We start from the raw sequence: 109,373 nt of genomic DNA on the forward strand, positions 1-109,373 counted from the left end.
AATAAAGATGTTAACCTGAGTTGTCATGAAAAAGCACAATGTAATGATCTAAAATTATGGTCTTTCTTGCTGACTTCTACTATCCAATAGGAAAATGTATGGAGCAAAACTGATACACAGATCAAATAGTACATGGCAAAATACGGTGTATTCAGTGTTTTCTACTTTAGAACGCCCCACCTACAGTTACCCACATTAAGCTCACACACAATCAAATCTGTGGATTCACACCTCATTAAAATCTCAAGGAAAAGGGGGGAATTAGTTATCAATCATTACCTTAGGGAAGAATCTCAATATAGCTTTCATGCTTTAAATTTTGGCTTTCCCAGTGGCTTATGGGGAGTGGGGAGGGAAACTACTAATCCGAATGAGAATAGGCTTGGTGGCACATGCCAGTAATCCCAGTGCTCAAAAAGAAATTGGTTCTTGTTGCTCCAAAGCAAACCCAAAGTCAAACAAGTCTCAATTAAAAAAAAATACAATCAGAATAAAAGGAGATGTTTCTTTAAAAGAATTAAGAAGTCCTCAAAGGTCACTCTACATATAAAAAGGAAGATAGTTGGTGCTAGAGGAGGGAAGAAGAAAATCAGAAACAATAATTTTAAACAACAGTAGTCTCCCAAATGCCAGCTACACCAAAGGCTTATGGAAGTTGTAGCACCTCTTGGGTCAGCAATAGGTAAACATCCAGGACCCACCCCATCTACACAAGGACCCCAGCCTTCCAGACTTGCTCCTGTCTCTGCTTCACGGTGGCTTCACAGTCTGACTGGCCTAACGTGGAATAAAGGATCTTGCTAAGTGGCAGCCCTACTTACTCAAAGAAGTAATTCCTAACAAACTATGCCTCCGTCCCAGAGACCAACCAAACGACAAATATCTTTTCTCTGTATTCTTCAGGAATGGTATACGCCCTTCAATAAATTTAGCACACAGTTCCAATCAAATAAGTTAGGCTTTCAAGCTTTCCAAACCTAGTCACACTAATATACATGTTTTATTTCCCCTGCCCTCAGCATGTAAGAGATAAGAGAAATGTCACTAAATCTCCCATGACTTATGCATTAAGCTTTTTAACATTTGAGTATGTTTTTTTTTTTACCTTTCAGGGGAAAAAAAGTTAGCTTAAGTAATATTCCCAGAACACAAATTTCTAAGTCAGATGAGCAAGTGGATCACAAATGTTTGGAGGTTGAAGGTTGCTTTCCCAGAACAGAGCAACAATGCTCAGAATCTGGGCATCTTACAAAAGTCCTTTGTTAGAAATAAAATTTCCAAAGATGGTTTTATGACAGACATAAAGTTGTGCTGGTGTTTCTGCAGAAATAAAGAGTGGTGTTCTAGCCGTCTTGCTGAGATTTTTCATCAGCAGTTAGGGGGTTCCTGCAGTTTTACCACTGGTACCAAAGTTTCATTAATTAGCATCAAGAGAAAAATAAAGACTAGATTGAAAAAATCAAAACTTACAAAACATAAAAGGGAAAGGGCCAAATAGCGTTATTAATAGGCAAAAATTGGGTCATGTGATGTTTTTCCGTTCTCATATGGACCACTCAGTAATATCACACTTAGAAAAGAAATAACACTGGGTGGTGGTGGCACACGCCTTTAATCCCAGCATTCAGAAGGCAGAGACAGTCAGATTTCTGTGTGTTTAAGGCCAGTCTGGTCTACAGAGCAAGTCCCCAGACAGGCTCCAAAACTACACGGAAACCCTATCTCAAAAAAAAAAAAGAAGGAAAGAAAGAAAGGAAGAAAGAGATAACAATATTAGTTCATACAAGAATTAAATAGAATTATGATACTTTGCGTGGATATCTTAAATTTTATAAGGCTCAATCCCAAAATTTCAGTTAACAATAATTTGAGAGGAATTTTAAATTTTAAAAATATCTAATGCCCTCATTTGAAATATAAACGAGTTTTTAAATCTTTAAAAGAATTATTCATTATGTAGATTTAGAACTTTAGCAATCTGAGCATTCAGCCTTATCTAGGAAGGTAGAAATCTTCTTGTAGATAAGGACAATCAAATCCATTCTAGAAGAACTAATCCATCTTAAATTTTCGACAATGAAATATTAGCAGAACAACTGATGCTCCATGAATGCATTAATATACTTGTCCAAACCTAGTCACACTAATAATCATTATCAGTTCTAGCTCTTCCAAACCCACCTAAAAGTAGTTCTAATTCTGTTTAAAGTGATGCTCGGGTATAGTATTTCTCTGACCTCACCGTAAATAGCCAATGAAGAGATTCATTCAGAAAGAGTAAGTGAGGAATATTATAATTGCTAAAAAAAACTGCATAATTTCTGAAACAAGATAGACCAAGTTCCCAATCCCCCGCTTAATTTTCTAGTTAAGCTTCTCTATTTCACAGAAACAAGACCACAAAAAAGTAACCACACCCCCCCCACAACCCAACATTCCTACCCACACAATACCATCGCAGTAATTCATATACTCCCTCGAATATACTGGCAATCAATACTCATTAGTGGCTTTAGAGATAAAGCAAAAAAAAAAAGAGAGAGAGAGAGAGCCAATTCACAACCCCAGAGAACCTAGACAGCAAAGAGGACCATAAAGAGAGAGCATACATGAAAGGAAATAGACACATTACGACAGAGTAGAAAAGAACAGACTTCCGGACTCATGGAGGGAGGGACGGAGAAGAACAGAGGAGAGAAAGATATATAGCTCAATAAAAACAATTTAAAAAAAGAAAAAGGAAAAAGAATACCTTGGGCACAAGATAGAGACAGATAGTTGTATATTGAGACAAACCAACAAACCATTATGCCAGACAATGATTCAGACCTCTGGTAGCCAGCATAGTCCTAAATATTGGAATCACCAACTTACTAACTCTTCAACTTTGGGCCAGTTTATCTTTAACTCTTTTATTTATTTATTGTATACATTGTCCTGCCTGCATGTACGCTTGCCCAGCAGAAGAGGGCACCAGATCTCATCACAGATGGTTATGAGCCACCATGTAGTTGCTGGGAATTGAACTCAGGACCTCTGGAAGAGCAGCCAGTGCTCTTACCCTCTGAACCATCTCTCCAGCCCCCCTTTAACTCTTTTGAGCCTAAAGTTTCCTTATCTGTAAATGGGAATGACCTGTTATATACAAATGCTATGAGAATTACATTAATGCAGTGATAACACAGAATTTGGTACCTGATAACTAGGAACTAACCAGATATTTAACTTCTTTCATTCTGATAAAAGTCTGGGTAATCTGCTGAGGATTCCTAAATTCACTGACTCCAAATAGCAGAGGGTTTGGAACTGGTATGTAGTTCCCACTGACTGGCATTGGCTGTCTGCAATCCTTTATTAAAACTAACACATGGTGTAGGGAGATACAGCTCAAAAGTAAAGTGCTTACCCAGTACTCAAGAATTTGTGAATTTGGTCTCCAACACCACAAAACAAAATTTAATAATCAATGCGGAATCCTCTAAAACCAAGGAAACACGATTTTCTTAACAAAGGCGTGCATGTGTTGATATATTAGAACAATTTATTGCATAGAGAACCATTCATATCTAAGCCTGGACTAAAGGGGAAACAGAGGAATTAGGGCTCTCCAGCTTTCATACCTAATAGGTATCTCAGGATTTAAGAAGTACCTTCTAAAAATCTACCTTGTTTTGTTTTGTTTAGCTTTACATTTAGTTTAACTTTTGTGTGAATAAGAAAATCCTCCCACAGTTATGAAAGGGCAAGAGTGAGCAAATCTACAGAAAATTACTAAATTAGCTTTGGTCCAGAATACTCCAATTTAGCCTGCCAGCACCATACTGCCAAGAACATCCCACCAACTGAGAGATCATCGCATAAAAAGTATGTATTTTAAAGTACATTATGCATCAATACTAGGCCAAATGCTAAAAATAATAAATTCTTTTTTGAAATACATAGGGATACCAGAGGGTGCTTTCATAATGAGTTTTGAACAAAAGTAATCATTTTTAATGAAATAAACATTCAAAAGATACTAGTCACAAATCCACATCTTACTGTGCAGCTGACAATTTCTTCATTTAAAAATAGATTAGATTTAGAAACACAAGCAATGCCAAAGAAAATATAATCCTTAACACAATTTTGAAAGGAGTGTTCTTTTGCTAAATTTGTATTATATACATCCATTAGGCCTATCAAAGATGTTTTTCAACAGTTCAAATTAAATCTATTCAACATTTATCTTCTGCAAAAGAAACTGTATCAAATATAGACTTTGTTGCCATACAATTGTACATTTATAGAATCTAGAAAGATACAAAAGACTAAGCTATGTTCCCAAGATATCAACATAGCCAATGTATTATCAGATTACAGTTATTTCTAATTTCATTCCACACATCATTTATAACAAGCAATTTTATTGCAAAGCAATACTACCACTATGGTAGCTAATAAGATGCATTTAATTTTTAATTATTTTAGGTTATTAAACTTCATTTTTAGCAAATGAGCAGAATATCCCACTTTTATCTACAAATTTATACTTTCTTCATGAATTGTCACATGAAACACTAACTGTAAAGACGGTGGTCTAATGAATGAAATTTGTATAAAATGCTTCTTATTAGATTGCTACAAAGAAAAGAAAATCCTGTGTATTAGTATTGGCATAAGAGTGTCTATGAATCATAGATGCTAACAGTCGCCTACCACTTAAAACATGGGTTACTAAGTTTAATCACTGGAGAATCTTTTAAACTGGACCCAATATAACCCATGATTTTAATGTTTTCCTGTATTTAATTACCTGCATTTCACAAAGTTATGGGTCACTCATTTTCTCATTCCTAATATAGAAATAATCAAGGCAACTATGGCGGCATGATTGAAAATGATCCCCATAGGCTCGTATATGCGTATGCTTAGTTCTCAGTTGATGAACTGTCTGAGGATTAGAAGGATTAGGAGGTGTGTCCTTGTTAGAAGAGGTATGTCACTGGGGATGGCTTTGAAATTTCAAAAGCCCATACTGGTCTCAGTGCCCCTCTCTCTGCCTGCTGCCTGTGGATCAGGATGTAAAGCTCTCAACTACTGCTGCAGCAGCATGCCTGCCTGCATACTGCCAAGAACCCTGCCATGATGAAAATAGACTCATCCTCTGAAACTGTAAGCGAATTCCCAATTAAATACTTTTATATAAGAGGTGTCTTGGTCATGGTGTCACTTCACAGCAATGGAAGCCCTAACTAAGACAGCAACTCTCAGAAGAAAGAGTTTATTGAAGGCTTGCATTTCAGAGGGTTAGTCCTTTATCATCATGGCAGATAGCATTCAAGCAGCCATGGTGCTGCAGTAGTCTCTGAGAGCTTCAGCATGAGGCAGAGAGAGCTAACTGGGGATGACTTGGGCTTTTGAGATCTCAAAACTCACCCCCAGTGATAAATCTCCTCCAACAAGACCACACCTCCTAATCCTTCCCAAACAGTTCTACCAACTGTTCAAATATATGAGCCTATAGGGACGGTTCTCATCCAAACCACAAAAGAAGGGGACAATACCAAACTAGATACCACTTTCTACCAAATAAAAACCCCATTACCAATAATGGGTTACCTCTTTTTGAATTGTTGGACAGTAAGGTCCCATTGATACATAAACATTACAGCCTATTGCCATTGTTCTTGCTTACCCACCAGAAGTTGGCAGTTAGATTTTATTGCTGAAGACGACACATACTTAAATCATAGAACATAGATAAATCAAGCTGATCCTAACCTGGAAACTTCATCCCTACTGGCTAGATTTCATAGGGCTGGAAGGAGCTAGGCATGCTACCAGAGAAAAGTAACTATCAATCTCGCCCAGTTGTGAATCTTGCAAGATACAAAATGACGGCACAACTGTTATGGGAGTAGCCAACCACTTTATGCTCTAAGGCCCACTCCATGAGATGGATCCCTACCTGGCACTGTTAATGAGGCCAAGAACCCATGGCTAGATAGTTCATAGGCCCTAGAGGGAAGCCTACTACTTTTATCCCACTAATTTAACATAATATTAAAAACTATTCCTATTGCTTTACTCATAGATCAGTCCATCTCTCAACCCTCATCAGGGAAGCTTCTTTCAGTACGTGGCAATTAGCACAAAAACCCACAACATGTAAACATGCAGAGAATAAAAGACTTCAAGGTGCTTAACCCTAAATGAGATGTCTGTATCACACCCTTTCCCTCAAAGCTCAGGATCTTCAAGAAATCACAGGGGGGAAGAGTTTAAGAGCCAGACGTGATGATATCTTCAAAACAGTGATGTTTTCTGAACACAAAGGGGCAATTATTCATATAAACTCGTGGACACAGTGACAGCGTATGTAAGACCTGAATAAACTCTAGCCAGACCAACCAGAATGACAGTGGAGGGGAAAGCATGAAGGCTGGGACCTCTGTGGGGAGCTATTGGCAAATGATAGCTACTAGGAGAGAGGGAACGGGTTTCCATTAATGGTGTGACCTCTGGTTTATAGTCCAGGGCAAGCTTCACAGTCAAGATCAATTGACCAAAATAAACTGGATTCAGTTGATTTTGGGAGACTTATTCTTTAATTCTGTAGTACAGCACAAAATCTTGAATTTAATTATTGAAATTTTTAAATACTAATGCCTCTGTGGGAAAAAATACGAGTTTTCTTTATATCAGGATCATTTATAGTAGATTATTTTTTATTGTATCTTTGGGTATTTCACATAATACACCCCCAATCCCATTCATTTCCCAGTCCTTCTGTATCTACCCTCCACCCCTGTAGCCTCCCCACCCCAAAGTAAATAAAAATAAATAAAAATTAGAAAAGAAAGGGAAAAAAACATTTTGTCAACCCCTCTGGGCAACAATTTGCTCCAATAGCAACTGCAGCGTTCTGAGTGTGTACCAGTCTGCCCCTGTCTTTCGTTCATGTCCAGCACACATCTGTTTGTCAAAGTGCCATTTGAAGTTGGGGAGTGTCACACAGTATCCAATTTTGCCCAAACAGCTCTACTTGACAATGTTCATTGCAATGAATCGGGAGTCTAGTTTAAGGTCTCTGGCTTCTGCTACAACGTCAATACTGGACCCTCATAGAGACTCTCAGGCATCCGGCTGTTGCCTGAGTTGTGGGGATCCTGCAGCTATGGACCTGCAGGACTGGCCCCTTCATGTCATCCTGCAGGTCCAAGATGAAAAAGATGCTGGGGTGGGCCAACTCCAAGCCCCGGATCTGGGGCTCACTGGTAGCTGAGTTGGTCAGCCTGCCAGCTTTCCTGCACTTACGCCACCAGAGATGGTTCTCACATGCCTCCCACCCTGAACGAGGGGCAGGGCCACTCCAAACCATACCACAGCTAGTACTACAATTTGGTGACTGGCGGTGGGCAGAGCCAGCTCGGGGTGGTCCTCCAGCATCAACATGGCTTCAGGCTACAGTACATCCTCATAGCCGCTGACAACAGAGACCCTGGCTATACCATGGACCCAGACATGACTTTTGGCCACAGCAGGGACCTGAACTTCACCATGGACGCAGGTAGCTGCCCAGGGCTCTCACACCAGGCTGTTCCTTAGCACCATCTTGTCTCCAGTTCTGCTTCTCCTCATAGCACATGAACCCCTCCACCTCTTTCTCTCCCATCTCTCTACCACATGCTTGCTCTCTTCTGCCATGCCCATCCCAGCACATTAATTCTTAAATAAATGTTTGTTGAGTGATGTGGAGCCATTGGGATGTGTGTAAAGGAGAAATTAAGTTGTAAGTAAGCCTTTGCATACTTCAAAAGTTTGGCTAGATGGGAAACTAATGATGATTGTATAGTAGTTTTGGAAACCCTTGCTTGTCCACTAAATAAAACTGAGTGCTAGAAATAAGTAAAACTCTCCAGCCAGCTGTTTTTGTTGCTCTAGAGTAACATGAGGAAGAGCCAGTTAGATGCCACCGAGATCACAACTTCCAGCCCTATCCAGCATTTATTTCACTGTTTTAGGTCATTATTTTTTTTTTAGATACAAGATCTTACACCCCAGGCTGGCCTGGGAGTTGCTAGGTAGTTCAGGCTGCCTCTGCCTCTGTTTCTTAAGAGCTGAGATTATGCATGTAATCTACCACCTGGTTAGCTATGATATTAGAGGAACACCATATTTCATGATGACGCAAAGAAGAAATTATTAACAATTAATTTTTGTGTGTATGTGTGTGTGTGTGTATGAGAGAGAGGGGGAGAGAGAGAGAGAAAGAGAGAGAGAGAGAGAGAGAGAGAGAGAGAGAGAGAGAGAGAGAGAGAGAGAGAGAGAATGAGAGAGAATGAGAGAGAGGCTGTCTCATTCTGTATTCCAGGCTGGTCTGGAACTCACTAGACAGCTATGTAGTACTAGACTCAAGCTCCTTCTGTTCTCCTAACTCAGTATCCCAAGTGGGAATGCAAGCATGAGCTGCTGCAAGGTAGTTAAAATAATATTTTTGAAGAAGGGAATATTCATCTATAAATAGATACAACAACAAATGTGTGGGAATAAGGAGAAAACAGTGGTAATTGTGTATGATCTTAAATTCATTCTCTCATCTCCAGGCTGTGGGCACAGTCTTTGGGAAAACAGAAGGATTTTTTTTTAATGAAATTTGCTGAATGTTCTGCTGTAAATGCATATGAAAATGGGAATGTTAAGAAATAGGTAAAGCTGGGATTTACACGATCAAGTGGTAACCACATTTTCAGAGAGAGAGAGAATGTTTCGCACCGTTAGATTTTCAGTATAACTGAACCACTTTTCTCCTCATTAGTGCGTTCCAATGAATATTCTGCTACCGCAAAAGCTTACCGTACTGGCTGCTTTTCTCAATGCTTTGGAAAATCCCTGAAAAAAAAAAACCTAACTGCCACGCAAGTTGATGCTTATCAACAAGTACATAGCAAAGTTCTGTTCATTTCCCTTACTGAGACAATTCCTCTTCCTTGCATCCCCCCAGAACTGATCTTGTAGCCACTGTTGATTGTACCATGATGTCCTCAAAGATGGTTACTAATGACAAGCGGTGGTGGCGCACGCCTTTAATCCCAGCACTCGGGAGGCAGAGGCAGGGGGATCTCTGTGAATTCAAGGCCAGACTGGTCTACAGACCAAGTTCCAGGACAGGCTCCAAAGCTACAGAGAAACCTGTCTCGAGAAACAAAAACAAAAAGATGATTACTAACAACAAGAAAAAGCATTAAATATCCTACATTTCCTAGGATCCACAAGATCCTAGAAAAGTAGTTGACAAGTATTTGCATGAGAACCTGAACATTCCATGATATTGGACCATCCCTAAGGAAGTGTACCCATTTCAGAGAACTCTTGAACCATAGTATCCTGTCCTGATGCTCAGTCCCAACTTCCTTCAACAAGGCCACACCTCCTCCAACAAAGCCACACCTACTAATAGTTTCACTCCCTATGAGCTTTTGGAGGCCAGTTACATTCAAATTACTTAGTACACAGCCTAAATATCTATAAAGGTAAATTAATTTTGAACTTAGAACATGGTTGTATGGTGCAAGTGTTTTTCTTCTGAATGAACGAATTTAAAACAGTGAAATCATGTGATAGTGATTTTATACACTGATTGTTCACTCTTACATCTACAACATTACTGGATTTTTCTTGCAGTAAGAAATTAAGTGACTACATGGGCTTATCTAGTGGAAACTGGTCCCAGCGACCCTAGCAACAGCCATCATCCAAGCAGCATCACCTCTGGATGTGTAGCATTGGGAAGAAGTCTGAGCCTCCTGCTCGTAGGTTTGTTATGTCGGCATGCACTAGTATCTATGATCCTGCTCAGAATTCATTTCAGATTGAGCCATCTTATTACCATTCTTGCAACACCTCCCCTGCCACTGATTCTTCCCTAGAATCTACAGCCTTGCCTCAGTGAAAACACGGTGACTCATAAGCTGTAGCTTTATATTTAGTGCACAGCACAATCCTGAGAGAGTCACAGATGTTTAGAGACAAAAAAAGAAAAAGAAGAACCAGTAAGACCAAAATAACCATCCTCTGGACTTTAAAGAGAATGCTGCTTTCTGCCTGAATCCTAATGCATGGCATCAAGGCACAAGGCACATCCTGGAGAAACCATGAACTCTCAGCACTTTTCCTGATGCCTTTTGAAGTGTGACAAAAGCCACGCGTGCAAAAGAAAATAGTGCGTCCATCACACCGGTGAGGCAGGTCACCAATCTACCACACACCTCCTATTACCCGAAGGCTGTGAGGGAGACTGATTCACAAGAGAAAGGGAAACTGCAAGTGGCAGTTTGCTGGCTCAAACAAACCATGTATTTATTTGTTTATTTATCTATTAAATCAGAGATGACGACACTGTGCTCCAATTATGCTAAACCATAAACATCTCAAAAAAATGGATTCTAAATGCCACTTGTTCAAATGTAGCTGCCCACTTGGGTTAAAAACAACAACAAAAGTGTGCCAGTAATTAATTCTATTTTTAAACCTCTTTCAGTCTCTCCCTGTCTCTCACTCTGTTTCTGTCTGTCTCTATGTGTGTGTGTCTAAGTCACACACACACACACACACACACACACACACACACACACACTACATTTAAGTACTTGCATTGGCTACATATAATCAAAGGGCATTTGAGTATTTTGAATTGTATCATAGTATTTTGCTACCAGAGTGTAGTTTCTAAGTCAGTGACATTGGCCTCTCTTGGACAGGGGATATAGCTCAGTGGCAGTGTGCTTATCTAGTATGTACAATCCCCAGTGCCAAAACAGATGAGGTAAATAAATTAATTAAAATTCAGAATCTTATTTGTTTGTTTGTTTGCTTTTTGAAACAGGGTTTCTCTGCCGTCCAAGCTGTTCAGGAACTCACTCTGTAGACCAGGCTGGCCTTGAACTCACAGAAATCCACCTGCCTCTGCCTCCTGAGTGCTGGGATTAAAGGTGTGCACCACCACCATCTGCATTCTTAACAGAACCCCAGGTGGCTCATATTCACACTAAAGCTCAAGAAATATGATCACTGTAGACTGGAAGTGTCTTCTAGCTCCAACCTTCCACAGGCAGAATCCCCTAGTCCTGTTCAAATACCTAAGCGCATTAATAATAGATACAGTATTTAGGTTTGTGCTCTGTTTAAATTAACTGCAATTTTTAAAAAAATGGGAGAGTTGTCAAATAATGAACAAATAACTGGCTGTGGTGGCAGGAATGGAGTTACATAAAAGGAATTGATCAGAGGAAACAAGTGTCGGGGATATGAGAACACATTTTCTCTCTTCTAAAACTGAGAAAGGTGCTAGCTACTAAACAAGACAGAATGAAATGACCATGCAGAAATAAAGGAAGAGAAAAAGACAAGAAGAAGATCATTACATCAAAACAAAGTCTCATTTGAACTTAGAAGCAGACTAGTTCAGAACATGGGGGCTGGCGGTGTCATGGGAGGACAGGGGCATTCTGTCCTTCTGCTTCACCCTGCCTGCATGCCTTGTCTATGGGCAAAACTGCTCCTAAGCAATTTCACACAATTAACCCCATCTACATTTTGTACAAAAGTCTTCAATCTCTCCAAGATGTCACCATAGAGGGTTTTTAACAGCTGTCCTGCAGAATAGTTAATACAGTATTTCTAATAACGAAAGAAAGGAAAGGGTCCCGAAAGCTGATTTAGCAACACTTTTAGTGCAAGCTTGATGACCTGAGTTCAATTCCTGAAACTCAAGGTGGAAAGACAGAACTGACCCACGAAAGTGGTCCCCTGGCCTCAACGTGCATGCCATGGTGTGCACCAGCACAAACAACCACCACTGTTGCCATGGTGTGTACCAGCACAAACAACCACCACTGTTGCCATGGCAAGTGTGCACCAGCGCAAACAACCACCACTGTTGCCATGGCAAGTGTGCACCAGCACAAACAACCACCACTGTTGCCATGGCAAGTGTGCACCAGCACAAACAACCACCACTGTTGCCATGGCAAGTGTGCACCAGTGCAAACAACCACCACTGTTGCCATGGCAAGTGTGCACCAGCGCATACAACCACCACTGTTGCCATGGCAAGTGTGCACCAGCACAAACAACCACCACTGTTGCCATGGCAAGTGTGCACCAGCACAAACAACCACCACTGTTGCCATGGCAAGTGTGCACCAGCACAAACAACCACCACTGTTGCCATGTGTACACCAGCGCAAACAACCACCACTGTTGCCGTGTGTGCACCAGCGCAAACAACCACCACTGTTGCCATGTGTGCACCAGCACAAACAACCACCACTGTTGCCATGTGTGCACCAGCACAAACAACCACCACTGTTGCCATGGCAAGTGTGCACCAGCGCAAACAACCACCACTGTTGCCATGGCAAGTGTGCACCAGCACAAACAACCACCACTGTTGCCATGTGTACACCAGCGCAAACAACCACCACTGTTGCCGTGTGTGCACCAGCGCAAACAACCACCACTGTTGCCATGTGTGCACCAGCACAAACAACCACCACTGTTGCCATGGCAAGTGTGCACCAGCACAAACAACCACCACTGTTGCCATGGCAAGTGTGCACCAGCACAAACAACCACCACTGTTGCCATGGCAAGTGTGCACCAGCGCATACAACCACCACTGTTGCCATGGCAAGTGTGCACCAGCACAAACAACCACCACTGTTGCCATGTGTACACCAGCGCAAACAACCACCACTGTTGCCGTGTGTGCACCAGCGCAAACAACCACCACTGTTGCCATGTGTGCACCAGCACAAACAACCACCACTGTTGCCATGTGTGCACCAGCACAAACAACCACCACTGTTGCCATGGCAAGTGTGCACCAGCGCAAACAACCACCACTGTTGCCATGGCAAGTGTGCACCAGCGCATACAACCACCACTGTTGCCATGGCAAGTGTGCACCAGCACAAACAACCACCACTGTTGCCATGTGTGCACCAGCACAAACAACCACCACTGTTGCCATGGCAAGTGTGCACCAGCGCAAACAACCACCACTGTTGCCATGTGGCTTTGTTTTAAGCAAAGTAAGTTGATTCACCGTAATTCAGTCATGGTAGGCACCACCATGCTGTGGCTAGGTAAACAGGCTCTGGGACAAACTGTGAGTTTTAACCTGTGTATTTGGTCAATAAATTATTTAATCTCTCCAGACATCAAGTTTTGGTTTTTGTTTGTTGTTTGTTTGTTTTTTGTTTTTTAAGACAGGGTTTCTCTGTTTAGTCCTTGCTGTCTTGAAACTCACTTTAGAAAACAGGCTGACCTCAAGCTCAAAGATCCGCCTGCCTCTGCCTCCTGAGTGCTGGAACTAAAGGTATTTGCTACCACTGCCCAGCGACATCAGTTTTATAATCTCTAAAATGACAGTAAATAAACATTTAATCTTATCTACAAGAAGAGTGAGTAAAACAGTGTGAATCGTGTTACCAGATGAATGAATGAATGTTCTCAAAATGAAACTTTTAAATATCACAACGTATTTTCAGTTTCAATTGACTTGATTCTAAATTTGGCTAAATTTGCAGATTGGTGCCTTTGTCATTTTTTTAAACAAATGCAGCTGTTGCATGCAAAAATGTAACTTTTAACCAGCAACAATTCTTTAGCGCAGACTCCACAGAGAAATTGGAAGACTACACTTGCCATCTAGTGGAAACCTGTTAAATTTCAGTACCTCCATTGAGTTCTGTGGAGGTCCAAAAATGTGAGCCTATTTCCACCTTGTCTGATGGTCAGACAGTTGGAGGTTGCTAAAAATTGTTGACAACAACCAGGAATACAGATCCTGACCCAGGATGTGGTTACTTGGTTCTTTTGACATTAAGATGGCCATACAGGTAGATCCACTCCACCCTGACAGATGGTCAGGTATACAAGAATACTTCGGCTCCTTTTTTTGTAATAGGAGGTTACCTGGGGAGTGGCTGCTTTCAGGATACTTGGTCTAGAGTGGGTTCATTGTCTAAACAACAGAATGCTAATGACTTGATATCTCAAAGTATTGAGAGTTGCCCTTTGTATCATGCTAAAGAAGTCTTTTGTTGCCTTCTTCCCCCTTTTGTACTAGGGTATCAAAGTGTATGAAAATTAAATGTGGGCAATTTCAGTATTCACTGGAACTCCCTCCTGGTTGTATCCCTGTTTCTGTTTTATTAGTTTTACTCGTGTCTTTATACTTTTTACTAACTTTTCTGAGCCCCACGGTCCAACTCTGGTAAATGGTATTTCTGTCAAGGTTGGCAAAATTACCTGGCGCTAGTGAGAAGAAGACAGGGAACACCAACAAACCCGCCTAGGAGTTTATTAGAGGGGAGTGCATACAGGCCTGGTGATCGATGTGCAGAGAGAGAGAGAGAGAGAGAGAGAGAGAGAGAGAGAGAGAGAGAGAGAAGATGGCACGTCCAGCTTTTAAAAGCTGCCTAGCACATGTGCACAGGGAGTTGGCGAGATGTCACACTGATGACGTAGATGCGGGTTTAGCTGAGTCATACGTGGATGTGACCACACATGTACACACATGTGTCATGCGGGGCCCTTTGTGCCCGAGGGCCTGTCCTCACGTGCCTGCCTTTAGAACCTGGAAGAGCAGCCTTATCTATGGCTCAATAATTAGAGCTGGTCCCTGACAGAATTCTTGAATTAATACAAATACAAACTCTTGGATTGAAATGAACTGTTCACATTGTAATATCCTTTGACTATTCTTCCTTCGTGTATTTTTTTTGTGTATTTATCAGAGAAAAATGTAGAGAAAAATGACAATAATAATAAACTTGAATTTTCCTCTGATTAAAGGGTATCTGCTTTATGAGAGGATATATCTATCATTCCATCCACAAGCCAAGCTTAAAAATCAATTCCTGACAATTATAAACAATTATAAAGACATCTATTTGTTTAAGAGTTGTTGGACGTCCAAGAATATAAATAGAATTCTGCATCAGGTTGCTTTCTGATTCAAAAACTCATTTCTTTGTTTCTACAAATTACCTCCTTTTTCTTTGCATTTGTATTTCTGTAGATAAAAGTCTTTTCATAAGTTCTGTCCTAATTTATCTCTCAAAAAAAATCTTTCATTTTATTGTCCAAACCATCCTGGGGCTGGGGAGATGGCTCAGTGTGATAAAGTGATTGTTGTTCAAGCACCAAAAGTTGAATTCCTGACACACAGCACCCAAGTAGCACATGTGTGCATCCCCAGTGCAGGAAGGTGAAAGCAAATCTATGTGGGAGGTCCTTCTGTCTATGTTGCTTTTATTGGTTAATGAATAAATAAATAAATAAAATAAATAGCAAGGCAGAATGTTGGTAGGCAGGGAAAGCTAAGCTGAATGCTGGGAGGAAGAAGGGCGGAGTCAGGGAAAAGCAATGGAGCCCCTAACAGATATGCCGAAACTTTGCTGGTAGGCCACAACCCAGTGGTGATGCACAGATTAATAGAGATGGGTTAAATTAAGATGTAAGAGTTAGCCAATAAGAAGTTAAAGCTAATACACCAAGCAGGGCTTTATTAATAATAAAATAATTAATAATTTCAATGTGGTTATTTTGGTTCTGGGCAGCTGGGACAAACAAACGGCTCTCTCCTTGCAACAAGTCTAGACAAAGTCACTGGGTGGTGGTGGCGCACACCTTTAATCCCAGCACTTGGGAGGCAGAGCCAGGTGGATCTTTGTGAGTTCGAGGCCAGCCTGGTCTACAAAAGCTAGTTTCAGGACAGGCTCCAAAGCTACAGAGAAACCCTGTCTCTGAAAACAAAAACAAAAAAGCTAAACAAAGTGGAAAAAAAATCTCTTAAGCTATAAAGTGAAAGCTGGGCTGAAGAGATGGCTCAGAGGTTAAGAGTACTTGCTGCTCTTACAGAGGACCTGGGTTCAATAGCCAACACCACCAACATGGCAACTCACAACCATCTGTAATTCCAGTTCCAGGGGCTCTAACAGCCTCTTATGGACTCTGCGGCCATCAAGCTCACACACAGTACACTTACATACTTTCGGGTGAAATGCTTTATACACATAAAATAAAATAAATCTTTTTTTTGAGGATTTTTTTTTATTTTTTTTAAATTAATTTATTTATTAAGGATTTCTGCCTCCTCCCAGAAGGAGACGGAGCACGAGCAAGGAACTCAGGACCGCGAGGGGTGCACCCACACACTGAGACAATGGGGATGTTCTATCGGGAACTCACCAAGGCCAGCTGGCCTGGGTCTGAAAAAGCATGGGATAAATCCGGACTAGCTGAACATAGAGGACAATGAGGAATACTGAGAACTCAATAAATCTTTTTTTAAAAAAAAATAGCCTGACAGTTGTGGTGCACACCTCTAATCACAGCACTTGGAAGGCAGAGGCAGAAGAATCTCTGAATCCCTGAGTCAGAGAACAGCCTGGTCTACAGAGTGAGTTCTAGGCCAGCCTGGTCTACAGAGTACGTTCTAGAACAGCCAGGGCTAGGCAGAGAAACCCTGCCTGCAAAAAAAAAAAAAAAAGAAAGAAAAAGAAAAAAGAAAAAAAGAAAGAAAAAAGAAAAAAAGGTGGAGTGTCTCCTCAGTAGCAACTGAGGAAGAGATTCTGTGAGATCAACTTCTGGCTTCCCATATAGGCACACATACATATACATTCTCTCTCTCTCTCTCTCTCCCTCTCCCTCTCCCTCTCCCTCTCCCTCTCCCTCTCCCTCTCCCTCTCCCTCTCCCTCTCCCTCTCCCTCCCTCTCCCTCTCCCTCTCCCTCTCCCTCTCCCTCTCCCTCTCCCTCTCCCTCTCCCTCTCCCTCTCTCTCTCTCTCTCTCTCTCTCTCTCTCTCTCTCTCTCACACACACACACACACAAACAATGATGCCAGTTTTGGTTTGCAGCTTGACTAAAGCTTGAATTAACAAAACCCCAAGAGTCTGGAACACCTGTGAGGGATTTTTTTCTTAATTAAATCCTTTGAAGTGGGAAGACCCACTTTTAATCTGGATCTTTTGAGGTATACTAAAAGAATATTCCCTCAAGGGATATTGCCACCTAAATTTATGTGTTTGCAAAGGATTATACAAGGGATATAATTATACCACTATATAAGGGATAGTTATAACATGTTAGGTGTAATTATGACCTTGTTATTGTTTTCATTTGGAAATTATGCATGACATAAGAAGATATGATTGTGTGTCAAACTGATAAGGGGTAAACTTCTGATACCTGCTCTACATCTGAAATTAACTAAAACCAAGTAGCTGGATGCACTCGTGAGGGATTTTTTCTTAATTTGAAGTGGGAAAAATCTACTTTTACTCTGGATCTTTTGCAGTGGGATATACACATTTATTTATTTGTTTGTTTGTTTAATTTTTCCAAAATAGATTCTCACTATGTATCATCTCTGGCTGTCCTATAACTCACTCTGTAGACCAAGCTGTCCTTAAATTTACAGAGACCCGGACGGGTAGTGGTGGAGCACGCCTTTAATCCCAGCACTTGGGAGGCAGAGGCAGGTGGATTTTTGTGAGTTCGAGGCCAGCCTGGTCTACAAGAGCTAGTTCCAGGACAGCTATGACTGTTACACAGAGAAACCCTGTCTCAAAAAAAAATATTACAAAGACACACCTGTCTCTGCCTCCCAAAAGCTGGGACTAAAGCTGAAAGCCACAACATCCAGTAGAAAATGTACCTTTAAGCCAGACCTTTTGAGAAATGAAGATCCACCTTTAATCTAGGCCATACCTCCTGCCATCAGCCTACATGGAGGACATAGATGACTGAATCTCACTCTCTTTGTTTGCTTGCTCTCACTTTTCATTTTTTTAAGATTTATTTATTTGTTTTGTATATAACATTCCTTCTATGTATGATTGCATACCAGAAGAGGGCACCAGGTCTCATTACAGATGGTTGTGAGCCACCACGTGGTTGCTGGGAATGGAACTCAGGGCCTCTGGATGAACAATCAGTGCTCTTAACCTCTGAGCCATCATTTTCTCACTGGCAGTAGAACCTACTTCTTCGCCAGGTGGTGGCAGTGCACGCCTTTAATCTCAGCAGCACTCAGGAGGCAAAGGCAGAGGCAAATGGATCTCTGTGAGTTCAAGGTCAGCCTGGTCTACAATGTGAGTTCCAGGACTAGGGCTTTTATACAGAGATGCCCTGTCTCAAGAAATAAAAAAAAAAATCCTTGGAATTCTGGTACATACTGAAGACTAACTGAGACATCCAGCTATTTCAGACTAGGTGGATTGCAGCCTGTAATATATTTTACACTATAATAAATACACTATACATATGATATTAATATATAATATATATTCAGAAACACAATTAATAAAAACTCAGAGAGATAAATTGGGGTTCAACCTGAAGGTCCAAAAATCAAAACAGCCAGCCACTTACTGGCTCTTACCTCTACCTCAGTCCGAAATAGCGATCCTGCCTCCAGGAAGCCTCAGAGTGAGTCTGTGTGAGAGCTGTCTCCTCCCATTTTATAATCCTCCAGGGCTCAGATTAAAGGCGTGCATCCATGGGATTAAAGGCATGCACCGCCGGGTTTCTATGGCAACTGGTATGGCTACTGAGATTGAAAATGTGTGTTATCGTGGCCTGGTCTGTAAGGCTGGCCAGTGTGGCTATTTCATTTATTATTTATTATTCAGGCAGGTTTTATTTATTAAAATAAAAATGGAATACCACTACAATATTCATTCTATAAGTCCTGTTCCTCTAGACAACCTTGACTAACACACACACACACGCACACACACACAATACTAGCCAGGTGTTGGTACATAGCTACAATTCCAGCACTCTGGAAGATGAAGCAAAAGCATTACAAGTTCAGGCCAGCCTGAGCAATGTAGTAAGTTTGAGGCCAACTTGAGCCAACGGGAGTCAGATTCTGTCTCCTTTAAAACAGTTTTTTAAAATTTCTAAACAATTTTCCCTCCTAGCAGAGTATTCCCTTTAATAAGCCTTGCTTAGTTTGAACTCTTAATCACCATAGAGGTAAAAGCCTGAAGTAGCTAAGTCTTGTGAGACATCCTATATCTCAAGAAACAAATTATAAAGGCAGCATTGAGAACTCTGGCGATGATGTACAGTTTTTGGGTCAGAATGGTCACTAATCTAACAGTGAATGAGATTCCTGCTTGCAAAAGAAGAGAACTTGACAAAGTTATGGGCAATAACTCTCAAAAGAGGCAAGGAAGTAGATTCCATAAAAATTATTTGAAAGGTTCATGGCTTTAAAATATAATGAGCCAGAAGCTGAGGTTGGTTGGGAAAAACATGCCAGCGAAGCAAGGTGTGAACGCATTTGTGCAGAGAGAAAAGGCGGCTTGAATGAAGCTGCTTTTGACATCAGTCTGTACAGTGGGCAGCTCTATAACTAAGCTTAATGGCTTGTCTTTCCAGTGGGACATTCCACGGACCCACAGACGTTAGAGGGAAAGGCACCAATGAAGTCTCAAGTGCCACCATGTCATGAAGCTGGGCTGTGCTGTCTGATCATGCTTGTATTGACTCCCAAACGTACCAGTGCACCTCGCAGTGCACAAGATGTACTGAGCTGCCTAACGTTTCCAGGCAAGGATCCTTACAGGATTATTTCAGAATGAGATTGTAGTAATAAGAGCAGCCGGGCTGCGTCCCCAGCACCCCGGCCGCCTGCTAGCTTATGCCCGAAATAACAACACACAAACTGTATTCATTTAAACGCTGCTTGGCCCATTTCTATCTAGCCTCTTCTAGGCTAATTCTCACATATTAATTTAGCCCATTTCTAATCATCTGTGTAGCACCGCTAGGTGCGCTTACCGGGAAGATTCTAGCCTACATCCATCCTGGGTCGGAGCTTCATCGCGTGCGTCTGGCCTGGCGAGGGGAGCATGGCGTCTCTGAGCTCACTTCCTCTTCCTCCCAGCATTCTGTTCTGTTTACTCCTCCCACCTATGTTTTAACCTATCAGGGCCAAGCAGTTTCTTTATTGCTTAACCAATGAAATCAACAGATTGATATATGACACTCCCACATCATGAGATTTCTTATACACAGTCACTTGAGGCTTCATGGCAAGGCCTCCTGTCTTCCCTGGGGCTTGGAAACAAAAAGAGAAAAAAGAAAAAAACGACAACGAAACATGCAACTCTCTACTGAAAATGGCACTGCCTTCCTATAGAACGGAGGGAGCTAACATTCTAAGCATCTTACCAGCACTTGCCACAAAGACTACACAGCGTCTTGTCTCACAAAAATAAAAGCTCTAGTATCATATATGATACTCTACACATTGCAAAAGTCAAGTAGTAAGGTCACCTGCACCTTATCTCACACCTATATCTGAGTTCTCTCTTACTTTGGATCCCATTTAAAGTTTTCAGTCTTTATATGACCCAGTATATGAGTTGTAGAAGTATCATAATGTTTGCTGCTTACAGGATGAAAAGCTGATAAAAGTCTTTTTAATACAGAATAGAGCAACTAGTATCTGAGTCCAACTTACTCTCTTTATTTTATACAGTCCAAGTCCACCCAGAATCACGATAGGTCTTCTTATATTAATTAACATATTCAAGAGGATCCTTACTGCATTCCCATAGGCCAACCCAATCTAGGCAATTCCTCATTGAGACTCCCTTTCCAGGTGACTCTGAACTTTGTCAAGTTGACACTAATGTTAACAATCACAGAGACATTCAGACACACTACTGTCAATGGACCCGTAAAATGCTATGCTTTCTTGACCATGATGAACTTCCCTTGAACTGTAAGCTAAAATGAGCCCTTTCTCCCTTAAGTGACTTTTGCCATGGTATTTATCATAGGAGCAGGAAAAAGAACAAACACACAAATGCAAATCAGAACTACCGCCCTGAGATTCTGTAACACTCTGATCAAAATGACAGTCATTAAGAAAACAGCCAGAGATGGGGACCCCAGCATCCAAGAGGTAGTGGCAGGGGGATCATGAAGTCAGGGTCAGGCAGGAGAAATGGCTCCGTGAGTACAAGTGAGGGCTGCACAGGCCCGGCAACCTGAGTTCAACCGGTGGAACCCAGCTTCAAAGCTTAATGTGGTTAGCATCTGCAGTCTCGGCACTCTAATGGCAAGATGAGAGGACAAGAGAACCTCCTGGAACCTTACTGTCCAGCTGTTAGGTCTCAGGCAGTCTGAGAACTGAGTTATGTCCATCTCCCATTTACAGCTCATATGTAGAAGCCCTGTATTACTGGGACTATTGTAACAAAATACTACAGGCAGATGCCTTGATTTAGAATCATCTTTTTCTACAGTACCCACGTGTGACTGTATTGATAAACAGAACCTTTAATATGGCAATTAAGGATAAATGGAACCATAAGGGTAGAGCCCTAATTTGACTACACTGGTGTCCCTTTTAAGAGAAGGAAGAGAGCCGGGCGGTGGTGGCGCACGCCTTTAATCCCAGCACTCGGGAGGCAGAGGCAGGCGGATCTCTGTGAGTTCGAGACCAGCCTGGTCTACAAGAGCTAGTTCCAGGATAGGCTCCAAAACCACAGAGAAACCCTGTCTCAAAAAACCAAAAAAAAAAAAAGAGAGAAGGAAGAGACACTAAATATATGTGTTTTTTCTTGTACTACAGAAGATCCCTGAAACAAGATAATGGAAGCTTCTTGTCAAGCTTTTTGTTTCTTTAGCTTCCCTTCCTTAAGCTATTAGACAGAGCAGAGCCCCTGGTACAGGCTGAGATTGGGCAGAGCAGAACAATATAAGAGCTCTGTCTGATAAGGACTCAGAATCTCAGGGGATGCACCAAGCACCCCATTGCAGGATGGCATGACAAGGAATGTCAGAGCCAAAGGAGAGTGAGAAGAGTGTCTGTACTTTGAGGTCACCAAGCACATACAAAAATGCAGCCCTGTGACTATAATGAGATTCTGAGAGATTATTGTGTTTAAGGGTATTCTGAAACTCCTAAATTCTGTATGTGGAGCTTGAACTGGGAATGGGATCTTCCAGCTCATCTTTTTCTTTCATCACTTTGACCAGCCACAGCAGCATCGTGAAACTGACATTGTTCTATTCCCCAGTTTTCACAAAAGTTCAGAATGGTCATAATGTCACTGAGTTCCTTACCAGCAGCTGCTTAAAAACTTCCAGTACAGATAATTCATGTATCTCCATAAACAGCCCAAGCCATACACCATCAATACTATATGGACCTTTCAAAGCAGAGCTGTTAGCATTTTTTAAGTCAAAGGTTGTTGTGAAACCCATTCTGGGAACCACAAAACAGTAAAGAAATGTCATCATTAAGATTCCATTTCTCTAGAGTCACTCCTAGCACCAACATCCATATTAGTGAATGTCTCTAGGAAAATTAACCAACTGAATAGATAGATGGTAGGTAGGTAGAATAATGATGGGAGAAGGATTATTAGGGGAATTTTAACTGGTCCATTCAACCATTAAGGTTGTGAAGCTCCTATAATAGGGTTCTAGAAAGCCAAAGACCTCACAACCAGGAAACCCAGTGTGTAACTTTTCTCTGAAGCTGCAAACCCGAGGACTGGGAAGTACTTCTATCAGTACTTGTGTGCAGAAGTCAGAGAATTTGGAGTTCTGTTGTTCCAAGACAGGCAAGGGTGTCTGTCTTAGCTACAGGAATGGAGGAGGAAATGAATGTCCATCTTTCCTCCACTCTGTTCTTTCGTTCCCTTTGGCCCTTCAACCAATTGCTTAGTCCCCACCTCCACTAAATAAGTATGAGTCTCCTTTACTGGGTCCCTCAATCAAACAACTCCTCTTGGTGTGGGGCGCGAAGGCTTGCAAGTTGAAGGTCAGTCTGTGGAATTTAGAGAGATAATGTTCCAAAATAAAGTTTTGTTTGTTTGTTTGTGTTAAGAGGGTAGGAGTGGACTCAGGGACAGAGCACTCGCTAGCCTATACAATGCCTAAGTTCAATTCCCAGTTCTGAAGGAAAAAGGTAAACTGAGTTTTAAAGGGCCTTCTCAGGCGTACCCAGAGATCATATTTTACCAATTATCCAGGTATCCCTTACTCTACTTACTCTAGCCATGCTCCTAAAAGTACCATCACAAAGCACAAGGAGACAAAGCTAGATGAGACCACAGCCAGAGATGGTATTTGTCAGGCTGTGGCAAATGGCCTGTTTCTGAACCCATCTTTTATAGTTAGGGCACCAAGCATTAGGTATGATCAAAGGAATGTTTACGATCTTACCCTGACCCTAAGGAGGGGAGTGAGTTTTAATGTCAATGGGTAACTAGGCAGCTATCATAAAATATGTTTCAGAGTAGATTACAGCGAAAGTCACTAACTGCAAGAAAGCAGATGTCTTTAGCAATAGTCAGAAAAGGGACTTCTAGTAATACTAGGAGACTAATAAGTTAGAATTAATTTGTTCTTAGGCTGAGAATTTAGGAGACAGCAGAAAGCTTTTCACACTATCTCAAGGGTTAAGTAAAACTCAGATATTGACTGCCATACTTTACAACCTCCATTATTGGAGCTCATTAGTTAGATGGTGTTTGTGCCTTTGTCCACTGTCTGTCCTGGTACCTCCAGGCAGTGTATACTGATGTCCCATGCCTCCCCTTTGGTGGTGCCAGTTTTCCATAACAGAGACAGTGCCTAACCCAGAGGTCAGTATCTCTGTCTCCTAAAGCTTAACTCAGTTCACACCTGTCGTTTATCAGAGATGGCCAGGACACCACTCACAATTTGCAGGGAGAAGCTCTGGCCTTGTAAATAAAACAACCAGTTGTAAAATGAAAAGACCTAAGCTGATGGAGGCTTCCCAAGCATCCGAGAAAACGGCTCACTGTGAATGACTGATCCTTCCTTGATCTGCTGAGAAAGCTGCTGACAGTCTGTTCTCATTCTCCTAGGCTTAGAACTTTACATTTCTTTGTTTCTACATTTTTACTTCTGGAATCTACACTTTTATTTTCTTATTCTTGGACTCTTCAACACACACATACAAACATGTATACTTGTAATAACAATTAATGGGAAAGGAGGCCATTTGTAAGGGAGCAAGGAAGGGGCGGTATAAGGGAAGGTTTGAAGGAGAGGAAGGGAAGTGGGAAATAATATAATGTTTCAAGGACAATTTTTATTAGGCTTTAAAAGAAAGACACCTCAGGGTAAGCAAATTGTAAATCTCAGCAGTCGCCCAGAGAAAGAGGGAGGAAAGAAGGAAAAAGGCCATGCCATTTGAGTTCGGAAAGCTTGGAGAGCAAAGGAGCCCCTCATCCTGGAGTCTGAGGAAAGCCTCTGGCAGCTGAGAAGCAGTGGTTGCTCGTTGCTGTGGAGTCTGCAGACAGAGTCACTATTCCTTTCACATGCGGGTGGCTTTGTTTGTTTGGTTTTTTAAGATTTATTTGTTACTTACACAGTGTTCTGCCTGCATGTATCCCTGCAGGCCAGAAGAGGGCGCCTGTGCCATTTCCAGCCTCTCATGCAGATAGTAATATTAAAATAACAAGGACGCAGGCTTAAGGACTGGCTGTCTAGAACCTTATTTAAGGCCCTATCCTTTCCCCTAACTTCCAGGGCAGCGGTTCTCAACCTGTGGGCCGTGAACTCTAGGGCCAAATGACCCTTTCACAGGGGTGACCTAAGACCATCAGGCAACACAGATAGCAAAATTACAGTTAAGACGTCGCAAGGAAAATAATTTTATGGTTGGAAGTCACCATTATATGAGAAACTATGTTAAAGGGTCTTAGCATCAGGCAGGTTGAGAACCACTGCCCTAGGGCACTGTTCAGGGGCAGAGTCTGACCCTCAGCCATGAGTTCCAAAATCAGACAGAAGGTAAGAAAAAACCCTCTGGCTGGAAAAATGGTTGACTGGTTAAGAGCACCGACTGCTCCTGCAGGACTTGAGTTCAATTTCTAGCACTGACCTGGTGGTTCACAGCCATCTGTAACTCCAGTTGCAGGGCAGTCAACACTTTTTTCTGACTTCCATGGGCACTTGGTACGCATACCTATATGCAGGAATTCATACAGAAAAAATCTTCAAAAAAATCGAATAAGCCACTGGGAACAGAGCTACCTTATCGTCCCGGCTTACCCCTGTGTTCCCGCTCCCCCTTCTCCTCCCCACATTAGGACAGTGAAACGCTGTGTATTGTAGGCTGCCCTCCAATTCTTCATCCTCCTGCCTCAGCCTTCCAGCGTTGGGGGAACAGGCTTCCAACGCACTGCCACCGAAGTCCACTGAGAAAAGTGTTTTATTCCACCACGGTGCTTAGATTCTTTGAAAGAGAATTACATGTCCGGCCGGGATAATTCAAATTAAACGCTAAAATGCGAATATAGCTTTATGTTCAGGGCTGGAGAGATGGCTCAGAGGTTAAGAGCATTGCCTGCTCTTCCAAATGTCCTGAGTTAGCCGGGCGATGGTGGCTCACGCCTTTAATCCCAGCACTTGGGAGGCAGAGGCAGGTGGATCTCTTGTGAGTTCGAGACCAGCCTGGTCTATAGAACTAGTTCCAGGACAGGTTCCAAAGCCACAGAGAAACCCTGTCTCGAAAAACCAAAAAAAACCCAAAGGTCCTGAGTTCAATTCCCAGTAACCACATGGTGGCTCACAACCATCTGAAATGAGGTTTGGTGTCCTCTTCTGGCTGACAGGCATACACACAGACAGAATATTGTATACATAATAAATAAATAAATAAATAATTAAAAAAGAACTTTGTTCAGTCTACTTCCGGGAAACAATTTTTTTTCTGGGAAAAAAAACAAAACCTGGATGGTGAATTGAAAGAGAAACTCCATCAAAATCACTAAGCATCTTTTCTCCTCAGAAGCGCACTTGAGGGAGAAGGGAAGCTCCTCTCGGAGAGCCCAGCCCGAGCCTCACGAGTGTAGCCGGGAAGGGTCAAACTTAGTCAACCCCGCCGCTCTGAGAAAACGCAGGCTTCAACTGTTGCCGGCCTTTCCCACGCAGAGCATCACGGGAGGAGTGGCGAGGCGCTCCTGGGCGGCCTGCCTGTGTGGAGAGAAACAAACTGCATCGGTTAAATCACGTTTGTTGTTCCAGTATATGGAAAGTCTAACATGTTCGGTTGAGCCTTCGATGACATCATTTAGGATTCCTGGACATACCAGATATCGGCAGCAAGCCATTCACTATGGAGATGTTTGTTTGGTACTTAAATATGCCAAACTTTGGGATCTTCTTTCAAAGGAAGAGTAACAGTTTCTTGTTAGACATAAATGATGATTCTTTTGATGACCCAAAAAGTCAATAAGAAACTCAGTTTGAAACCCTGGCCACTCGCCGTCCAGTCCCGGCGACTCCGGCGTGCGCCTCGGGATCCTGGAGGCACGGAAGACGCTCGCTGACGTCACTCCCGAGCGCGCCAATCCCGGGCGCCGGGGGGCGGGCTCTCGGATTTGAATTCCAGCGCTGCTGCTATCGGTGCCGCGGAAGCGAGCCCCGCAGGGCAGCGTAGCCCGCACGCGTCCGTGTCCCTGCGGTCACGCGTGTCGCCCCTGCCGGGGCTTCCTCCCTGGGCTCGGGGCCGAGCGGTCGCCACGGCCTGGTGCTGCTGCCTTCGCCCAGGTAAGTCGGCTGGGTCCCCGCCGCCCCCTCCCCGCCCTCGCTGCTGTGGACGTGGGCTCGAAACGCAGGAGGAGCCGGGAGGCCTTCTCGTCGTCTGCGGGCCGCTGGTGCTGCTGACTTAGCATTAAATTCCGTGCTTTGCTGCAGGCGTAGATGTGAGAAAAACTGAGGAAGGGAAGCCCCTCGTCCTGCCCTTAAAGGATAGGACTGCATACGTCAGGTGCACCGGTTGTCGTTGTTTTGTTTCGGGTTTGCTGTTTCGGGACGGGGTTTATCTGTAGCCCTGGCCGTCCTGGAACTCTACCCCGCGGACCAGCCTGACCTTGAACTCAGAGACCCGGCCGCCTCTGCCTTCGCGAGTCCTGGGATTAAAAGCTTGCGCCGCCACCGCCCCGCTTGTTTGTATTTTTGAGGTTTTAATTTAATTGCATTTCTCGTTTCCTCTTTCTCCCCCCAAAACTCTCCTTTACGCACCTCCCTACTCTCCTTGAAGTTAAGTGGTTCCTTTTTCTCCAGTCGCAGTTGCAACATATATGTATATACTTTTATATCCCTAAATGTAACCTGCTGAGTCCCTGTAATGTTACGTGTGTGTGTGTGTGTGTGTGTGTGTGTGTGTGTGTGTGTGTGTGTTTTCAGGGCCGACCTATTTTCTTTTTTCTTTTTTTTTTGGTTTTTCGAGACAGGGTTTCTCTGTGGCTTTGGAGCCTGTCCTGGAACTAGCTCTGTAGACCAGGCTGGCCTCGAACTCACAGAGATCCGCCTGCCTCTGCCTCCCGAGTGCTGGGATTAAAGGCGTGCGCCACCATCGCCCGGCTAGGGCCGACCTATTTTGTTTTTGTTGTTGTTTTACGGCTTTCTTAAGTGTTTATTCTCCTAAGCGCATGCCTTCGTTTTGTTTTTTTTTTTTCTTTAAAACGTGGCTATAAGTCCTTTTAATGCTGGAAAAATTTAAAGTCGTTTTTGTTGCTGGGTACATTGAATTGAGTTTTATAAATGAGCTGTCACGGGGAAAGCACAGCCCTGCCTATTAGGATGTCCCCGCAAGATTTGTCTTTTGAATACGCTCGTTTTATCCACACAAACATTTCTTTTGATATCGTGCTAATATAAAAATTAAACAGACATCTCAAGCGGGCAACAGTTTGGGCAGAAATGCTAGTGCAGGGGTCTACTGGGGAATCTCTTCTGGTGGGGAAGCTTCGGAAGTGTGCGCGCTGGAGCTAGCTCTCTTAGGGCTCGAGCTTGGGGTTGATTCACTAGCAGGTCAGTAGCATCTTGGGGACCATTAGCATATCTGCCCTGTCCTGGACCTGCTTCTGAACTTCCGGGTGGCGTTGTTTTCTTTTTGCCACCACTATTTCAAGGTGCACAAATCAGCCTACCGTCACCTTGACTTGTGGTTTGTTCATTGTTACGGCAAGTTAAGTGTTTGGACCTAGCGCCCTCCAGGCCAGGCAGGCTGCTAGCGTGTCACTGCCCTGCAGTCTCCTGTTTTACTTTTTCTTTGAAAAGTTTAGGATTTCTTGTTGACCTGACTTTGTAACCCCCTTTGAGGCCTGGGACTTAAGATCCTTCTGCTGTTAAATATTTAGCTAGGACTTTGGGCCTGTGTTTCTGGCCAACTTTTATCCGTCCTGGAAATGTCTTTCTGTTGGTATAGATTGGGCTTGTTTGCAGCTTACTTGCAATTTTTATTTGAGGCCGTTCATCAGGCAGGTGCTGAGGTTAGGTCACCTTGACCAGACTCTGCCAGTTTCCCCTGCGGCTGTACAGTCTATTCGTTTTTTTCTTTCTGAGAGTGTCTTTTCGCTGGTATTGTTAGTGGATATTACTAACCCCTCTAGGGCTGTAGCTCCGTGGTTATCTGCCTAGCGTGCCTGAGGCCCTAGGTTCAATCTCTAGCAATGCTAAAATAGATACATTAATGAATAAAGCATATTAATACATAGTTGTTGAGCAAACATTTGTAAGAAAATTACAACGGCTTTTCTGTCACAGGGCCAGACTTACAAGATAGATTTGTCAGCTGTTGAAAATACTTTGACTAGCAGGGTGTGGTGGTGCAGACCTTTAGTCCCAAGCCTTAGAAGGCAGAATCTGAGTTTGAGGCTGACTTGTTCTACAGAACAAGTCCCAGACACGCAGAGAAACACTCCCTCAAAAACAACAAAAACAGGAAGAAAATAAAGAAAAAAAATACTTCTCTATTCTCTCCTTATAATAAATTGTTAGATAAAGTGGGATTTTTTTGTATATGAATTTTCAAGTTGCTTATTCATTTTTTGAGAAAAAGAATGATATCCTTTGATCTAATTGCTTTAGTAATTACTTTTTAAGACAAGGTTTCATAGCCCAGGCTGGCCTTGAAGTTTCTGTTTTGTTTGAGCCTCCTGAGTGCTAGGATATGGTGTATGCACCACCATGCCTCATATGTATTGGTATTTCCCATGATAGCTCTTTGCCATTTAGACGATGTAAAAAATTATAGAATAAATTCAGTAGTAAGAGATGCTATAAATCTTGACTAGTAAGTTCCAGGTACCTAGGATTGAAATATTAATTTTCCAAGTATTACCACAATGCATAGTTCTACACTTGGAATTTTTATTTCTATTTATGGAACCTACAATTTCATGTAAGAAGAAAGCCAGATGTGGTAATAAGTGCTTGTAATTCCTGCACCAAGATGGCGAGGGCAGGGAGAACTCAAGGTTGGTGCCAGCCTGGACTATAAAGCAAGAATGTGTTGCAAAAAAGAAAGAAAAAACAAGTTTAAGACCATAAATATTTAAATAAATAATTTTTCTAAAAATTCTAAATAGTAGTACATTTAAAGAATTGTGATAAATTAAAATTCTTCCTTTATTAAAAGTTTTTAACTAAAATCTTACAATTTAAATATTCTAAAATATGATAGAGCCAGATTATTTATATGACATGGGTCTATCAGTATTCATTAGGAGCATTGTAGCTGCTGTCTGAAAATTGTAAAGTTCATAAAGGGAAGTATCAGTTAACTTTTTTTTTTTTTTTGGTTTTTTTGAGACAAGGTTTCTTTGTAGCTTTGGAGCCTCTCCAGGAACTAGCTCTTATGGACCAGGTTGGCCTTGAACTCACAAAGATCTGCCTGCCCCCCCCCCCCCCCCCCCCCCCCCGCCCCCACTGGGATTAAAGGCTTGCACCACCACCACCGCTACCTGGCTAGTTAATTTATCTTTATGTAGTCCCTAATTTAGATGTCATTCCCTTTTTATGCAAATACTGGATGGGAATCTTAAAGACTTCGTGTTTGAATGCATTTCACTGCTGCAGTAGAATGCTTGCAGAGCATGCTCGAGGTCCTGAGTTTAAATCAAAAATGGACAGGGAACCTCTTCCTGCGTGGCTCTAAAATCCCTTAAAGGAACACAGTCCCATAGCTGTCAGGTAAATTTCAAAAACAGGTATTTGATATTTATAAGTCAGAACTTAACAACTAAGTTATTTGTTGAATGGTGCCTTTTTTTTCCTTTCTTTTTTTTTGTAAGTAGGCAGTTTTAAATGCTAAACTGCTTTTCTCTTGAAAAAATGATGAAAATTGTAATTTAATAAAAACATTAACAATTAGTCTGATTTGTGAGTTATAAATTATCCAGTGTTGATAAGAACCAATTAAACTTTTTTGATGGTATAATTTTGTTATAGAAAATCTGTGTATTTAAGAATTACCAGACAATATAAAAAGTTGATTTTATTACAGGTTTCTCTGGACTCCTGTTGAAGTTCTGCCTGGAAATTTGTATTCATTGACTTTTCTATAAGAAGAATTTTGTTGCCACTGCCTTATCAAGATAAATGTAACATGTTTGAACCATTCAGGAATTCATTTGTCTTCTGGGAAATCTCAAAGAAGAAATATGCCTGAAGACGCCGTCTTTATTGACAACATTCCTTCAAACACACTTACTCCTGTAAAAGAATTGGCGAAATATCGGAAGTCCTCTCTAAAACTGAATGGTCATAACAAGAATCAGTTATTAGAAATTGCAGCTTCTAACAATAAAAAAAAATGTCACTCCACCATGCTAACAGAGGCTACCCTTTCAAACAGCTATCCTGATATCAGTGTTATAAAGTGCAACGTGGATGGGTTAAGAAATGAAATGAACTATGAAACACCAAGAAAAATCTTTCAAAGAATGAAAGAAAAAATACAGCGTGACAAAGAACAAGCATCAAGCAGCAGTAGCATGTTGGGACCACCACAGTGTGAACATAAGAAAGTCTTCACTTCTAACAGAGATGAGAAAATTCAGTTGCAACAAACCTACCTCTGTGAGGAAAAAGAAAAATCATCCCAATTCAATAATACTTCATCAGGAGGTTAGTTTAATCACGTGTGGATTTAAAACAATGTCTTTTTCACTGTTTAATGTATTAAACACTTTTAAGTTCTTGGGATAGCATAATAAGAGAGTACCAAAATGTCTGCTCACATTCTGGAGAACTTTTTTTTTTGTGTTTTGAGACACAGTTTCTCTGTATAACAGTCCTGGCTGTCCTGGAACTAGCTCTTGTAGACCAGGCTGGCCTCGAACTCACAGATCTGCTTCTCTCATTCTGACTTTATTTATTTATTTGTTTATTTATTTATTTGGATTTTTGAGACAGGGTTTCTCCATAGCTTTTGGTTTCTGTCCTGGAACTAGCTCTTGTAGACCAGGCTGGCCTCGAACTCACAGAGATCCGCCTGCCTCTGCCTCCCAAGTGCTGGGATTAAAGGTGTGTGCCTCCACCGCCTGGCCTCATTCTGACTTTAAAAGTAATTTTTTTTTTTTTTGGTACAATAGAAGAGAAAAAACATGGGGGGAAAAAGGAGCCAGGCACAGTGGCAAATTCCAGCACTGAAGAGATTGTCAGGAGCACTGCTTTGTGTTGTTTAGTACTAGCCTGGATTATCGGGCTATATAGTGGACTATCCTGGACCACTGAGCTATATAATGAAACTTTGTCTCAGAAAACATTGAAAGGTGTAGTAAAGACAATGGGTATAAGTGAAAGCTGTGCTATAGTTAGAATAAGCTTCAATGAGAAGATGAGATTTTAGGTGCGCAGGTTTGTTAGGTAATAGATGCATATCAGAACAACTACCTAAGTTTAGGGACTAATGAGTTTAGTGCATCCTGAGTGAAGAGGCGGCTCAGGGGACATGATAGATAAGAAAGTCACTGAGGAAAATGAGCCCAAGAGAAACCTATCTAGAGAGAGAGAGAGAGAGGTGGTGATGGGGTGGAGGAAGGGAAAGAAAGAGTATGTGTTATGATAAGAATAATTGTTGATTTGATACCGTGGTCTAGAAAAACAGAGAAGTGAAAAATGGAAATCTCCCTTCCCCTGGGGATTAAATCTGAAGCCTCACCTACTTTATGTAAACACTGTCACTAGCCTTGTGGAGGTTTTGTTTTTGATAAAGTCTTGCTGTGTAACCTAGGCCAACCTGAACTTGAGAGATTCTTACCTTAGTCTTTTAAGTGCTAAATTGCAGGTATTGCCACCAGGCCTAAGAGAGGTAAGTCTGTGGCCTCAAACTCACAGAGATCCACCTGCCTCTACCTCCTGAGTGCTGAGATTAAAGGTTTGGGCCTCCTCCGCTCAGCTTCTTTTTTTTTTTTTCCAGTTACTTCGAACTATTGTTAAATGTCCTAGATAGTTACCAGTGGGCAGTAAGAACTCTGAACCTTCACTTGTAATAAGTGGATGTGGTGATGCATGCTTTTAATCTCAGCCCTCAGAGGTAGGTTTGGTGCTAGCCTGGCCTACATAGTAAGTATAATCAGACCTACATAGAAAGACCCTGTCTTTCTTTAAAAAAAAAAAAAACAAAAAAAAACCCAGGCTGGGTGGTGGTGGAGCATACCTTTGATCTCAGCACTTAGGAGGTAGAGGCAGGCTGATCTCTGAGGCAAGCCTAGACTACAGAGCAAGTTCCAGGACAGCCAGGAATGTTAGATAGAGAAACCTTGTTTTGGGAAGCAAAACAAAACAAAAACTAGAGACACTTAAATTGAGCATAGGGGATAGGGGCATTCCTAATCTCAATTTTTAATATAAATAGTTTGAAACAACTTTTTTCCATAGGATGTTTCTATAAATTTTGTTTTTTGTATTTTTGACAGAGCTTCCAATTCTGAATCGAGAACAAGAAAGTGTTAAAGCTTCAAACATCTCAAGAAAGGTATTAACTAGAGCTCAGTTTGCTAGACAAGTTCTTCATTCAAAAGAGAAAACTGTTAAAGCCACTGTGTCCAAAAAGGACACTGTTAATTCTACTTATGAAAAGCTTGGAAATACAGGCATTAAGACTGTGAGTTCTGACTGTGTTCCTATTCGGAATCATAGCCCTTTGATGACTTCTGGGAGTGATGTGTCAACAGAAGGGACTGCAAAAGAGGATATTTTAGAACAAAATAAAAAATCGGGTTCTAGAGGAACGACTCGTCATTCCATGGAAAATACATATGACATCATTCTTGCAAGTCCAAGACTTAATGTAATAATACCTGGCCAGTCTCAAAGAAAGGTTACAAAGCTTGAAGCTGCTGCAAGTGAAGTTAAAAAATACCAGGTGGGAAGACATTTAAGGCGCTGCTTATTTCTATTTTAATTCTCCCTTATCTAAACCCTCGTTATAGTTTCTCATTTTATTCAACTATGAGCCTAGTGAAAAGATGAATGGGCTGAAAGTAAGGTAACTCATTAATTCTTGTCTTCTCTATTACTAGTTGTAAATTTCAACTATTTACTTACTGTAAGATATGAATGCTGACATTGCTACTACTTCTATTCTTATGACTTTTGAGGTATTATTAACAACATTTGAAGAAGAAAGGAATTTTAACAGCTAAAGAGTTGAGAATTTTCAGACTGGACAAAGGGCTCAGAAGTTAGAAGCACTTGTTGTTCTTCCAGAGGTCCTGAGTTCAATTCCCAGCACGGTGGCTCACAACCACCTATAATGAGACCTGGTGCCCTCTTATGGCATGCAGGTGTACATGCATAGAACACTGTATACATAATAAATAAATACATCTTTTTTTAAAAAATAAAAAAAATAGAATTGAGAATTTTCCTGATAAAAAGTTATATGGGATGAGTAATTAAAAAATTTAAAGCATCAAATTATGTTACATTAAGATGCATTTTTTAAGGAAATGTAATACCAGTTCAAGAAAAAATAAAAGCATATATAAACCCCAGGCTTAATCTTCCAGCACTGAAAAAAGGAAAAGGACAATGTAAAATTCCCAACTGTTAAAAGTAAGTCTATTAACTTTTAAGGACATGATAGTGAGTATCAAATTGAGATGGTATTTAATTCTATCTTAAATTTTAAAAATGAAGTAGTTGCTGTTTTATATCTTAGGGTGTTTGCTAGATATTGTTTCATTTACAAATATTTAAATTTAATGAATATTGACTTATATGAAGAAAGTTTGAAAGGGTATTCTAGATTTCCTAGTACTTCATCTCTACCATGCTGTTTATACCAGTTACCATAAGAACTTCAAGCCTTCCCGGACTCATATTCATAGGTACTTTTGTATACTCCCTAACTCCAACATAGTCTCTCACCCATTCTTAGGTCTTCATTATATTGTGTCCTTTTCAACTTCAGAGATAAAGAGCATCAGTATTCTGTTATCTATGTTCTAGGAACATTTTTTTAACTTGTGCTAACTGAAATGGGCCTTATACAAACAACCTCCCTGGTTTCTTTCTTTCTTTTTTCTTTTTTTCTTTTTTTTCTTGTTTTTTTGAGACAGGATTTCTGTTTCTAACAGTCTTGGCTGTTCTGGAACTCCCTTTGTAGATCACCAGGCTGGTCTTGAACTCACAGAGATCCCCCGTTTCTGCCTACCTAGTGCTGGGATTAGAGGCATGTGATATCACCACCCAGCGATTTCTGTTTTTTTAATGGTCTCTCTTTTACATTTATTGTCTACTCAAGCCTTATTCATATCTCATTATTGCTAGTGCATGTACCAGATTCTCAATGCAGATGCATCACATATTACTATCATTCCCCTTCACTAATCGTTATACCTGCCTCATGCTCGATATTCTGACACCACTAAGTCAGCCATTAGTTCATTACATTCCCTTGTGCTCATTGCTCTTTTCTTCCCCTGCAGGTTCCTGTGCGTGTGTGTGTCCACCATTATAACCATTATATATTAACTCTCAGATCCATGCCTTTATTCTAGTTTACCCTCTCCACATCATTAATCATGGAGGGGTCTTACTTACTTACATTTCTTCTTGCTTACCCCTTTCAAGGAATCATGCTTTTCTGCTACCTGTTTAGAGCTTTTTAGCCTGTTCTTTGATTAGAAAAATCTTATAAGGCACCACTATACACCTTTATTATTTATAGTAACTATGTATATATTTGTTTGGGTACCATCTCCTTTCTTCTTGCATCTATTTCCTCCCAGTATGCTGTCACATACAGGCAGTGTTTATAATTGAATCCAATTTATTTCTTGTCGAATCTCAAATGTCTAGAACAGTGCCTATAGCTCAACTGTTTGGTGACAGCATATTTTAAATAAGTAGAATAGCGCAAGATTCTAGAATTTGACTTGTATCATCAATTTCTCTAGTCATATATTACAGGAAAGTTATTTAGATTTATTTTGTAATTTCTTCTTCTGTAAAACGGAGATGGTGCTTGCTTCCTCGAGTTGTAAAGATAACATGAACTAGTGAGCCTAAGGTGCACTACAGAATGCTTTCTCATGTTCCCTGTTGCCGGCTGGTATATCCACACGTGATGAAAATAGCATTGATCCTAGTCTTCCAGCCTCTTTTTCAGTTCTGCAGATCAAACCCAGGGACTTGTGCTATACCTCTGAGCTACATGCCCAAAATACTTATATTTTAAAAGAATAATTAAGAATGCCATACCAAACACCATCCGTCCAGTTTAGCATCTTTTCCTGGTTCAGTTTAAACTCACCAAGGAACTTGTCTTTAAATATAAATGTGTACTTTCATTTAAAGTGAATGACACTTGTTAGTTGTTGTATTAAGGCTTTAGTTCTCTTCAGAAACACTTTAATTATGTATGTTACTAAATTGTTATGAACTTAAAGGGTTTTTTTTTTCTTGTTTTTTTTTTTTCTTTTTGAGACAGGATTTCTCAGTAGCTATGAAGCCAGTTCTGGAACTCGTTCTGTAGACCAGGCTGGCCTCCAACTGATAGAGATCAGCTTGCCTCTACCTCCCAAGTGCTGGGATTAAAGGCATGTGCCACCACTGCACGGCCAAACTATAAATGTTTTTATTGTCAGTGTTCATAGAAAATTTTATATTTTAATGATATTTTGCTTACACTAAAATCATTTTCTGAGCTACTCAGCTGTTTGCTTTGGAATAGAATGGTATTGCATGCTTATTACCAGCTGTGACCTTCATGGTGTATAGAAACTGAAAATATAGCTCTAAGTCAGTTTAACAAATATATAGTTAATTTGGGGGGGCAAGTTATATATTTGGCATTTTTTTTTTTGTTCCTTCAAAATTGCTGTGTTTTCTAAAAGATTTGACAGTTTGGTGTATATGTTAAGATTCTCCCCCTTAGGCTAAGTCATTTTGTATGAGTATTTGAAATGCAGATCTTTCTGCATTATAGCCAAACAATATAGCACAACTTCATGTACATGTCTATTTCTTATTTCATTCAGTACAGTAGTTTTAAGAATTACTGTTTAAAATGGGCTGGTTCTTAGATAATGATAGGTACTAAGAAAAAACTAGGATTACTTCGGGTTTTTCTTGTAGTTCAGATTTTTCTAATGTTTAATGCTAATTTTATCATTCTGCATGCAAGTAGCATAAGAAATGTGTTCTTTGTTTTATGCTTGATTAGGTAGTCCAGCTACAGGAATGGATGATTAAAGTCATCAATAATAACATGGCTATATGCATAGAAGGAAAGCTGGTGTAAGTATAACATTTCAGTGTTCTTTTCTAATATTTAAATTGGTTTTATGTATGTGGTCAGCAACAAATAGCATATTCCTACAAAACACATTCTCATGAGGTTATAAACTGAAGGCAAAAGCACAACATGATGCCAATTCCTTGCTAGTTATCCGATGTAAATTATTGATCCATGAAAGGATCAAAATTATTTAAAGCTAAGTAGTTGCATATTAAGTAACTGATTGATACTTTTTGGTTTTCCCAGAAGTGAAAGCATTGTCAGACAAGTAGGCTAACTCAGCTACTGTTCTCCCTTTGAGAATCAGTTGTTCCATAGTAAAATGTCTGTGGTAAAATAATATAGAGTATCCTGGTTTCTAAGGTTGAATATGTAGAGTCTTGTTGCCTATCTTATTCACTTTTCCATAATGTTCAAGATGCAACATAGATTGCCTTTGTGAATCCAGTTAATGTTGCTTACTGCCAATGTAACTTGAAGAAGTTACTTATACTCTGTGAGGCTTAATTTCTTCATTAGTGCAATAATCATAATATGGCCTAATCTTGTGAGAAGACTTTTCCTGGTTTGAGAGTATTTCATATAGCTGAGGTTGGCCTTACACTACTATGTGCTTGAGCAAGACATTCAACTTATGCTCAGTGCTCAGCATTGTTGTAGATAGTGTCAAGAATTAAATGAGTTAATATTTACAGTATTAAAGAGCAGTGCCTTTTAGAGTTTGATTTAAATGCTAAATAAAACTGTGGGCCATGGTGTCACACACCTTTAATCCCTACTCCACAGGCAGAGGCAGGTGACTCCATATGAGTTTTAGACCAGCCTGGTCTACATAGTTCTAGGACAGCTGGAGCTAGGTAGAGAGACCATGTCTCAACAACAGCAAGCCAAAAAAATAAAATAAAAATAAAAAATATGCACGCACACGCTTATGCGCATGCACAAACACAAAACCAAATATATATTAAATAAAACAAAAAAGAGTCAAAGGTAAGTATTAAGGTGTGAGTTTAATCCCATTTGATTTAATTGAGAGAACTTCCTTGTAACTCATGTATATGTATGTTTATTATCTATTGAATGAAGACTGCTCAGCACTTATCTAATAGATCTTCATATTTGGTTCTGATTTTATATTTATCATTAGTTTCCTTAAAGAAGTATGAAGAATAGGTTTCTGGGTCAGCAATTTGCAACTTTATTTTTTCCCAGCTAGAAGCTCTTTACAAAATAAAAGGTAAAAACATTTGCCTTTGTATTCATGATTAAGAAAAGACAAAGACCCCTCAAAATTACCTGATCTATTTGACATTTCTGAACATGGGGTAGGAGACAGGGACTAGAAGTGCACGTGTCAACTGTAACCGCAGGTTCTCGGGGGATGTAAAAGTCTGAGGCGATCATGGGTAACATAGTAAGACTCAGGAGCCAGCAAGATGGCTCAGAGGGCAAAGGGTGCCTGCTGCCAGGTTGGACAACCTTAGTTTGATCCTTGGGACCCATATGTTGTAAGTAAAAAACTGGTTCCCAGAAGCTGGCTCTTGATTCCATATGAATTCTATGTCATACACACACTAAATAAAAATGTGAAAAACAAAACAAGATCCCATCTGAATAAATCAAAATAATATTTATGGGGAAAAAAAGTCAATACAGTCAGGAAAAGGGCTTCCAAATTTCTTTGAAAGTTTAGTAGCTGTTAAGCTGAAATTTCAAATATTGCCAGCAACAAACATTTAATGACAGTTGGTTTCTGCTTCCATGGTAATGCTACATTTTATATTAGATGCATAGATTGATTGGCCTATATATATGTATGTGTATATATATACACACACACATACACTCGGAGGGTCAATTAGCCCTGCAGCTGAGTTCTGTACTGGCTAGCCCTCAAGTGTTTTGTAATTAGATTAGGAATGCTGTAATTGTTGTGGTAGCTAAAAACAAAATTAGTACTTCCTTTTTGATGGGTGATATTATGACTTCATCTCACTATGAAACCCTAGTTGTCATGGCCTCAAACTTGGAACAACCTTCCTGAGTTTACCTACCAAGTGCTGCGATTATATATAACTGGCTCAAAATCATTACTTTATTATAATATTTTTGTGTGCTGCTATATGTATATACAGCTCCTGGTTAAGTGTGAATATGCTGACCTTAATAAACTTGTTCTTTTTTCCCTAGAGATATGACTGATGTTTATTGGCATAGCAATGTAATTGTAGAGCGAATTAAACACAATGAACTTAGGACATTATCGGGGAACATTTATATATTAAAAGGATTAATAGACCGGATTTCCATGAAAGAAGCAGGTAAATGGGTTCCTTAGTTAATCTTTCCATAGCTTCTCCTTTTTCTTAAATAAATACCTGTTGGTGGAGGCTGCTTGTTCATTCCGAGATGCTCAAACCTGAAATAATCATTCAGAAACTATATCATTTACAATACTGCTTCTTGATAGTGGCAGGGATCTTGAAACTCCATAGAGTTGTGGCAGTAAATATGGCTCCCACCAGTACCTCCACCATAAAGCTAGACTCAGAAATCTAAGGAATGAGGTGGATAATACTGTCAAAGCCACAGCTTTAATCCTAGCCATATCGCTTAGCAAATAAGAGTCATGTGGTCAGAAAAAGAGAGATATACAGTAAAAATAGATTCAGATGAAAAAACTTCTAAATGGTTTATAGTGTCTTTAAAAATAATTATATGTAGGCTTGGGAGAGAAAAGAAAAAGAATAAAGTTCTTAAAAAAAGAAAAAGAGTGGTTGGGTGTAGTAACACACACCTTTAATCCCAGCACTTAGGAGACAGAGGCAGGTGGATTTCTGGGAGTTCAAGGACAGCCTAGTCTACAGAGAGTTCCAGGACAGCCAAAGATACACAGAGAAACCTAACTCAAAAAAACAAAAATTAAAAATAAAAATAAAAGACACAGTTTAAAATAAAGCCAAATAAAGATGGAAAATACATAGTCTGGATACTGTATTAACTTTGTTAACTGTGTTAACTTTGAATTGTTTGATGGCTGAGGAAGGAGCAAAACCTGCTAAAAGACATTTGATTATAAATGCTGCTGGATTAATCTAACATATATATTTTGAAAATGCCTTGACTTCAAATTTTGAGTCAAAAGATATGCTACTTTGGAGAAGAGGTTTTGCTTTTGTTTCCACAGGAAATGAGAACCTGTTGATTCATTCTTGTTTAAGAAAAATCAGGTTTGATCAAAGAAGACCCCCTAAAAAAATCTTTGATAGGAGCTAACGGCCCAGATGATTCAACATTTCAGAGGACCTCTGTTGGAGTGTCTTCTGAGTTCTACATTCAGAACAGCCTCAAGACTGCTGGCTGAGATGATCAAGCCTCACAAAATATTTCAGTCAGGAATTGACCATAATCCTAAATTTTCTTTAGGTCCTCATAAGATTATCAGCACCCTCAATCAGCAGGAAGTAACCTGGAACACTATGCCCACATTCCCAAAAAATGGATTATGGATATTTTTCTTTGTTTAGAGTGTTGGTTACAAGTTGTTATGGAAAATAGTCAGGAAGACAACTAAACAAATGAGATTAAAGTTTTTGTCTTGGGAAAAAAAAAACCAAAAGAGGGAAGTGCTGTGGGACAGTGATCTTGTACCCTTAAAGATTTGTCACTTCTATTGGTTTAATAAAATGCTGATTGGCCAGTAGCCAGACAGAAAGTATAGGCGGGGCAACCAGAACAGGAGAATTCTGGGAAGAGGAAAGGCTTAGTCTGTAGTTGTCACCCACATGCAGAGCAAAATGAGAATGCCTCACTGATAAAGGTAACAAGCCACGTGGCTAACACAGACAAGAATTATGGGTTAATGTAAAATATAAGAGTTAGTTAATAAGAAAGCCTGAGCTGATAGGCCAACCAGTTTATAGTTAATGTATACCTCTGTGTGTTTATTTGGGACTAAATGGCTGTGGGACTTAGAGGGACAGAAATCTGCCAACAAACAGCCCAACAGGCTTTTCATTTCCCTGTTTATAATATTCAAATTCTATATTGCCATGACTCATTCCCCCAGGTTCCCAGAACTTGGCTTCCTAGTTCAGTAGAATTTCTCAGCTACACCCTTTTAAATTGCTGTCCTCTCCTTTTCGCCCATGAAAATTCTTACCCAGTTTTTTTGTAACAACAGTCCAGCAAAGAATTCTTACCTCCTGGCTTCACTTTCTCTTACACGCTAGATATCAACTATGTAGTGGTAGGACTTCCGTTTGCTTTACTGATGGGTCCTCAGCATCTCTAGCAGTGCTTAACATAGTAGAGCGAGTATGCATTTCTTGACTGACACTGACCTGGAGATGCCTCCTCAAAATTTTAGGCTTTTGGATCATTTTTTTTCGTTTGTAAATTAAAATATTTATGTATTTATTCTGCTTTTTGTTAAATAGGTTATCCCAGTTATCTCATAAGAAAATTTATGTTTGGATTCCCCCAAAATTGGAAGGAACACATTGATAATTTTCTAGAACAATTAAGGTAAAGTGTCCTTAACGTTCTTTAAAATCAGCTTTATCAAGGTATAAGTTATGTTCCCTAAAATGTACTCACTTTAGATACAGAAAATAAAGATCCTTTTCAGATGTATGTGCTTCTGTAACCAATGTAAACTGGTTTTAGTTTGTTGGGGTTTTGTGTTTATTCCTAGTTTGAAGTTTTTTTTCATGATCTTAGGTATTTTAGAAATCATAATGCTTTATTAGAATTTCTGACATGTTGAGTAAGTTCAGAAAGAAAATAAAATCCTAGCCATATTTCAAGAATTCTTCAATCACCTACCCTTGGATGGCACGTAGTTGTCAAATATTAGTTTGAAGTTCTTGATTAATTTTTCTCCATTAATTTTCAGTAGTTTTTGAGTGTCAATGCTGTTAGCAGACATTGAGAGAAAAAAATTTATTAATTGTTCTTTGGGAGCCAGTAGGAATACAGAGCTTTAAATTTTACCCAAGTCCAAGTAACTTATAGTAGAAATTGAGACTGGTTTTTCCTGAAAGTGCCAGATGGTATTTTTCTTTCTTTTTTAAAAAATTTTTTTTTAATATTAAATATACACTATTCTGTCTGCGTGTATGCCTGCAGGCCAGAAGAGGGCACCAGACCTCATTATAGATGGTTGTGAGCCACCCTGTGATTGCTGGGAATTGAACTCAGGACCTTTGGAAGAGCAGGCAATGCTTTTAACCTCTGAGCCATCTCTCCAGCCCCCCAGATGGTATTTTTCCACACATGTTACTTTTCTCAACCACTCAACTCTGTATTTTTAACAGAGAAGCAACTATAGGTAGTGTAAATTGAATGAGCATGGCTGTATTTCAGTGAACATTATTTACAAAAATAGGCAACTGCCCAACAGTGTTTAATTCTGGCCTCACACTTGCTAGGTAAGTGTTCTACCACTGGTAGCTCTTTGTCCTGTGGTTTTCTTAGATAAAATCTGCTTAAATAATTGTCTTGTTTCTTGAGTGGGCGTTTGTTTTGAGAAGGGTCTCATGTAACGGGTTAGCTTCAATATGTAGCTCAGACTGTCCTTGAACTCCGTGATTACCCTATTATTCATGGGTTGTAGCTCAGACTGTACTTGAACTCCGTGATTACCCTATTATTCATGGGTTGAGCTTTTCAGTTTTTTTGAGAAGCAATATTAGAGAAAAAAAATAATGCAATTGTTTTAGGGCTGGAGAAAAGGACAAGAATAAGACCAGACAGAAAACTGCAAGAGTTCATGAAAAACAAAAATCAATGAAAAATGATGCAGAAGATACACAAACAGATGTCCTCCTAAAAGCCAGCAGCACTTATGACCTTACTGATGATACCTTGGGTATGTTTGAATTTTTCTTTGTTGCGACAGTGAGCTTAACACTGCTTGTTGTATATAATATAGACTGGTGCTCTTTGAGTAAATATTACCTTGAAATTCCTGCCTTCTCGCTACTCTACAGACTGCTGCTCATGGTCATTATTTCTTTTAACCTTTAATCACAATGCCAAAACCCCAATAAGTATACCAATAAAGGATTATATTGAGGCTCCCAGCAATCATGTAGTAGAGATAAACATCTATATTTGTGTTCGTGGGGGAACTGGCATAAATTCTTGACTGGCAGGAGCTCTTCAGGTGGTTGACAGAACTGTTCTATATCCACTCTTTTCTCACACTGTACTCTACCTCTCACACCACCCCACTCTCACAAATAATGTATGAAAATTAACTTACAGTCTTCTCAATTATGTACATGATAAAAGTTACTGAAATCTGTTGTGTACATTTCTTGGAATTTTACCTTAACTCTGTAGCTAAGGGCTTTATATACTCTTAAAACTTGTGAGAACTGCAAATTGTTTTTGCTAAAGGTATGTATTACCTACCATATTAGATGTAAATAATACATCTCACTCTAATGTTGGTATGTCATTTGAACTTTCTTTCTCCTTGAAATTTTTTGTATCATTTTTAGTTCACAAAAGGCAATATTTAAATATGTAAATGATTTCAAAAATTTCACTTACTAAAGCTTTAGATCTTTCTCAACCCTTCCTTTTTACAAAAGTCATCCATTCTTAAGATTGGTAGGTTGGTTATTGACTTTATTAGAATTCAGGAGTTGTGGGACTATTACTTGCATTTGCCAGCCCTCCCCACTTTTAACTCCTAAATGAAAAATAACCTTGAATAACCTTTTTAGGAAAGAGAGCTGAATTGTAAATATGATTGTTGCAAATGTTTTAGACATGTGGCAAGTGGGATGGAATACAGATTTTAAACACCAAAGTTTGGTAAACTATTTAAAATGCTGTCTGTGCACTTATAAAAAACACATATATACACAATTAAAAATTAAATGGGGAAAAAAACCTTAAATGTGCCTAACATTAAACAACTAAGGTGATGTAAATGACTCAATCCATGGTAATTTAAGATGACATGATTATTTTATTTACCTAATATAATTTTTCGTATTTAGTGCTATAACTATTATATCATAGTATTGTACTTTAAAAAACTCTTTATAACACTTACATAGCATCTTATGAAGGACTTGCTGTAGTATCAGCCTCCTATACTACGTAGTAATCTCAAGGGTTAGAGCCATCCATTGTGTATCTTTCCAGTTTCTAAAGGGATAACAAAATACCTTTTGGCCAGATGTTCTGGCATATTCTTGTAACCCCAGCACTTGGGAGAATAAATCAGGAATATCTGGAATTCAAGGTCAGTCTGATATATAATACAAAATTTAGTTGTAAAAGCAATAGTAGCAGTTAAAACAAAAGTTCTTATTTTAATTAATTAATTTTTGAATTAGTGTTTGTGTGTCAGTGTGGGTGCCCATGAGCCAGGACACTCCTGTGGAGGAAAAAATAAAACTTCTTCACAAAATTTTGCCAAAAATAATATGATTTAATTATGCATTAAAGTATATAAATTAATTGAAACATAATTTCGTACACATAAGAAAAACAATCACTAGCTTTCTATTTAGTTGATGTGCAGTTTGAATGTATAGGATGTATAAACTCACAAAATTAACTATACTATTCTGTTTTTAGATATAATAAGGGATTCAAAGCAGGTATAAGCAATATGCTTGTTCATTTTTAATATTTTCTAAGGAAAATAAAAGTGATTTGAATTAAGCCATACCCTGTAGAGAGTTTTCTGTCCTACAAAAATGTTATATAATCAAATTACAGTGAATATACTTGACATTTCATTACACAGATTTTTCTTCCCACAGTTAGCTTTTTAATGTGGAAAAGCAACTTAGTTTCTTGTCCTTCTTCCACTTTTCTTTCTCTCCCTTCTTCCCCTCCCTTTTTCTCACTCTATTTTCTTCTCTTTCCCCCCTTTCCCCTGCCTTCTTTCCCTGAGACAGCCTCTTATGTAGCCAACACTCCATCTTAATCTCCAGGGTGATGGGAATACAGGCACAGAACACCATAATCTGCTGGAAAAATACCAAATCTCCATCTAATCCTCCATCTTTGAATTTACAGAAACGAAGAAAAATAAGCACAACGGGTCCCCAGGAGCTACAGAAATAAACACTGGATATAATAATTGTCGGAATAAGCCACAGTTAAGGCTCCTCCATAACCAAGTAAGTGATAGTATTCAAATGGTGGTATATATGATGCTGATGTTTAGGAACATAATGTGGTACCTGAGAAGTTTAAGGGCTGCATCAAAAGATACAATTTTGTTTTTGATGAGTATCATTTATATTGATCAGTCCTAACTCAGGAACTGCAAAAGTCGAAACTACTATTTGAGAGCTTAAGAATTGGAAGAGTTGTTTCAGGAAAATAGACTTCGATAGATATCTTTAAGTCAGTGTTTAAGAGAAGGTTAGAAAAGAAGAAGCTTACATTGAGCAGTACAAATTACTTTTTGATGGAACTGCTATTGAAGTTAAACAACTGTTGGTGACAGAGACAACGTCTAATAAATGAGAAAGAACAAAGGAACATAGGATGGGATACACTTCCATTGGTAGAGTATTTGTGATATACGAGAGATACACTTTTAGTTTGATCCCAGTACTCCTAATTTTTTTAAGTATTTAGCTTGCAAAAATGTCCATAGGATAAAATTTCAGTGATGTATTCATGCATCTTAAATGTCTGGATACTATATAATTTTCTGTTATACCTGCCTGCAGTCAACCATACTTAACATCTATAGAAAGCAGGAAAAATTTGTATAAGTCTTTCTCCTTAGAAGGCTTCTTCTGCATTTTGGGAAAAAATCTCTGTTAATTTTAACTTTAATTCCCATAGTGTTTTGTTTTGTTTTAAAATGTACATTTATTTATTTATTTGGTGGGGTGGGACACACGTGTGCTTCCTCAAGCAGGTGCGCGTCAGAGGACTGCTTGCACAAGGCAGTTTTCTTCTTCCATCATGAGCTTTGCGGATCAGCCTTCTCACTTGCTGAGCCTTCTCTTCAGCTCTTAGAGATTTTTATTGGTTTTCTACTTTTCATTTGAAAAGTACATGCAATAATAACAAAAGTAAAGGCTTAAATAAAACATAAAAAAGTACTTTAAAAAGTACAAAATGGTCTTAGTGGTTGTGAGTGCTTCCTGTATTGCATTGGACCATAGTTCGCTTCCCTGAACCTGGATCAGTTAGGTATTTTTACCTCTAGCTCCAGGGGTCTGATGTTCTCTTCTGGCCTTCTTTGGGCACCCTTACACACATGGCATATACTCAGACACATACACATAAATTAAAAAGTAAATATTTTTCAAAAAGTAAAGCTGCAAATAATAAGATTTTTTGACGGATCCTGTTACCCTGTGTCCTACTTCTAAAGTTGCAGCTCCAGCAGGACGTCCTGAATGTTCTATTCATGAAATTAGTAGAGTAGCAAGTAACTAAATCATCATCATCACCCCCCCAACCCCACCCCATCCTCCACCCCAAGACGGGGTTTCTCTGTGTAGCCTTGGCTGTCCTGGAGCTCACTCTGCAGACCAGGCTGGCCGCAAACTCATAGAAATTTGCCTGCCTCTGCTTCCCAAGTGCTAGGATTAAAGGTGTGCACCACCTCCACCTGGAATACCTAGAATTTTTTTAATGTGTGATGCTTTTCTGGAAATGCCCAAGATCATTTCTATAGATTGCAGTCTTTAAAAGTACATTGTTTATTTTGAAGGAATTATCTGGAAAAAAGAATTGCAGAAAACTTCCTTCAAAAAACTTTGAGAATTCTGAAGGAATAAATAAAAAGAAAATTCGAAGTCAGAAGCAAGGTAATCTCTTTGGTGGTTGTGCAATGACTAGGATAGTAACTTTAAAATAATTTTAACATAGTAAATTATCTTTTTAAGTTTCTTGATATAAAATGGTAAATATATTGGTGGTTTAAAGTAGTTATTTGTGCATAAAATGATCATTTAATGAAATAACATATTACTTTAAATATATTATTTATAGGTTTGCCTTTAATATGGTTTCTAAGTAACTTTAATTTTAAAGTTATATATTGCTTTAAATGTGCTCATATTAATGTTTCCTTTATGAAATTAATGCCGTAATTAAGGTTTGATATGTGTTGATTCTCAGAGTAATTATAGGCTAAATTTAAAGTTCCCTTTCTCTAAATACTAACAAGTTCAAGATTTCATGTTATGATAAATCCTTGGTCCTAGTGGTATTTTTTTTTTTTACTATAACTGAGAAGTGAAAATGAAGAACAACTATCAAAATTCATAAAAGTGGGGAAGAGGAATATGGTACTGTCTAGGCTACTAGATTCAAACAAGTACCTGAAAGAGGCTGAATGTTTTTGAGATTATTAAATAAAATGAAATGATAAAAATAGTCTCACTAGAAATATTTGGTTCAAAATGAGAATATTCAGGTGAGCTGGGCAGTGGTGGTAGTGCACTTTAGTCCCAGAACACAGAAGGCAGAGGCAGGTAGATCTCTGTGTGTTCCAGGGCAGCCAAGCCTACAGAGAGAAACTGTCTTGAGAAACAAAAACAATAAAAAGAAAGAAAGAAAAAGAAAAAATTCTACCTGAATTTTTTTATTTGATTTATGTAAGTAATTGGAAGACACTTTGTAAATCTATGACATTTATGAAAAATCTTGTGGAGGGGGCTGGAGAGATGGCTCAGTGGTTAAGAGCATTGCCTGCTCTTCCAAAGGTCCTGAGTTCAATTCCCAGCAACCACATGGTGACTCACAACCATCTGGAATGAGGTCTGGTGCCCTCTTCTGGCCTGCAGACATACATACAGACAGAATATTGTATGCATAATAAATAAATATTAAAAAAAAAAAGAAAAATCATGTGGAAACATTTTTGGTTTCTTTTCATGAGGATAGTGGTACTAATCAAATAAATTATCCACAAATTATAATTTTGAAGTTTCCCCACCATTATTAACTGTTAACTATTTATTTTGTTGTTTACCTTTTATGGCATGATATATATACATAGTCTAGTTAGTCTAGTATTTTGTTATGATGGTATGGTGATGTACAGTTTTTTTTTGTTGCTTTGTTTTGTTTTTGAGACAAGTTTGTGTATCCCTTGCTTTCCAAGAACTAACTCTGTAGACCAGGCTGGCCTTGAACTCACAGAGATCCCCCTGCCTCTGTTTCCCAAGTGCTGGGATTAAAGGCGAGTTCCACCACCGCCCAACTGTGATTCTTAATAAATGTCTTAGTTACTGTTCTATTGCTGCGAAGAAACACCATGACCAAGTCTAGAAAGAAGCATGTAATTGGGGGGCTTGCTTATATTTTCAGAGAGTTGGTCCATGGCCATCATGGCAGGGAGCATGGCATTAGGTAGGCATGGTGCTGGAACAGTAGTTGAGAATTCACTTCTGACTCCCAGGCATGAGACAGAGCTCCCTGGTCATGGCATGGGATTTTGAAACCTCAAACCCTGTTCCTCAATATTACATCTCCTCCAATACAGCTAAACCTACTAATCCCTTGAAACAGTCCCACTAACTAGAGGACCAAACATTCAAACATGTAGCCTGTGGTGGCCATTCTGGGTCAAACCACCACAACAAGCATAATTTAATAAAGTTAGAAATTTCAGGTAGATTTGCTTCTGGTTTCTCAATTTTTAGATTGCTGGTCTCATTTGCTTTCTTCCCCTATAAAACGATAAAGATACTAAGTTCTGCAGTTTTTGTTATTTCCCATGATAATTCTTGGAGATGAGGAGAGATTTGTAAAAAGGTCCTGCTTTGGCTCCATTGGAGATGAAAGTAGAGCTGCCAGTATGCGTGGAGTCCCATGTTTTCCTGATTGCGTCCTTAACTAATGATCTTATAATGCCTGCTTAGGTTTGGTTTAGGTTAGTGACCCTAATAGATTCCTTATGTCTTCTATTTTACATTCTGAGAATAGATTTTTTTTGTTGTTTTTGGTTTTGGTTTTGTTTGTTTCTGTTTTTGGAGACAGGGTTTTCTCTTTGTTTCTCTGGTTTTTGGAGCTTGTTCTGGAACTAGCTCTTGTAGACCACACTGGCCTCAAACTCACAGAGCTCTTCCTTCCTCTGCTGGGATTAAAGGTGTGTACCACCACCTCCCGGCTGAGAATTGATTACTAAAACATTTATTTAGTATCTACTAATATTTGAGAGTCTATTATAATATTAGTAAAACAGCCTGGTCTACAAGAGCTAGTTCCAGGACAGGCTCCAAAAACCACAGAGAAACCCTGTCTCGAAAAACCAAAATAACAATAATAATAATAATAATATCAGTAAAAAAAGGTTTATGAAAATTAAGTTTTGACATTATTTTCTTTATCTGAAAGATGACTGGTATGCAATTAAAACAGGACACCAAAGTGGCATTTTAAAAAGTATTCTAAAAATTTAAAGGATGGAGAGCTTTCAGTTCACAGTGGGTTAAAGAATAGGGTCTGTCAAGCAGTAATAGGTAAGTAAAGGAAATTTTTCAGGGAGAGTAAACATCAAAAGTTCAGGCCCAAGCAGATTTGAGAAATATGTTCTAATACCCATAAAGAATGGTTCTAATTTGAGGTCAGTGAAAGACTGAAACTATATTGGAGGCTTTGTGGAAAAACTTACGTATATGCCAGTAAACTGGGAAGCCCTTGGCAGGATTGTATAAATAACTATATGCTTACATATAGTAACACTGATCTAAATAGATCAGTGCTTTGTGTAACCTGGGGTGGGGGTGGGGTTGTTTTATTTCTATACTTAAGATATTTTGGTTTTGTCCAATGAAATAAAGAGAGAAGTGAAGTGTTAAATGTACTGATTGGTACCCCGAACTCACTGGAGCAGCCTACCTCTGACAAAGAAAGAGAACACCTGCCTCTGAATCAGAAGGAAGTTTATGTTTTAGTAACACCACTTAAAACTATAAAGAGGGTAGAGACAAGATGTAAAGAGTTCAATCTCTCTATCAAAGGAGTAACAGAGATTTTCAAACCAAATCATCAAGAAGAAAGTGAGTCAGATATGCATGTAAGTTCTACCCATAAGTCCTCAGAGATCTTTGAACACAGTGTGGGTTATGAAAGTAGCCCCAAGGAAGATTTCAGTGAATGTGATATACTCACCGTCAGAGAGAGCATTCAGAAACCTTGTCCTAAAAATAAGCAAATGGTCACCAAGGATTTTAAGAATATCAAGTTGCCCTCAAAGTTGGAGAAAACTGAAAATCGAATAGTCGTATCATCGTTCAATCAGTCCTCATCTCTTATGTCAAGTGAAGAGAATGAAACAGAGATTAGAAGGAAAGCCAGAACAAGAAACTGCAAAGAAAGGCTAATGGACCAGAGAAAAAGCACATGCACTGTCACAAAAGATATCCTGCTGATTTCACAATCTGAAGGTGAGAATGGTTCTCATATCACATCACAGAAATCTAGATCTGCTAAGGAAAAATCTGGTGTTAGCAGGAAGTTTCCAGTTGAAGTTCAGGGATCTGATACAACAAACAGGCAACTGTTAGGCCGTTGTCCACCTGGTTTCATTGATAATGAAGAATGGAATGAGCAAGAATTACAGAAGCTTCACTGGTAAGTACTTTTGTCTCTGGGATATCCGCAGACTGGTTACAGAACATCAGGAAAGGCCTGACTTAATGACTCCTCATCAGTCTTAGTGATGTTAGTGATCCATTCAGAAGAAATGAGCAATTATTCTGTCTGTTACTGATGATAAATCACATTCTTTAACAATTGAATTTGAGGGCTGGAGAGATGACTCAGGTTAAGACCACTGGCTGTTCTTCCAGAGGTCGTGAGTTTAATTCCCAGCAACCACATGGTGGCTTACAACCATTTGTGATGCGATCTGGTGTCCTCTTCTGGCCTGCAGTTACAGGCTTTTCCACAGGACCTGGGTTTGATAGCAAACACCCTGTAGTGATTCACACAGCCTTCTGTGACTGCAGGGAATCTGCTTTTCTGGCCTCTATGCAGCCAAAACACTCATACTCATAAAAAATTTTATTAAAAGAAGAATTGAGTTTGACTACAGAGTCTAAGAGTTTCAATAGTGTGTTAGTATGGAAACTAAGTCATAATTGTGTTATGAAGCCTAAATGGGAAGAGTAAAGAGATAGGACAACATATGTGGACATATCAAGAAAATCAGAAATTTCCATTGCATTTCATAATATAGCTTCACATTTTTATATTCTGCTTTACATCAAAAGCAGACCATGTTAGTAGTTTTACCTTTTCTAGCTGTATCTCATTATTTCCTTATAATATAGTTTCTTAGCCTTTACTTTATATTTCAAAACAGTTAAGGAATTTTAAATTTTTCTTTAACTCCCCCACCCCCCCACTCCGCCATGTTGAGGATCAGAGTCAGTGCCTTCCTTATGTTAGGCAAACATTCTAGCACTCAGCTAAATCTGCACTCCTCAAGATAGTCACATCTCTGGACTGCTGGACTGTAAAGACTTGATTTTCAATAAGGCAGATTTTTGTGTGTTATGTTTTTGAGCTCTATAGTTAAAACCTAGACAGAATGCTTGGCAGCATTTGTCAATTTAGGAAAGTAAACAGTGGTGGCTCAATTGGAAAAGTCTGGAATGTCACATATCCCCAAAACTGGGGTGAATGTCCATTTTGACCCCTTTTGTATCCCCACCTAAGCTAGACTTAAGGCTAGAAGCAATGGGCCCTCAGGCAAATTAAGTTTGCCCGTTCTAAGTCTCAGTTCTCTTGCTTTTCTCCTTTCTCTGTAGTCCAGTCCCCTTGTGATCCCACACAAAACCTATTCTAGTCCTCCCCAATGATCGATGATCATCTGGAAAATGCAAATTACTCCCAGTCTGACTTCGTGAATTGAATTCTTCAAGTGATTCTTAATATTCAGCCTATTGCTTTGTAATTTTTCTATTGTGTTTATAGCCAAGAAGGCAGATATTTAGCATATGTAGTAATCATTGTAACAAGTTTATGAGAATATGTGTTTATGAAACTATATATGGAGGTGGAAATAGTGGGGTAGGCATTAAACAGTTATTTGCAAATGAACTTTATTTATAGGTGACTTGGACCCACCTTGTATTTATATCTTGTTAGTATTACTTTCCTTTTGATTCTTTTATCTCATTTTCTCTAGTGATTGAATTACAGGTGTGTTCCAGCTTCATTTTTATTGGTAGTAGTATTAAAACATCATTTGTATGTATTAATTATCATTTCTTTTTTTGTTTTGTTTTGGTTTTTCGAGACAGGGTTTCTCTGTGGCTTTGGAGCCTATCCTGGAACTAGCTCTGTAGACCAGGCTGGTCTCGAACTCCCAGAGATCTGCCTGCCTCTGCCTCCCGAGTGCTGGGATTAAAGGCGTGTGCCACTATCGCCCGGCCTAATTATCATTTCTGTATATGCACATATCATGCATTGATTGTGTATGGCCTTGTCTGTTCACCCCTATACCATAAAACTATATAAGAACTAGGAGTTCATCTGGCAGGTTTAGAACTAGTAATACGGGGTAAACAATTTATAAAAGTTAATTAATGCCAGAATTCCCTCAAAGATCAAGTCATTGAATAGTTGAGCTTCAGGGAAAAAAATGTTAAAAGACTGGAAAAGCTTTTATATTTAGTAGAAAGTTTGAAAGCATTTTACTAGCCATGTACAGTTATGTCTTTTCATATAGTATTTATATTATAATAAAAAAGTTATGGAATAGAGAGAGATTGGTATCTTTTTTTTATGAACAGTTACCCAGAATGATTTTGGTTTCAAAATACTCATCCAGCTGTGTAAATATCACTGACTCAGTTTGCTCTCAGAAGGCCTTATTTTTTATTGACTTGAATGTTTTGTTCTTAACTGGTTTTGATCTCCCATAGTGCTTTTACATCTCTTCCAAAGCACAAGCCTGGTTTTTGGTCAGATGTAGCCATGGCAGTAGGCTCTCGAACAGCTGATGAATGCCAAAGGAAATACATAGAAGATTCCCAAGGCAAACGATCCCAAAAACGAGTTTCTAAGAAAAAGCAAGCCAGTTTCAAGGTCAAAAATGGTAACTTATCATTGTTTTCTGAGTGCTTAGTGTATACTTTTAAATGCTTATGAATTATATTTTATATTTATTCATGAATCTTGTATCAGTTGTTTCCTTCAAATTAAAAAATCTAGAACTGAAGATATTTTAAGCCTTAACCAATGTAGCTAATTCTACCAATAATAGTTTTAATAGGCTTTTCCTCAGAATTTGTTCTAATAAATATTGGATAAATATTTTAATATCTGAGGACATAATTTAACTTGAGTGTTTGCATACAGTCCTTTATTTTAAAAAAAACTAGTAAATTTTGTTTTTGTAATCTGAGACTCAATCGTATATATCAGACATGTCCCATAGTAAACTTTAGAGAGTACCTAATGTCCATACATAATAGCAATTAATAAATAAAGTCTATCTCACAGAGTAACTTTATCATATGTGGGTTGGTTGGTTGGTTGGTTTGGTATTTGAGGCAGGATTTTCCTGTCTAGCATTGGCTGTCCTGGAACTCACTCCATAGAGGAGGCTGGCCTCGAACCACCGGTTTCTGCCTCCCTAGTGCTAAAATTAAAGGTGTGAGCCACCACTAACTGGCTATCACCACTGCCCAGGCTATCCTGTAACACACTATGTAGACCACTTTAGCTCATACATCCTACTCACTAGGAGTATTACAGGAACTAATAACATTTATCTCAATGTGGGAAGAATTATTTGTGATGCCTCCATTACCAGACTCAGCCTATATATGACCAAGAACTTTTTTATCTGCCTGTGCCCAACAATAAGTCTGAAGAAGTCAAGAGCCTGAGACATAATTAAAAGCACCACAGAGCACCTTATAGCATTTATTTATTTGTTTTAGGGGCAAAGGTCTCAGTTTGTTGCCCAGACTGAACTCAAGAGAGCCTTCCAAGTAGCTGGACTACAGACCCTGGGTCAAGGTCCCATGCTTCTAAAGCCCCCAAGTTTTGTTTTTGTTTTTGGTCTGAGCCATGCCTAGTGAGCTTTGTTAGGAGTTTGGCTTCAGGACTAAAGGTTTTAGATGGGAGGCTGCCTCCTTCCTTTGGTCTTTTTTTTTTTTAATTTAAATTTTCACTGTTTATTTATGTGTGCATGTCTATGCTTGTTGGTGTGTGTGTGCCAAGGCATGAGAATGAAGGTCAGAGGACAGCTGTAGAGAGTTGGTTCTCTTCCACCATGCAGGTCCCAGGGATTGAACTCAGGTGGTTAGGCTTGGTGAAAGGTCCCTTTACCTGCTGAGTCATCTTGCTAGCCCACCCTTGGTCTGTAAGAACTAAGTCATTCTTAAAACAGTTTTTTAAAAAGTGAGAGTGGTCCTGGAGAGATGACTCAGGTTAAAAGCATTTGTTCCATTTGCAGAAGACCAGGGTTTGGTTCTCAGCAACTCACATGGTGACTCATACCATCCATAATGCCAGTTTCAGAGACTCCAGTGCTCTCCTCTGACCTTCACATGCTTCATGTATGCATGCAATGCACATGTGTACATGTAGGCAAAACACACATACACATACAATAAATCTTTAAAAATTTATTTGTTCTGTGCGAAACAAAATGAGAGGGTTTTAAGTTTTATAAAGCGGGTAAAATTACCAGATCGTTATCAAAATGTTTTATTAACTCTTAGGTGAGAAAGAAAATGCTGTTGAGAAAAATACTATTAAGATAACTGCCAGAGCGGGAACTCTAAAAAGGAAACGACAAATGAGGGATTATCTGGAACAGTTGCCACAAGACAACCACGATGACTTTTTCACTGCAACACCCATGCAGAAACAAAGAATAATGGTAAGAGTGCTGAATGCATGGAATCCATATTCTTAGACTGATCTTGATAGTTTTCATTTTTATGCATTGTTAGTGTTTATCACTAATATTTAAGTCAAGGATCTGCATTCTACATCCAAGAACATACATGCATATATATAGGAAGAGATCTGCTGATCTATGCTGTCTTGTCGGTTTCTGGGGTCTGCTCTTGGGTGTTATTCAGTTACATCAATATAACTGAATACAAAATAGGAGATGGGCCAAGGGCAGTACAAGATAGATAGATGACACCCAAAGCAATGGGGTAGACAGCTGCACTGTCAAAGCTTAGAGTTACGAGTTGAACATTTGTGAACCAATTGGATTTCATACCGCTCTAGGGGGTACAGGCCTCCATTCTCCATCCGTGGGTCCTCACAGATGTCACTATACTAGAACAGGGACTCATCCTCACTAACCAGCTAGCCCCAGCAGTGCCACTCGCTCAGTACTCAAACCGTGTCTGCACTACAGGAGACAGACGGTGCAGCTGTGGGAGTTTAAAAGATTCCCATTTAACAAATGAATTGTTGTGTTAATTAGCCCACTTAATTCTCATAAAGAATCTATAGGCTAGATGGGATGAGTGGTACAAAAGTGATTTTATATGTAGAAAAACGTACATGAATAAATTAAGAAGAATGGCAGGATCTAGAGCCAACATATGGGGCTAGGGATGTCACTCACTGGTTATACGTGTCAGGCCCAGTGTTTTATCTTTTATCATCACAAAACCTGCATTTGCAAAAGTAGTAGGATTTATATACACCCTCAGTGAACCGGCTGAAAAAAAGGAAAAAGAATTTCCATTTACAATATTCAAGAAAAAAGTCACTGAAAGAAATTTAATCAAGTGGGTGAAGTCTCCACAATGAAAGTGATTTTAGAAAAAAAATCTGATAAAAAACATTGAGGACACTAATAAGTGGAAAGATGTTTGTACAGTGGAAGAATTGATATTGTTAAAATATCCATACAGTTCAAATGACATTCTTCATTGAACTAGGAAAAAAGATCACAAAGTTCATAGAGAAACAAAAGACCCAGACTATCCAAGAGAATCCCAACTCCAAACAACCAAACAGACATAGATGGCAGTTAATTAATTTCCTTTTCTATACCATAATTCTACTTTCTTTATGCTCACCCTCCATTTTTGAGACATGCTCCTGCTGTATACTGCCAGGCTTGCCTTGAATTCATATCCTCTACTTCAATCTCCTGGATGATTATAGCCATGACTGTTCACTTTATGATTTTACTGTAAATGTAAATAAAACCTTAAGCATTGAATTGGTTATTGGAAATACTATATACACAAAAGCATAAAACTTTTGCCAGTAAGTGCCAAAACAATAGTGAATGAATTTAGATTTTGTTCTAGTAACATCTAAATTCAGCAACATATGAGCCAAATTCAGCCTCTCACCTATTTAAAAAAAAAATTAATAAAAAAAATGTGTGCCTGTGGAGGTAGGGACAATTTCTCATGGAGTCAGTTCTCTCCTTCCACCAATGTATGGGGCTAGGGATGTCGCTCTGGTTGTAACCACAGTGTGCCAGGCCCTAGGCTCCATTTCTATCACTTTTCAGTGACTTTTAACTTTATATGGGTCCAGGGATTATACTCAGGTTACTTGGCTTCTAGAGGACCTTTCCTGGCTGGGCCATCTTGTTAACTTTTACCTTTTTTTTTCTTTTTACCTGTTTTTATGAACAAAATTTTATTGGAATACAACTATACTCATTTGCTTTCATATCACAGCTTTCATACTTAAATAAGAAGCTCAAGTATTTTGGAAAGACTATATAGATAAAAAGCCTAAAAGCTTGAAAGGTGCGTAGAAAATACTTGACTATCTCTGTTCACCATGGCCTTTGGAAATAGGTGTACTTGTATTTTTCACAAGAGAAAATTGTTTTTGTAGAGAATATTCTGTGCTTTACTATTTTTAATTTTAAAACTTGAAAAAATTATAGAGAAAAACAACTTAATCCACAATTATTTTGTGATGAGAAATTTTTGAGTGAGCATGGTGAAAATATTTGTTTCCTAGCTGCCAAGTTTTCAATACAGTCAAGATGACGATTTTCAGCTCGATGTTGACAGGAATCCAGCATCTCCATCTTCAGTTACTTTGCCACTGACAGATACTCCACAGTGTCAGCATGTCAGTCCTGGTATGCTCGCCTCTATAAAAAGGTAAATGTGAATGTCATGTTGTTTTTTCTGATTTATTTAAGAACATTGAAACGTTGTGTGACATGATAAACATAGATGCATCAAGGGAAAGAGTTATCATTTTAAAAAAAATTGAAGATATTTCAAAAAGTTAAGTTTCAGCAAGTCAAGGATTATACTATTATAATATTAGGAATAGTGAGAAAAAAACTAGTGAGTTGTGTTATGCACACAGGTTAACAGTATTTGTAATTTGCTAATCCAGAAATCACTATGTTTTACTTGCTACCAATCACTGCAAACAATATAAAAACAGAGAAAAGAATATTCTGGGTCTGGAGAAATGGCTCAGTGTCAAAGAGCACTTAGTGTTGTTACATAGGACCTGGATTAGGTCCTAGCACTCAGGTCTTGCAGTTCTCAACTAATTTATTAACTGCAGCTTCAGGAGTTCTGACTACTTCTGGTCTCCATGAGCAGTACATGCATGTGTATAACCTCCCCACTTCCTGTTTGTTTGTCCCAGCTGCCCGGCTAGCTTACACCGGAAATAATCACACAGAAACTGTATTCATTAAAACACTGCTTTGGCCATTAGCTCTAGTTTCTTATTGGCTAATTCTTACATCTTAATTTAACCCATTTCTACTAATCTGTGTATGGCCACGTGACTGGCTTATCGGCAAGATTCTAACCAGCGTCCGGCTCAGGCAGAAAATCCATGGTGTCTCTCACTCTGCCTTTCTTCCCAGCATTCAGTTCTGTCTTCTCTACCTACCTAAGTTCTGCCCTATCAGGCCCAAAGCAGTTTCTTTATTCATTAGCCAAAGCAACAGATGAACAGAAGAACTTCTACACCACTTCCACATGCACAAATAATTAAAACTAATACTATAAAATACAAAAATTTCATTTCTCTAATTACTAAGCATGACTGCCATTAACAATAAATCAGTAACCTTTTTATGGCATGCTAGTAAAAAATACACATCAGTATTACCTGTGCAGCTGCATTTGTTGGCAGCTGTTAATATTACTATGAACTTTGACCTAGGAGTCCAACTTTAGTGTTGCAGGGTTCAAGGTGGCTAGAAATTAGTTTGCTGATCATGGTGCATGCCTTTAATCCCAGCTCTTCTAAAGTGAAAAACTTAATCTATGTTGTAAAAAACAGTCTTGGAGAGTAGACCTATAGGGTGCTAATCTGGGTAGACCTATCATTCACTAAGCAGTATATTAGCAGCTGATGGGTTTACTCATTTGCACAGCAACATTTATGATTAAAATATATATCTTAATTTATAATCATAGATTATAAATCTTTAAATGTCATATCTTTGAAGCTGATCTAAAATAGTTAATAAGGAAAAAATAATAGACCATTCAGATAAGATCTTCAAGCCAAGGGAAAGGATGCAAATAGCCATCTGTTTGACTTTAACTTCTGTGTATACGATACAGGTCAATCTTTGCTAAACTAAACTCTTCATAATGAGTATAGGGAGCACAAGAAACACTATTATCTAGAAAGACATAACTTGGTAAGTTGGATTGGAAGCTTGATATAATTGGAAGATGTAAATTGATAGTTTTTGTACATCATAGCCTGAAATTGATTAACTGTAATATCTGATTTAGATTAATGGAAGTGAACAGGAAAAATACCAAAGGCAGAAAGACAAGAGTTTTAGAAATAAACCTATATGGATGCTTAGTTACTGTTCTGTTGTGAAGAGACTTTGTGACTACAACTCTTATAGAAGAAAGCATTTAGCTGGGGCTTGCTTATGGTTCCAGAGATTTATTCCATTATCATCATGGTGGGAGCATGCAGACAGACATAGTGCATAGAAGTAACTGTGTGTTCTACGGGCAGCACAAAAGAATACACTGGACCTGGCTTAGGCTTTTGAAACCTCAAAGCCTATATCCAGTGATCTACTTCCTCCACCAAGGCTACACCTCCTAATCCTTATCATGTAGTACCACTCCCTGATGACTAAACATTGAAATATATGAGCCTATGGGAGCCATTCTCATTCAAACCACCACAATGGGATAACAACCAATAAGCAAAACAATTTCCTAGAATATTCTTTTGAGAAAAGTTAAGTAAATTTTAGATTTTTATTAACTGCTATTCAACATATGGATAAAATTATGATAATGCTGACTTAACATCTTGATATTATTTTGTATTCATACAGTGATGATTATGATAAATATGTTTTCCATATGCAAAAAAATGCTAAAAAGTATGGCAAGTGTGGTCTTGTGTGGGGCAACATTAGGAAAAAAACAGTAAGTATGTTTATTATTTATCCGACACTTTTATGTAGAACAGTTATAATACTTGATAAGCTGTGGTAGTTATAAATTGTATAACAGTCTCTACCCTCTAGGAACTTACAGCCTAATATGACTTTAATATGAAGCTATTAGTGAAATAAATACATAAGCCTGTAGAATTATATAGATGCCAGCTCTTAACTGAATCAATTTAACCAAGGTGAGAATGGCTAAGAATTCTCATTTGGAAACTAATAGCAGTTCAGTAAGGACATTTTAAGCAATATACAAAAATACTCTATTCAACAGCTGTTAGTCTAGACTAATTGATTTATGACCTTTATAGAATAAGCATTTCATCTAATTTCTTACAACTTTGAATTAGGTTGAGATTCTTTTAGATTTAGTTACTCCAGTTTTGTTTTAACATTCCAGTATTTAAAATCCAAACACAGACAAACTTTACTTGAAGATCGCCTTCATAATGGATTATACCCTGGACAAAAGCAACATCTTTTTTATTAGTGCTGGAAGCATGACTCAGTAGTATGGTATGCCCATAGGCAGTAGGTTCAATCTGCAGTACTATTTAGAAAGTAAACACCTTAGCTGGCACAGACCTACAGTCCCAGCATCTGGGAGGTGGAGGCTAGAGGATCAGGAGTCTGTAGTCTCAAAAAACAAGTTTTTAAAAAACTTTTATAAGAAAAAAAAAACAAACAACTTTTATTTACTTATTTATTTTGATATTATAATGTAACTATTTCACCTTCTTTCTTCCCTCAAAACCTACTATACCCCTTTTCAAATTCAGGGCCTTTTTTTCTCTTACCTCTTTGTGTTGCCTTTAAATTTTTTACTTTCAAATTTTTAAATGTTTAAGTTCTGAATGTTTGAATAAAACATAATCAGATATTTGAATTCTAGAAAAGGTAATTCACCTGAGATTGTTTTCAAAATAGTAATTTTGGAGAATTATTTTCATAGATGAACTGTGAGATGACCTTTTTAGGAACATAACTCCTCGGGCTAGATATGGCCACTTCCTCTCTTTAAAACTTTTACACTTCAGACTTGCCTCAGTAACACTCTCCTTAGACTGAAGTTTTATAGTCATATCTGCCTTCATGGGCTTAGCCACAAGAAATAGCAAGTACTTCATCAGATACCGAGGTTTAAAATTAATCTAAAAAGAAATCGAAATCTGTTTCATACATGTAGGCAGACTGATTCTTAGTAAACTTGAGTTTTCCATCTCCACATTCCTGAATGAGAATGAAACTTTGTCTGGTTTAGTCAAGATTCTGATGCAGTACACTTGAGAAATTTACGTTTCTAATGTTTCCTGGGTCATGTCCATTCTTTTGATCCATGGTCAACCATGGATCAACACAGCAAATTAATACACTTGATTGTTTTCTCCACTAAATGAAGAGAGGTTAGTTTTGATATATCATTGGGTCCTTCTATTAGAAACACATTTTTATTTCTCTGTCTTATATAGTTTTTTTTTTTTGTTGTTGTTGTTGTTTTGAGGTAGTGCTGTGGCTCTGTGTAGCCTTGGCTGTCCAGAAATCCCCATTGTAGACCAGGGTGCCCTCACACTCACAACTCAAGAGATCTGCCTGCCTCTGCAAACAAAGTGTTGGGGTTAAAGGCACCCACCACCATGCCTATTTGGTTTTCTTTCTTCTATTCTTTCTCTTTCTTTCTTTCTTTCTTTCTTTCTTTCTTTCTTTCTTTCTTTCTTCTTCTCTCCCTCCTTCCCTCCCTCTCTCTTTTTTTTTTTTTTTTTGTTGTTGTTGTTTTGAGACAGGGTTTCTCCTGTAACAGCCTTGGCTGTCTTAGAATTAGCTCTTGGCTGACCTCGAACTCACGAACTCACAGAAATCCTCCTGCTTCTGGTTCCTAAGCGCTGGGATTAAAGGCGTGCACCACCACCACCGCCCAGCTGCTTGGTTTTCTTAATGTTTTAGAAGTAAGCAATGCCAATGGCTTGTTCCTGAGTGGTTATGAAAAGTAAATTATTTCTTAGCCAGGCGATGGTGGCGCACGCCTTTAATCCCAGCACTGGGGAGGCAGAGGCAGGTGGATCTCTGAGTTCAAGACCAGCCTGGTCTACAGAGCTAATTCCAGGACAGGCTCCAAAGCCACAGAGAAACCCTGTCTCGAAAAACCAAAAAAAAAAAAAAAATGTCTTTATGTCATCTCACAAGAATAGTAATAAAGTATTCTAAACCAAGATAAGTACTGAGTACATTTGGCAACTTTTATAGGATATGGACTGTATTTTGCCTTCTGTAGCATTAGTTTATAATATATATATTAACTAATAATATAGTTATATATTATATATAATATAGTTATATATATATATACACACACACACATACATATAACACTTAAGTTATGAATTTTGCTCTGGATAAACTCAAGAATTTGGTTCCTTTAGTAACTAAAAGTGATGTAACAGGCCTATGTTTAAAGTACTCTGGTAATAAAAACATTCTTGATTTCATCTAGGAGGTATCACAGGAGATTCAGATTTGCTATTAACACACATTCTTTTATAGGTTGAAAATGATTTCTCACCTACAACATCAATACGAAAAGCCCTATTTAACAAAGGTATTGCATTTCTTTATTTGTAGCTTAGTTTCATTACAATACAATCTCTATTTGATGGTGTAAGATTAACTAGTTCTCAAGTAGACAGACTTTAGTTTGTTGGTTTTAGTTTTGCTAAAATTACTGGAAATGTATTAATCCTGTTCATTAAATTTGTCTTTACAGATTTAGGTGAAAACACTGCTATCACAAAGTATTTCAATGATGCTATAGAATCAGACGAAGAAGAGAAAGATTATTATTTTTCAAATTCTGACTGATAGTAAATATGATTTGCAGGATTTTTGCCCTCAAACAGAGCATACTTATATACTCATTTGATGAATGGGCATTTTCTTTGTAATAAGGGAATGCGGATTTGTTTCCAAAAGATATCTTATGTCCGTATGCAAGGTTAACATCCTATAGAGCATTCCTCAGTGCTGCAATAAAATACAAATAAAAGTACTTTGTATGTATTTGTAAGTTTTATTTGTAATATTAATATACATAAAGCTTAAGTTTCTTGACTACCCAAGTTTGTTTACTTTAGTAATCATGTCTCAAAAAAGTGTCTTAATAAATTTTAAAACCCTGAAGTTAGGAGAGGTAAGGGGCTGGAGTTAAGGAGTTTGCATTGATGGATGCTGGAATGAAATCTTGCCACCTGGTATCACAGACTGTTTAAATTATGTTACTTAAATGTTTTTTATTATGTTACTTATGTTTTTTTTATGTTTTACATGTTTTTATCTTCTGATAGTTTTAAGTTGGTTTGTTTGTGAAATTGCTCTTTGTTATTTTATAACCAGAACCAGAGGACAGGTGTTTTTGTATTTTACAACTGTGTTGTGTATAGTTGATAAGGTGGTACTATGCCATAATAACCAGGTTTTCCCTGACAGCCCCTTTAGAAAGTAACATTTATTTTGCTGTTGTTTTAACATTTTACATCCAGTTAAACTGTTCAAATAAAATTTTAGATTTGTGTAGTATATGTTTCTGGATTTTTTTTTCCTTTTTAAACTATTTAATCAGAAAAATAATGCATTTTGTTGTTGTACGTGTTACAGCTCTGAGGAGGAAGGTTGTCCCAATGCAAACGTTAAAGCTTGGATAAAGATATCCAAGCAGCCCGAGCCAAGGAATACTGCACAGTCACACCACACAACAAACCTCACGTAAGGTTTAGTGGGAGGGAAACACTTAGGAGGGTGGCTGCCTCTGCTTGGGCAAGCTGCAGAGAACTAAGAAGTAATGGTTTATATAGGATTTCTTCAGGGTCAATTAGTGGAATTTGTTGTTTTGTGGTTTTTGTTTTGTTTTTTCCCAAGACAAGATTTCCCTGTGTAGCTTTGGAGCCTGTCCTGGAACTCACTCTTTATACTCACAGAGATCCACTTGTTTCTGCCTCCTGAGTGCTGTGATGTAGACCCAATATTTCTATATGGTGTGGCACCCAGGCTCTCAGGCCATAGTTCATACCTGAAGTGGTCACTTACTCTTCCAGACAGGCTATCTCTACCCTAACAAAAGGTAGGATGTTTTGCTCCTTTCTTTGTAATTTGGAGGATACCTGAATAGAGATGCTAATTCAAGCCTACGTGACTGAGCTAGCATGCAGACCAGGAAGACATGACAGAGGAGACATAGGTAAATGTGGAGGCCATTCACCTGGTTACCTAGGAAACAGAATGCCAATGTATTTCCCCCTCAGAGGAATTTTCAGGATATGAACTCAGGATTTCATGAAGGATCACGAAGAATCTCCCTCCCAATAAAGCCATGTGAGTTGTGTCTTTATTCCTGCCTCCACGCTGGTCCGGAGAGAGATAATTTATGGTCCGGGCCAGCACCGGATCGGACCACGACACTGTGATTAAAGGCATGTGCCACTAGGTCTTTACTCTATTGGGTGGAACTTGGTTGTCTCATTTAGAGGGGCTGGGTCCAGCCTTATAGCCCTTAAGAGTGTTCTGTGGACAGACATGGAGGTCCTTGGGACGGACCTGGACACTCTTGAGCTTAGAGGGCTTTAAAGTTACTGCTCACTCTTAAGTTTCCTAAAACACATTGGAACACATAAGTACAAAATCATTTCTTTATTCCTTCTCTTTATTTCTGTCTCTTCTCCCCCAGTCAGAGTCTCACGGTGTGTCCTGACTGCCCTGGAACTCAGTTTGTAGAATGGGCCTTTTTATTAAGCAGTTGCTAGACCTGGTGTTTCAGTCATGGTTCAGCTACTGAGGAAATGGAGACAGGAGGAACTTTTGCAAGTTCAAGGCCAACCTAGACAATTATTAAGAAAGACCTGTCTCAAAAACAAAAATAAGGGGTCAAGAGATGGCTCAGCAGCAGGTTCTTTTGAGGACATGAATTTTGTGCCCTGCACCTATGTTAGACAATACACAGCTACCTGTAATTCCAGCTCTGGAAATGTGTGGTGGCCAGAGATGGCCACATGGTATTTTTTGTTACTGAGTTTTTCTTACTTGTTTTTCCTTTTTGAGACAGGCTTTTTCTGTGTAGCCCTAGCTGTCTTAAAACTCACACTGTAAATCAGCCTGTCCTTGAACTCAGAGATCCACCTGCCTCTGCCCTCCAGAGAGTGCTGGGATTAAAGGCATGGCCACTACCACTAGGTCACCTTATTTTTGAGACAGTCTTCCTTCCACTGAACCTGGAGTTCACCAGTTCTGCCATACTGGTTAGCAAGCTCCCGATCTCCTCCTGTCTCTAGGTTACCCGGCACTGTGACTCCAGGTGCGCACCACTGTATCTGGCCTGTACGTGGGTACTGGGATGAACTCAGGTCCTCAGGTCTATGCAGCAAGCACTTAGGGAGCTGGTCATCTCCCAGCCCCTTGGCTTGCCATAGATGCTTAAACCAGGCTGAACAACTTTTCATCAGCCTTGATTTATTTATTCAATAAAAAGTGGTTTCACAGTTTCATCAAAATGATTATGAAACATCAAAGGTTTCCTTTTAAAAATAAATTATAGTCTATAAATAACAGTATACAATATATAAAGATGAAATATTTACATATTTTAAACTGGTAATCACGAACTACAATGATTATTGAAGAATGTTTAGTACTGGAGAGTTCATTCATAATCACACTTGGAGTGCTGAGCATGCGTCAGGTTTCAGTCTATCCTGGGTGAGATCATTTGGTAACATTTGCATGTCAAATGTACAGCGAATATATCTGTAGATCTCCTCAGCCTTTTGGTGAGTTACTTGAGCACACGCGGAGATTTCTTCAGGTGAGCTGAAAAAGAAACAGTGAAATTTACTGTTTTTATCATGCCTCGGGATAGAGCTGTGACTCAGTGGTAGAGCAGCTGCCTAGCGGGCATGGGCACTCCACTCAGTTCCCAGTACACACTCAAAAACCTCTTCCATTGTGCCTCCCGTTAGTATGTCCTTAGCATAAACAGAACAAAAACTTGTTTTCTTTAAACCGACAGAATCCTGGGCATGGCACTCCTCCAGTTCTAGTATTCCTTTATTAAATATCAGAGAGAGAGAGAGAGCATGCGCTCCTCTTTGCAGCAGATGGTAGATCATTACAGAAAATCATAAGTCAAAGTGCAGCAGAGATCACCTGATTGTGATGCCCAGGCCCAGTTGATACTTCTACAATATAACTGCCCTGAAGGCTTAGGAAAGAGGTGGTGAAAAGATTAGAAGAGCCAGAGGACCAGGAAATCTGTTATGAGATTGTGTGTCCAAGAAATGATAGGGAAGCTACACCCATGATATCTCAAAAACATGCTTAAAGAAGACCTAAAGAAGTCATACCAACAGACTACTAATATGGAAGGGGGAAAGCTCTTAGGGCCCTACCCATAGACAAAGAACTACTGTGATATTTTGTTTGTGCTCTAACAAGTAAAGCTTGCCTGAAGATCAGAGTGCAGAGAGAGGCCAGGCAGTGGTGGCAAATGGATCTCTGTGAGTTCAAGGCCACCCTGGGCTACAAAAGATTGATTCAGTCTAAAGGAGAAACAGAGGCAAGAGGTGGTGGCTCACACCTTTAATCCCAGGAAGGTAAAGATGGGAAGTGATGGGCTGGAGAGATGGCTCAGCGGTTAAGAGCATTGCCTGCTCTTCCAAAGGTCCTGAGTTCAATTCCTAGCAACCACATGGTGGCTCACAACCATTTGTAATGAGGTCTGGTGCCCTCTTCTGGCCTTCAGGCATACATGCAGAAAGAATATTGAATACATAATAAATAAATATTTAGAAAAAAAAAAGATGGGAAGTGATAAGGCTGGGTGGAGAAAGGAGCTCAGGATTCAGTCCTGAGGTTTCATAGAGACAGCATTCAGTCCAAGGACTTGTAGAGACACAATACCCCATTCGGTCTGAACATTTCGTAGAGGTACAATCTAGAGGCTGGCTGCTCTGCTTCTCTGATCCTTCAGTTTTCACCCCTTAGTAGCCGACTCCTGGTTTTTATTATTAAGATCAATTAGAAATCACACTACAAACTCTAGGCAACGAGTGACTACTGAGAGAGACAATGAATCTTTTCCAGAGATGGGCCCAATATTTATCTAATAATACGTAGTTAGCCCTGAAATCATATACACAAGTAATACAGACTCAGCAGGTTGTATTTCTATAGTTATGTGTATGTGTGCAATAATAATAAAGAGAGGCCATCATTATAAGAGTGGGAGGAGGGAGGTGACGAGAGGAACAGGAAGGAGGAAAGGGGGAATGATGTAATTATCTTTTAATTTAAAAAGAGACTCCCAATTTCATCAGTAACCACTGAAATGCAAGTTTAAGACATAACAAAATTTTATATATGATAAAAACAAGAATAACAAATATATACACATGGAAAAATAAACACAAAAACCAAGAGAAGTTCAACAATTGCTCTTCATACTATAATCTAGCATCTAGTGAGAGTGAGTTAGATGAAATCCCAGACAGAACTCAAAAGAATAGATTATAAGTATGTTCAAAGAAGAAACTCACTAGGAACACAAACAACTGAATGAACCAAGGCCATGCAAGATACAAGAGAGAATTCAACAACAAAGAGCGAGAAACCAACCTGAAATGCTGAAAATGAAAATCAACCAATAATCTCCATGGGAAGTCTAGCAATAGGGTGGATCTAGGGCAGGACAGTGCATCCGATCACAAGGCCAAGACGAGAAATTGGAGCAGTTCAACTGAGACAGAAATAAAGCAGAAATGACTACATAAATAGCACCCGAACAAGGCAGTACCAGTGGACATGTCAATGTGGAAGGGGAAAATTTCCCAGGGTCCTATCCACAAAGAACTACAGGCAACTAATGACTACTGGCAGAAGGAGAATTAGCCTCTCCCAGGGGTGAGCCCCTTACCTGTCCAGTGAACAGTGATCATCCTTGAAACCATATACACACAAAAATGGACTCAGCACGTGATGTTTACATATATTTGTGCATACACATAACGGATGTACGCAACAATGATAAAAAGAGGCTATCAGCTTGGGGAGATCACAGGGTAGATGAGGGAAGGTAGCTGGAAAGGGTTACAAGGGAGAAAGTGATATAAAAGATACTAAGGTACTAGTAGGAATTCCAAGATAGAAACTTTTAAAACACGAGCTCCACAGATAATAAGCATATAGAAAGAAGAATCTAGCTGTAAAGGCATAGAAAATAATTTTACAACAATCATAACAGAGTGGCTGGCAAGATAGCTAAAGGTGTCTGCCACCAAGCCTGACCACTTGGGTTTGACCCCTGAGACTTCAATGGTGGGAGAGAACCAACTCCCAAAAGATGTCCTGTGATTCTGATGGGCCCACTGTGGCAGGCAGGGGAATGCATGTGTCCACACGCGCATGCACACGCAAGCACACAGACACACACACTAAATAATTCAAAGACTTTTTTAAAAAAAATAATAGTAACCATTTAAAAACACCAGTAAAACAGACATACCTGTTAGCCATCTTTTTCACAGATGACATCCGGTGACACATATTTAAGGCAGCTATATAACTTATACCGGGAATGCTCAGATAGAACTGCAGGGCCTCACATTTACTAGGATTCAGCACTGCTGGAACATGAATACCAACATTCTTTCTTTGCTCCACCAATGACAGCTCCTTTAGTAAATCTGCAGTTTCTTCTTGTCCAGAGCTGAAAAGGATTCGGATTCCAGACCCAACTAAGGCGGTTAGCAGACTGTCGTAACACTTCGTTCTTCTAAACATTCGTGATATGTCTCCTGAAAATTTCATATTCAGGGAAAATGAGATTTACTGACTAAAATCAGGGAGAATAACTTTATTAGAATTCTAGCCTCTCATCGCTGAGTTAACAAGTGGTGCCTTCTACCAGCGAGAAACTACAATTAAGATGTAAAGTGATTCTCCAACATCCGACAGACATCTGTGTCTTCACTTGAAATTAACCTAGAAGAAGCTCATCAAATACTTGGATTAGTTGATATAAAGTTGTGTGTTGATCCCAATGACTAGGTGAATAAGTATCTGGAGGGCTTTCTACTGCTACCTCATCAGTCCTTACCGTTCCTCTTCACTGCTTTCTATACTCTTCTCTTTTTGTGGCATTCCCCATTATACGCTCCTCCTCATCACTTCTACCATATTTCCACTTTGTTTTAAACTTTAAGCCTCACTTTTCCAGTTAGGAAAATAAGTAAAGTGACTTATCCCGGTCCATCATCATTCACTAAGTACGGAATGAGGAAGGAAAAATACTGCCCAATTTCCAAACCAATGTTTTATACAAACCACTATTTCCTTTACTTAATTTTTTTAATACTTCCATAATGGCTTTCCACAACATGGTTCTATTTCATTCTTACAGCCCCATGAGATGAGCAGAGCAAGCATCTTGCCAACAACTTGCTATTCAGAGGCAATGGCTTGTCAAAGAAATACCCACAGAGTTGTAGAGAAATCAGAAGCCAAAGCATCTGCTGGCTCTACATTTCATAATCTTTTCACTCTTCTAGCAATAATTCCAATCTTACATTTCTAGGTGTAACCTAGACACCATTTCAGTGACTTAAGTAAACCCCATCTTACCATGTTCAGAATGACCCCTCCTTGCCCCCTCACGTACATCTTCACTTAAATTCAGAATGACAACAAACAATACCATTCCCTTACTGACCCGTTACAAAGAAGCTCTTGAGGTAGGGGTAACTCTCAGCTCTTCCCACCGACCCTGTGAGCCCTGGCTCCTAAGCACCAGGTTCCTATCCCTCCCTGAGGCTGCAGTGTTCCCGCTTGACATTCCTGGAAAGGTCTTACCACAAGTGTGCTTTGCCTTTGGTTTCTCCCTGGTCAGTTTTCATAAACCTCATTAAAACACAATGACTAATGAAAAACATCCTGGTATTAAGTATGAAATGATCCACCCGGGCAGCAAAGAATGAATTAAATAATAGTCAATTTTGTTTGCAGCCATATAAACATTTGAAAACACAAACCTGCTTTTTCTCTGTCTTTTTCCACAATCACACATATTCTTTGGAACATGCCCTGCAAGCGCTGCATCTGCTCGATGAACTTGTTCTTACCGCTGTTATTCAACATCTCGGCCTGAGACTTCCTTTCTACCGCCATGCGGTTACTGACGATGTAATCACAGCCATTAAGAGGACAAACCTCTACTTGTAACCCATGGACGGTTCTTAGCGAAGAGATTACTTCTAAACCAGAAGTGATTTCACGACTGTCTACAAGGATGCAAGCTCTATTTCCTTCGTGTGGAAGGCTCGGGGCCGGATGTACCTCAGCCACATGTAGGGGTGAATTAGAACGGGGTGCAGCTGAGGTCTGAACTTTCTCCGGGTCATGAACCTGAAAGGGAAAGCACTGGTCACTGCCCAGCTGAACATGCATCAGGGCCGTGAATGTCACATGTGATAAACAGGCAATCTGACCAGAAAAGAGAGATGTAGCTGGGCAGTGATGGTGGACGACTTTAATCCCAGCACTCAAGAGGCAGAGGCAGGCGGATCTCTGTGAGTTCTAGGACAGCCTGGTCTACAAAGTGAGTTCCAGGACAGCCAGGGCTGTTATACAAAGAAAACTTACTTTGGAAAGAGAGAGAGAGAGAGAGAGAGAGAGAGGGAGGGAGGGAGGGAGGGAGGGAGGGAGGGAGGGAGAGAGAGAGAGAGAGAGAGAGAGAGAGAGAGAGAGAGAGAGAGAGATGCAATAACCAAAAACCTCTTACAGAGCCTAGGAACAGATGGCTTCATTTCTTTTTAAGATTTATTAATTTATTATGTGTACAGTATTCTCAGTATTCTGTCTGCATTTATGCTGTAGGCCAGAAGAGGGCAGCAGATCTCATTACAAATGGTTGTGAGCCACCATGTGGTTGCTGGGAATTGAACTCAGGACCTTTGGAAGAACAGGCAGTGCTCTTAACCATCTCTCCAGCCCAGTCGGCTTCATTTATACAAGAAGTAATGCTGATAATTTGCAAACTTTACTCAAAAATTGAGGATAGGATTTCTTAATTTTTCTACAAGAACAGATCTATGAAGCCAGACAAACACTCTTAAGACAGCTACAACCAATACCCCTTATGAGTTAAATGTAAAATCCTTCAAAAAATACTGGCAAATCAGAGCCAGGTGTGTGCAGTGGCTATAATCCTATAATTATAATCCCAGCACCTATAATCCCAGCACCAGGGAGGCTGAGGTAGAAAGCTCAAGGTCAACACAGGCTAAAGGGTTTGAGGCAAGCCTGGGCTACATAGCAAGACCCTGTGTTAAATCAACAGACAGGAGCAGTTATTTGTGATAAATTCAACGGGTTAGAAATCTTTGGGTATGAGGGCTCTGTGGATGTGCTATGCATGTGTGGTATATGCACATCTGTGGATATAAGCGGGTCTGTAAACTTGCAGAAGCCAGAACGCCTTCAAGGGTTCCGTTCTACCACTCTTTGTCATAGTCTCTCAGATGACAGCATCTCTCATGGGACCTCGAGTGAGGCTGGCAGCCAGCTAACCCCAGAAGGAGACCATTTCAAAAAAACCAAAACAAAACACTACTTTTGTCTTTAAGCTACTTAGGATAAAATACAGAAAAGAAAGCACTCCCCCCACCCAACAACTCGTTTTTCTTCATTTTCATACACACCTTCGACTCTGCTGGACGTTTCCCACACTCCCTCCTTGACTCAGCTCTCGCACATGGATACGAAGTAGACGGGATTGTATGATGGCTCCGAGCCTCGAGGTTCGCGACTTCAGGGACGGCAGCCGTTCGACTCTGCACCACCTGATGTCTCTGCATGGGATTCTGATGAGCTGGTGGATTAGGAAGGACCTGGGGCTGCGCTGAAGACCCAGGAGGCCCGCCAGGAGGCCCGGAACCGCCCTGCTGACCCCGCTGGACCTGCTGCGTGTGCTTGTCCACAGTGCCGCCATGGGCACTGGGGTCTTCTCTGTCACTCACGGTGCTAACCTCCTCCTCCGAGTCATCGTCTGGTAAGATGATACGAGTTAGCTTCTTTTTTGGCCGTGGACAGTTTTGTTTCATGCTCATTTGTTTCAGCTTTACTGCATACCGGGTTTTATATCTTACATTCCCCTCAGTAAAGGAATCTTTACTTAAGTTAAAATCAACACAGACTTCTTCGTCACATGATTGGCTTTTGCAAGACTCCTCTTCATCAACACAAAAACTGTCCTCTAAATAGCTTTCATCTTGCTCGGGAATCTATAATAAAAATAGATAGAAATATTTAAATTTATCTTATAACTAGTCTGAATTTACATTCTTTGAGGCACTAATGTTTATTCTATTTCATGAATGTCTACTCAGTACCTTAAATAAAAGCCATCCTAGGCATCCATGCCCAATGGGGAAAAATGAGGACTGAGAGATTAAAAAACAAAACAAAAGAGCTAGGTGGTAGCACACGCCTTTAATCCTAGCACTGGGAGACAGGTAGGTGGTGCATCTCTGTGAGTCTGAGGCCAGCCTGGTCTACAGAGTGAGTTCTGGGACAGCTAAGGCTACATAGAGAAGCTTTGTCTAAAACAACAAACAAACAAAAGAAAAGAGAAAGGAAGGAAGGAAGGAAGGAAGGAAGGAAGGAAGGAAGGAAGGAAGGAAGGAAAACAATTTGCCCTCTAGAAATTTACAGTCAAATACAGGCAGCCAGAAAAGTAAGAAAAACTTGTGGCAAGTGCTACAGAATACTCACAATGTTAAATACAGATTTGAATAGCCCTATTATAAGCTGAACGAGGCAGTTTATGGACAGAGAAAATATTACCTTAAACGAAAGCCATCCTAGCCATCCCCAGTGGTGTGCTTATAATCCTAGGCACATGGGAGACAGAGGCAGAGGGAGCTTCTGAGTTCAAAGCCAATGTGTGTGTGGGTAGTTTAGAACAGCGGTTCTCAATCTGTCATGGCCCCTCTGGAAAACCTCTATCTCCAAAAAATATTTACATTACGATTCATAACAGTAGTACAATTACAGTTCTGAAGTAGCAATGAAAGTGATTTTATGATTGCAGGGCAGACGGTGGTCACCACAACATGAGGAACTGTGTTATAGGGTCGCAGCATTTGGCAGGGCTTAGGAGGTACAGCACTAGCCTTGTATATGGGAGTCACCGGTAACAAAATCAGTAAGTAAGTAAATAAAAGATCTGCTGGAGACCAGCATGGGCACAGTAAGATCTCATCCAAAACAACAACATCCCAGACTCCAGAGAGATGAGCGTGAAGCAGGAGAATCTCTAGTTACACGTGGCACCTTAGATACATAGCAAGTTTGGCTACATACTGAAATCCTACCACAAAACATCAGTAAACAAAGAAATAAAAGCTCCATCTGTAATCTCTAGAAACATTTTTATGAAAAAATAAAACACTTTAATACAAGTATGACATATAAAAAATTAACTAATATATGATCAAATTCTATTCATCTCCTTTAAATTAATTCTCATAGCTGGGAAAAAAATTCCACAGTACAATTATCTGAGCCAGCTCTGACTTTCCAAGTTTAAAAACACAACAGAAGCTTTATTAATATGACAGTGTTTCAAATCGTGACAGGAAATCCTCAATAGTTACTTCTGTAGTAAGTACCTGAGAGAAAATGTTCATGTTGTTATGCTTCTCACGGGCCATTCTGTACTTTGTGCTCATCAGTGGACTCCGCACGGATCTCATGTAAATAGCTCTCATTTCAGAATCTGTGTAAAGATGAGAATTGAAAAACAGGTACAAAATCACTTACATGAAAGTCTTCATTTAAGTGTGACTACTCCAAATTTGCATGGCTCAACATTAGGAGAAGACAGACAGACACGTATATACACGTTTGTATGTATAGATCAGCTTTGGCAACATAGCAAGATCTCACCCAAAACCAAATACATCTCAGCACTGCTGAAATAAAGGCAAGGGAATCTCTGGTTACAAATGGTGCTTTGGACAGACAGCAAATGTGAAGCCGGTCTGGGATACATGGTGAAATCCTATTGCAAAACTCCAATGAAGAAATTAAAGATCCATCTATAACTTTTAGACTAAAATGTTTTTAAGAAAAAAATTAAATTTTAAAAGAAACGTGGAGAGAAACCTAAAAATAATTATTTAAAATGTTGTCAGAGGCCAGGTGTGGTGGCGTGCGGCTCTAATCCTATAGTCAGTAGGCAGAGGTGAGCAGATCTCTGCGTTTGGGGCCAGCTTGTCCTACAAAGTGAATTCCAAGCAAGCCAGAACTACGTAGGGAGAGCCTGTCTTTTCAAAAAACCAAGCCTAAAGATAACAATGACGGCAATGGCAGAAGTTTTGTCTTTGAGAATCATCACGTAGTGGGTAACTGTGGACAGCTTTCTCTAACTCTGTTCTGAGGATGAGGAACAGGAGCACGGCTTGCTGTAGGACCACAGCTTTCTACTCCAAACAAAAGCACATAACGTCCTGAGGACTGCACCTGACTTCCAACAGCAGAAGGATCCAGTCTCTCAGAAAGGAACATGTACTGAAAAACTTCTATGAGGCAAAAATGGTCACAATTTCTAATAAAGAACAAAGTGGGAAGACATGGGTTTTTATTTATTGATGCTTATCATTTTTAAAAATCATAGCAAAGGATATTTAATACATGAAAATAAGAATTTCTTTGTACTTTTAAAATAGCTCTGAAGTCTTTTCTTTCAAAGGCGCTGTGTCTAAGTGGAGATTCGGTGTCTCTCTCTGTTCAGACCACTCCATCTTCTTGGTCAAGCAACAGAAGTCCACCTGTGCACTCTGCGACTCTGGCCCACAGAGACCCCTGTCACCTTTAGCTGTCCAGAATCTGACCTTTGTCCCCTCATCAGTACCTTCCCCATAGGAGCCGCCACTCTTTGTGTTACGGCAGCAGCTCTGCTTTAGACTGTACTAACGATGCAGACTATGGCCTAACTGCTATGCTTCCCTTCTGCAATGACGCTAGTCCTTCAAAAGACTAGAGCGCTGCTGCCCGAGGGCCTCTGAATTTGCTGTTATCTTTGAATGTTACCAGATTTTACTAAAATCTGCAAAAGACACACCCATTACTGCCCACTGAGGGCACTACACTATATTCTGGAGACTGTGTATTTAGGATTATGGTATGGAGAAGTTTGTTCATAAACACTTTTTTTTCTTTAAACTCATGGTCCTTCGGAAACTTTGCAGCTCTAAATTATATCATGGTCTGCAGAAACATAAAAACTGACAAAACCTGATCTCGGAAAGGCCAGAATACTGATGAGCCAATCAGAACATTTCTCACTTAGGTGGTAGCCAATCTGAATCATGGGCTCTGAATGTTCTGGGCATGCTCAAGCAGATCTCTCTTAGCGGATACATTCAGTAAGGTTAGTGTTTTCCTCAACTGGTCTGATTCATCCACATTGCCGAGCGACTTTCCTCTCATCACTGATCATGGCACATTCTCACGAGGCGTACACCTCACAGGGGCAACTTGGTCACCTGGCACGGGAATGCGCTCTTCCATAATTACAGCAACCAGCAGGCTCAGGCAGGAGGCTTATAGAGTCCATGTCAGCCTGGGCTGCGTAGTTAAGACCTCGTCTCACAGCGTCTGAACTATAACAGCAAGTGGCCTGTGTTCAATGCCTCCCACCTTAGCAAGTTCAAGTCTCCCTCTCCCTTCCACTTCTCTTACTTCTCAGTAACTGTTTCATCATATAAAACACTGCACACTTTAGTTGATATATATATACACATATATATATAAAGACTTTATAGATCATTTTGCTCTCCAGCATCTCTTTCTTAGCTGTTCTACGTTAACAGCAAAATGAAGGCACTGAACACCAGCTAAATGAACATTTGGTGTTTGAGCTGCCTAGGTAAACCAGAAGCCAAGTACTGCAGAATTTAAATGAAAATGAACTAAGATTGTGCACATACTAAATTTAATCCCTGTAGAGCCAAGTTTCTTTTAATGAAGAGACCATATTTAAATATGACATTAGACACACTGGAAATAATTATGAATTCCCATGACAGACAGCATTTACCGTTTATAGCCTGTGAAAGCTGGGTCTGGTCATTCACAAAGTCCAGAAGAGACGAATCCTGCTCATTTTCCAACTCATCTTCATCTGATGAGACATTCCCTGCATCCTCTTCCGAAACCTCTGCCTCATCATCTAGAAACATCCGAGCTATACGCTATGAAGAAACAAGGAACAGGAAGGCATCCCAGAAAATGAAAATAATCCTCTCTCAGTTTTTGTTCTAGAAATCATATTTTTAGGTTTTTATTTAAAATTGAACTGGCATGTAACTGTACATATTTATGGGGTACAGTGTGACATTTCAATACATGTGCACAGTGTGTAACGTTGAGATCAAGGCCTGCCCAGCACCTTACGCACTCTTGATGTGGGGAACAACATTCGACAACACAGTTTACGTGAGCCAGGCCCACCCTACGCTCTTAAGGAGGTGGCTTTCTTGTCAATGCTTTCAAGAGCAAAGAGCCAAAATAAGATTTAAAACTACAAAAAAATAAAAAAGGGAGGGGTACCTATATAAAATTTCTCCTGATAATTTTAGGTCAAACAGCATTTAAGACACTAGTCGGCTTGCTGGATGTTTCCAACAGACTGTATACAGAGATTCCAAAAATTAAGCTCTGGCAAGGAAAGACAGAATATCAGAAGCACTGACGGGAGGGAAAGGTGCCGAGAACTCTTGGCGAATATTTTAAATAATGAACAAAGATAAGGGGAGAACCGGGATCATCAGTGAGATAGCTCACCAGGCAAACGTGACCAACACTGACAACCTGCAGCCCATCCCTGGGACCGGCACGCTAGAGACTAACCCCTGCACTCTGTCCTCCGACCTCCACTCTCTTGCGATGGCATGCGTGCATCAACCCCTGACTCACATACAAAGTAAATGATGCAAGAAATTCTTTTTTTCTTTGCTTTTTTTAAGAAATCACAAACACTATAGAAGCAAATTTTCTAAAACTCAGGTCTGTCTTTACATTTCCTTCAATTTGAACAATAAGTTCTCAATATACTTCAATTTCTTCATTTAATCATTCCAAATAACATACCACTAACAAGATTAAAAAAAAAACACAAAGGAAAGCAAAAAGCAATGCACTTTGCACTTTGAGATTTTTTAATTCCAGAAAAAAAAAATGGTGGGAAAATACTTCTCTTTTTCCCTTTTTCCAGGGGAGAGCGAACGCAGTCCTCCACTACCATAAATTCTGCAGTCGAGTTTCCCGCATTTGGGGAAATCGCAGGGGGCAGCACATCCGGAGTGCAATGGATAAGCCTCACCCTGGGAAAACCACCTTCGTGATCATGGTATCTCCCCTTGCCAGGTCAGGATGGGAAAATACTTCCTTACAAACTGTGTTTTGAGGGGTTGGAGAGATGGCTCAGCACTTAAAAGCACTGTCTGCTTTTCCCAGAGAACAAAGGTTCACCTCCCAGCACCCACATGGTGGATCACAATAGTTTATAACAATAGGTTTTTCTAGCCTCTGTGGGTACCAGGTACATATATGGTGCATAGATACGTACAAGCAAAACATCTTCCTTCTTTCTGTTCATGCATCTAATGGATATTTAACATACACATATATACTAATACACGTGTGTATGTGTAATAAATACTATATACATTAAAGAGACTAAGGAAAGGTTACCTTTACATGATTCTTTTTCTTTCGGACTTTGGAGCCTTTCTTGGCGTTCCTCTCATGATCCTTGAAGTCTTCCAATTGTGAACACGGCATGAGAGAATGCTCACTCTCATCACTAGATGACAATTCTGACTACAAAGAGTTAACACAATACTTACAGAAGAAAAAAAAAAACAACTGTACTGATTTAACTGATTACATTTCTTAAGAGGGATTCATTTTATTTCTATTTTTTAATTATAAGGTGTTTGATTCAACATTCTCTTAGAATCAAATGGTTCTCACTAGTTAGACCCATAAATTTCAAATCAGGTAACACAAGTGTTGGTGTATGTGTTCACCCAACTTAGTATTTCATCAAAACATTTGATGAAAACCTACAGTGTTTTCTTTAGATTTACAAGGGTTTCACAAAAGATAAAGTCCATCCAAGCACACAGAAAACTTCTGAAACCAAGAAAGTAACTTAGCAGTAACAAATTTTCCCTGAGACCTACAACCACTTCTTAATATGAAGCCAGTAAAAGAATAGAAAGCTTATCAATACTTCAAGGAATCGAAATAATTCTTGTTGGACACAGCATAACAATCAGCTTTGTCGGAATTTTATTTCACTTTTTATAAGCCACTAGTCATTTTAGATTCAGCACAATATCAAAGCAATTTTTATGGTATGACTACACCAGATTAGGATGGATTGGCTGGGTTTTACCTAACTCTCCAAAAGATCCTCGTCAGACACAAGATCCATAAACCTCGTCTGTGGGGTTCGCTGCTACAGTAAAACATGAATAAAAACACTTTAAACACGAAGCAGTTACAAGCTCCTGCGTTGGGGTCGGCAGGACCTCATAGCGCAGAGGCGCAGTATTCTTCGTGGGCCGCTGTGTGAGCTGCTCACTCTGCTGCAGCATCACCCCTTATCAGCTGTGACCCGGGTCCCTTCCTCTCGCAACAAGCTGAGGCCAAAGGCTGCCTTTTCTCATAGCTTCAAAATTCCCACCTCAGTGACCTACTTTCTTCTCTATTATTTCCATTTCTGCCTTATTTACACTTGATATAGTTAGGAAAGGTTATAATAAATACTTTTCTTTAGCAGAAGTAGAAATTCTAATTGCATAAGATATAGTATCAATTTATCCATTAAGTATCTCTCACAGAGAGAGAGAAAGAGAGAGAGAGAGAGAGAGAGAGAGAGAGAGAGAGAGAGAGAGAGAGAGAGAAATAAACCTTGAAATAATAAAAACCAAACCTTTTTGTAAAAAGAACTGAGGTATTATATACTGCCAGTAATTTACATACCCTAAGAACCCTGGACTTTTTCACAGCATGAACAGGCGAATCGACGTCACTGTTTTTCTGATCCTGGATAAAACAGATAAGCAGTCTAATTAAAACGTGACACAGAGTCTGAAAGGGGAGAGCATGGCCTTCACTTGATTACATCACTGTGAGACACGAATGACTCACCTCAGGGGACTTCAGGACATTTGCTTTGGGTTTTTTAGTTTTTCTCAGGAAAACATCATCTTCACTTTCACTAGTTAGGTGTTCAACTACAATTAATTGAAAAGTAAATCTTGTCAATCAGAAACCATGTCATTGATGACTACAATACAATTTCCTAATGACAATCTCATTATTTACTTTCGTAACAGCTGTCAGGCCAGGCATGGTGGCGCACACCTTTAATCCTAGGACTTGGGAGGCAGAGGCAATCAGATCTCTGTGAGTTCGAGACCAGACTGGTCTACCTACATAAATAAGTTTAAGACCAGTCAGAGCTGCATAGCAAGACCCTGTCTCAACACAACGAAATAAACACAAGATCGTCAGAAGCTTAGTCAGCATAATCAACACCCAGACACAGTTCTATAAGACAGCTCATATACATGAAATAAAAACTCATCTTTAAAAATATATATTTAAATGAGGTTCAAAATTAAAAAAATAAAATATAAAAAGAAAAAAGGCAAATATATTATATTGTATATAATACAAATATAATTATAATATGTAATTAGTCCATGTTCATTTTTTGAAAACATTTACAGTGTGTGTAGAGGACATTCACATGGTAGAGAACACACGTGGAGATCAGAGGACCTGTGTGGCGTCTGTTCTCTCCTTTCTCCATGTGGTTTCTTGGGACGAGCTCAGGTCACAGTGCTTGGTTGGAAGAGCCTTTAGCCACTGAGCCATCTCATGGGCCCTGTGTGCCCATGATTTACATAACTCCAGCCGAAACAATTACATCATGAAAATATAGGTAACAAATACATTAAAAGGTCCTTCTGGGCTGGGCAGTGGTGGTGCACGCCTTGAATCCCAGGAGTCAGAGGCAGGCACACCTCTGTGAGTTCAAGGCCAGCCTGGTCTACAGAGCTAGTTCTACCAGGACAGCTAGCACTACACAGAGAAACCCTGTTTTGAACTCCGTCCCCCCACAAGGCTCTGCTGGATTTTAAGTATGCATATGAGCGCATTTGTGTGTGTTTATGCAGAAGCAAGCATGTGTCTGAGTGTGGTGATCTGAATGAGAATGACCCCATAGGCTTCTACATTTGAATGTTCAGCCATCAGGGAGTGGCATTATTAGGAGGTGTGGTCTTGGAGTAGGTGAAGCCTTGTTGGAGGAAGTGTGTCACTGTGGGTGGGCTTTGAGGTCTCAGAAGCTCAAACCAGACCCAGTATCCTAAATCTTCCTGCAGCCCCGGGTGTAGAACTTTCGGCTACCTCTCCAGCAAGGTGCCTGCCTGCTGCCTGCTGCCATGCTCCCGGACTCACTTCTGACACTGTAAGCTCCATGAACTCTTTCTCCTATGTATTGCCTTGGCAAGTCTTCTCACAACTGAAAAGGAGAAAAGTAAGACAAACACACTTACAGAAATTTAAAAACGAATATATTAGAAGTGAATGTGGGCTATTTAGAAGCCAAAGTCACATGAGGCCCACTTTCGCGCCAGCCTCCTGAGGAGATGGCACCACAGCCATTCACAACTATGCTAAATGCCAAGCGGCCCTAGGAAGAGGTTTACAAGCAAGAAACCCAAGTCTCCGACCAGCAGTGATACTATGAGCAAGATGCCTTAAGAAAGCACATCCCCCAGGGGGCTGGGGAGATGGCTCAGTGGTCAAGAGCAATGGCTTCTCTTCCAGAGGACCTGGGTTCAGTTCCCAGCACCCACACGGCAGCACACCACTGTCTAACTACAGTTCCAGGGGACCTGGCACCCTCGCACAGACAAAACAAACAATACACATTTTAAAAAAATTAAATAAAGAGTGCTGGGGAGATGGGTCAGGTTTGAGGACCCGAGTTTGAATTCCTAACACCCAAGTAAAAAGTCAAGCATGGTTGTGTGTACAAGTAACCCCAACACTAGGGAAGGAGGAAAGCAGACCCCGAGAACCAGTCTGCCTAGCTCAAACAGCTCAGCGAGCACTTGCCTCAAACACTGAGCAGAGGGTAACAGAGGAAGACACGCGGCACTGGCCTCTGGCTTCATGCACAGGTATAGACTACAAATCTGCACACTCGTGTACACTCAACACACATATGCACACATGAAAAGCAAATCTTGCAAACCTAGTCATGATTTCAGAGAACTAAAATAAAGCCCTGGCCAAACTCTTGCTAGTAAACTCGATATTCGTGGGCCACACTTGGAGCTAGACTGTATCTGAGCTGTCATCTGTCTGGTTACTGTAGCATGGAGACAGGCCTGGCTTCTAAGGGTTATATTGGAAGAGATGCACCCAGTAACATGTCTGGACACAGACAAACCAATGACATTTAGTGATCAGTGCCGTAGGAAACTGTGAGAAAGCCCTCAGGAGAGAAGGCAGAGAGCCTTTCACCTCAGCTGCCCTCTGTTCCCTGGACTGTTCTTGCACGTTCACTTTGTAAGACATGTTTACTGGATGGCAGATCACAGCTATAGAATCCATCTGGTCAGTGGACCCTGAATCTGGATACGGCCTTCTGCCTTGCTTTCGGGCTTCCCCAGATAGAATCTAAAGAACATGACAGGGAATTGTGTTTAAATTAGTCTGCCCTAAGAGAGTCCTGGGAATGGGCTGTTCAGTTAATTTTTAGTATATGCTTACTGACATTTATTTACATGTTTTTATGATCATGTTTTTCTGAACTCACACAACCATCCCTGGATCACTGATGTCTTTGTTTTATTCCTGTATAAGGTGCACTGAAACTGAACTACGGTTGCCTGTCTACAGCACAGACTGTAGTCTGCCCGTTCTTTCAGGCCCTCAGATCCCAGATCCAGCTGACAGTAATAACTGAGGCCTTCGTATGCTCAGTTTGCTCATATGGGTATATATGCATGCTGGGGATGAACCGACAGCCCATTTACATGCACTATCAGTGAACTACATCCCTAGTCCTGGAGCCCCAAGATTGTGTCAAGAGGAATCAGGCTTAGAAACCTCACAGGGTCTACATACAATGAGACAGAACTGGGAAACATGGAGAACAGTCACAGGCCCCGAGCCCCGATCCAGGAACTTTCCGCTGGCAGGGTAGGCATGGGCGGATGATCCCTGCGCATTCGTGACCGAACCTCCTGAAGCAGCCTGTTGGAAGGAGGAGCTTCTCTGCTTCGAAAGAGCTTCCACATAAGCCCAACTCTAATCAAAATTCTGACTCTAACACCAATCAGCTCAAAAGCTGTGGATTTGCTGAACTACTAAAATGGAGCAAGACACCGAACACTGCATATTCCAATTGTTTTCTCTTCCATTATCCTTTTCTTTATCGTTGTTGTTGGTTTTTTGGTTTGGTTTTTTTTTTTTATTTTTTATTTTTTTTAAGAAAGAGCTTCTCTGCATAACAACCCTGGATGTCCTGGAACTCACTGCTCTGTAGACCAGGCTGGCCTTGAACTCACAGAAAACCACCTGCCTCTACCTCCCAAGTGCTGGGATTAAAAGTGTAAGCCACCATGCCCGGCACTTCTAATGAAACCAGAGTTAAATACATTGTTAGGCTATAGCAATAATCATTTCAGGAAGCTTACTTTTTAACTGCCTCAGTGGAGTTTTTAAGGACTCACCCCCCAAACATACAGTATGGTAAATAATGCTAATTCCTCTTTCAATTAGGTGAGGCAAACAGGACTAGCTACAGATTCCCTTATTAATCCTTTTATCCACATGCTGTTCATCACATTGCACATCAGGAAGAGTTAAGTACAAGGCAAGGAGAAGTTTTAATTAAGATCTCATACAAAACCGGAAAAAGGATGGCAACCATCAATGAGAAGCAATAAAGACGCTACTGAAGAACTGAAGGCTCAGAAGGACAGTATAACTGGCGAGCAGATATAGCAGAGTTCCTGAAGGTAGGTTATAAAAATTAACCGCTGATTACTGATGTGCTGAAATATGCCTGCAACCCCAGCATTTGAGGGGTAGATACACACACGAGGAACTCAAATTTAAGGCTATCCCGAGCTACACAGTGAGACGAGACACCATTCCCAAAACAAAACAAAGAAAAACCTATTTCTAGAACTTACTTTGTTCCTTCAAACATGCTCTTTTCTTGAATAACATAAAGACAAGATTAGAGGAAATCCATTTCTTCTTACACCTACTCTTGATTTTATACTCATGGGGGAAAGTCATAAACAGCCCAATAAAACAGTCTATAAGTAAATTAGAGTTGAAAGTCACACTGGGACTTAAAAGACACTAAATATCACAGGGTCTCATCAGCTCTGCAGCCCAGGCTGGTCTTAACCTCACAGCTCTTCTGCCTCGGTCTCCTGCATGCTGGGACTGTTAAGTACACATCTCCACACACATCTTAAGTCACTTCGAGAGAGGGTCTCACTGTATAGCCCTGGCTGACCTGTAAGCCATCATGTAGACCAGGCTATCCTCAAACTCAGAGATCTACCTGCCTCTGCTTCCAGAGGGCTACGGCAAAAGGCGTGCAGCTTAAGTTAGTTAATACCTAATATTTATCCTCCTATTCTAGTTTTTCTGTGACTGTAACATTCGACCACAGAATCCAGACAGCTCTCTTGATCTCATGGTCTAATATTAGCCTTCTAAATATGTTAGACACTTCAAATTCTCCCCCCACAGAAGCTTATCATTTCCTTCCTTTGTTTTATTACTTTTAACATCCTAATTCTTTATTATTCTCAACATCTAAATTACACACACATATATATAAAATACATATATTCCTGAGAATATATATAAAAAACTGAAAGAAACCGAAAGTTAACATCTGTAAATACTTTCCAATCTAATCTAACTCAACATCTTTTCACTAAACATTTTTTCTGAACTTCTTAAACGGCCACTGTGTTATTACTCATTTGGTAGCTATGTTTTACCGGCATTTTCAAATGTCTTATATGTAATTGTTTATGGGTTTTGTTGTTTTTCAAGACAGGGCATCTTCTCTGTGTACCTCTCTCTGGCTGTCCCGGAACTCATTCTGTAGACCAGGCTGGCCTTGAACTCACAGAGATTCACCTGCCTACCCTCCCCACCCCCCACCCCCCCAACCCCCAAGCTGGGATTAAAGGCGTGTTTTAACACCAACTGGATTGTTTGAGTTTTACAGTCAAATAATTATGCCAAATTATACTTCTCTGTACATTTGATGGCAAAGAGCATAAAGCATTCTGGTTACATCAGCTTAAGGAGGGATACACACATAATTATCCAATATATATACTTTTTCTCAGTATACACACACACACACACACACACACACACACACACACACACACACTGAGAAAAGCTAGTTTGAGAATAGTACAAACTTATTTCTGGAGTGTTTTCCAGAACCTTACAGATTCACAGCCATGGGCTCTTACCTTCAGTACGCTGAGGGGACCGAAGCCGAAAGAGGCGATCACTGCTTTGGAGCTCTTCTGCTAAATCGTCAACTCTTGGATTCAAAGTCACTTTGGACCTCTGTACATCGGCTTTCTCCTCGGTAGAGCCTGGTGTCTTCCGCAAGCCTGCTCCTGTCTTAGAACACGGGCTCCACACGTTTGCTTTAGAAAGGGGCGTACTCATAACTCTCTCCTTCACTGGCAAGCATGGGGGAAAGCAGGGAGAGGCGGGTTCCTGATTCGCTGGAGAGTGTGGGATTGGTGAGATGGCTCCACCTGGCGGATCCGCAGTGTCACTGGCATCCCTGATTTCCTTATCAGCAGCTGCTTCCAGCGTGCTACTCCTACCTGACACATGGCCTGGGATTTCATCATCAGAACCTGAACTACAAAATCCTAAATTGAAGGTAACGGAAAATAAATCTGCAGAGCAATCGAAAGTCTGCCCCTCACTCTTGGATCCTTCATGTTCGTCCTTCAAACCTTCATGAGATTTCCAGCTCTTGGTATCACAAGTGATAGGGTCTTCGGGCTCAGAATCATCATCTAACAAAAGCTCATCCGAAATTAAGAAGCGAGAGATTGGAGGCATTTCATTTATAAGTGTTTCATCTGACACACTTGGGGGCCGACTATTACTCTTGCAGGGAGAAAGGCCCACACCACCCAATTCTCCAATACTATCTTCAAATAATAGTAAGCTCTCACCCTCATTGGCGAATACTTGGGGGTTACTATCATCTTCATGGCTATTTTCGTCAAACAAATTCTTTGCAAGATTTGCATAACTGTTAGATACTAAGTTTTTATCTTTAATATTATTATAGGCTTTATTGTCAGAGCCACAGGAGGGCTGATCAGAACTCTTATTATCAGTTTTGCCAAAGACACAATAATTTTCAGGAGGATGACTAACATGTTTAACTGAATATTTTTCTAAGTTTTGTTGAGAATTCACAGCCGAGTGTGACGTCAGAGAAGCAGGTTTATGACTGCGTTCACGCTCTGAGTTGGGTGAGCAGGATGTACGGTCAGGTTCAAAATCCTGAGTGACTTCACACTCCACGGCTGAGAGTCCACTGAGAGAAGGCGGAGAATAGGAGAGAAATCTCTCCACATTAGCTCGTACCTCTTCTGTCACCGGATGACAATTATAAAACTGATCAGCTGCTTTATCTGGGTACAGCTCTTCCAGTGGAAGGAACAAATTTGACGAAATAGATTTCTCATCACTGAAACTACTATAACCAGAATCTAAGGAATACCTGGCAAATGAGCGGGATTTATCGATAGCCTGACGCTCCGTTAGTAATGTTCCAGGGTGGTTATCATCATCACTAACAGTACCCAAAGAAGTGATGCCACCTGCACCTGCCATGCTTTCCCCGTTTGGTGCGTCTATCCGGGAAACAGCTTCTGCAGGAGAATGTCCACAGGTGTCGGGAGATGCCGCAGCCTCTTTGCTTTTTTCCCTAGTCGGGTCTTTCCCCATTGCTCCAGAAGCTTTTTCCCTGAGAGCAGTCTCCGTACACCTGGGAGGAGTCTCGTCATCAGACACGGTCACTGAGGAGGAGCAGCCTTCACCTCCACTTGGTCGAACTGATGTCTTGTGAGGAATCGTGGTGACACTGGCTAGATTCTTATATGCATTCCTAGATGTATTACATGTTGATCTGACATCTTCCATTCGTAGAAAAGGCTTAATTTTCTGCTCATAGCTGCATTCATCCTGTAAAATAAGAAACAAGAAAAAGTCACAGAAAACCAAAGTAAGTCAATTCTAAGAAATGAGTTTCACTCTGTATTATTTTTCTAAAGAACACTATCACTCAACTGATTTTGTTTTAAATCATCCAAATTCTAACCAATCAAGAAAAAAAATCTAAATCACATCACTGTGAAATCATTTAATCTCAGTACTCAAGACACAGAAATATACTTCCTTTAAGGCAGAAAATCAGTTCCTATTGAGATGAAAAAAGCTGCACAAAACAAATGTTCTTTCTTTGTTTTTTCGAGACAGGGTTTCTCTGTAGCTTTGGAGCCTGTCCTGGAACTACCTCTTGTAGGCCTGACTAGCCTCGAACTCATAGAGATCCCCCTGCCTCTGCCTCCTGAGTGCTGGGATTAAAGGCGTGCACTACCACTACCTGGCTGCTTTTTGACAAATATTCTATCTATAATTAGCTATAACAAGCACTGTTGTTTCTTATAACAGTGACTTCACACTCATTATGAAGGTCAAGGACTGACACTCCAGCTCAGGTGGTGGAGTGCTAACCTAGCATACAAGAAGCGTGGGCTCTATTTCCAGGACCCCAGGACTGAAGCAGGAGCTTCAGAAGTTCTAGGCCATCCTTGGCTACACAGGGAAGTCAAAGCAGTCTGGAGCACATGAGACCCCCGCCCCCTCCCCACACACAACAAACAGACAAAAAAGAGCAGGAAGAAGAAGAAGAACTGAGGAAGTGTTTAGTATTCCAGTTTTCTAGTCTTAGCCAAACTAGTGAGAGAAAGCCCTAGTCAGGAGGATTGTAGGCAGTACATGCTTGTAACCCCAGTGCTCAGAAGACAGAGGCAGTTAGCTGGGAGTTGAAGCTAGGGAGCAAGACCCTGCCTCCAAAAAATGACAGAGAGAGGGGAGAGAGAGGGAGGGAAAGAGGAATGGAGAGAGAGGCAGGAAGAAGAGAGAAGGGGGAGAAGGAGAGAAAGCGCTACCTCTTCTTGTCTCATTTCTTCTATCATTTGCATGACGCTTATGAAATGGTGGCAACGATCCGAATGGTCAACTTGATGTGTAGGAAGCGGATGGTCTTGCCACAACCTCCATTCAGAGAGTGAGAGTTGACGAATTCCAGCAGTTGGTTCTTTAGGCTTAATTAGGATTAAAAAAAAAAAAAGGAAATTTCACAAGCTGATTTTAAAAAATATGCTTAGTTGCAAATAATAAGGTTAATGTAAATCATTTAAATTCACATAGGCGTTGCCAACTAAAGTTCTCAAGGGGAAAAAAGGAAGATGATTTTATAAAATAGAAAGTTGCTCTTTTAAATACATTTCGAATTAACTGTCCTTTGAGTTATGGTTTACTATATTCCTGATTCTATAAAATATGTTAAGAACAAATATTTGAGAAAATGTTTGGTTTTGAAATCTCTACTTTGCTGTATATAAATCCCACAATATAATGAGGTGGCATCCGTAACACTTGCCCACTGCCATTCGTCATTCTCCCCGCTAGTGATGAAAACATGGCATAGCCAGATGAGGAAGTTACCCCCTTCCAGCTCTCACAATACATGCAACTGGGGTCAGTTCTCCATTGTAACCAAGCTCAGTGGGTTTACTCATGGAGGCAAGAGCATCCAACTTAAAGTCTTGAAGACATTTTCAAATAAATAGACCAATTAAAAAAAACCAGGTGCACAGAGGCACACGGGACAATATCATTTATGCAGGTCAAATATTGAGAATCCTAGGATCCTCAGGGAAACGGTCCTGCACACACACTGTGCTAACTGTGGGATGATGATAACCAAGTCACGTGAAATCACAGCACAACCTACATCAAAAGCAGTCACGTGAAAGCAAATGAGACAAAGAGTATTTCTTCATGGTTCGAGGTTGATCGTTACACTAGGGACTGACATTCCAATCGCTTGCCACGCATTCCGTGGGCCCAGCCAACTCACCATGGTGTCCTCCTGTAAAGATGGGAAGTGAGACTCAGGCAACACCACTCCTTTCACCTGGTCACCATTGCCCAACCTGTAGAGTCTCTTCCAGAGGTTAAATTCCTCTTCTGATAAGAACCCGTCTTTATTAATAGCTTTCACTCCTGGAAGTCGAGACAATAAGTCAAAAGGGGGTTTAAAATAACTGGCCAGACAAACACAACACACACAGTACCAACAGAACTCTATGTAAAAACTTACATGTAAGCCAAAAAACACCCACCCATACACATAAAATAAAAAGAAATAAAATATCTTTAAGAATTAAAATAAGTGAGAGCCCCTAAGATCATTTGGCTCAAGCTGTTAACTTTACATTTTCAGAAAACTCCATTGTATATAACTTCCTACCAGTCTTGAGGAATAAAGCAGACCAAAGAGAGTTCCTAGGTTAGTAACCTTTGAATTTTCCTCTGCCTGAGTTGGGCCAGAGTTCTGCTTCACACTCTCTGTCCCCTTGCCCTTTTCTCCTCCCATCTGTTCCCTATTTAACACTTAAGCCTAGTCTTTGGTATGAAGGCGGATTGCCATTACTCCTGAGGATGTGCCCAGAAGGGCTATACCTGCCTGGATGTACAGAGAGGGGAGGATTCCTTCTCCCCTTGTCAGGCCATAGATGGTGGGAAACGCTCATGGCACTCTAACTTGACGCTTACTCTGAAGTTGTTTTCTCTTTAAACTTTGTGGAGAGGACCACTCTCCAGCTCAGTAAGACCCTTTCAGTTTCTGTCACTCCACACCACCAGTGTCTTGTGGAGAGGACCTCTCTCCAGCTCGGTAAGATCCTTTCAGTTTCTGTCACTCCACACCACCAGTGTCTTGTGGAGAGGACCTCTCTCCAGCTCGGTAAGATCCTTTCAGTTTCTGTCACTCCACACCACCAGTGTCTTGTGGAGAGGACCTCTCTCCAGCTCGGTAAGCTCCTTTCAGTTTCTGTCACTCCACACCACCAGTGTCTTGTGGAGAGGACCTCTCTCCAGCTCGGTAAGATCCTTTCAGTTTCTGTCACTCCACACCACCAGTGTCTTGCCCATCACATCAACATTCATCTTTCCCAAGAGAATACTCAAAACATCTCAGTACACTCAGCTTTTTAAAGAAGACGTACTCTATCAAGATTGAGGATAGGCCAGGTGGTGGTGAACACTCCTTTAATCTCAGTGCTTGGAAGGCAGAGGCAGGCGGATCTCAGAGTTCAAGGCCAGCCTGGTCTACCAGAGTGAGTTCCAGGACAGCCAGGACTGTTACACAGAGAAACCCTGTCTTGATAAAAGCACACAAACAAGAACAAACAAAACAAACAACAAAAAAGACTAGGAATGTTCTGCTCCCTTCAGGTGGTGTCCTCCAAAATGGCGTGTGACAGGACAGAGGAGAGGTGCTGATGGGCGTTCTTCAAGCCTTTAGAAAACAGATACCTGGGCTGGAGAGATGGCTCAGTGGTTAAGAGCATTGCCTGCTCTTCCAGAGGTCCTGAGTTCAATTCCCAGCAACCACATGGTGGCTCACAACCCTCTTCTGGCCTTCAGGCACATACACAGACAGAATATTGTATACATAATATATAAATATTATATATTATAATATATAATATTTATATATTATATATATTAAATATATATATTAAATATATATATTAAATATACAGAATATTGTATACATAATAAATAAATAAATATTTAAAAAGAAAACAGATACCTATCTATTATATCTATCACATACATGGCTGTAAAGAACGATACTACAGATAGTAGGGGTTAGATACTATTCACAAAGGAATGCTTCATGATTGATTGTTGCCACGACAACTGGGAGCATCTACACCACCACTCAGCACACTGTTGGCTGTCCTGTAAACAAGCATGCTAAGGGCAAGGTTCCTGCCAAGAGAGTCCTGTGCACAGTGAGCGAGGTAAGCACGGTAACAGTCAAGATGGCCTCCTGGGAAGGCTGAAGGAAAGGACCAGGACAGAAATAAAGCCAGGGAAGGCACGTGGGTTCAACCGAGGCGCCAGACTGCTCATCGAGAGAAGCACCTTGAGGAGTAACAGAAAGAAGCCTGAACTGCTGGAGCCGGCGCCCCACAAATTCCTGACACAGGAAATGTACCAATGGGAACGGAAGACCTAGAGGGTAAACTAAGAACAGAGGGAGGAGGGTGAAGAACGCATCGTGTGCAGAAGTTTCCGTACCAGTCCTCGAGGAGGCGGGCTTCCGCCGCACATCCCGAGCCTTCTCGGGCTCAAAGGCACCATGTGTGATGAACATCTTGTGCAGCTCGGGACTGACATTCTCAGGAACCATTCGCGGACTTCCTTGGTAAAAATGAAGCGCTTGTCTGTCACCTGAAATGGCTTTGTAAACGCTTCTTTTGTTGGACTGGCTCTGATTATATGTCTGCAAAGCAAATACACAGTAGAAATTTCCATTGTTTTATACTAATCATTTAGCTATATTAGCCATGACTATGTTTGAGCTTAAACATAAAATTAAACTTTGATTCACTTAAGTACTAGAGAACAAAATTCATATGGTCTTAAGCATGAAAACAGATCAGCAAACTGTTAGATACTTGAGAAAAATCATCTTACAATCTATAAGCTTAACAGCTATTGGCAAAAAGGAAATATATATGCATATACGTGAGAATTTCATGGACCTATTTAACTGGCTTTCTGCTGATATGGCTGACATTTGGACCTACGTGTATGGTTATACCCAGTGCAAGGGAGAGGAAATGCCTTGTGGTCGCCCATCTCCGCTTTGCTCCCAGGCATGGGCCGGGACAGATAATACAGCTGGTGTCGGACACCTGAGTGCTGCGCAGCCCAAGGAAGTGCCCATTGAGTGTGAGTCATGACTGCTACCTCTCCACTAGGAAAACACGCAGAGCTCTGTGTTTGAGGCCAGCATGGTCTGCAAAGTCACTTCTAGGACAGCCAGAGCTGTTATACAAAGAAACCCTGCCTCAAAATAACGGAAGGAAGGAAGGAAGGAAGGAAGGAAGGAAGGAAGGAAGGAAGGAAGGAAGGAAGGAAGGAAGGAAGGAAGGAAGGAAGGAAGGAAGGAAGGAGTGGTGTAGGAAACCAGTAATATATGAAGTAGTAGATAGGAGATGTTGAAATGAAGGTGTCTTTGAGCTACACTAAAAAACAAAATGGATTTCTTCAAATGAGTAAAAATTAGGAAAGTGAATTCTGCTTAAAAAAAAAAAACTTACAATCAGGCAAAAACATTAAGAATCTAATAAAACTAGGGAGAAATAAGCCACATTCACCTACAGTGCTGGAATTTGGAATGCTAAAGGACTCCTAAAAGACAATGGCAGTTATTTCTGTGTCACGTCTCAAATGTCCACTTACGCGCTCTTCCCGCCCCTCCGCGAGGATAACAACGATCCTTCCTTGCCGCCTGCGGCCAGTTCTGCCCATGCGCTGTATGAGGCGGATCGGGCTCTTCTGGGCATCAAAGCATATGATAAGATCGACTTCCCCTATATCCAAGCCTTCTTCCCCAACACAGGTGGAAACCAGCGTGTTATACCCGCCGTCACGGAACCGTCTCACCACCTCAAACACAAGCAACTCAAAAGTCACGGCATGGGACTATCAACAGAGTCACAGACTTTGCCTATATTATTGCTCATCTTGAAAGGGTAAAATTAGATTTTAAAGCATTAAGGATACAGATAAATGGGAGTGGGGAGGGGGAGTCGTAAAATGACAAAATAAGCCAAAAGACGACATGAGCACTGATGAAATGGAAACAACAGTCTTAATTCCTTTATTTTATTACTGTTACTGCCAGGCGCTGATGGCGCACGCCTTTAATCCCAGCACTCGGGAGGCAGAGGCCGGCGGATCTCGGTGAGTTCGAGGCCAGCCTGGTCTATAAGAGCTAGTTCCAGGACAGGCTCCAAAGTTACAGAGAAACCCTGTCTTGAAAAACCAACCAAAAAAAAAAAATTAATAAGGGCTGGAGAAATAGTCCAGCAATGAAAAGCACCTGCAGAAGACCCAGGTTTGGTTTCCAGCACTCACATCAAGCTGGCTCACAGCCACTTCCAACTCCAAGGCATCTGATACTGACTTTTGCCCTCTACTTTGATCATATGCACAACCCCCTGATACCTCCATACACTTCAAAATAAAAAAAAAAACTAAAAATAATATTCTATTACTCCTAGAACTCCACCACCCCAGGGGCAAACACGGGCCACATGCTAGAGATACAAGAATAGACTCATTCAACGTTAGCCAGGTGTAAGGGATACAGCTGAAGTCCTAACACTTGGGGGTAGAGACAGGAACATCAGCAGGCCAAAGCCAGCCTCAACTACATGAACTCCTATGTAAAAACACCAAAAATAATTAAATGAATGAATAAATGTTTCAAAACTATATAAAACATTACCTGATCTTTTAAAACATGCTTATTTTTATTTGCATATTAATTATAAAGTAATCTCTTTTGTTGTTGCTGGGGTTTTTGTCTTTGTTTTGCTTTGTTTTTGAGACAATCTTGCTATGTAGCTCTGGCTGGCCTGGAACATGCTATGTAAACCAGGCTAGCCCTGAACTCAGAGAATGCCTGTCTTTGCCTCCTCTGTGTTGTGATTAAAGACATGCACCACCAGGACCTGCTTATAAAATTATCTTCAAGTAACCGATTATAAGATGAGTTCTAACACAGCTAATCCATTCTAATTTCGTTTTGTTACCTACAAACTTCATAATTAATTACCTGGAGTTGCTCTTTCTGGGTAAAGCCTTTCGTGTTTTTCCCCGAAGCGTGGCCAACAAATGTCATCACTCTGATGAGCGGCTGGTGCCGGGAAAGCATTTCCGCAATTTCCTCCACACTGTCTCGGAACGAGGAGAAGATCATAACTCGGGTCTCGGGGCCCTTTGTTTCAGCGGTGTTTTTAGCTGTGCAACAGAAAATACACAGTATTTAAAGCTAAGAAAACACTTCAGTGTGGATCTCCTAGCGTGTACAGGGCCTTGTGTTCAACCCCCAGGACCACAGCCAAACAAAACAAAACAGCATTGGAGAGGAACCTCTAGCAAGCAAAAACCTGAAATTACATACTCACACGTCATTTCAAAAAGTATTTAGGACATTTTGGACTCCCTATTTCTCATTAGTTATCATAAAATAATGATCAAGAAATCAACTGCATACCTGGGCCAATACCTGACTAGTCTGTCAATTCCAGAACATGCACGCGACCTCCCTTTACAAAGCCCGCAGACAGAAGCACTGGAGAGCTCTAGCAGATTGCATCAACCTTCCCCATCTTCACTACAGGCCCTGGTGAATGCGGCCAGGATGCTCCAAACCTGCTAGCACTCCAGCTTCACCAGGGACGACCGTACGCTGCAGCTGATGTTCATTCGGGCACCGCAGCAGTGTCTCAGTGCTTGGGAGGGTGGAATGAACTAGGAAGAGCGACACTTCCTGGCCGTGCCACTTGCTCTCCTGGTGTCTCCCAGTGACCCAGAACCATAGCAGTTAATAAATCCACTGAGGCTGCATGATTCTCTATTTCCCTTATGCTGTCCCCAAACTAAACTTTTCATGTAAAACCTTATTTTTTAAATTCCATTATTCCTTTACATCCTAACCATCCATACTTTCTCAGAAATTCTAAATATCTTTATCCAGAGTAATTAGAATCCCCCCTCCCTCAAGTTTTAGCTTTTTTTTTCCAATAACTACTTTGCCCTGAAACTGTTACTCACCATTCCATGACCTGAAGTGTTCAATTATAACTTCTTCCAGTTTCTTTAACTTTGGATGACTATAGAAAAATGTTTTCTCTTTATTTCCTGAAAAGGGACAAAAATCAAACAAACCAACAAACAAAAACAAACCCAACATTTTTTCATATTCTTTTCCATACCAGTTATGATCTTTAACCCTTGGAGTTCTGCCTGCTTCTGTTCTGGAGTACTGGGAACAAAAGTGTACGCCACCATAAACAACTCACAGTAATTATCTTACTGGGGGGTAACATCTTTTTGAAAACACACATTAGGGCTGGCGAGGTGGTCAGCAGGTAAGAGAACATACTGCTCTTGCAGGCCTAAGATTAGTTCCCAGCACCCACATCACCTGTAACTCCAGCTCTAGGGGGGTCCCACATCTCTGGCCTCCACAGGTATAGGCACATGCGCGTACACACACAATTAAAAGTAATAAAAAAACAAATCTAAATCAAAGACAAAAACACATTAAAACTTGAAATTTTCAAGCCAGGCAGTGGTGGCACACGCCTTCAATCCCAGTACTCAGGAAGCAGAGGCAGGCGGATCTTCTGTGAATTTGAGGCCAGCCTGGTCTACAGAGCAAGTTCCAGGACAGCCAAACCTACACAGAGAAACCCGGACGTGAAAAGCAAAACTAAATAAATAAATGGGGGTGTGGTGGTACGCAGTTGTAATCTCAGCACTTGGAAGGTAACAGGAGAATTAGGACTTTGAGATTAGCCTCAGTAAACCCTGCCTCAAAAGAAGCCCCAAACACAATCCTCATTTTTTGCCTGTAAAATGAGTGCCCTCTTGATAGCACATAAGTGTAAACAACAACTGCAATTTTTGAGAGAGAATTCAAATGGACTCAGCAAAGTAAAAGGGGAAAAATATTTTAGTTAAACCATATTTCAATGTTAAGTAGTTCTGAGAATTTTCATGACCAGTAACTACGACTGACATTTGTTATTTACTTAGTGTATTAGTCTGTCTTACACAAACTTATATTCATCAATCTTAATATCCTAACCTCCTTAACAGAAACACTGCTGCCCTTAACAGGCAGGCCGCTGCTGCACAAGGAAGCATAGATGAGTGTACACAGGGAAGTTTCAACACTAATCTGAATTGAGAACAAATATAAACAGTGCTTATTTTTTTCTGAAGGGGTCTTGCTATGCTGACTAGGCTGGCCTAAAATCTTGGGCTGCCGTGAGCCTACTGTGATCCTACCTCGGCCTCCCAAGCATCCATCACCGTACTCAGTCAAATACCAACTTCCCAGAGAAGCACCGCACCTTTCTGGAAGGCCAGAGCATTGCCGGCTGCAGGATCTTGCATGTGGGCAAACATACTCTCCAGGTGACTGTAGAGCTGCATGAAGTCCTCGTTGCGGCCGAGCTCATTTTTTGCCCGTGTCATTCCTTTAGAAAGCAGGAGAAAGTTTAGCAAATAAACAAGAGCCAAGGTGTCGACATTTATTGCTCATTAAAAAGAAATTAAATTTTAACTATGAAGAAAAAATTACCAAATTTTAACATGAAAGTCAATAATTTGCTCTAGTTCAACAGTTTTGTTTGTTTGTTTGAGACGGTTTCTCTGTATAGCCCTGGCTATCCTGGACCAGGTCAGGATATCCACCCGCCTCTGTCTCTCAAGTGCTGAGATTAAAAGTATGTGTCACACTGCCTGGCCTAGTTCCACATTTATAATGCATGATTTTCTAGCAAGCTGGCAAAAAAATGAAATATGAACTTCATTACATTAGTCCATTGTGCTATGGGATAATGTTCTTGTACACTGTCAAGATTCGTCACTCGTATAAGTCCAATAAACACTGATAGTATAGGCGGGCCAATGAGACTAGGGCAACTCTGGGAAGAGGAAAGGTTCAGTCCGTAGCCACCAGAATGACACAAAGGAAGCAAAATGAGAATGCCTTACTGAGAAAAGGTACCAAGCCACATGGCTAAACATAGACAAGAATTATGGGTTAATTTAAGCTGTAAGAGCTAGTTAATAATAAGCCTGAGCTAATAGGCCAAACAGTTTAATATAAGCCTCTGTGTGTTTCTTTGGGACTGAACGGCTGTGGGACCGGGTGAGACAGTATTTAAAGTTAGCTCTAGTTACATAGTGATATAATGATTCCTAAGAACACTCTGGTATACCCAGAGTCAGAGCATTGCTCAGCCTTCATCAGAGAAGCTTCCTCTTGCAGTAGATGTGAACTAACACTGAGACCCACAGCTGGACAACATGAGGAGAATCAAAGGCCTTGGAATAGTCAGTCTTAAATGAAATGTTGTCATCAAAACCCTCCCCTGAGGAAGTGGACACAAGCTCCCAACCCCTAGCCTAGAGGCAACCTCTAACCGACAACAGCTTGCAAAGCAAAAATTAACTTTCTCCAATGGAGTCTCACTGGGTATACAAATCTCACTTGCAACACCCCATGCCTACCAATAGATGACTATCACAAAAATGAACTTAAAAGTATTTTTGGAGATTTTTGTCTCAAATTGTTTTGTAGGGGTATTTTTTGCCTTACTGGTCTTTTGCTTGTTTATAGCTTCTAATTTTGTATTTTTATGAGTTTGGTTTTGGTTTTGTGTGTATATGTGTTTCTCATTCTTTTTGGTTTTTTTTTTTATTTAACTTTTATTATTATTATTATTTGGCCTGTTTGTTTTCTAAAGAGAAAGAACGAGTGGGGTTGGATCAGTGAGCAAAATATGGGAGAAGATGAAGGAGAGGAAACAGTGATCAGAATATATTATATGAAAAAAAGTTATTTTCAGTAAAAAAAAAAGTTAACTCAAGTTTTTGGGTTTTTTTTGTTTTTTGTTTTTTGTTTTTTTTTTTGCTTTTTCGAGACAGGGTTTCTCTGTGGTTTTGGAGCCTGTCCTGTAACTAGCTCTTGTAGACCCGGCTGGCCTCGAACTCACAGAGATCCACCTGCCTCTGCCTCCCAAGTGCTGGGATTAAAGGCGTGCGCCACCACCGCCCTGCGGTTAACTCAAGTTTAAGTTGAGTCAAACTGCTCACCACCTAGAACCAGATTAACACATTTCACTGTTTCTTTAAAATAATTTCTTTTAACTTACCTTTGGTCCCATCCATGATTCCAGAAAGGAAGAAATATAAGGATCGCATTCCCATTTGCTGCAGTAACTCATACCCATGATACAAACTGATACAGGTGGCAAACTCTCCCTCAATTACGCCTTGAATTCCCTAGAAGAAACATGATAAATTTAACCAGAGAAGAAAATGAAGGTACACCCTCCATGCCGTTGTTACTGTCTCACAGGTTCAAAGGACAAGAGTAACCAGCCCTTTACACTGGGTATAACTCGATGGTTCTGCTGAGGGTCATGTTTCAGGATGGGGCTGTGGAAGTAAGCTTGTCCTTTAAAAAAAGAAAATCAGTATCACTTATCTTCATAGATAAATTATTTGCAATATTTAGGTTCACGTGTTCTTTCAAAGCCATCAATAATTATCTATCACAGGTCAAGCACCAAGCAAATATATACGAGATATGATGGAAATGGAGAACAACTGAATAGACTAAGCTTCATGAAAGACAAATACTTTGTTTTGTTAATCTCTGTGTGTGTGTGTGTGTGTGTGTGTGTGTGTGTGTGTATGTCCACGTGTGCACATGAGTGTATCACAGGCTCATGCTATGTGGACTCAAGCTGGCCTGGAACTCAGTATATAAGCCAATCTGGCTTCAAACTCAAGGCAATCCTCCTGCCTTTGTCTACGAAGTACTGGGATTGCAGATATGTGCCACCCAATTAGGACAGATATTTAGAGTGTTTAATGCCAAGAAAACATGTCATCACGGTCACACTGGATGTCAGGCAGTACTCTAAGTCTACTCCTGTACAAACTTGTTTAATCTTAGCACCGCAGTGACAGGTCCTGCTATGGCCACTTTACAGAAATGAAGAGGGACATCTGTAGGGGCTTTGAAAGCTCACTGAGACTTACTTTCCTATAGCTGACCAAGACATTATTTCTTCCTTCCTCTTTCCCACCCTTCTTCCCTTTCTTCCTTCCAGTTACCTACTTTGTTTGAGCCAGGGCTCCCCAGCTGTAGCCTAGGCTGTCTCAGAACTCTGAGCAACCCCGCAATCTTCCTGCCTCAACCTCCCCAGCGATGAAATTAGGAGCGCCAGTTACCACATCCAACTCAATCGCCTGGCTTCTTGCCATAACATTACAAACTGGTCCCATGTGGTCACATTTACATTAATGACCTCCAACCCCTGTCTCGGCCGCATCAGTTTCTGTTCTCTTTCAATTGCCTGTTTGTATGGTGAACGTTCTGACTTTAGACATAGTCTGATAGAAATTTTCCTACCCATCCATTATTTTCCTGGTAAGATTAAACAAGAAGCATGTGGGCCAGCAGCATTATGGCCCAGAAGCTAAGGGCGCTTGCCATGAAGAGTAACGCCTGAGTTCAAAGCCTAAGCCTACACAGTAGAAGAGAACTTACTCTCACACGTTGTCCTCTGGTCTCCACACGCCCTGACATACACGTGCGCATACACATACACAGGTACACATACACACACACAAAATCAATTAATAAATATATAAGCAAACAATAAGTAAGTGTAATTTTCCTTTTTTGTTTTTTCAAAGAAGTTTGTTAGAATGCTTCCCATGACTTCTGGTATCAAGAATTGGACTAGCCAGGTGGTGGAGGCGCACGCCTTTAATCCCAGCACTTTGAGGCAGAGGCAGGTGGATCTCTGTGAGTTCAAGACCTGCCTGGTCTACAAGAGCTAATTCCAGGACAGGGTCCAAAACTACAGAAAAACCAAACCCTGTCTTGAAAAAATCCAAATAAATAAATTAATAATAAATAAAAGAATTGAACTAAATTTCAAGGCAGTAGTGGTGTACACCTTTAATCCCAGCACCTAGGATGCTGAGGCAGGAGGATCTCTGTGAGTTTGAGGCCAGCCTGGTCTACAGAGCTAATTCTAAACGAGGAAACTCTGTCTTGAAAACAAACAAACAGCCGGGTGGTGGTGGCGCACGCCTTTAATCCCAGCACTCGGGAGGCAGAGGCGGGTGGATCTCTGTGAGTTCGAGACCAGCCTGGTCTATAAGAGCTAGTTCCAGGACAGGCTCCAAAACCACAGAGAAACCCTGTCTCGAAAAACCAAAAAAAAAAAAAAAAAAAAAAAAAAAAGAAAACAAACCAACAACACGAAAAGAATTGAACTAAATGTTGTGGCCTAAAGTTTTAATGAGAAATAAACTAGAAGACTATTTGTGGCACACAAGGAGGCCAGACAACAGCCCTGCTTCCATCACACGGGTCTCCACAACTGAACTGGGGTCTCAGGCTTGGTGGCAAGTGCTTGAAATCTCAGTGGAGACCTCCAATTGTTGCGCACTGCGCCCCTGTGTCTGCGCTAGAACTCAGTTCGCGAGCTTTGGGCAAAGGGGGCTGGAAGTTAAAATACACAGACACACACAGACAGAGAGACAGCAACACGGGTCATCCTTGAATTCCCCAAGAATGCCCCCTCTATTGTGTTCAGGGGCAGATTATATAGAGATAGCCACGCCCCAGCCAAACCCACCAGAAACCACTCTCCTGCCATCAGGAACTCCTGAAGGTCTCGTGCTCAGAGCAGCTGTAGGCACTCAGATCAGGGGATTACAAGAAATTCAGGATCTAGGGTCTCACTGCTCCCAACAGGCAAGTGCCGCTAACAGCTTCTGAGTCATCTCCTTGCCTCTACTCTTTTTTTTTTTAAAGCTGTTCTTGATCTCAGCAATTCTCTCACCTCAGCTTCCCAAGTATAAGAATTACAAACATGAACTTTATACTTGCAATAAATGGTATGCAAATTCTTATTGAACTAATTACTATAAACCTAAGAATTTATCACTTACATTTATCAGGCACTCAGTAAAGATCTAATCAGTCACAAAATTTATTTTAAAATACGTACCACAATATTTGGGGATGGGTTCTTCCTAAATTGATCTCTTGCAAGAATTATTTGGTATTTTGTTAGATTGGGAATATCTCTTTTCATCAAAACATTTCTCTGAATCAAACAACTGGCAAATGTTTCCAAAATCTGCAAATTTAAAAGAAAGTTTGTTCAAGCTGACTTTTAAAGCCTTTTTCAAATGCAATGACTTTGTCATATATTAAAAGTTTTTTATTTAATATACCAAGAAATTAACTTTTAAATAAGAACACAAGATGTCAAAATTCCACAGCACTGGCATTTATATCTAGGCACCATTCACCTAAGAGTTAGCAAAAGCTAACTCTTATATTTATAATTTATATTCAATTTATAATTGAATTTATATTCAATTTATAATTTGAATTTATATTCAATTTATAATTTGAATTTATATTCAATTTATAATTGAATATAAATTCAATTATATTCAACTATAATTTCACACTATATTTATTTCTTTTCATTTCCCTTTCAGCACTTGGAGTTGAATTCAAAGTCTTGCACAAGCCAGACAGGCAAGTGCTCTACCACCGAACAACACCCCCAACCCTATTTCTTTGTTTCCTTCCTTCCTCCCCTCCCTTCCTCTTGGACAAAATTTTCACTGCATAGCCCTGGCTGGCTCCAAACATGTTAGAATAAGTTGGCCTCAGACTCACAGAGGTCTGCCTGCTTTTGCCTCCTGAGTGCTGGGACTAAGGTCACGTGCAACCATGCCTGGCCGACTAGCGTATTTCTAAATCAGGGCTAGCCCAAATTTGAGGAAAGGGAAACTTTACCCCAAAGTGGGAAAACACGGAAACCATCTTAATCCATTTGAAAACATAGTTCTCTCCTGTGAGACTGATTATGAAGACAGACAGAACTGCCTCAAGTCAAACTCAGTGGCTACAATACTGGTATGCAGAACGGGGCCAGACAATTCCTCTTAGTGAGGTGGCTCATGTGTCCACTGCAGGATGCTAGTCACTTTCTGGTCCCTATACACTCGAAGCAGCACTCGATACCCTTTCTCCTCTGTCCCACTCCCAGTTAAAACAACGATGTGTCAAGACATTGCCAGACAACATCTGGTGAGGAAAATCACTTCCATTTGAGAACCATATTATAAGAATATTATAAACAAACTTCTGCCAGCACCCAGAGGCAGAAGCAGGCAGATCTCAGTGAGTTCCAGGCAAGCCTGACCTACACATCAAGTTCTAGGACAGTTAGGGCTACATGAAGAGACCTTGTCTCAAATACAAAAAGAAACGTCTGGCTGAATAGTGGATAAGTTCATTTTGTGAAAACTCAGAGCCACAGTTTGCAGGCAATGCTCTTATATACACAGACACACACGTGCATTTCATACTGTGTGTTTATATACACCAAGGCACGTGTGCGTTATATACTGCATGCTTATATACACCAATGCATACTGAAGTTCAAAGGTTCACTCAAAAAAATATACAATCAAGCCGGGTGTAGTGGCACACCTTTAATCCCAGCACCATTAGTCCTAGCAGAGGCAGGCAGATCTGAGTTCAAAACCAGCCTGGACTACAGACCACGTTCCAGGACACTTAAGGCTACATAGTAAAACTCTTGTCTTGAAAAATCAGTATATAAATATTCATCTCACTAGGCCCCAACCCTAGACAAAGAACTCCAGGCAACTAAGGAATGCTGAGAGCAGCAGAAATAATCTTCCCCAGGGAAGAGCACAGTAGCTGGTTATCCAACACCAGATGGCCAGCCCTGAAGACATACACACATAAGTAACACTATACAGATTGAGCAGGATGTATTTATGTATTTATCTCCTCTCTCTCTCTCTCTCTCTCTCTCTCTCTCTCTCTCTCTCTCCCACATTCTTTGTAGAGGACAAAAAGGTCCTTGTCACATAGATAAACACTAGAGAAGCCAGGAGAAGTTAAACACACAGCTGATCCCTCCAAAGGGAGAAGACACCTGGCTGTCCTCCAGAAAGGCCGGGAAAAGCCTGATCCTTTGCTGTCTGATGAGCCCATATCTCCCAGAATTTATGTTTTACTTTCCTCAGACCTTTCCCCCCTAAAACCTTGAGCATTACTTGTAGTCCATAAAACTCATCCTTGCGAGAGATGTCATTTGTACTTTATAACAGCCTAAGTGACTTGTATGTCATCTTGGGGCCAGGCCTGACTGAGCCCCACAGGGAAAACGGTAAGTCAGTCACTCTCCCCAGAGCAGTGGTTCTCAACCTTTCTAATGCTGCAACCTTCAACACCGTTCTTCATGTTGGTGACTCTGCAACCAGAAAATTATCCTGTTGCTACTTCGTAACTGTAATGGTGCTACTCTTATGAACTGGAAGATATATAATCTGATCTGAAACCTCAAGGGGTCAAACCTACAGGCTGAGAATCGATGCCATGGACCCTTATCTTGAGCACTGCTTCTCTGTCAACAAGAACCCATCTTACAGATGCAGCCATATGGACTTTGCAAAGAGCTTCAGTGCAAACATACCTTAAGCTTTGCTGTACTCATGGGACTGCGTTAATTGTTACCTGGAAACTTTATTCCAAGACTGTGCTGTGCTTAAACATGGCAAAAGTAAACGAGCTGATGTCAGACTCTAGAAGTCTTAGCCTAGAACCAGTTAACCTAAAATCAGGCTGAACCGTGTTTCATTCTTTCATCATCTGGATCATTACCCTGTAGACTATACAGCCTGCAGGGACTTCCCACAATTCCTGTAATCTTAATTTTTTTTTTTTTTAAGATTTTTAAGACAGGATTCCTCTGTAGTTTTTGGTGCCTGTCCTGGAAGTAGCTCTTGTAGATCAGGCTGGCCTCGAACTCACAGAGATCCACCTGCCTCTGCCTCCCAAGTGCCGGGATTAAAGGCATGCACCAACACCACCTGGCAATTCCTGTAATCTTAATATTCAAGAGGATGAGGCAAGAGGTTCACAAGTCCAGCTTAGGCTACATAGTCAGACTCTGTCTCACTAAAGAGGGGGAAAAAGTCCCAGAGTCATTTAAATACATGTTCATTAGGCAAACAGTGTCACCCAGCACCACCACATCCAGCTTAAGGCCATTAATCTGTTTTACAAATGGTCCAATTTGCAAATTAAAAAATGGTTTAGTGCATATAAAAATAGGGCTGATTGACCCCAACTTTCAATTTCAGAGATGTTTTCCAACTTCATAATTATACAAAATGAAATACTGTATATACACCCTGCTATATTCTAACTGAAATAATTCCATCCCCGGTTCATTTATCAGAACTCCAAACTGAAGAAAACGGCTTACCCGGATGTACGTCTTTTGGATGGCTCCAAGTTCTTCCCCCAGGGGAACAACGAGCTTCTCTACTCGCCTTTCATGAGAGTAAGGCAAAATATCCGGAGAGTCTTCGGAACGAAGCTCCACCTTCCCGATCAGGAGGTTGGTAATCACCTGTTGCACGGCCTATGTGGAATCAGAAGTATGGGTGTAATTTAGATAGCACACTGAGTTTTAAATCTGAAGCTAGCCTGCTCAGAAGACCCTGCATCAAAAACATAATGATACAATGATAAATAAAATACATAGCTGATGTAATACCTTTCGCAGGTAAATTTCCCCCACTTACAGGGGAACTTAAAACCACTGTATCAGAAGACCATAGCACTGACGCTGTGATCAGCAGTTAATGAGAAAGACAAAATCCTGGCCCCGGGGGATGCAACTGTGTACTTGACTGCATCTCAAGGCTAAGGTCTGCCTGGCCTTTGTAATAATCTTCGCAAGCTACAAAGTGAGACTCTGTTTTATGTGAGACTCACATAAAACAAAATGGAAGGAATTCTGACTTAGTTTAACTCAAAAAATACTCTGGGGCAAGAACCACAGCTTAAGGTCTGGAGAGATAGCTCAGAGGTTAAGAGTTTTGTCTGTTCTTCCAAAGGACCCAGGCTCAGTTCCCAGCACTAACAGGACAGCTCACAACTGTCTAGTGATGACAGTTCCGGGGGACGGGCATAAAAGGAGACAAAGCATTCACACACATAAAATGATAAAATAATTTTGCAAAGCAAGAACCACATCTCCATCACCTTTGTACCTACGTCCTGGCATAGTGCCAAATATACCCGCTCTACTTACTGTAAGGTCCATGGATCAATGCACTACAGTCTGCAACCATTTCATAAAACCAAGGCTTTCATTTATTATTCTTCATTTATTTGAGTCAGGGTCTTACTGTGTAGCTCTGGCTGGCCTGGAACTTAATACATAGGCCAGATTTGCCTCAGACTCATGGAGATCTGTCTGCTTCTACTTCCTCAGTGCTAGAACTAAAGGCATGTACAAAACCCAGCAATATTTATATTTCATTCATTCAAGAATTTTCTTGTTGTTGTCCCATAATCAATCAATCAATCAATCAATCTCTCTCTCTTTCTCATTTTTTGAGACAGTCTCATTGTAGCTCGGATTAGCCTGGATCTCACTATAAATCCCAGGGTGGCCTCAATAACTAGAGGCACTATTCCTGTGGTAGCCCTGGAAGTGCTGGGATCATGACTGTGAGCTACCTAGCATACCACATCAACAGACAGCTGAGTAAATTCCAGAGGAGGCATTCAGTTAGTGATCAACTATGGTGAAAATAGGCCTAGGCACTGCAGGCACATATTTTATAGTTTATAGTTTAGTGGGGGCAGAAAGATAAAACAAAACAAAAACAACAGGCCGATTACAATGAATCTGAAGCTGGAAAGATGATACAGTGGCTAAGAGCGCTTGCTATAAAAGCCCAAGGACCTCCATCTGGGCCCCAGTATCTTATTAAAAATACAGGCTGGGTGTGACTATATGTACATTATTACAACCCACTACCATGGGGGCAGAGGGAGAGCAAAGGAGCCCTGGGACTGCAGAGCCACTATACCCCAGCAGGTTCAGTGACAAGTACTGATTCAAGGAATAAGGAGGAAGGTAGTAGAGGGAGATGCTTGCCATCCTCCCCTGGGTTCCATGTTTGAGCACAAGAAGAAACACACACATATGGACATGCATGCACATGTACTTATGAACACACACACACACAAAATAAAAAGAAAACTAACATAAGGAAAGCTGACTTTTGATAATTTAGTTAGAATAGATCCTTTTTAAGGAGATATATAAGCAGTGATTTAATACCGGACAGAAAAATTAAGCATGCTTAAATAAAAAAATAAGAGGAAAAGAAGAGACGAGAGAAGTTTCTACCTATCTTGAAGACTATGTATAAAGTACGGAATTTTCAAAGAATAAGCACAAGAAGATTATGGACAGAGAAAAAAAGAGCCCTGCAGCTTAGAAGAGGCAAAATAATCTTAGGAAGCATCAACGGATGTTGTGTAAAATGCCAAGATAATTGGAAAATAAAATTTAAAAAAGAAACCTAGCTTGGCAAGGCAGAATGGGCCTACGATACTCAGGAGGCTGAAACAAGGATGGGACATGCTTGGCTACTTATTAGCAAGAGCACGACTCAATACAGATAAAAACAGGAACACAGTGGGGCAGGAAAGCATTGACAAAGTATGCTTATGGCTCTGGGTTCAAGGTCCAGCCCACCTGTCATAGCTCAGACTCAAGCTGGCAGTGGCTACGAAGCTAAAGGCTCAGGCAGAACAATCCCTTGAGCAAGAAGCTGAAGGCTTGCCTGGCAGCGTGGCCAGAAGCTGTCTTACAAAGAAGGAAATAAAAGAAGGGCAAGGGACAGATGCTCCTGATATAAAGAAACTTCTACAGCTGCAGAAATGCCACAGTCCTCACATCAAACCAGGTCAACACTGCATTGGAAACCTGATCTGGCCCCATATAAAAATCTGCATTTTCTTACATGTAACCACAGAAACTCGTGGTACTCACCTTGATATCACTGCCTGGTGTGGCACTAAGAGCCAAGATTCGGAAGTGAGTTGTGTATTTGACCAGTTCCCTTACAACCTTAAAAAACAAAAAAATTCTTTAATATCATCTGCTCAAAGTGAAAATAACAATGGTTCAGTTAAGCAAGGTCTTTATGGTCTATTATGGTTATTCCTCCACTGATATTCTGGTGCATGGAGCTACCATTAGTCATTTCAACCCACCAACAACTGATTAGGTTTAATGGTTTACTAGCTGTACTTTTGGTCTGTAATGCTTGTGGTCACCAACACATAATGAATAAATCGTTTTAAAAAAGATGCTAGACATCACATATAAAGGTGTAACATTATACACAAGGCAGACATCAGTAGAATTATTCTGATTAAGAACTAAGAAGCAGGGCTGGAGAGATGGCTCAGTGGTTAAGAGTGCTGCCTGCTCTTCCAAAGGTCCTGAGTTCAATTCCCAGCAACCACATGGTGGCTCACAGCCATCTGTAATGAGATCTGGTGCCCTCTTCTGGCCTGCAAACAGAGTACTGAGAATACTGTATACATAATAAATAAATAAATCTTAAAAAAAAAAAAGAGCTAAGAAGCAGCTGGGCAGTGGTGGTGCACACCTTTAATCCCAGCACTTGGGGATCAGTGGCAGGCGGATCTCAGTGAGTTCAGGGCCAGCCTGTCTACAAAGTGAGTTCTGGGATAGCCAGGGCTGTTACACAGAGAAATCCTGTCTAGAAAACAAAACAAAACAGAACAAAACAAAGCCAAGAACCAATGAAACTGGACAGGGTGGGACACACCTATAATCACAGAACTCAGGAGGCTGAGATAGGAGATCTGCCAAAACTCAAGATTAGCACGGGCTACTTTAATGAGTTCTAGAGCAGCCTGCACTACAAATGGAGGTCCATTTCATTACAGATGAAATAACAGCAGTCGGGGCAGAAACTAAAGCAGACACTGTGGAGGAACGCAGCCCAGGAGCCTGCGGGGTTTGCTTTCTCATACAACTTAGAACCACCTGCCCGGGGTGGCAGCACTCTGGGGGGCCTAGCCACCCCACAATCATCATCAATCAAGAAAACGACCCACAGACATGTCCATAGGCCCATCCTGATGGAGGCAATTCCTCAATCGAAGGTCCCTTTCCAGGTGACTTTACTATGTGTCAAGCTGGCAAAAACTAGCCAGCAGGGTGCTAGAAGGGATGCTGAAGGATTAAAAGCAACAGCGTGGCCACTGCAAGGGAGATGTAAACATACCATTCTTTGGGTCGGTGCTTTAAAAAAAATCCTTCCTAGGCGGGCGGTGAATCCCAACACTCGGGAGGCAGAGGCAGGCGGATCTCTGTGAGTTTGAGGCCAGCCTGTTCTACAGAGCTGTTCCACAGAGAAACTCTGTCTTAAAAAAACAACAACAATCCTTTCTAGGATAAATGTGGCAGGAGCCTTCAACATCAGCTCTCAGGAAATTGAGGATTACAGCAAGTTCAAGGATAGTTGGGACCACACAGCAAGTCCTAATCTCTAATAATAATAACAACAAAATAATTTAAACAAGTTATTGGGGGTGGAGATGAAGGTCAGTAGCGGGCCACCTGTCCGGCACGCTGAGGCCCAGGGCTCCTACCCTAGTTACCTCCAGTAAGAAAGAAATGGCCGGAAGAGAACCAGGGTTTGTAGTTCTTTCAGACAATGAAGTCTGGCATCAAGTAACCTTCTGAATCACAACCCCCAAGACATCTACCAAACCGTGACATGTGTCAAGTTTTCATAATTACACTAGCAATACTTTCTCTCATTCAGACTTTGTCCTCCAAAGGCTCCAAACACTATACGCCTCCTCTACAGAACAGCATTTAACAAAATGATTACCTGGCAGTAAGCGTAGTTCCCAAGAGCCTTATGAGCCTCATCAACCACGAGACACTTTACGTGGGCAGCAGGACAAGCTCCTCTAGTCAGGTCATTCACCATGACCTGAGGTGTAAGGAAAAGGACCCTCTTGCTGCACCACACCTCCTTCCTGCTGACAGCTTGAGTTGAACCTATGAAAAAAAGTGACAGTGGAGCAGGGCATGGGGGCAGCCCTCGGTAACCCCATCACTCTGGAGGGTGAGACGTGGAGGGACAGCTCTTAAGATCAAGGCTAGCCTGTTCTACACATCGAGTTCCAGGCCAGCCAGAGCTATACAGCAAGACCCTGCCTCACCACAAAACAGAAGAAAACACACACCAGGATAGTGAATATCAGGAAACTTCAGACTATCACTGGTAAACTGTAAGTAAAAATAATCTGGCCTCATCTCTGAATACATTTATGCTCTGGTACTCCACTTAAGGGGGAAACAACGGGACAATTCGCTATACTGTTGCACTTTGGAGCTCTGATGCAACCCAGGGGTCGAAGCAGGTTCTTATCTAAGACTGCAATTATAATGTCTTTAGATCATTTACATAAGATCTCAGGAGAAGCAAATTTTTCAACGGGGAAATCGTTTCTGAATACGATGCCAATATATACGTTCAGCACAAACGCGCGCGCACATAATTGTTTCAAAACTCTGGCAATTTACAAGATATCTCTGAAAGTAACTAAGCAAGTCAATCAGACTTGTCTTTGCTACCAACAGACGGCGTTTTTATGGGAAAGAACGTAAGCTGAACACATCTGCATTGGGGAATTCTTCTGAGCCAGCGTCCGTCCGCCCCCCCCCCTCCGGGAGCCGAGTTTTCCTCAGATACCTGTCATTTCAGCCATATGAGACTGCGGGATACCCATCACGTGGAAACAGGCCTCCATCTGCTGTGTCACCAGGGGTTTCGTGGGTGCCATGAAAACTACCTTGCCGGAAGGGAACCAGCGGTAGAAATTATACATGACCACCGCAGCAATGAAGGTCTTCCCCAGCCCGGTGGGCAGGCACACCAGGGTGTTGCAGAAGAGCGCAGTCCGGGAGATGTGCAGCTGGTAGTCGCGCACCGGGCAATTGGTGGGGTAAATCCACAGGCTGCCCGCAGCCGCGCAGAAGCCGCCGTCCTCGGGATCCAGCTGCTGCTCGGCCTCGTACGCCGCCACCAGCATCACGTCGTCATCGTCCTCCTCCTCCTGCAGCGCCTCCGCCACGGCGGCGGGCGAGCGCGCCTGGCCGCAGCCCGCAGCGCCGCGCACGAGGCTTGGGCCCCAAGTCTGGAAGAGCGTTCTCTGCCGTCCGCTCATGGTGCCCACCCGCAGCGGGGCTCCGCTGTCCCACCGGCCCGGCTTGCAGTGCAACCGCCGCGGCTCGGACGCCCATCAAGCTCCGCCGGCGACACAGTGGAACCCGGGGGCGGGACTGGCCGCAGCCCGTCGGGTTGAAAACGCCGCCGTCTAGTTGGCGGCTGGGATGTGATTGGCTGCCAGTCCGGAAACCTGATGAAACGCATGCGTATTGTGCGCGGGGCGGGGTGGGGGCGGTGTCTGAATTTGGTCTCCTTTTGCAAGTTTTTTGTATGTTGCCTGTCTAAAGAAAGCGAAGGTGCTCTAGCCCTGTATTTATTGGAAAACTAAAACAAATAAGATTTTTGTCTTGGGATTTTATTTTCTTCTTCCGTATGTTTTTGTTTCACACAAACTCTTGCTCTGAGGCCCATTCTAGCCTGGAACTCATCATGTAGATCAAAATGACTGTGAACTGGCCATGTCCTGCCTCACCATGCAAGGGGTTATAGGGGCTGCCAAGTGCTACAGGCATGCAATATGCATCTACACTATCACATAATAATTACAGGCTTAGAGCAATAAGCATCCCTGTGCAGTTTTGGTAGCCATAGCTTTCTACCTCAGACTTGGATTACCGGTACAAATCGGTCCAGTCAATTACTGAAGCAAAGCACAAGCACGTCATACTATTGTACGCCACCCTCACTATCGGAAAGAGGTATTTTAAGTGCAGCTGGAGCTTCATTACCATGTTTTATTCAAGTTTCTAAATTCGTTTGTACACAAACATCTGCCGTTTGGTTTGGGGGCGGTTTGCATTAACCTTTGTGTAAATAATGTTTTGATGGCAGGACTAAGTCAATTCAGATGAGATTAGGGGAGAACTAGAGAAAATGAGATGCAAACCCGAATGCAGTTATTTTCTTCAAACGGTTTGCTATCTGTACCTCTAAAGACGTGGTAGGCTGTAAACACGCGTGGGTAATGACTTCCCAGAGAATGCCTCACAAAGCACCAAACTAAGGAGCTTTGATGTCATCACTGCAACCAGTTGGCAAAGCCAACTCCAGAGATTTCTCATTCTACTCAACACAGTGCAGCCTTGACATCACGTGAGTCCTTTTAGGATCACGGTG

At 40.6% G+C, this 109,373-nt stretch overlaps 2 protein-coding genes and 1 non-coding gene across 4 annotated transcripts; 1 reads left to right on the forward strand and 2 right to left on the reverse strand.

Moving 5' to 3' along the window:
• Nucleotides 1–26,437: 26,437 nt before the first annotated feature.
• On the forward strand, nt 26,438–62,544 carry Mis18bp1 (MIS18 binding protein 1). The gene is made up of 16 exons (XM_075947781.1): nt 26,438–26,610; nt 30,353–30,975; nt 32,769–33,217; nt 36,524–36,597; nt 38,789–38,919; nt 41,038–41,125; nt 42,322–42,470; nt 44,648–44,751; nt 46,311–46,407; nt 49,390–50,182; nt 52,483–52,655; nt 54,292–54,452; nt 56,531–56,676; nt 58,863–58,956; nt 61,518–61,572; nt 61,738–62,544. Exons 2-16 carry the CDS (start codon nt 30,510–30,512, stop codon nt 61,830–61,832), a joined length of 3,075 nt encoding a protein of 1,024 aa, XP_075803896.1. The 5' UTR covers nt 26,438–26,610; nt 30,353–30,509; the 3' UTR covers nt 61,833–62,544.
• A 1,722-nt stretch (nt 62,545–64,266) lies between these two features.
• Nucleotides 64,267–108,382, reverse strand: Fancm (FA complementation group M). Of its 2 annotated transcripts, XM_075947911.1 has the most exons (23): nt 107,781–108,380; nt 106,911–107,083; nt 105,029–105,106; nt 102,437–102,595; nt 99,122–99,253; nt 96,239–96,368; nt 94,430–94,555; nt 93,123–93,209; nt 92,122–92,306; nt 90,741–90,947; nt 89,571–89,775; nt 87,337–87,482; nt 86,363–86,518; nt 83,624–85,373; nt 78,234–78,319; nt 78,066–78,128; nt 76,767–76,895; nt 75,112–75,265; nt 72,680–72,786; nt 70,709–71,290; nt 69,041–69,413; nt 67,516–67,807; nt 64,271–64,826 (listed from the first exon to the last, which is right to left on the reverse strand). In XM_075947911.1, the coding sequence occupies exons 1-23, from the start codon at nt 108,253–108,255 to the stop codon at nt 64,670–64,672; spliced, it is 5,952 nt and encodes a 1,983-aa protein (XP_075804026.1). In that variant the 5' UTR covers nt 108,256–108,380; the 3' UTR covers nt 64,271–64,669. The 2 variants fall into 2 exon arrangements, with proteins under 2 accessions (XP_075804027.1, XP_075804026.1); XM_075947912.1 differs by lacking the exon at nt 67,516–67,807 and having other exon boundaries at nt 64,267–64,826; nt 107,781–108,382.
• On the reverse strand, nt 76,285–76,447 carry LOC142835425 (U1 spliceosomal RNA). Its single transcript, XR_012907853.1, has one exon. It is a non-coding gene; the product is annotated as a U1 spliceosomal RNA (small nuclear RNA).
• Nucleotides 108,383–109,373: the final 991 nt, after the last annotated feature.

The sequence above is a fragment of the Microtus pennsylvanicus genome, chromosome 14, assembly GCF_037038515.1.
Source record: "Microtus pennsylvanicus isolate mMicPen1 chromosome 14, mMicPen1.hap1, whole genome shotgun sequence".
Taxonomy (NCBI): domain Eukaryota; kingdom Metazoa; phylum Chordata; class Mammalia; order Rodentia; family Cricetidae; genus Microtus; species Microtus pennsylvanicus.

What these genes read in the sequence shown, in the direction of transcription:
- Mis18bp1 (XM_075947781.1), top strand. Translation starts at nt 30,510, where the DNA reads ATGCCTGAAGACGCCGTCTTTATTGACAACATTCCTTCAAACACACTT. An exon ending in GAATTACAGAAGCTTCACTG is followed by an intron (nt 50,183 to 52,482) that starts GTAAGTACTTTT and finishes GATCTCCCATAG; the next exon opens with TGCTTTTACATCTCTTCCAA. An exon ending in GCAACATTAGGAAAAAAACA is followed by an intron (nt 58,957 to 61,517) that starts GTAAGTATGTTT and finishes ATTCTTTTATAG; the next exon opens with GTTGAAAATGATTTCTCACC.
- Fancm (XM_075947911.1), bottom strand. Translation starts at nt 108,255, where the DNA reads ATGAGCGGACGGCAGAGAACGCTCTTCCAGACTTGGGGCCCAAGCCTC. An exon ending in TGCTCTGGCCTTCCAGAAAG is followed by an intron (nt 93,210 to 94,429) that starts GTGCGGTGCTTC and finishes GTCCCTTTTCAG; the next exon opens with GAAATAAAGAGAAAACATTT. An exon ending in GTCCCCTCAGCGTACTGAAG is followed by an intron (nt 78,320 to 83,623) that starts GTAAGAGCCCAT and finishes AATTAATTGTAG; the next exon opens with TTGAACACCTAACTAGTGAA.